General features: G+C 35.3%; 9 protein-coding genes across 11 annotated transcripts; 1 reads left to right on the top strand and 8 right to left on the bottom strand.

Annotated features, from left to right (window-relative positions):
• Positions 1-5,301: 5,301 nt before the first annotated feature.
• Positions 5,302-5,883, bottom strand: LOC135834184 (sex peptide receptor-like). The gene has a single exon (XM_065348021.1). The coding sequence runs from the start codon at positions 5,881-5,883 to the stop codon at positions 5,302-5,304; it is 582 nt and encodes a 193-aa protein (XP_065204093.1).
• A 5,897-nt stretch (positions 5,884-11,780) lies between these two features.
• On the bottom strand, positions 11,781-19,229 carry LOC135837783 (G-protein coupled receptor dmsr-1-like). Its single transcript, XM_065353172.1, has 3 exons — positions 18,819-19,229; positions 15,155-15,859; positions 11,781-12,265 (listed from the first exon to the last, which is right to left on the bottom strand). Coding segments are annotated over exons 1-3 (1,062 nt in total). The 5' UTR covers positions 18,821-19,229; the 3' UTR covers positions 11,781-11,910.
• Positions 19,230-22,376: 3,147 nt separating this feature from the next.
• Positions 22,377-26,955, bottom strand: LOC135837782 (sex peptide receptor-like). Its single transcript, XM_065353171.1, has 3 exons — positions 26,682-26,955; positions 23,308-24,011; positions 22,377-22,928 (listed from the first exon to the last, which is right to left on the bottom strand). The coding sequence occupies exons 2-3, from the start codon at positions 23,781-23,783 to the stop codon at positions 22,454-22,456; spliced, it is 951 nt and encodes a 316-aa protein (XP_065209243.1). The 5' UTR covers positions 23,784-24,011; positions 26,682-26,955; the 3' UTR covers positions 22,377-22,453.
• A 969-nt stretch (positions 26,956-27,924) lies between these two features.
• Positions 27,925-40,865, bottom strand: LOC135837781 (sex peptide receptor-related protein 2-like). The gene is made up of 3 exons (XM_065353169.1): positions 40,356-40,865; positions 31,863-32,570; positions 27,925-28,458 (listed from the first exon to the last, which is right to left on the bottom strand). The coding sequence occupies exons 1-3, from the start codon at positions 40,364-40,366 to the stop codon at positions 28,062-28,064; spliced, it is 1,116 nt and encodes a 371-aa protein (XP_065209241.1). The 5' UTR covers positions 40,367-40,865; the 3' UTR covers positions 27,925-28,061.
• A 1,510-nt stretch (positions 40,866-42,375) lies between these two features.
• On the bottom strand, positions 42,376-50,312 carry LOC135834527 (G-protein coupled receptor dmsr-1-like). Its single transcript, XM_065348455.1, has 3 exons — positions 50,165-50,312; positions 43,635-44,339; positions 42,376-42,921 (listed from the first exon to the last, which is right to left on the bottom strand). The coding sequence occupies exons 1-3, from the start codon at positions 50,173-50,175 to the stop codon at positions 42,525-42,527; spliced, it is 1,113 nt and encodes a 370-aa protein (XP_065204527.1). The 5' UTR covers positions 50,176-50,312; the 3' UTR covers positions 42,376-42,524.
• A 6,422-nt stretch (positions 50,313-56,734) lies between these two features.
• Positions 56,735-102,896, bottom strand: LOC135837778 (G-protein coupled receptor dmsr-1-like). Of its 3 annotated transcripts, none has more exons than XM_065353167.1 (3): positions 102,657-102,896; positions 57,372-58,076; positions 56,735-57,296 (listed from the first exon to the last, which is right to left on the bottom strand). In XM_065353167.1, exons 1-3 carry the CDS (start codon positions 102,662-102,664, stop codon positions 56,816-56,818), a joined length of 1,194 nt encoding a protein of 397 aa, XP_065209239.1. In that variant the 5' UTR covers positions 102,665-102,896; the 3' UTR covers positions 56,735-56,815. The 3 variants fall into 3 exon arrangements, with proteins under 3 accessions (XP_065209239.1, XP_065209238.1, XP_065209237.1); XM_065353166.1 differs by lacking the exon at positions 102,657-102,896 and adding an exon at positions 62,060-62,407 and having other exon boundaries at positions 56,737-57,296; XM_065353165.1 differs by lacking the exons at positions 56,735-57,296; positions 57,372-58,076 and adding exons at positions 68,164-71,042; positions 71,129-71,836 and having other exon boundaries at positions 102,657-102,895.
• Positions 100,538-101,936, top strand: LOC135837780 (uncharacterized). Its single transcript, XM_065353168.1, has 2 exons — positions 100,538-100,744; positions 100,995-101,936. The coding sequence occupies exons 1-2, from the start codon at positions 100,651-100,653 to the stop codon at positions 101,888-101,890; spliced, it is 990 nt and encodes a 329-aa protein (XP_065209240.1). The 5' UTR covers positions 100,538-100,650; the 3' UTR covers positions 101,891-101,936.
• Positions 102,897-106,324: 3,428 nt separating the features above from the next.
• On the bottom strand, positions 106,325-112,001 carry LOC135837775 (sex peptide receptor-related protein 2-like). Its single transcript, XM_065353162.1, has 3 exons — positions 111,747-112,001; positions 107,367-108,138; positions 106,325-107,085 (listed from the first exon to the last, which is right to left on the bottom strand). The coding sequence occupies exons 2-3, from the start codon at positions 108,032-108,034 to the stop codon at positions 106,635-106,637; spliced, it is 1,119 nt and encodes a 372-aa protein (XP_065209234.1). The 5' UTR covers positions 108,035-108,138; positions 111,747-112,001; the 3' UTR covers positions 106,325-106,634.
• A 228-nt stretch (positions 112,002-112,229) lies between these two features.
• Positions 112,230-120,500, bottom strand: LOC135837776 (sex peptide receptor-related protein 2-like). Its single transcript, XM_065353163.1, has 6 exons — positions 120,286-120,500; positions 119,249-119,975; positions 118,830-119,002; positions 115,517-115,561; positions 113,005-113,799; positions 112,230-112,903 (listed from the first exon to the last, which is right to left on the bottom strand). The coding sequence occupies exons 5-6, from the start codon at positions 113,685-113,687 to the stop codon at positions 112,516-112,518; spliced, it is 1,071 nt and encodes a 356-aa protein (XP_065209235.1). The 5' UTR covers positions 113,688-113,799; positions 115,517-115,561; positions 118,830-119,002; positions 119,249-119,975; positions 120,286-120,500; the 3' UTR covers positions 112,230-112,515.
• Positions 120,501-122,581: the final 2,081 nt, after the last annotated feature.

Raw genomic sequence — 122,581 nt, 5'->3', positions numbered from 1 at the left:
GTATATTATACCTTGAAAAAGCATCGAAAGAAGTGTAATGTCGAAGAAAAAAGTTTTCAAAAAAGTTGCGCCTTAAAGCTCAAAAAAGCTCAATAATTGAATTTAGCCTATATGTAGCGCAGTTAATGTATATAGAGAAGTACGTATATTATACCTTGAAAGAGCATTGAAAGAAGTCTAATGTTGAAGAAAAAAGTTTTCAAAAAAGTTGCGCCTTGAAGCTCAAAAAAGCTCAATAATTGATTTTAGCGTATACATAACGCATTTAATGTGTACAGAGAAGTAGGTACGTATGTTATGCTGAACCAATTTTGCTCGACAATGTCTTTAAAAAAATCTTTCAACCCGTAGACGTGCAGGTTTTTATTGAAAGTTTGAAAAGTTGTGCCGAAAAGCTCAAAAAAGCTCAATAATTGATTTTAGCCTATACGTAGCGCATTTAATGTATACAGAGAAGTACGTATATTATACCTTGAAAGAGCATCGAAAGAAGTCTAATATCGAAGAAAAAAGTTTACAAAAAAGTTGCGTCGAAAAGCTCAAAAAAGCTCAATAATTGATTTTAGCCTGTATGTAGCGCATTTAATGTATACGGAGAAGTACGTATATTATACCTCGAAAGAGCATCGAAAAAAGTCTAATGTCTAAGAAAAAAGTTTACAAAAAAGTTGCGTCTTAAAGCTCAAAAAAGCTCAATAATTGATTTTAGCCTGTATGTAGCACATCTAATGTATACAGAGAAGTACAATTATTATACCTTGAAAGAGCATCGAAAAAAGTCTAATGTCGAAGAAATAAGTTTACAAAAAAGTTGTGCTTTAAAGCTCAAAAAAGCTCAATAGTTGATTTTAGCCTATATGTAGCGCATTCGATGTATACACAGTAGTACGTATATTATACCTTGAAAGAGCATCAAAAAAAGTCAAATGTTGAAGAAAAATGTTTACAAAAAAAGCTGTGCTGTAAAAAGCTCAGAAAAGCTCAATTATGTCTGGATTCTTTTCACTCTAGGATCTCAGCAACGGCTGAACCAATTTTGCTCGATGAGGTCTCAAAAAAAGCGTTCTGACCCGTAGATGTGCAGGTTTTAATCAAAAGTTCGAGAAGTTGTGTTATAAAGCTCAAAAAGGCTCAATAATTGATTTTAGCCTATTTGTAGCGCATTCGATGTATACACAGTAGTACGTATATTATACCTTGAAAGAGCATCTAAAAAAGTCAAATGTTGAAAAAAAAAGTTCACAAAAAAGTTGTGCCATAATAAAGCTCAAAAAAGCTCAATAATTGATGTTAACCTTATACTCAACGGCTTCAACGAATGCAAAAAAGTTTGTATATTGTATACCTTAAAAGAGCATCACAAAAAGACACATCTTGAAGAAAAAAAGCTTACAAAAGTCTGTGGTCAAAGCTATGTGAAAGCTTGAAAGTTTTGGCCATGTAGTATTTGATCTTATTTCATGTGTAAAAAAATATACAGATTGTACTTTGAAAGATCATCACGAAAAAACCATTCTAGACAGTAAAAAACTTTGGAAAATTGTCAGCTAAAGTACAGGGAATGTTTGAAAGTTCGTTATAACAATTTTTTGTCACAGCAAGATATCTGCAACGGCTAAACTGATTTTGATAAACAGCCACTCGATAGAAAGGTTTTAAATAGTAGATATGCAGAGTTATGTTGAAAGTTCAACAATTTTCACCATGAGCTAAAAAAAGCTCAAAACACCATTTACTAAATTTTAAAATGTGAAGTGAAATTACAACAAAAAATTGATTTTAACTGGGATCTTTCAGGGTACAACATAAGCACATATTTGTGTCTACCCATTAAATATGGCCTAATCAATTATTGAAATTTTTTCAGCTTACTACACAATTCTTCATACTTTCAACATGAACTTGCACACCTACACTTTGAAGCCTTTCTATCAAAAGGTTGATATTTTAGGTCAAATACCACATGTCACGAAGTTTTGAGCTTTTGCTTTATTTTTTTTTTAGAAATATTCGAATGTTGATGGTAAAAGTTAAGCTAAAGCTCAAAATTTTGTGACATGCAATATTTGATGAATATACACAGAGGTAACTATATATTGTGTACTTTGAAAGAGCTTTACAAAAGTATAAATCTTGACAGGTTTTAGAGAAAATTTGCAAAAGTTTAACACAGAACTTGAAAAAGCTGGATGTAAGCTTATTAAATACATATATAAACTGCTGAACTGATTTTCATGAACGATGTATCAATAGAAAGCTTTAAAGTGTACGTGTGCAGGTTCATGTTGAAAGTACAAAAGGTTGCATTGTGAGCTGGAAAAAGTTCAATAATCGATCTTATGCTATCCTCAATGTGTATACATATGTAAAAATACTTAGATAGATACCTATATCAATTTTTGACAGAAAAACAATTTTGAAAGTTGACTGTAAAAGCTAAGCGAAAGCTCAAAATTTCGTGATAGGCGGAATGGTGACTTATAAAATACCCATGAATCATGGAGACTTCATAAGTAATCATCCACAAAAAAAAGCATAGGTATATCATGGAGGAATTGAAAATTTCTACTTACGAAGTATCCATGAACCATGGAGACTTGGTAAGATGTGATTATTCAATAAATAAAATAGATTGAGGTTGAAGATCTTCACAATTTGCGCACATGAACGAGTCATTTGTGCAGGGACAGGGAGTGCGCAGATTGAGTCATTATATAGCAAGGTTAAAAGTTTTTACCAATGTAGGTATGTAGATGGTGCAGCAGATTGAATCATTTTAGTCGAGGCTTCAACAATCTTAGCAAACAGCAAAAAAAATTACTGAGATTTTTGGTGATTTCTGATAAAAAAATGATTTTTTTTTTTACTAAAAAACCAAACAATTTTTGTAAATTAAAAAAAAAAACAAGATTGTTGATTTGGTGAAAAACAAGAAAGATTGTCAATTTTAGCAAAAAGTAGCAATTTTGGTAGTTATCAACAAAAAAAATTATGTACTTTTTTTGTACTTATTTTTGTCGCTTTTACTAGGTAAAACTATAGGGCAAAAAACAAGTTTTTTTTGGTATTTTTGGTAAGAGTTTGCAATGTTGCCAAAAAGTGAACATTTTTGTAAACGTGAAAAAATGAAACCAGGACTTTTAGCCAATTGTTGGAAAGAAAGATAATACTTTTTTGAAATTTTTATTGAAAAATGGGACATTATTTTGATTTTTGATGAGAGTTATTGAGTGTTTTTAGAATGCATAATATTTGGAGAAAAAGTGATGCTTCAGAGTAATTTTTGATGATAAAAGTTGAAATTAAGTACCTAATGGAATTTATTGTGATAAAACAAACTTTTTCTTTTAATTTTGAAAAAGACACATTATCTTTCATTTGCACTAATTTTAAAAAATGAATAACCGTGAAAAAAATTGTGATCATTCTAAGTAGATATTAGTTACTGAATTTTTAGAATAATATACTTACGTTTTGAAGAATCGCGCAGTATGCGCGATTAACGGGTTTGCTAGTAAGATTTAAGATTGTTAGCCCTTTGAAGGTTCTCTGTAATAGTGTACTGAGCCCAATTGACCAAAACACAAAAAATATAGTTTTCAAAAAAAAATTCATTCATTTCGTGAAAGTTTTGAAAAAGCTCAAATCTGTAATTTCCAACAAAAGAAATTAACGTAAGTTGGATTTTTTTCAAAAATGAGTTAACAACATACTAAAAGATTATTAGGGTCATTCAACGTCAATTCGACCAAGAAGTGGTAAGAGGGAGTTGGCGATTTTTTTGAAATTTTTTCTGTGGAAAGACCTTTTTTTTTATTTTTTTTCAATTGTATGAGTCATGTTTAAAATACTGATACAAATACGCTATTTTGAACCATTTTCTTTTGAAGTTCATTTCTTGGAAATTGTTTTTCCGAAGTTCATAGCATCACGAAAAATTAATAAAATAGGATCATTTTGGTCACATTTTTAGCAGAATTTTGTCCAGTATCGCCTTGAGTAGGTATACTGTTCATCGCAATTCTCCCTAATCTAACAAGAGAACCTCTTGAGGTGTCCACCTCCGATTTGAACGGGATCGCGATTTTTGGAAAGCGCATGTTCTAAGACCCCCAAATCCAAATTTTCAGCTGCCCAAGTTCATTTTTCAATTTTTGACGAATTTTTGAAAATCCAAAATTGATTATTTTGGTGAAATATGCATTTTTTAAAAAGTACATACTTGATCAGTAAAAATGTTCAAAATAAGTCCCAAAACTGATATTAACCCCCTCACATCCAAATTGCGCCATTTCCAGCCATTCTGGAGCCTCCAGCGCTATTTTTCAATTTCTCCAGAATTTTGAATATGCTCCAGAAGGCGTGAATATGAAGTTGGGCAGCTAAAAATCGAGTTGTGTGTTGTACTCGATCTGTTTAACAAGTTTATCCACATTTAAGTCAGTTTTGAGAGGGACACCTCAAGAGTGGTTTTTTGACCAGCTTTTTTCATAATAAGAAATCCAAAATAATCAAAATTTTACCGTTTGTGGGGAAATTTTTGAAATTTGCGCGAATCGCTGTATTTCGTCCATAACTAACATCCCGAGACCGAGTTCCGCCATTTCCAGCCATTCTGGAGCCTCCAGCGCGATTTTTAACTTTCTACAGGATTTTTGAATTTTCTCCAGAAGGTGTGAATATGAAGTTGGGCAGCTAAAAATCGAGTTGTGTGTTATACTCGATCTGTTCAACAAGTTTATCCACATTTAAGTCAGTTTTGAGAGGGACACCTCAAGAGTGGTTTTTTGACCAGCTTTTTTCATAATAAGAAATCCAAAATAATCAAAATTTTACCGTTTGTGGGGAAATTTTTGAAATTTGCGCGAATCGCTGTATTTCGTCCATAACTAACATCCTGAGACCGAGTTCCGCCATTTCCAGCCATTCTGGAGCCTCCAGCGCGATTTTTAACTTTCTACAGGATTTTTAATTTGGTCCAGAAGGCGTGAATATCAAGTCGCGCAGCTAAAAATCGAGTTGTGTGTTATACTCGATCTGTTCAACAAGTTTATCCACATTTGAGCCGATTTTGGGAGGGACATCTCAAGAGTGGTTTTTTGACCATCTTCACCAATGGGCAGCTGAAAATTTGGATTTGGGAGTTTTGGAACATGCTCTATCCAAAAATCGCGGTCCCGTTCAAACCGAAGGCGGATACCTCAAGAGGTTCCCTTGCAAGTTTTGTTGTAAGTATATATTTTTTCTCATGTGGATCGTCTCATTTGTAATTGGTAGGTAAGTAACTACTGCACATATTACTCACTTATAAGTGTAAACAGACAGCACAATCACCGCCGTTATTCTCGGGACGAATGCGTAGAATATTGCTGCCAGAAAACCACTCGTTTTACGCGTTTCCCACAGGTGAGTCTTGTAAACCGTGGTAGGAACACCGATCGTACGATTCGAGGTTGGATATCCTTCGCTATCGAGCAGCGTATCTATTGCAACGACATTAATTTCGAAAAGATTGGGTAAATGGATTAAAAAACCCACTGTATATGCTGCAGATATGAAAATCTTGGCGGCTTTCATATTGCACCATTCGCGTTCCTTCAAAGGATATGCGATGGCAATGTATCGCCAAACTGCCAGCAAGATTGTTATCCAGGTTGATATTTGATGGAGTGTTGCTGCAGTAAACAAAGAACAAAACGATGCGATTTCCCATTCGTACACTCTAAGCTCCTTGAAAGAGTATATGCGCTGTCGTACGAGCTCTTGCCAGGCTCGTGGCACGTAGGCAATTATGGTCACTAAATCCACAAAAGCTAAATGAGCGTAAATCAAGTTGTATGGCGAAATCATGGATTTCCTCGTGAATACGATGATGTTGAACATATTGAACGTGACTCCTATCGAAGACCATACCGTCGGTGACCTATAAAAAACCTCCTATGTGAAAAAATCAAAATTTTTCACTAGAGCTAAAAAACGTTCTACGTCTGTTTGCATTTCGGGAAAATGGATTATTTTAAAACACTTTCTTTATTTTTATCTGCGGAATGCTTTAAAATTGAATTTGGGTTGAAATCTTTATAATTCCCTTCAATAAACTTCAAAAACAGAAAAATGAACACATAGGAGATATTTTTTTTTTTTTTTTGAAACACATTGTATTATTCTAGCAATTCAAATTACGATTTTATGAACCATTAAACCACATATTCGATCATAATTCGTAATATCAACAACGTAGATCTATAATCAACACATTGGACCTGACTATTTCAACACGTGAGTGCACATAGGAGGGCACATAGGAGGTTTTTTTTTATTGCACATAGGTGGTTTTTTTATTGCACATAGGAGGTTTTCTGTTTTTTTATTGCACATAGGAGCTTTTTTAGACCACATTTTCGGCATGTTGCACATAGGAGATTTTAAGAACTCGCTCTACTAGGAATATTCCGTACTAAACACATAGGAGGTAATTTCAGACGATGCGCCTTGAAAATACGAATCCAGAGAGCCAATAACCGTTTTTTCGAAAAAGTTGACACATAGGAGGTTTTTTACAGGTCACCGACGATACGACAAACGCGTAAAAGATGTACTCGACGTAGTAAGTGTTGAATAGTATCATGGCATCTCCGCAAGATTTTTCCTCATCGAATAAATTTTTTCTCCTTGAAACAAAGAAAAAACACGATTTTACAGAAATCGTTGAAGAATAAAATTTTTACGATAAATTACCCATGTTGAAAATTAAAGTTGGAAACGTGATTCAAAATTTCCGTGGTGTCTTTGATTTTGAAGATTTCGAATTTTCAAATTGTGTCTGTCTTTTTAATTTTGCAGATATGCAATTTTTTTTGTTCGTTCACTCAAATACTATGTATGAGAAGAGCCACTTAAATGATCCAAACATTTTCTCATTTTTGGCGAATTTTTCAAAATTGGTGAATTTTCGCCCAAAAATGGTGTAATTTCTGTTCTGGGGCTTAATAACAGATTTTTGAATTTTCCACCTTTCAAAAAAAAAGAAATCTATGAATAGGTTCAAACTGAAATTCTGTACCTGTAAACTCAGATTTACTATTCGGGATATTAAAAATATCCAAAGAGCATTTTTCGAACGTTCGTTCGCGAATGGTGAATTTTTCATTTTTTAAAAAACTACCAAACGAGAAAATTTTGAATTTGGACCAGCCCGAACTGATTTTGAAAATATGTGCTCAAGTCAGTCAATAGGGTCACAAAGTACGGTCACTTCAAGTTCATATAGGCTGAATTTCATTTTTATACTACTTAAGTTATATATGACATTTTTTTGAAAACTGGAAAACCTGAAGATCTGCACAATGCTCCATGATAGCTCAAAACCACGACTGATCTACTCTAGTGATCGAGAATAGGATGTGAACCAAGTTTCAACCTTTGACGTCAATTTGATCGAATTTTATTTTTTTCCATAATTATGAAATTGGCCAAATTTAAAATTTTAAAAATTCGCTGAAAATTGATAAATGAATTTCAGTTTCTGAAATTTGTGTTGATGATGTATTTCAGGATCCTCTTTAAAATTTCCGTTGGTTAACTTTGACATTTTTGTGCTAACTGGGAGATTACCTCTTCGTAAGGATTTGAATCAAAAAAATGAATGACCTCGTTGAAGGGGCACCGAGTATTGGTTTTCAAAAATCAAGTGAATATTCGATTTCACCAGGGAACCTCTTGGACATTTTTTGATATTTTTTTTCACTAAGGCCATTCAAGCTATGAAAAATGAGCCGGTTCATTTTTCACTTCTGTATGTATACAATGCCTAATAAAATTGATAACAGTGAGGGAAGGGGCACTTTTTCGGGACCCACGTTTTTCGAAAAAATTCTGCAAATACCCTTTCAAAGCACATGTCAAAAGTGGCCTTAAAAACACAATTTGTAGTGAGAGACTCCCAAAGTTATGACTGTCCAATCACACAATTTGAGATTCTTGGGTATTATTGGGGGGGGGGGATTGGGCCAAAATCTCACCTTTTCTCTATCAAACTGAGAGTAACTAGCCCTTGAAAAATTTGTAGTTTGAAAAATAAACAACCCAATCACACGTTTTGGGATTTTGATTTATTTATTTTTGATAAAAATTGAGCCTCAAGAACACCATCATCCGCACTTCTTTCAAAATTGGGTGTCTACATGCGATTTCAATTCGAATGTGACCAAAAATGTATTTTTTTAGAATAGTAGTCGTTTGAATTTTTCTGCCAATCTGGATGCAATTTTTTGAACATTGAAAAAAATTAAAATCCTCATATAAGATTTTTTAATTTTTTCGTTTCAGCATTAGAAATATAATTGGAGGAGGAGGGGACAAAAGAACAGAACTTCCCAACTGGACACCAGTTGACTAATAAGATTTCTCGAGTTGATTATTTGGGGGGGTGGGGGAGGAAGGATACCGATTCTGTGGAGTAAAACGATGAATTTTTAAAGCGAAATAAGCGGTAAAAATGTAATTTTTTGGGTTTAAAAATTCTTACTTTTTCCACTTTTACAAATTTCTATTTGTCCTTTTCGAATTTTGGGAAGCCTTAATGATATAAGTATCTGCTTTTTTTTTAAATTAGAAATTTCAATTTTCAAAAAGAAAGAATAAAACAGGCTCGATGAATACGAGGGCTAAAATTTTCGAAAATTTGTATTTTGAGGAGTGAAAAAACAATGATTGAGGTAATGTTTTTTAAGCGAGAAAATTTTTTGGCAGGAATTACTTTTTTCAGAAATTTTTGGGGCAAGAGCTTCCAAAAATTTGTGTTGTGAGAAAAAAAATGTTTTTTGTAATAGAAGTTTATATTGAATTACGTATTTTTTATGAATGTTCAGAAAGTTCAATTTTGAAAAAGAGAAAGTTTTCGAAAATTTTCTCTATCGAAAAAAAAATTATTCATTATTTTTTTTTATAAGAATGGATCAAATGTCAATTTTTCTTCCTTTGACATTTTCAAAAGTTGAAACAGCTGATATGTTCTTGATGCAGAAATTCGGAATTAGTCAACTATTTAGACTAGATCAAAGCGAGGGTAAAAGCTTTCAAAAATGGGTGAATCAAGATCCAAAAAAAAAAATTGTCTGTTTGCCAATTTGTCGAATATAAATCTAGCAATCTTGACTGGTTCGAGATAAAATTTTCCAATTTAGGTGAATTGACATTTTTCAACTATAATTTTAATATAGTTCATCAGATCTAGTTCTGTAATTTATAAGAAATCACAATTTTTCCAACTCAAAAAAAATAGATTCGCCTTAGCATAAATTTTTCAATCCGGTTCATTACATTTTTACCAATTTTTTTTCCCAAGAAATTGTATTTTATTATTTACACGAAATTAATATCATAGGTAATTATCAAATCAACTGCAGGATCAACATCTTGTAATAAGTCAATGGAGGGGGAGGAGGGTCACATGTCTCAACTAATAATTCATCGAAAATGAACCATATGCATTTTAATTCAAGCAGTTACCTACTCTAATTTACTCAAAATGAGCAATTTATTAGACTTTTTAATGTAAAATACGAATTTCAGCTATTCTAGGGGTCAACCTGGTTTTCCAGGGAGGGAGCTAATATCGTCATGAGAGTTTATATTACTCAAAAAGAGACTTTTTAGAGGTGTTAGAACTTGAAATCATTTTTGAATTTTAAAAATTTTTCTTCGAAATTGGAATTTTTTCAAATTTTTGAAAATTGAAAGGACCACCTCAGTCTGAGTATTTCAAAAATGGAAGAAATAAAAAATAGGAAATTATTTTCTCTCCAGAGGTCACCACATTGAGGGTTTAATGAATGGTTAGATATTCTGTGGCCGGACACTCGCTTCAACATTAATATCACAATATGAAAGTTTTTATATTATGTAGGTATGTACTTACGAATACATGATGAAATTGCTGTTTTACTCGTTTAATTACACCAACTTAAGTAGTAAGCACTCTCCCGAACGTTGGTCCAAAACACGTGTTATTGGTGAATACGAATAATCGAACGCAAAGCACAATGTGACAGATTTCGAATAAACATCCTAACACGGTAAGTACTCATCAATATCTATTCGTAAAATTCGAATTCTCAAATGATTTTAATAATAATAAAATCAAAAATTAATTCGGAGTTGCGTAATCTTATATATACATAGGTACCTACATATGTATTTGAGTGTGTAGATACATACTATGTATCTTCATTCATTCATCTATTCGTATTTCGTATGCAAAGTAGGCGTATTAAAATTATTATGCATCTGATTTTGGCGCATCTATGTGCATAATATTATGAAAATGCTTCCTATCGAGTATAGGTACAGGTACATACCTAAACCGTTATATGCAGCTAAACTCTGTCTAAGATACATGACGTCACTTACGCATGCAGTTTCGACATCCGAAGTGTACTCGGATGTACTAATTTGCGTCAAGATGTGCATTATTGACTATCTCTTCTTCTTTGACCGATCAACAATCAACTGTGAGTGATGACGTCTATAGTGGCTTTTTTATGTTGGACAATTTTCGTCATTCTCTCAGTCTCTCTCCAGTGAAAGCGGGATGCCTCTGATGCAGCCAATTGCTTATTTGACTTTATAATGTGTAAGTTTTTCGGATATCACTATTAAAAAACTTGTGTTTTTTGTAATTTTTTTGGGGTTATTCGAGTGGTATATTTTAATTTGTTAAGACCTTGATATTGATGTGAAAGTTCATGTACGAGTAATTTGCGTTAAAGTGTTACGGTTTGCGTTTATTCTGTCCTCGAGTTGCGACCCTTTAAGAGAAAACGCTGAGGAATCTTCGAAATTTTGTGGTATGTACATAAGACTAGTTAATAGGTAGCCTACTTCAAGTTGGTGAATATTTTTAGAACTATGAAAATATTGCGTTGAATTGAGCCAACAACATTTTACTAAAAAAATACGCAAAAAAGTTACTCATGGGAGTGTTCTTTGACTACATAATTTCATCTTACGAAAGTGAGACGTAGATTTTTTATGCTCGTGTGATTTGTTAATTTTCTTTCTTTTTTTTTGTCAACTAATAAAAAGTAGATTTTTGGCATGTTTTTCTCGAATTTCAAGGGAACCTGTGTTCTCAAGACGGCGCATTTAATTTTTATATTATTTCAATTCTGTTATGCCTATTTCTTTGCAATTTTTTTCGTTTTCAAAATTGCATTTTTTTTTGTATTTGGCAGCATTTGGGTTGTTTTTATATTGTCGGATATTTCTTTGTAAGTGTCCTAATCTGACTGTATACTGATTTTATTTAGGTCATTTTGCTTTTTTAAAACCTCGACATGGAAAAAATTTTCTGCTTGGGTATTTGAAAGTTTTAGTAAGTATAATCAATTTATCATTTAGGCACTTTTTGATATTTTCAGGTTTGTGACTTGACTGATCTTGAGAATAATTTTCTACATTTTGTGTTTTTATTTTTATATTTATTTTTGTGTTCTTGTTTTGTGCATTGGGTTGAATTTTGGTGTTCTCATTGTCAGATTGGTAAATATCAGGGACTCCTCGGGAGGTTAAGGTGAGAATAAATACCTAATTGGTTATGATGAGAAATACTCACTAAGCAGTATTTCTTGCATCAATTTAAAACACACTTACCCGCTGCTAGCTCAGCCTTTGAGTACCAGTATTTGCCTACCTAAACATTTTTGATCGATATAGGTAATAGAAATGTTCATATTATATTCAAAAGTACCTTGGATGTGTGACTTGATTAAAATTAGCCATTATTCAGTTCATAAGTTTTATTCAAGTATCACTTCATTACATATGAATAGAGGTACTCCGCGAATTGTCTATTTTGACACTCGATCGTACTTGGGTCTCACGATCAGCTAAAACGAAGACCGGTTTTTGCTAAACCGAAGGTGGCTTACTGCTAAACAGTTGGATAAAAGTGTCGTGAAACTGTCCACTCATTGTATAATAAACTATAAAATTACACGATGTGCAGATCAAAACTATAGCGTTGAATATTTCAAAAAAATATGAGTAACATTCCACACTAAACTTCGGACCAAAGATTACAATCAATATACAAGCTATTGCTGTTGGCATTTCAGGTATAAAGAATAAAGCTAATATTACTAATAACATTCTTGTTGTACGATCTGTCAATAGATTCTTTCTTGTGTTTGTTGTATTACTTTCGTGCGATCTGATTGTTAATTTCTTGCGACGGATTTTCGCTCGTTGTAGAGCCACGATACATCTGGGGGAAAATAGTACAAATATTAGGATTGAAAAACTCTCCCCCGTTCGATATTAGTACTCCCGAGAGAATTCTATCATGTGAGACTCTCCGATTTGAACAAAATACATACCTCATTTTTTCCAAAAATAGGTACTAAAAAAATGGTGAAAAATCCATCTTTTTTCAAAATATGCCCAAAATCCTGGTTTTTTGCTAAAAATTGAAAAAATTGTGGTTTATTTCAATAATTCCAAAAAAATTCATTTTTCCAAAAAAAATCTCCAAAGCCGCATTTTTTTGACCAAAATTGCCAAAAATTGTCTGAAACAGAAAAAAGTATAGTGTTTTCAACATTTTGATAAAAGTTGTCTTTTTTTGCGAAAAATTCCAAAAAGTCGCACTTTTTTCTGGAGATTATAGTCCGGCATATGACAATAGGAGTAATTGCACCCCCCCACCGATCCTCCGGGACAACATTTTTTTAAAGAGGACATCCTAAGGAACATTTTAAAGCAAAGTTGCCAAAAAAAAAGTTGGCCTTACTTACAAAATGGCGGCCATTTTGATTGACAGGTCAGCCGAAATCGCAGATTTTGCGTTTTAACATAGGACTTGCACAAACTTTTTCAAACTTTACAAAAGTTGATCGAAAGATCATGCAAAAATTTATCACCTGTCAAAATTTCAAGTGCTAAAGTGCGTTTTTCGATTTTTGGTGAATTTTTGAAAATCGAATTTAGGCCAAAAATGAGGGAAAAAATCAAAATTTTACCAAATTGACCAAGAAAGCTGAAATTTGGGATATTCCCTATTTTCGACATGCCAAATCGACTGGAAACGGTTTCAACCCGTTTTGAGCAGTTCTGGAGCCTCCAGCAGATTTTTGAAACTCGAAATTCCCACAAAATTCCATCAAATTGGAGTTGTAAAGCTAAACTTCATTCTAAAAACTAATTTCAATACGCTACGAAGTACTGCAGGTGAATTTAAAGTCGTTTTGGAGGCTCCAGCGACTTTTTGAAAATTCCTGAAACCTCCATCAGATTTTTGAATCTTTTAAATTTTCACAAAATTTCATCAAATGGAGATGGAAAGCTGAAATTTACTCTACACTACAATTTTAACACCCCCGGAAGACGACTTTATGTGGGTTCAAGTAATTTTAGGGCCACCAGCGACTTTTTTTGAAAATTACTGGAGCCTCTAGCAGATTTTTGGAACTTTAAATTTTCACAAAATTTCATCAATTAATGGAGATGGAAAGCTGAAATTTATTCCACACTCCAATTTTAACACCCTCTGAAGACGATTTCAGGTGGGTTCAAGTCATTTTAGGGCCTCCAGCGACTTTTTTGAAAATTACTGGAGCCTCCAGTAGATTTTTGAAACTTGAAATTTCCCCAACATTAATTTATCAAATGGAGTTTGCAAGCTGAAATTTACTTCGAAGACTACATGGTGGTTTCAAATGGTTTTGAAGCTTCCAGCTACTTTTAAAAAATTTCAATTTTCCAAAAAAACGTCATGCAACCTTTCAAAAAGTTGCTGGAGGCTCCAAAAAGACTTGAAATTCACCAGCAGTCAACTTCGTAGCGTATTGAATGAATTTCGACTCTCCATCTTGGTTTGATAACATTTTGGGGAAATTTCAAGTTTCAAAAATCTACTGGAGGCTCCAGTAATTTTCGTTGAAGGCTCTAAAATGACTTGAAATCCACCAGAAGTCGTTTTCAGAGGGTGTTGAAATTGGAGTGTAGAGTAAATGTCAGCTTTCCATCTCTATTTGATGAAATTTTGTGAAAATTTAAAGTTTCAAAAATCTGCTGGAGGCTTCAGGAATTTTCAAAAAGTCGCTGGAGGCTCCAAAACAACTTGAAATTCACCTGCAGTACTTCGTAGCGTATTGAAACTAGTTTTTAGAAAGAATTTTAGCTTTACAACTCCAATTTGATGGAATTTTGTGGGAATTTCGAGTTTCAAAAATCTGCTGGAGGCTCCAGAACTGCTCAAAACGGGTTGAAACCGTTTCCAATCGATTTGGCATGTCGAAAATAGGGAATATCCCAAATTTCAGCTTTCTTGGTCAATTTGGTAAAATTTTTGATTTTTTCCCCTCATTTTTGGCCTAAATTCGATTTTCAAAAATTCACCAAAAATCGAAAAACGCACTTTAGCACTTGAAATTTGGACAGGTGATAAATTTTTGCATGATCTTTCGATCTACCTTTGTAAAGTTTGAAAAAGTTTGTGCAAGTCCTATGTTAAAACGCAAAATCTGCGATTTCGGCTGACCTGTCAATCAAAATGGCCGCCATTTTGTAAGTAAGGCCAACTTTTTTTTTGGCAACTTTGCTTTAAAATGTTCCTTAGGATGTCCCCTTTAAGAAAAATGTTGTCCCGGAGGATCGGCGGGGGGGGGGTGCAATTGCTCCTAATGTCATATGCCGCACTATTAGTGCTAATACTTTATCGTAGAAATATACTTAGCGTAAGTATCTAAAGATGTCCTTTTTTGCTAAAATTGTCTAAATTTTCGCTTTTTGCCAGAAAATGCGCAAAATTCTCTCTTTATCCCCAAATTACCCAAAAATCATTATTTTTTAAATCAAAAAGTTGTAAATCAACTTTTTTGGCGAAAAATTCCGAAAAAGTATCATTTTATGGGTACCTACCAATACTCCCTCATAATACGTTAAAAAGTAAAAACTGCTCGAATTCGTTGTTGTCTTTCTGTACCAATTTCATCAAAAAGTTCAAAAATCGCCATTATAACAGTTTTTTTAAATTTTTTAAACGTTCATAAATACGCCAAAAACTCAAAAAACGAACTTGAGGCGTACCGTGGTTTCATTCAAATCGTAAAGTGTCAGTTCGAGAGGTTCCCTCGGTGCGTATTTTAGTACTCACTTATAACTGTACACAGACACAAGAACCATTGGTATTATTTTCACGAAGACTGCAGCAGCCAACGCTGACAATATTGATATTGCTCGGCTGGATTTAGCCGGTTGTAACAGGAAAACTTTGGTTGGAATACCGATAGTCCGATTCCAGGTTATATATCCGTCGCTATCGAGTAACCTATCAAATGCTTGAACTTCAAGGGAAAAATAACCTGGTATTATCCCCAAGGAACACGTTACATATCCCACAGCTATGAAAATCTTGGTGGTTTTCAAATTACACCATTGGCGTTCCTTCAAAGGATGTACGATGGCTATGTATCGCCAAACTGCCAACATGATAGCTAGCCAGATTGATATTGCGTGGAATGTTGATGAGACGAGATACGAATACATGCCTATGGTTTCCCATTCGTATATCCTGTGCTCCTTAACAGAGTACATCTTTCGTCTTATAGTCTCGTTAGCCCAGCGTGGCATGTAGGTAATTAGGGAGGCTAAATCGACGATAGCTAAATGAGCGAAAATCAGGTTGTTGGGCGAAATCATGGATTTCCTCGTGAATACGATGATGTTTAATGTATTCAGCGTTGATCCTATTATAGTGACGGTAAAAAACAAGGAAGGGTTGATATACTCGGCGTAAGCAGCGTAAAATGATAACAGGCCGAGGCCGCACATTAGGTCCCCATTCATTAAGATTTTTTTCCTTGAAAGAGAGAAAAAAATGGATTAGTAGCTGATAAAAAATTGTAGGGAAAATTACAACAATCTCATTTTAAGGATTTACTCTTTATGTGACCTATTCTGTTGGGTCACGTGAAACGTTGACGAATTGACTCAGGGACTGGTCTCAAAAGTTAGTATACAAACCTCTATTTTAAAAGCACTTGGTCTGCCAATCCGCAGCTGCTGCTTATTAAAGTTAAGTCAAAGCTCCAAAGTTCAGAATTATTCTGAACTTTCAGTCAAGAAAACTGATGACTCAAATTGGTACCCAATTATAGCATTTTTCGCGCTGAATCCGAATATGTAGTTCTGCCGACCCTAAAGTGCGGCCAAAGCCACGCCACACTGGTTCAAAGGGGGAGTAAATTTGGCAAGTTTCAGGTAGGTGCCAGCCCCTCCCCCCAATTACGCTTCAATGTGAAAAATATTGTCATAATTGAATTCTATGGCCCAAAAAACATACATTTTGATGTATCACAAGGCTATATTTGGTGAATTTATTGATACTCCCCTCATGCCCCATCCCCCAAAATGAAAATTTTGAAAAATTACGGCGTCTAAAAATCATCTCAGCCCTAGAGCATTCCGTTAAACCGCTTGAAAATAATTTTTAACTCAATTTTATAACTTTTTATAAAGATTTCGCCCAAAAACATAAAAGCATGAAATTATTGAAATTTGCCAAATTTACTCCCCCTCTGAACCTGTCTGGCGAGGCTTTGGCAGCACTTTAGGGTCGGCAGACCGACATACTCGGATTCAGCGTGAAAAATGCTATAATTGGGCACCAAATTTGAGCCATCAGTTTTCTCTGCCAAAAGTTCAGAAAAATCATGAACTTTTGAGCTTTCACTGAGCTTTAAAGCAGCAGCTGCGGGTCGGGAGACCGAGTAATGTGAAAATTATTGCCATAATTGAATTCTGCGGCCCAAAAAACATATATTTTGATGTATCACAAGGCCATATTTAGTGAACTCATCTACACCCCCCTTATGCCCCCCCTATGAAAATTTTGAAACATTTTGGCGCCTAAAAATCATCTTACCCATAGAGCATTTCGTTAAACTGCTTGAAAATAATTTTTAAACCTATTTTATAGCTTTTTATGCAAATTTAACCCCAAAAGATGAAATTTGCGAAATTTGACCCCCCTTTGAACCAGTCTGGCGGGGCTTTGGCAGCACTTTAGGAGTCGGCAGACCTACATATTCGGATTCAGCGCGAAAAAATCTATAATTTGGCACCAATTTGAGCCATCAGTTTTCTCGGCTGAAAGTTCAAAAAAATTGTGCGCGATCTGAACGGCCTGGATTAAAACTAACTCTTATTAAAAATGCCCTGATTGGTTGTTTTATATCTGGTTTGAATCTCACGCGTCCGCGAGATTCGAATCAGCAAATCAGATGCTTGTGGTGAAATTAGTTTTAATCCAGGCCGCTAGGAGGATAAAACACCATTTTTCGATGGAGCTGCCAGTATTGTCAGTTGATAGTATTTGGCTGGAGGCATCAGAGCAGTTCGATTCGAAATCATCACCAATCAATTCAAAGGGGGGGGGGTGAAAACGGACTCATGATAGTGTTTTCATTTGTTGAGTAAGTAATCCCTAGAGAACATTTTAAATTCGAACTGGCTCAAAACGTTTCTGAAAATATGTGTCTGAAATCTGAATCCATGGAATTGGCCAGAATGATAGTAAATCTGAGTTGAAAGGTGTTGAACATTTTCACTCTACTGAAATAGTATAGATAATATTTTTTAAAAAGGGCTAATTTTGTGCTGGGGGGGGGGGGTCAACCGAAGCTAAGTACAAAAAAATGAAAGGAGTAATATTTAGTACTCAATATGATTTTTATTTTGAGTCGAAAAGTACCCATAAAAATTTCTAGTCCACAAGGAGTCCCTGGAAAGAAGATATGGCCTCGAAGAGGAGACATTTTTGAGAAAAAAAATCGTGATTTTTTTCGTTCCTGTGGCTTTTTAACCTGTTTTGGAAAAAATTAACTAATCCCAAACGAAAGTACCTAGATATTTGAGATTCTGCATCGATCTCGTATGCTCATGCTCTTGATGCCAAAATCAAAGATCGTTAAGGGTTCTACTGAGCGGTTGGAAATTCGAAAATCGCTCATTATTGGATACCATTTAATAATTCGTGTTTTGAAATTAAAATATTTCAAATTATAATTTCATCATGCTAAAATATTGAATGATATCATTCTTGAAACTGTGAAGGTATTTTGGAACGCAGTGGTGCAATTTTTTTTGTGACTATTGGCTATTTCAAAACTTGAGAAAAATAGCCCAAAACTCATGATTTTTTTTCTTTTCTTGAAGTTCACAATAATTATAAAAAAAATGGCATCATTTTTAGGAATGATACTCCTATATCTGTCAATATAGTTTGGCATGATTAATGTGAGATAATTGAAAATAAAACAGCACGAAGAATCCAGAAATCCGCTCGAGGCTCCAGATCGGTTCGAAACCTTCACCAATTAATGGGTGGGGTGGGGGTGGAGGTCAAAAATCTTAATAAAACAAAATTTCTCTCCCTATAGACAGTTTCGATAAAATTTGAATTTTTTTCAATTTTGAGCGAAATTTGAATTTTTGAAAATTTGCCAAAAATCGAAAAATGAAGTAAGTAATGCAAACATGAAAGAATTCAGTCTATCTATAACTCTTTGAAAAATCAGCTTCTTAAGCAGAGTAACTGTTTTGATACGTGATTTTTTTTTATTCGACACATACGTACTTACACACCAATTTGTACTGCTGAAATTTTGTTTATGGGGATTTCAGTCCGCGCTCTTCGCAAAAATTGCATTCTGGTTTAAATTCGAGACAGAAATTAATCTCTATAGTGGTTCTCTTGTTGAATGAACTCGAGTTAATACCATTTAAATGAAAATAGGTAGGTACTTACGAATACGTACATGATGAAAGTGAAGTGTAGGGCCTATTCGTTTAATATCACTTGGCAAAATTGGTCAACGTTCTTTTTTACGTGTCTGATTGATTAATCCGCGATTGGTTGAACACAAAACACAAATTCACCTATTATTTCTAATGAACATCTTAGCACAACAAATTGTCATGAATGTATAATCGTAAAATTAAAATTCTCTTACGAATTTATACCTACACACGCCAAAATGAAAAAATTCGTTATTCGTAGTTACGTCATTTTCGTATATTTTTTCTGTGTATACCTATCTATCTCCAATCATTCGTTTAGATATCTGTATGCAAAACAGGAGTAATGAAATTATGCACTCGATGATGTCACATCTCGTGTGCATAATTCGACAACAGCCAATACATAGCCGGCGATGACTGCATTAATTTGCTTCAAGATGTGAATCTTTACCTCTCTCTTCTCCTCCGCCCTATCAACTGTAAGTATAACGTCATGTATCTCTTACGTTGAACGGACTTTACCATTTTTTGTCCCGTGGTGAGCGGTATTTTTCCTGGCGATGGTGCCGAAGATGCATATTTGACTTAATAATTTGTGTAAGGTTTAGTGTTTCTCCATTGAACTTGTGTTTTTTTTTGTTTTTTTTTTTTGGCTTCTGGTTATCATTCGGAAAAAATATTATTTTTTTGGTTTATAGGTAGAAGACCTTGTAATTTTTGTATGAAGATTAACCTATCTCAATCGTTTTACCTACAATGTTGAGAATTCAAGCTCAGTAGACTTCCAAAAGTGGTCTTGGATTTCGAGTAGATCGATACAGAATCTCAAAATATATTTTCATTTGGAACTGGGCTATTTTCCCCAGAACTGGATGGGTAACAACAAGGGTGAAAATCACACAATTTTTTTTGGAAATGCCCTTTCTTTGAGGGTCAACATCTCCCTTCCAGGGGCACAGGTCATGTGTGTGTTTCTTCGTAAATAATTTTTTTTTGTAGTGGTCTACCGCATGACAATAGGAATGATTCCAACCCACATCATGGAACCTTGTAGAGGTGGCTAATTTGATTGACAGGTGAGCCGAAATCGCAGCTTTTGCGTTTCAATTTTTTGAACCGGACAGAGCTCGATCGAAAGAGCATGCAAAAATTTATAACCAACCAAAATTTCAAGTATTAAAGTGCATTATTTGGTTTTTGGTGAATTTTTGAACATCAAATTTAGGCCAAAAATGAGAAAAAAATCAAAATTTTACGAAATTGACCTGGAAAGCTGAAATTTGGGATATACCCTATTTTCGACCTGCCAAATTGATTTTAAACTGTTTTGAACCGTTTCGAGCAGTTCAGGAGCCTGTAGAAGATTTTTGAATCTTTACTCGTATATTTCCATTTTTCTCAAAACTTCGCCAATAAAAAATTGAAATGCTGAAATTCGCTGTGTATTCGAAATTGAACACTCAATCAAGTCGACTACAAGTGATTTCAAGTCGTTTTGAAACCTCCAGGGAATTTTTGAAAATTCCTGGAGTCTCCAGCAGATTTTTGAAGCTTTGAATTCCCATGAGAATTTTATCAAATGAAGTTGGAAAATCGAAATTTACTCTTCACTTTAATTTCGACATGCTATCAAGTCAACTGCACTTGGTTTCAAGTCGTTTTGTAGCCTCCAGCAACAATTTGAAAATTACTGGAGCCTCCAGCAGATTTTTCAATTTCATCTAATGAAGTGTAGAAACATGATGTTCGCAACTCCGAGATTTTTGTTTGTTTGTTTATTTAAAATCATCCTCACTTCGATCTTTTTAGGTTACCTATTTCGTTAGTTCATAAATGGGTCATTCCATGTCAACTCAACCAACGTTTTTGAGTCATGTCTTTCGATTTCGCTCGATTTTTTCTTACAATATATACGGGCATTTCATTCAGAACTTTTTAGGCATTTTTAAATTTTCAAAAGTTGAAAGTTGACCTTTCAAATTGAAAGTTCAAATTTCAAAATGACGCTGTAGGTGGGAGCTCTACCCTTTAAAATTTTGAAAAAATTTCCATGGATGTACATTTTGATGCTTTTTCGAAATATTTAAGTTTCGAGATAAGATCTCCCAATCGAGGGGAAGCATCCCCACCCCCAATTTTGATTGAAACTTTCGAAAGAAAATCTGGGGCATGTGACATATCGAATTGTATGTTTTTGATGACGCTGAACACGAATATGACATCAGATTTTTGATAGGACCACATCCACGGCCCCCAGCACCTCCCCAAAGGGGGCAACCACCCCAAAAATGGTTACATTCGTGTGACACATGAAATGGTATGTTTTCGATTTCGATGAACACGAATATAGCCATAGTTTTTTAAATCGACCTCACCCATGGCCCCTAGAACCTCCCCTAATGGTTAAAAGTCTAAAAAAATTGTTGGAGGCCGCGGATGGGGTCCAATCAAAAATCTGACGTCATATTCGTGTTCAGCGTCGCCAAAAACATACTATTCCATGTGTCGCACGAACAAAACACTTTCTTAAACTTTCACCCCCTTTGGGGAGATGCTGGGGGCCGTGGATGTAGTCCTATCAAAAATCTGATGCCATATTCGTGTTTAGCGTCACCAAAAACATACAATTCGATATGTCACATGCCCCAGATTTTCTTTCGAAAGTTTCAATCAAGATTGGAGGTGGGGATGCTCCCCCTCGATTGGGAGATCTCATCTCGAAACTTAAATATTTCCAAAAAGCATCAAAATGTACATCCATGGAAATTTTTTCAAAATTTTAAAGGGTAGCTCCCACCTACAGCGTCATTTTGAAATTTGAACTTATTTGAAAGTTCAACTTTCAACTTTTGGGAATTTCAAAATGCTTAAAAAGTTTTGAATTCAATGCCCTTTCAAACTGTGAAATCAGTTTTGATCAAAGTATCATAGTTTTGGAGGAATGGGCTGCTGAAATTGAGTACCTCGAGACGATGTGAAAATAATGGAAGCCCCCCATCCCCCCTGGGGGGCTGGGACCAAACTAATTGCGGAGTTCTTACATACTGGGTGGGTATTTATATTGTAAAAAAAATTTGAGCGAAATTGAAAGACATGGCTTTCAAAATTGCCTTTTTTTGGTTGAGTTGACATGGAATGACCCAAATACGACGTACATAAAATTACTTTCAAAAATGAAATTGAATTTTCGTCCAAAGTACCCACCTCCATTTTGTCTTATGTTTTTTTTCTTTCTTTACCTATGTGTATGAGTGTACCTTGGGTTAATAAAAAAAAAAGATAGTTCTGAAATTGAAACACGATTCAATGATCTCAAAAATTATAATACTGAATCTGGTTTTTAAAGTATTTTTTTTTTGACTCCCTGAACTAAAAAACAATTTTAATGCTACCTCGAAATTATGCAGTTGGCAATGACGTTGATTGAAAATCGTTTTTCTGTTCGTTCTTCAAATTGAATTTCTCGAAAATATGTAGGTAAAAAAGAAAAGATGTCGGAAATTACTGCTGCGATGCATAATTGCATAAAGAGCTTGGCAATGATGTGAGAATCCGACGACAGAAAAGAAAAAAAATGGATGAAAAATTTTATATGAGCCACATCTGTGAAATTAAACATTGCTTATTTACCTATGAGTATACCTACTTATTATTAGAGGGTCGTAGTACTCGATGATGGAGTCGAACTGAGCATTGTGATATTCGATCGAGTCGAAGTACTCGTATTGTATGATGTTCGATTCTGTGATAAAGTCGAGCCTGGGTTTTGCTGAGCAGAAGATGCCTTATTACATTTGAACAATTGGTGAAAAGTGTTTCGAAATTGTTGGCTCATTATATAATAAACTAGAAAATTAACCGACATGCAGAATAACGTCAAAAAATTAAATATTTCCACCACGAATACGTAACATCCCAAGTAGAACGAGTAACCGTACATGGCTGTCAATATGCAACTACATGCATGTGGCATTTCAGCTATAAAAAATAAGCCTAATACTACTAATATCATTTTTGTTGTCCGATCTGTGGATTGATTATTCTTCGTGTTTGTTGCGTTGCTTTTATGCATGCTTGCGTTTAATTCTTGGCGACGGTTCTTCGCTTGCAGCAGAGCTACGATTAATCTGTGGAAAAATTATGAGATTATTGATATGATACGAATTTGGTTTCGAATTATCCTTTCGAAAGGTCCTGCTTTTTGCTAAAATTATCAAAAATTCTCGCTTTTCTACAAACGACCAAATTGTTTGTTTTTCAGCAAAACGACTTAAACTGATTTTTTTTACAAAAAATTCCAAAAATTGTTCAAAAGTTTCGTTTTTTTTGTCAAAAATTGCCAAAAAGCCAATTTATATTTTGAAATTGTCAGAGTCTTGTTTTTTCCCCCGTAATAAGTTGGTTAAGCCAGTAATTGAAAATATTATTTAGTTCTCACTTTGTTTTGTTTTTTTTTTAAAGTGTGAGCCTTGCATATTTATTTGTAACACTGTATTTATTACTCACTTGTAACTGTAAACAGATAGGACAACTATCGGTCCCAATTTCGGTACCAACGCATAGAACGCATTCACCAATACAACAATAGCTGAGCTCGCTTCGATCTCTTGCATCTGGAAAATCGTGGAAGGGATACCGATAGTCCGATTCGAGGTCAGATTCCCATCGTTATCCAGTAACGTATCTATCGTCGCGACTCTGAATAAGAAATAAGTAGGTATCCAAACTACAGGATACACAACATATCCTGCAGCTATGAAAATCTTGGTGGTTTTCAAACTGCACCATTGGCGTTCCTTCAAAGGATGTGCGATAGCTATGTAACGCCAAACCGCCAACATGATGGTTAGCCAGATTGATATTTGGTGGAAGGTTGCTGCCGTATGCCAAGAAAAAAGTGATATCAGTTCCCATTCGTATACCCTTTGCTCCTTCACCGAGTACATCTTCTGCCTGGTTGATTCTTGCCACGAACGTGGCATGTAGGCTAGAATGGTGGCTAAATCGACGATGGCTAAATTAGCGAAAATCAGACTATTCGACAAATCATGGATTTCCTCGTGAATACGATGATGTTGAATATATTGAGCGTTGATCCGATCACGTCCCAGGTGGAATGCAAGTAAGGACAGATGTGCTCGGCGTAGTAAACGCTGAAGTGTATCAGGCCCGTGCCGCAGACTGGTTCCGATCGTATTAGGGTTTTTTTCCTTGAAACAGAAAATAAGTCAGATTCACAGTGGGCAGTAGACAATAGACATACGATGAAAAAAAAATTGTTAATGTTCGGAGAAGATTGAATTAAAATTTAAAGCCTCACATAGTCGTTCACGTAAGGTCATTCCACCTCAATTCGATCAACTTTTTCGATTCATGTCCTGCGATTTCGCTCAACTTTTCTCATAATGTCTACTCACCCAATAAGTAAGAATCCCGCAATCAGTCTGGTCCCAGTCCCCTCAGGGGATGGTTGGAGGGGGGAGGGGGGCTTCAATTATTTTCACATTGTCTCGAGGTATTCAACATCAGCAGCGCATACCTCCAAAGCTATGATACTTAAAACTGATTTCACAGTTTGAAAGGTAAAAATGCATTTTGAACTTTTTAAGTATTTTGACATTTTCAAAAGTTGATCAAATTTCAAAATGGCACTGTAAAGTGTGAGATACCATTTAAAATTCTGAAAAAATTTCCATAGATATACATTTTGATATTTTTTCGAAATAATTAATTTTCGAGGTAGGATTTTTCAATGGAGTGGAGCACCCCCTCCCCCAAATTTGGGCAAAACATCCAAAAAAAAATCTGGGGCATGTGATATATCGAATTGTATGTTTTCGGCGACGCCGAACACGAATATGACGTCAGATTTTTGATTGGACTTCATCCACGGCTCCCAGAACCTCCCCAAAGGGGTAGAAGTGGAAAAACTAGTTCTATTCGCGTGACCCATAAAAATATAGTTGAGGGGAGCCCGCATAAGGGTCTATTGCACCTCTTTCTCCCCGGTCGATCATCCGGGACAACTTTTTTCTCAAAGGGGAATTCCTAAGGAACATTTTTCTAGCCCTTGTCTTTAAAAAAAAGTGGTCCTACTTACAAAATGGCGACCATTTTGATTGACAGGTCAGCCGAAATCGCACCTGTCAAATTTTCAAGTGCTCAAGTGCCTTTTTCGATTTTTGTGTGAATTTTTGAAAATCGACTTTAGGCCAAAAATGAGGGGAAAAATCCAAATTTTACCAAATTCATCAAGAATGCTGAAATTTGAGATATACTTTATTTTCGACATGCCAATAAATCAATTGGAAACTGCTTCAAACCGTTTTGAGCAGTTTTGGAGCTTCCAGCAGATTTTTGAAACTCGAAATTCCCACAAAATTTCATCAAAATGGAGTTGGAAAGCCGAAATTCATTCTGCAAACTGATTTTAATACGCAACAACGTCGACTGCAGGTGGATTTCAAGTCGGTTTGAAGCCTCCAGCGACTTTATAAAAATTACTGGAGCCTCCAGTAGATTTATGAAAATTGAAATTTCCCCAAAATTTCTTGAAACAGAGATGGAAAGCCGAGATTTACTCTGCACTTCAATTGCAACACCCTCTGAAGAAGACTTCAGGTGGGCTCAACTCATTTTGGAGCCTCCAGCGACCTTTTGAAAATGATTGGAGTCTCCACCAGATTTTTGAAACTTGAAATTCCCACAGAATTTTATCAAATCACGTTATCAAGCTGAAATTTACTTCGCAAACCAATTTTAATACGATACGAAGTCGACTGCATGATGGTTTTAAATGATTTTGAAGCTTCGAGCTACTTTTTGGAAATTTTAATTTTCTAAAAAACGCCATACAACCGTTCAAAAAGTCGCTGGAGGCTCCAAAACGACTTTAAATCCTCCAGCAGTCGACTTCGTAGCGTATTGAAAATAGTTTGCAGAATGAATTTCGGCTTTACATCTCCATTTGATGAAATTTTGAGGAAATTTGAATGTTTCGAAAATCTACTGGAGGCTCCAGAAATTTTCAAAAAGTTGCTGGAGGCTCCAAAACGAATTGAAATCCACCTGCAGTCGACGTCGTTGCGTATTGAAATTAGTTTGCAGAATGAATTTCGGCTTTCCATCTCCATTTGATGAAATTTTGTTGGAATTTCGAGTTTCAGAAATCTGCTGGAGGCTCCAGAACTACTCAAAACGGTTTGAAACAGTATCCAATCGATTTGGAATGTCGAAAATAGAGTATATGCCAAATTTCAGCTTTCCTGGTCAATTTGGTGAAATTTTGATTTTTTCCCTCATTTTTGGCCTAAATTTGGTTTTCAAAAATTCACTAAAAATCTAAAAAGGCACTTTAGCGCTTGAAATTTTGACAGGTGATGAATTTTTTCCTGATCTTTGGATCTACCTACCTTTGTACGGTTTAAAAAATTTCGTGCAAGTCCTATGTTGGAATGCAAAATCTGCGATTTCGGCTGACCTGTCAATCCAAATGGCTGCTATTTTGTAAGTAGGGCTACCTTTTCTTACAGGACAAGGGCTAGAAATGTTCCTTAGGACTCCCCTTTAAAGAAAAAAGTTGTCCCGGAGGATCGACGGGGGGTGCAATAGATCCTTATGCGGGCTCCCTGACTAATAGTATGTTTTCGATATAGCTGAACACGAATATAGCCTTATCAGTTTTAGAGTATTTTACTGTATAAAAATAAATGCGTATAACATTGTATTCGACACGATGGCACCAAGTATCTAAACCATTTTTTTTTTTTTTTTTTTTTGAAGCCGAACACCAATCCGTCGAATTACGGTTTAATTCAGTATGATTTTCGTAACCACTATTATTTTAAGTAAATATCGTCTGAAAGTATGTAGGTACTTACAAATCCATGAAGAAATTGCTGTCAATTCTCGTTTATAATATCGCGAAGCAAATTTCGCCAATGTTCTTATTTATTTTATGAATTCGATTAGTTGAACACAACACGAAACACAAACTCACCGATTTCGAATAAACATCTTAATACGTGAAATACTTACTCATCAATGTCTATCCGTAAAATTCAAATTTTCATGCGAGAGAAAATGAAACCTAAATCGAAAATTTGCATTTTAAAACGGTTTCATCTGTACATGTGTGCCTGTGTAAATCCTCTTCCAACCATTCATCTGGGTATGTGTTTGGAAAACAAGCGCAGTAAAATTATGCATTCGATTTTGGCGCATTCCTGTTCTTATATACGAAGAATACTCGTACTCATCAAGGTGAGATTCGGATGTAAAAAGTGGTTATCTAGACGAGATACGATCGTGATTTTGCGAACACCTACCAAATCAATGATTTTCATCATGACACTAAGTTCTGTACAGATTTAGGTAGCTGTGTCAATTCATCCAACTTCTATCAGTCCCGCATATGACAATAGGAATAATTGCACCCTTCCCCCTCCAATCTTTTGAACAATTTTTTTCATAAAGGAGGTATATTATTTTAAAGCCAACTTGCCAGGTCGAAAATGAGAAAAAAAATCCAAATTTTACTAAATTGACCTAGACTGCCGTGAACCTGCCAAATCGATGGGAAATGGTTTCAAACCGTTTTGAGGAGTTCTGAAGATTCTAGAAGATTTTTGAAACTTGAAATTTTCACAACTGAGAGTTTTCTTTAGAAAAATGGTTGGATATACCTATGTCACTGAAAGTAGCCATTTTTCAGTTCATAAGTTTTATTCGAGTATCACTTCATTACATTAATGAATGGAGGTGATGATCGTAATACTCCGCGAATTGTACCTTTTTTCAGCGACTAACTTTTTCCAAAAAAATCTGTTTTCTGCTAAACCTTCCAAAGTCTTACTTTTGGCCAAAAATCGTCAAAATTTTTCACTTTTTAAAAAATTGGCTGAAGGAGCCTCCAGCAACTATTTGAAAATGACTGGAGCCTCCAGCAGATTTTTCAATTTCATCTAATCAAGTGTAGAAACATGATATTCGCAACTCCGAGATTTTTGTTTGTTTGTTTATTTAAAATTATCCTCACTTCAACCGTTTTACTTAATAGGTTATGCCTAACTTGAATTTTCTCCAGAAAATTGGTTGCATGTGTCACTTGATTAAAATGAGAAATTTTTCAATTCAGATATTTTATTCAAGTATCACTTCATTACATAGGTACTCGTATGAATTCAGGTGATTATCGTAATACTCCTCAAATTGTCTATTTTGACACTCGATCGTGCGAAAGTATCATGTCACATCACACATCACATATGGACCTCACGATCAGCTAAAATAAGCGCCGGTTTTGGCTGAGCCGAAGATGGCTTACTGTTAAACAGTTGGATAAAAGTGTCGTGAAACTGCCGACTCATTGTATAATAAACTATAAAATTACACGATATGCAGACCAAGACTATATCGTTGAATACTTCAAATAAGTACGAAAGACACACGTCAAACTTCTGACCAATAATTACAACCAATAAAAAAAATATTGCGTGTGGCATTTCAGGTGTAAAGAATAAAGCTAATATTACTAATAACATTCTTGTCGTACGATCTGTCAATGGATTCTTTCTTGTGTTTGTTGTATTACTTTCGTTCAATCTGATTGTTAATTTCTTGCGACGGTTTTTCGCTAGTTGTAGAGCAACGATACATCTAGGGGAAAATTACAGTACTAGTATTAGGATTGAAAAACTCTCCCTTTTAATATTGAGTGGTACTCACGAGAGAATTTTATGCATTGACACGTTCCGATTTGAACAAAACTAAGCTAGATCCAGAGAGCAATCGTTCTAAAATCCTCGAAAAAAAATTTCAGCATGTTCAAAAGTTGGTTTTAGCTAAAAGTATTTTTTTTCCACAAAAATTCCAAAAAAGTCTATTTTTTCCAAAAATTGTACATACAGTAGTCTTGTTTTTTTTTCCTGAAAATTGCACAAAAAGCTCTTCCTCTGGCTAGACGTTTAAAAATTGGTATTTTTCCAGAAGGTGCAAAATAATCCAACTTACTAAAATTAAAAAGCAGAACATCTCAATGTTTTTTTCTGAGGGAGTAAGATGGGTAAGGGAGATTTTTATCTGCATTTTGTAACCTTTTGATTACTTTTTCGTGTGGACAAATTACGTTTTCACTTAGTTTTCCGTGATCTCAAACTCTTTTTTTTTTCAATATCTCAAAATCGAACTCTTAAAAGTGAAGAAAACAAGTAAAAATATCTCGCTTTTGCCAAAAATACTGAACAAATAGTAAAAATCCCTCTTTTTTCAAATTTGCCCAAAATCGTGGTTTCTTGCTAAAAATTAAAAAAATTGTAGTTTATCTCAAAAAATTCCAAAAAGATCCATTTTTTCTGAAAAAATTCCCAAAGTCTCATTTTTTTTGACAAAATTTGTCAAAAATTGTCTGAAACAGAAAAAAATATAGTTTTTTTAGCATTTTTTTGATAAGTTGTGTTTTTTTGCGAAAATTTCCAAAAAAAACCCACTTTTTTCTAAAAATTAGTCCTGATTAGGGTGTCCCTTATTTATATCTACTTGGTGAAAAAAAAATTCAAATTTTTTTCGGGACCCCCCCCCCAGTTGGTTTGTATACATGAGAAAATAATGCCCAAAAATTTTCAGCCCAATTGGAGTATATTAACCTGCCCCGCATCGCCCCTCTTTGTTGAAAAAAGGAGCGCGCCCGAGCTCAGCATTACTCCACCACGGTGCGTGGCACATGAAACGTAACGTACGGGGGTTGATACGCGCCAACAGCTTTCTACTTCTTACTATTTTTGTTGGTGCTTGTAGGCTTTGGAACTTTTGTTCATAACTCCTCGGTGCCTCTGAAGAACAATATACCATTCTACAGTAAAAACTATGACTTTTTTTCTGCGGGGAAGCGCCGGTGATTTCTGTTTTATGAATAAATTTTGCACTTTTCAATAAAAAATGAATTGAAAACCTGAACATATGACTGTAATTATTAGAGTTTAATACAGAAATGAAATGAATACAATTTAATTAAAGAGGGAGGTAAAACATTTTTGAATTTATCAAAAAATTCATATTTGAGGAGCTCATTGCAAAAGTAGCCCTTGTCACATGAACTTTTGGACCCTTTTCACTCGATTGCACCTGTTGCCAACTGCGGAGATCATGTTGTAATGATGAAATGACCGTCAAGTTGGTCTACCCTGAGTAGCCCTGAGAGGAATTGCTTTATAGAGTTTACATTTATGATACTGGGTACGCTCAAGGGAGAGCTTTAGAGATTGCATAGGTTCATGTGACACGGGCTACTTTTGTAATAAGCTTCTCATTTGTATCATCAAAAAAGAAGAAAAAAAGTCCATTGGAAACGGCAAAAATCAGTTCTGAACAAACCACTTTTATTTTGGTAATATTATTCTGAAATACATTTGAAGAGTGATATTCCAAAACTCGCTTTGTCCATTTTCGCAACTTTTCAGGAGAGAGGAAAAACAGTTTCCCTTTAAACGGATAAATTGATTTTTTAGGCGAGTTTAGCACTTTATTTGGGTGGATTTATGATGTAGGAGTGTAGGTATACACTTCATCCACTAAATACTGCTGAAAAAATTTCAATAAAAATGGACAAAGCGCGTTTTGGAACCTTATTTTTTTAAATTTTTTAGTGAATTGGCTATTTAGATGAGTTTAACATCTCATTTTGGTAGGTTGATGATGTAGGAATGTGAGTTAATACTTGTCTTCATCTACCAGGTTCCACTGAAAAACGCACTTCAATAAAAATGGACAAAGCGAGTTTTGGAATATCACTCTTCATTTTTAGGCAAGGTAATTTTAGGGAAACTATTTTTCGCGTTTTTTTCTTTTAATATCTACGTTTTTTTTTTTTTTTTTTTAGAAATACTTTTTCCAGTTGCTAATTATTTTCAAAAAAAATTTAAAAATTAAAAAAAAGCAATTTTTAAAAACTTTTATTTTTATTTTCATGGAAACTAATGGCGATTGAACTATTTTTCAAAACCCATTTTTTTGTGTTGAAATATCTTGCTCTTTTTTCAAATTTAGCCAAATACAATGTAATCATTTTTATCGAGAATAACAAAATCTAGATTGTATAAAAATATGTTCCTTGAAATTGCGAATTCTGATTTTTGTTTTCCTGATTTGAAGGGGGGGGGGTGGAGGTGGGCAGGAAAGCGGAAAAATTTAAATTGCCTATGAGCACTGAAAGGCTTCAATAATTTCGTAAATTACTAGTCAAAATGCATCACATTCTTCAAAATCACATGAAGGCACAACTTATTATAATTATGTAGTAGTAGTATCAGTTCCAAAAAAGTGCATAAAAGGCAAGAATGTGCATAACGAACAAGCAAAGGTGATGGGGAGACATCAAGGAGTTATGAACAAAAGTTCCAAAACCTGCAAGCACCAACAAAAACAATAGGAAGTGGAAAGATGTTGGCGCGTATAAACCCCCGTACGTTGCGTTTTGTGTGCCACGCGCCGTGGTGGAGTAATGCGGAGCTCGGGCGCGCTACTTTTTTCAATAAAGAGGGGCGATGCGGGGCTGGTTAATACACTCCGATTGGACTAAAAATTTTTGGGCATCATTTTCTCATGTATACAAACCAAATGGGAGGGGGGGTGTCCCGCAAAAAATTCAAAACTTTTTTCTAAGGGACACCCTAGTCCTGATGCTATATCTTTTTTTTTCACCAGAAATATGCAGCTAAAAAGGTCCTTTTTTGCTAAAATTGTCTAATTTTCGCTTTTTACCAGAAATTGCTAAATTCTCACTTTATCTACCTACCAATCGCCAAAAAGTCCTGCTTTATTCTGAACTCCCTCATAATACGTTAAAAAGCAAAAACTGCTCAAATTCTTTGCTGCCTTTCGGTAGTTACCTATTTCATAAAAAAGTTCAAAAATCGCCCTTAAAACTGTTTTTTTGAATTTTTTAAATGTTCATAAATCTTACGCCAAAAACTTAAAAAACGAACTTGAGAAGCGTACCGTGGTTTCGTTCAAATCGTATGTGTGTCAGTTCGAGAGGTCCCCTCGGTGCGCATTTTATTACTCACTTATAACTGTACACAGACACAAGAACCATTGGTAGTATTTTCACGATGACTGCAGTAGCCAACGCTAACAGTATTGTTATTTCTCGGCTGGATTCGACCGGTTGTAACAGGAAAAGTTTGGTTGGAATACCGATGGTCCGATTCCAGGTTATATATCCGTCGCTATCGAGTAACCTATCAAATGCTTGAACTTCAAGCGCGAAAAAAAAAGGTATTATCCCGAAGGAACACGTCGTTACATATCCCACAGCTATGAAAATCTTGGTAGTTTTCAAATTACACCATTGGCGTTCCTTCAAAGGATGTACGATGGCTATGTATCGCCAAACTGCCAACATGATAGCTAGCCAGACTGATGTTCCGTGGAATATTGCTGCGACGTGATACGAATACTTGCCTATGATTTCCCATTCGTATGTCCTGTGCTCCTTAACAGAGTACATCTTCAGTCTTATAGCCTCGTTAGCCCAGCGTGGCATGTAGGTAATGAGGGTAGCTAAATCGACGATGGCTAAATGAGCGAAAATCAGGTTGTTGGGCGAAATCATGGATTTCCTCGTGAATACGATGATGCAGAATATATTCAGCGTTGATCCTATTATACTGACGATAAAAAACAGGTACGGGCTGATATACTCGACGTAAGCAGCGTAAAATGATACCAGGCCACTGCCACATATTGGCTCCGCATTCAGCAAGAATATTCTCCTTGAAAGAGAGAGAAAAAAATTGATTAGTGTCTGATGAAAAATTCCAATAATCTCATCTTGAAGTAACAATTTTCACGGTTTCTCCTTAGAAAGGACCAAAAATAAAAGGTTCTCCCCCCCCCAAAAAAATCATAGGATTTTAAACGAATCAAGCAGAAATCTTTATTTTCAGTCGAAAATTACCCACCAAAAAATTTAGCCCCCAAGATATCCCTGGAGGAAAAATATGAGGCATTGAAGAGCATTTTCGAAAAAAAAATCGTGATTTTTTCGTTCCTGTGGCTGCCCAACCTGTTTCATAATTGTTTTTATTTTTTTTGGTAAGATTCTGAGATTTTACCTCTTGAAAAAACGTCAAAATCGCGCTTTCACGATTTCAACGAAGTATAATCTCAGAATTTGGCTCCAAAAAAGATCGATTATGAAAGTTACAGTAAAAATCAAATGAAAAATTATCGAGCACCTGCCAGCGTGTTTCAAATGTAAATTGTTCAATTTATTTTTAAAAAATATGCATAAACGCTTTTTTTACGGGTGCCTAAAGTGTGGGGTCTCTAAAAAAAAAAAAGGTTTCAATATTACAAATATACAGGAAGCTTGATTAAACTTCTTCCTCTAGATAATTGAATACATAGGTGCCTCAAAATCTTATGTTGGCGCAAATCGCATGTTTCCAGTTTACAGGGATTCCCAAAATATTGAAATTACAAAAAATAGGAAAATTGCACCTTTGAGTACCAGAGAAAAATTTTATTGAGCTCAAAATTTGGTAGAATTCAGGTTTTTCAGGCACATACGTACCTACTAATAACCTGCAGACATTTATTAGCGGGGTTCAAAATGGTGGTTCCAAAATTTTTCAAAAATTACCTCCTCTCCATGTCTGTCCTCGAGGGTCGAAAATAGGACAATCACCTCGCATAACGTTCATCGTGTTCAAACAGATATTAAAGTGTGAGGTTGAGATATGGCCCAACTGCTTTAGGTGGTTTATAATGTAAAGTTCTCGCAGCAGAGATTATTGAACTTATTACATAGTGGGGACCAAAGGTTACGTGTACAAATATATTCTCTATCCAAGGTTCCAAGCTCTGATCGTGAACATCATGAAATCACTTGGTTCAGGTACCTCGAGCTCGCCTGTTCTAATATCACGGAGTTAGTACTACACAAGGCTGGAGTGGCCCAGTTCCACTCTCCCTATTTTATAATGTTACCCATCACGTGGCTATCTGGTTAATGTGTTTCATAATGCAAATAATGTTATGTTGATTTATTCGTTAAATTTTGGAAGAACCCTTATTCGATCCGGATCTTAGGGGTTTGACCCATAGCAATGTGAACTTTTAACCAATACCCACTGACTTGCTTAGTATTAGTAGCACCCCGACAAGGTGGGAATGTGTACAGTGTTGAGGTAAGAGATGTATCCTAAATCTTACCCAGTTTCCTTCACAACCCTATTAATTATAACCCTTAAAGGCCTACACCAAACTAGAAGTGATTCAAAAAAATGCTTTCACTTTTTTGAATAGGTCTTACATGAATATCACTTTAATGTGTTGCAAGCCCCCCTGCCCCTCAAAACTATTTCGTAAATGAGGGGTCAACTTTTTCATTTTTTTGTAAATTACAAAAATACAAAATACTCAATTGGCCCAAATTTGAGGTAATCTTATATAATCTCATTCCACACACCTGATTATTGGAAGCAAATCCTTGATGAGTCCCGTCCCATTTTTAGTGGGGCATAAATAGGAAAAAGTTAAGGTAAAATATGCCCCAATATGCTCCATTTTTAATTTTATGAATTTGTTAATATGCTTTCATAAAATATATTCACAAAGGTTATACACAGGGGGGTACAGAGCGATTTTGTCATTTTTTGATTAACTGGTTTCGTAAAAGTGGCTACAACATGAGACATGAGTACATCAAGTACGGCATATGAGAATTGAGAACACACTTTACTTGAAGTAAAAAGTACAAAAATCATTAAATGTGTATTTTTTCAAGACTTTTCACTTTAAGTTGCACAAATATCTAAAGCTCATCAGAATAAATTTCACACATCTTTCGTAATTTGGGTGAAGTGAAATTTTTGTACGATGATGCAGGTTACTCGACTGGTATCATGATGAGTTACGAAAAATAATAACTATATATACAAGAATGCCTGAGCTTTTTCAGAACTTTCAGCTGTCAGCTTCTCATACCGTACCTCTAAAGCACAAATGAATAAATTTCACACTTCATGCGTAATCAATTTGGATAGTGTGTAATTGTGGTATAATGATGCCATTTACTCGACAAAGACATTGGACCAATCAAAGGGAATTGTGATTAGTTACGAAAAATAATAACTGTATTATACAAGAATGCCTGAGTTTTTTCATAACTTTTAGCTTCGAGCTACTCTCACCTCTAAAGCACATCTGTATAAATTTCACACATCATTCGTAATTAATTTGGATAGTGAAATTTCTGTATGAGAATGCAGCTTCTTCCTCTACAAGATTAGGCACAACATTCTCATACAGAAATTTCACTATCCAAATTAATTATGAATGATGTGTGAAATTTATACAGATGTGCTTTAGAGGTGAGAGTAGCTCGCAGCTAAAAGTTCTGAAAAAGCTCAGGCATTCTTGTATTTATAGTTTATAATTATCATAACTAATCATTATTCCTATAAGTTGTGCCAAATCTTGTAGTGGAGGAAGCTGCATCATCATACAGAAATTTTACTATCCAAATTAATTACGAATTAAATGTGAAATTTATACAGATGTGCTTTAGAGGTGATTGAGAGTAGCTGACAGCTCAAAGTTATGAAAAAAATTATTTTTCGTAACTAATCATGATTCCCTTTGATTGGTCCAATCATCCAATGTCTTTGTCGAGTAAATGGCATCATTATACCACAATTACACGCTATCCAAATTGATTACGAATGAAGTGTGAAATTTATTCATTTGTGCTTTAGAGGTACGGTATGAGAAGCTGACAGCTGAAAGTTCTGAAAAAGCTCAGGCATTCTTGTATATATAGTTATTATTTTTCGTAACTCATCATGATACCAGTCGAGTAACCTGCATCATCGTACAAAAATTTCACTTCACCCAAATTACGAATGATGTGTGAAATTTATTCTGATGAGCTTTAGATATTTGTGCAACTGAAAGTGAAAAGTCTTGAAAAAGCTGAGGCATGCTTGTATACACATTTAATGATTTTTGTACTTTTTACTTCAAGTAAAGTGTGTTCTCATATGCCGTACTTGATGTACTCATGTCTCATGTTGTAGCCACTTTTACGAAACCAGTTAATCAAAATATGACAAAATTGCTCTGTACCCCCCTGTGTATAACCTTTGTGATTATATTTTATGAAAGCATATTAACAAATTCATAAAATTAAAAATGTAGCATATTGGGGCGTATTTTACCTTAACTTTTTCCTATTTATGCCCCACTAAAAATGGGACGGGACTCATCAAGGATTTGCTTCCAATAATCAGGTGTGTGGAATGAGATTATATAAGATTACCTCAAATTTGGGCCAATTGAGTATTTTATATTTTTGTAATTTACAAAAAAATGAAAAGTTGACCCCTCATTTACGAAATAGTTTTGAGGGGCAGGGGGGCTTGCAATACATTAAAGTGATATTCATGTAAGACCTATTCAAAAAAGTGAAAGCATTTTTTTGAATCACTTCAAGTTTGGTCTGGGCCTTTAAGGGATAAAGTAGTTGTATTTGCACCCCACTTTTATAATTAATATCAATCGCTAATCAATTACAAGCCAGGTTTATTCCTGAGATAGTTTTACATCATCCGCATAATCTGGGCAGATTATGCCCTACTGACAAGAAATACGCGGTGCTGCATGGCGAAAAAATGATAGTGCATATTTTACGCAATTACGCGGTGCGGAATAGCGTAAACGCAGCGCGGATTTGGTTATAAGAGCTACCTGGTGAGGGTTGGATCCCCCATGCGGCGATTAGGCTATGCATTCGTCTTTGTCCTCAGCATTTACATATGTAGGTAACCAAAATTTATTTTTAAAAAATCAATAGGCTAAGGACTATTGTTCTTTCTCATCTTGCTTCACCATAAAACTGCAGCCCAGTGAAGACCCCACTCCCTACCCCTCACCACGTATGTGCACTTATACAGGCACTGTTGAATAGAGTATTGTCAATGTAAGGTATTTCTTTTTCACCCCTACCCCACCCTCAAACATTAACAGAAACCAGTTCTAGGTGCCTTCTTTCATATCCCTGTGTGATATGTGTTTCATGTACCTTACCTACTACCTACTGTATGCTGCTACGTTTTCTCATTCTTGGTGATTGTTGTTTGCTTGTTTACCTGTGCTGGTCTCCTCTTACCCCTCACAACTGCTATTGTTAAGGGATGCTGGCTAACTTGGATTACAGGAGTACGCCACTAGTGTAAGTCTAGAAATAGGTACAAAATGTGGAATATATAACTGTCAATCCTTGTTTAGAGAGAGAATTTTTTTGGTCAGTTTTGAGTTTTTTGTCTTGAAAAAAATGCCTATCTGTAGAACATGATTTTTCAAATTTTTTGAGACATTTTCAAGCAGTGTGCAACAAGTTTGAGATGGTAAAATAATTTTTTGAAAACTAAATTGGTTCTTAGCACAAGTATCCAATATCCATGTATCTACATGTTTTTTCCCGTGGTTAATGTAACTGTTGAAAAACCATAAAATATGAAAAAAAGCAAAAAGGTTCATTAATGAATTTCTACAAACCCCGAAACCAATATTTTATGTTTTTTTATGGCCAACATAACCAATTAACCAACTTGAATGTGGGTACCAATAGCTTTCCAACGACCAAGAATACTTATAAGTTTAATTTTGATTCATTTTTGGCTTTTTGGACCTGAATAAATCATTAAAACATTGCAAATATTAAGAAATTCTAGTAAAATTTGACCGAAATTGTATAAAACATCGTTGATATGTACCTTATCATCAAGTAAAGAAAAATCGATTCAAATGTGGACCATCAAAAGGGTTCAACTGTAAATATTCGCGTGTCATAGGAAATTCTTTGCAAATATTTCTCATTAATATGTGTAATGCCAAATTTAAATTGAAAGATACCATTCCTGAAACTGAGGACATATTTTGGGACGTACGTGGTGGTGCGAATTTTTCGGTCATTATTGCCAACTTCGAAAAATCAAAAAAACTTTCTAAATTTTTGGTGATTTTTCTTGATTTTTTAAAATTAAAATATTGCCACCATTGCGTTTCAAAATATTTCCTCAGATTCAGGAATGATATGTTTCAATTCATATTTGGCATCAACGATGAGAAATATTTTTAAAACACCAACCAACCCAAAAATGAACAGTTTGCAAATTCTCAATTGGCCAGTAGAACCCTAAAAGTGGCCTTGGATTTTGACAGAAATGGCATGGATCGACGCAGAATCTCAAATACTGGGCCATTTTGCTCATAAAAAATTGGATAGGGGCTGCTGCAGCAAAAAAGCACGATCTTTTTCGAAAATTTCCCATCTTGGAGGGCCCATAATATCTTCCCATTAGGGACACTTCTGGAGCTAGCGGTTCTTCTGTATTTATGTAGGTACCTACCTTTCTACTCAAAATGATTTATACGTAAAAACCCACAGTTTTTCCCCTCGATCCACCCTTATCTTCATAGGCTGGTACATAGATACCTTACCTACAATGTTTTCAATGTATGTACTTGCCATTAACTCCCATGTTGAACAGTAACTAATTCAAGAAAACCTTAATTAAGAAGTTGGATGACGTAAATAGCACTATAATGAAGAATTTTTCACTAAAAACTCAATTTTTGGGCAACTCCCCTCCCCAATGTGACCCTTAGTAGGGTCCAACTGCAAATTTAACTTGATTTTCGTGTTCAGCGAGCTCGATTCATAAATGATGATGATTCCCATATTGTCAATCTTCTTTCGTCCGAAAATTGGGGGTGGAGGCGCGGCGCCTTGCTATGGCCCCACAATTGGAGTTTCAAGAAGTTGGCTAGTTTTCTATTGTTTTTGGAGGCCCGCATGCAAAATTGCAGAATTATATTACTGGCAGTATCGCTTTTTTTGGTGGTGCCCTGACACAAAAAACATATTTTTGAGTGTTTTTTGAGTTTTTGAAGATGACCCTCGTGGAGGAAAAATTTGAAAAAAATACCAATTACTTATAGTATATACTCATGCAAATATATTTTTGAAAGAAAAAAATTTTGTGTACAAGAATTAGGTTCGCAGATACTGTGGTTTCAAATTTTTTTTTGTCAATATCTCCTACCTACCTGGAGTGCCAAAAAATGTTGACAAAATTCACGTTGCTAGATTCATGTCTCCTCTATATTATATTTGGGGTGAATTCAAAATTTTATATCCAAAACTCGTTGATGCATAATTTTTTCCCAAAAAAGTGGTTTTTCGTCATTGTGGGCAAGAATTTTTTTGCTCAAATTTTTTTTTTCAGGCACCAGGTTTAGTAAATAGGACAAAGAAGCGTTTCCTAGAAAACTATTCTTGCATGCTCTTTTGATGTGGCTTTATCTTAGAGGTGAGGATGATCGCCTGTGAAACATTTGCGACTCACATCATTAGTCAGGATATTTATGTACATGTCAAGTTTACACAATGGAAACATTTTTAACAGTTGCCAGAAAACCCAATGGCAGAATAGCGAAATCGCGTATACGCCATCCAAATTCATTCGTTTCCGCTATACGCGGTTACGCCATTACGCCATTTGCGAATTTCAACGATTTTTCAGGAGAATTGTATGCAACACGCTACAAAACGCCTTTACGCGGTGATTACGCCGTCTGTTTTTGGCAAAACCAATTCGCGCAGTGCGTATACGCGGTCTTTACGCGATGACACTGTCACGCGTAATAGCGGATTCGCCCTTATCCGCGGTCAATCGCTCACTAAAACCGCGTAAACTTGACAGTAAACCGCGTTTTCAGGGGCGTTTACGCCCGCGTAATCGCGGATTCCTTGTCAGTAGGGTGCTGCCAACAGTTTTCCATGTCAACACAAAATAATATTAACCTAGTTAAGATTATTTGGTATAATTATGCTAAGTCATTTTATTCAATTACATACATCGAATATAGGAGTAAAATGGTTTGTCTACTGTGTTTCATTTCATAGGTAGATTCAGAATTAGTGTTTAAATTGAATTAAGAAAGATTGAAAGCCTCTTCTCTGAGCTAGACATGTACTAGTAAATATTACTTCCCTAAGGAATATTTACTGGAACTTCCCCAAAGCATTATTTATCATAAAATCCCCTATTTCCAATCATTCATAATTACACTTTAACAAAAGTAGAAAGGTTTTTTAAAGTAATACTCACTGGTTCTTATAATTCTTTTTTTCAGCAATTTTGGGAACCCCTGGACTCCAAAAAATGGTCATTTTGGGTTAACTATAACCGCGGATTCGTATTTGGGACATTCATTACAACTTTTTAAGGGTAGTCGAGTCGATAACTGTCTGGGCCCGAAAAATAGCTTGATCTGGACTCCTCCTTTTGAAATTTTTAAAACTTAGGTTTTTAAAAATTCTACAAAAATTGGAAAAATTAATTTGCACCGCTGAAATTCTGGTTAGGGGACTTTCAGACGGTGCTCTTTACAAAAATCACATTTCAGTTCAAATCTGAGGAAGGAACCTTCGGTGGTTCTCTTGTTGAATGAACTTGAGTTAATACCACATGAAAGTAGGTACTTACGAAAAATTCATGATGGATGTGTAGTGTACTCGTTTTATATCTCTTGTCAAATTTGGCCGACGTTCTTTTCTCACGCGCGATTGATTAATCCAATTGGTTGAACACAAAACACAAAGTTACCTATTTCTAACAAACATCTTAGCGCAACAAGTTCTCATTAATGTATAATCGTAAAATTCAAAATCTCATACGAATTTATGTACTTACCAACCTACGCTAAAATAAAAAAAATCGTAATTCTTGGCTACGTCGTTTGTGTATAGTTTGTCAGCAAGTATACCTATAGGTACCTAATACCTATCTCCATCATTCGTTTAGATATGGTATCTGTATGCAAAGCAAGATCAATGAAATTATGCACTCGATTATGTCATAGTCTCGTGTGCATAATCGTACAACAGCCAATAAATAGCCGGCGATGACTGCGTTAATTCGCTTCAAGATGTGAATGTTTACATCTCTCTTCTCCTCCGTCCTATCAACTATAAGTTTAACATCAAGTATCTCTTACGTTAAACGGACTTTACCATTTTTTTCTCCTGTGGTGAGCGTCATTTTTCCTGGCAATGGCGCCGACGACACGATGCATGTTCGACTCAATAATTTGTCGAAGGTTTAGTATTTCATCATTGAACTGGCATGTTTTTTTTTGCTTTTGGTTATCATTCGAGAAAATTATTAATTTTTTGTTTTGTTGTAATTTTTGTATGAAGATTAACCTATCTCAATCGTTTTACAGTGTTGCAAATTTAGGCTCAGTCGAACCCTAAAAGTGGTCTTGGATTTCGATTACATCGATACAGATTCCCAAATGTTTTCATTTGGGACTGAGCTATTTTCTCCAGAACTGGATGAGTAACGACAAGAGTGAAAAACCAACATTTTTTTTTTGGGTATCCTCTTTGTTTGAGGGCCAACATCTCCCTTCCAGGGGCACCTCATGTGTGTGTTTCTTCGTAAATAATTTTTTTAGCATTGGACCGCCACAAGACAATAAGAATGATTCCACCCCACATCTTGGAACCTTGTAGAGCAAACTTTTCCTATGAAAGTTGACTTTACTAACAAAATGTTGGCCAATTTGATTAACCGGTGAGCCGAAATCACAGCTTTAATTATACATTTCAATTTTTTGAACCGGACAGAGCTCGATTTAAAACGCATGCAAAAATTAGCCACCAGACAAAATTTCAACACTGCTAAAGTGCATTATTTGATTTTTGGTGAATTTTTGAACATCAAATTCCGCCCAAAAATGTGAAAAAAATCAAAATTTTACCAAATTAACCTAGAAAGATGAAATTTAGGATAATACCCTATTTTAGACCTGCCAAATCGATAGGAAACGGTTTCGAAACGTTTCGAGCAGTTTTGAAGTTTCCAGAAGATTATTGAAACTTTATATTTCCGCAAAACTTTACCAAATAAAGATGAAAAGCTGAAATTCGCTCCGCATTCGTATTTGAACACACCATCAAATCAACTACAGGTGATTTCAAATTTGTTTTGAAACCTCCGGGGAATTTTTGAAAATTCCTGGAGACTTCAGCAGATTTCTGAAGCATGGAATTTCCACAAAATTTTATCAAATGAAATTGGAAATTTGAAATTTACTCGGTACTCTAATATTTCAACATGCTATAAAGTAGATCATCGTTTTGGAGCCTCCGGCGACTTATTAAAAACTTTTGAACTCTCCAGCAGATTTTCGAAGCTTTGAATACCCATGAAAATTTTACCAAATGAAGTTGGAAAATCGAAATTCACTATGCACTTATTAATTTCGACATATTATCAAGTCGACTGCACTTGGTTTCAAGTAGTTTTGCAGCCTCCAGCAACTGTTTGAAAATTACTGGAGCCCCCAGCAGATTTTCCAATTTAATGTAATGAAGTGTAGAAATATGATATTCGCAACTCCGAGATTTTTGTTTGTTTGTTTATTTAAAATTATCCTCACTTCAACCGTTTTAATAGGTTATAACTGGAATTTTCTTCAGAAAATTGGTTGGATGTGTGACTTGATTAAAATTAGCAATTTTTCAATTCATATGTTTTATTCAAGTACCGTATCACTTCATTACATACTCGTATGAATTGAGGTGATTATCGTAATACTCCTCAAATTGTCTATTTTGACACTCGATCGTGCGAAAGTATCATATCACATCACACATGGATCTCTTGATCAGCTAAAGTGAGGGCAGGTTTTTGCTGATCAGAAGATGGCTTACTACTAAACAGTTGGATAAAAGTGTCCCGAAACTGTCGACTCATTGTATAATAAACTATAAAATTACACGATATGCAGATCAAGACTGTAGCGTTGAATACTTCAAATAAGTACGCATAACACACGCTAAACTTCTTACCAATGATTACAATCAATATAAAACCTATTGCGGGTGGCATTTCAGGTATAAAGAATAAAGCTAATATTACTAATAACATTCTTGTTGTTCGATCTGTCAATGAACTTTTTCTTGTGTTTGCTTCATTCCTTTGGTACGATCTGATTGTTAATTTCTTGCGTCGGCTTTTCGCTCGTTGTAGAGCCACGATACATCTGCAGCAGAAAAATGATAGGATTATTGATTTAGGACTCACGAGAGAATTTTAAGTATGAATTAAAACTCTTCGATTTGAATAAAACAAAAGTACCTACCTAGATCTAGAGAGCATGTCTTAAAATAATCCAAATAAAATGTCACGTTCTGAAGCTGATTTTTGGGCATCTGGTGAATTTTTAAAAATGTTAGAAACATTCGTTTTCAGAAATAAAATTTCTGATAAGAATGAAAATACATATTTGTTAGAGGCTCCAGATAGAATGATTGAAAAGTATCACCAGCAATCGACTCGGGAAGTTGAAAATAGGGTACAACTCAAATTTTAGTTTTCCAATGACAAATTAGCGAAATCTTTATTTTTCCACATATTTTTGGTTCAAAATTTCAAGGCTTGCGAGTATACGGTTTACTTTTCAATTTTTTGTTTCACAAAATTAAAAAAAATATTAATGATTCTTTCACGTAGAAGAAGAAAAGTTGTCAAATTCTCACTTTTTGCCAAAAATAGGAAAAAAAATCTCACTTTCTCTCAAAGTTTTTAAGTCTCGTTTCGTGCTTGAATTGTCAGTCTTGCTTTTTGCCATAAGCAAAATTACTAAATAGTCTCACTTTTTTCAGCGAATACCTGTTGTTGTTTCATTCAAATCGTAAAGTGCCAGTTCGAGAGGTTTTCTTGGTCCGCATTTGAATACTGAATTTTATTACTCACTTAATACTGTACACAGACACAATAGTCATTGGCACCATTTTCACGAAGACTGCACCGATCAACGCTGACATTATTGATATTGCTTCGCTACATTCAGCCCTTTGTAATATGTAAACTTTGGTTGGAATACCGATAGTCCGATTAGAGGTTATATATCCATCGCTATCGAGTAACCGTTCTAATGGTCGAACTTCAGCTGTGAAATAACCTGGTATTATCATCGAGGAACAGATTACATATCCCACAGCTATGAAAATCTTGGTGGTTTTCAAATTACACCATTGGCGTTCCTTCAAAGGATGTGCGATGGCTATGGATCGCCAAACTGCTAACATGATAGCCAGCCAGACTGATATTCCGTGGAATGTTGCTGAGACTTGATACGAAAACATGCCTATTGTTTCCCATTCGTATGTCCTGTGCTCTTTAACAGAGTACATCTTGCGTCTTATAGCCTCGTTAGCCCAGCGTGGCATGTAAGCAATTAGGGTAGCTAAATCGACGATGGATAAATGAGCGAAAATCAGGTTGTTGGGCGAAATCATGGATTTCCTCGTGAACACGATGATATTGAATATATTCAACGTTGATCCTATTATACTGACGGAAAAAAACAGGTATGGGCTGATATACTCGACGTAAGCAGCGTAAAATGATACCAGGCCGCTGCCGCATATTAGCTCCGCATTCTGAAAGATTCTTCTCCTTGAAATAGAGAAGAAAAATTGATTACGAGTAGGTAGTACATATCTCATATCAGTCATATCTGATGAAAAAATTTAGAGGAAATGAAAATAATCTCTTCTTAACCCTTAAAGGCTTACAAGGGAACCTCTTGAGGTGTCACACTCCGATTTGAGCGGAACCGCAATTTTTGGAAAGAGCATAGTCTAAATCCCCCAAAACCAAATTTTCAGCTCCCCAAGTTCATTTTTCGATTTTTGGCGAATTTTTGAAAATTCAAAATTGACTGTTTTTGGCGATTTATGCTTTTTTTTAAAAAGTACGTACTTGATCAATAAAAATGGTCAAAATAGGTCCCAAAACTAATATTAATTACCCAAATCCAAATTTCACCATTTCCAGCCATTCTGGAGCCTCCGGCGAGATTTCTCAATTTCTCCAGAATTTTGAATTTGCTCCAGAAGGCGCGAATATACAGTTGGGCAGCTAAAAATCGAGTTGTATATTACACTCGACCTGTTTAACGAGTTTATCCACATTTGAGCCGATTTTGAGAGTGAAACCTCAAAAGTGACTTCTTGACCTGCTTTTTTCAAAATTAAAAAATCCAAAAAATCAAAAGATAACCGTTTGTGAGGAAATTTTTGAAATTTGCGCGAATCGCTGTATTTTGTCCGTAACTAACCCCCCACATCAAAATTTCACAATTTCCAGCCATTCTGGAGCCTCCAGCGCGATTTCTCAATTTCTCCAGAATTTTGAATTTTCTCCAGAAGGCGTGAATATGCAGTTGGGCAGCTAAAAATCGAGTTGTGTATTATACTCGACCATGTTTGACGAGTGTATCTACATTTGAGCCGATTTTGGGAGTGACACCTCAAGAGTGGTTTTTTGACCAGCTTTTCTCAAAATTAAAAAATCCGAAAAATCAAAAGATAACCGCTTGTGAGGAAATTTTTGAAATTTGCGCGAATCGCTGTACTTCTTCAAGAACTAACCCCCGGAGCGCAAATTCCACCATTTCCAGCCGTTTTGGTGCGAGAGTGACATTTCAAAAAACCACTCTTGAGGTGTCACTCTCAAAAGCAGCTCAAATGTTGATAAACTCGTTAAATAAGTCGAGTGCAACATACAACTCGATTTTTAGCTGCCCAACTTCATACTCACGCCTTATGGAGCAAATTCAAAATTCTGGAGAAATTGAAAAATCGCGCTGGAGGCTCCAGAATGGCTGAAAATGGTGAAATTTGGATTTGGGTAATGACAGTTTTGGGACTCATTTTGGCCATTTTTATTGATCAAGTACGTACTTTTTAAAAAATAGCATAAATCGCCAAAAACAATCAGTTTTGAATTTTCAAAAATTCGCCAAAAATCGAAAAATGAACTTGGGGAGCTGAAAATTTGGTTTTGGGGGTTTTAGACTATGCTGTTTCCAAAAATTGCGGCCCCGTTCAAATCGGAGTGTGACACCTCAAGAGGTTCCCTTGTTAGTTGAATCATGAAATACGACGATGTAAAAATGTTTTCAATATCTCGAATTAGATCAACACTAGTTTCACTTTGATTCACAGTTCGCCCTCCCTCCCCTTGAGCTCCCTAAAACCATTTCGGAAATGATATGCTTATACATTTGATTATCCTCCAAATCCGAAAAAGCAAAAAAGCTTATTGGATCAATTTGGAGCTGTATAATGTGGTTTCATTCGATGTGATGAATGAGTGAATAAAGCATACTTTGGATAAACATCTCACCCATTTTTGGGCATTGAGGAACATTTTTTGACAAAAGTTGGAATAAAATACGGAGACCAATGCTCCACTTTTGGATGAACACATGGGTTGTTGTGCTTTCATAAAATGAAATCAGAAAAAGAGTGACCAAGGTGGACCAGAGCATTTGTTTTTTGTTTGTTTTTTTGCAAATTTGATGAACTCGTTTTGGAAAAAGGCTGAAAAACCAGAATGTCGAGTATTAAGTATGTAATATGGGAATACTCTCAAGTAGATCTTAAATGACAGGAACAAAAATTGAAAGAGTGTGATAGAGCACCTTGCCCAATTGGCGGAATCACAAAAACGTCGAGCTTTCGAAAAAAAATCTTATTGGAAAATGAAAATTTCAAAAAAGCTCAAATGTGACATTTCCAACAAAAAACACGAATATAAATGAGGATTTAAATTTTTTAAAAATGGATCAAAAACATTGGTTAAACATATTTTTTCAAAACAAATAAAATAAAAATTAAATTTGTGATGGGAAATATGGCCTCACGCCTGTAGATTAGAGTCTAATTAAGAGCTTTTCGTAATACGACTTGTAATCTGCCAAAGGTTTCCCATCGCTTTGAAACCATCACCAATCAACGGTGGAGGGAGAGGGGGTTCCGAAAAAGGGGCACAAACCAAAATTTCAACTCTCTAGGTCAATTTGATAAAATTTTGATTTTTCTCATTTTTGGGTTGGGGTCCTATATTGATTCTCTTCTGTCTGATTCAAAATTTTTTGGGTGGTCTCAAAAAAACGAAAAAAACATATTTTTGTAGATTTTTTGAAAAGTGAGCCATGTTGCAGACAAATTCTGAATTCTACGGGTAAGTTGGAAGAAAGTACTCATAAAAATACACATTTTGGTGGGAACGGTTTTTGTGCCCACTCCTTCGGTTCGGAGGTATAGCAGTTCAAAGTTTTCTTTTGACAATTTTTCCCCCACCACTGCGATAAAAATTTCTGGAAAAATTGTGTCAGAAGGCTCATTCTTACTATGATCTATAATAATTTCCCAAATCTAAGAACAGAGGCATTTCACCTGTTTTACCTTTCCAGTCTCTCCGAAAAAAAGGCATCAACATTTAAAATTTTACAGTTTTACCGATCCACATTTTTCGGACTTTGAAATTGATAAGTTATGCAAATATGAAAGAATTCGAGTTTTGAATTGTGGGCCTCGCTTCAGGCAGTTTTTTGATGCCGTTTTTACTTACATATTATTGCTTTTAAGCCCATTAGAAAACTTCAAATTTTTTTTGTCAAGTTCAGGAGTTCTTAACCCTTAAAGACCCAGGCTAATCCTGAGATGTTGTGTGAAAATGCTTTCAATTTCCTGAATTAGATCATCACAAGCATCACTTTAACCCACAGTTTGCCCCCCAGCCCCTTAAAGCCGTCTCGTAAAAGCCGTACCATTTTATTTAATTTTCCTTGAAAACCGAGAAAGCAAAAATCCCAATGAGGTCAATCATGGAACTGAATGCTATAGTATCATTAGGTGTACTGAATGAGTGAAAGCATATACCCAAAGAACACCCCACCCCTTTTTGGGGGGCAAATTTTCAAAAAAGTTGGGATAAAAAAATTGGACCCATGCTCCATTTTTGGATAAACATATTGATGGTAGACCCTTCACAAAATGAAATCATGAAAGGTGTGAAAATGGTGGACCAGAGCGATTTTTTGAAAATTTTATTCGCTTGTCTCGATAAAAACCCGAAAAAACAGAGCATGAATACGCAAAGTACATAATATGGGAAATATAATCAAGTAGGCTTGAAATGACAGAAACAAGAATTGAAAGGAACACAGATGCTTTTAACAGCACATAAGTTCAGATAATCTACAATCCACCCATCAAATCTGTTTATCACTCCGTGGATATTCTTTCTCGATATTTGTCACCAAATAGTTACATCCTACAAAGGTTAGCAGTACGATTGTTTTTCTGCAGAAATATTGAAATAGGTTTATCAACCACTTCGAAATGCTTTACACAGTCAAATTGCAGCACTCCCTGGCATTTCATAATGTTCAAGCATTCATGAAGAAGTCACTATCCCTTCTCGATCATAGATAATGTAGTTCTACATCATGAAAATTGCACGAGCAGAAGTCGAGGTTTACAATCATGAGATTGTGTCCAGCTTATGACTACAGGATTCAGGGGATTTGAGATTCAGTAAAAAGCTTTCAACTGTTGTTCAACCACAACTCTGAACTTTTGAATGTTTTGAGAAATTCCTGGTGAAGTTGATATTCTTTCTCGATATTTGTCAACAAATAGTTACATCCCGCAAAAGGTTAGTGGTACGATTGTTTTTCTGCAGAAGTATCGAAATAGGCTTATCTACCACTTTGAAAAGCTTTACACTGTCAAATTGCAGCTGTCTCTGGCATTTCATAATGTTGAAGCATTCATGAAGAAGTCACTATCCCTCCCCGATCATTGATAGTGAAGTTGTACATCTTGAAAATTGCTTGAGCAGAATTCGTTGTTTCCAATCATAATATTTCATGATGTTGAACTACACTATCAATGATCGAGGAGGGATAGTGACTTCTTCATGAATGCTTCAACATTATGAAATGCCAGAGACAGCTGCAATTTGACAGTGTAAAGCTTTTCAAAGTGGTAGATAAGCCTATTTCGATACTTCTGCAGAAATACAATCGTACCACTAACCTTTTGCGGGATGTAACTATTTGTTGACAAATATCGAGAAAGAATATCAACTTCACCAGGAATTTCTCAAAACATTCAAAAGTTCAGAGTTGTGGTTGAACAACAGTTGAAAGCTTTTTACTGAATCTCAAATCCCCTAAATCCTGTAGTCATAAGCTGGACACAATCTCATGATTGTAAACCTCGACTTCTGCTCGTGCAATTTTCATGATGTAGAACTACATTATCTATGATCGAGAAGGGATAGTGACTTCTTCATGAATGCTTGAACATTATGAAATGCCAGGGAGTGCTGCAATTTGACTGTGTAAAGCATTTCGAAGTGGTTGATAAACCTATTTCGATATTTCTGCAGAAAAACAATCGTACTGCTAACCTTTGTAGGATGTAACTATTTGGTGACAAATATCGAGAAAGAATATCCACGGAGTGATAAACAGATTTGATGGGTGGATTGTAGATTATCTGAACTTATGTGCTGTTAAAAGCATCTGTGTTCCTTTCAATTCTTGTTTCTGTCATTTCAAGCCTACTTGATTATATTTCCCATATTATGTACTTTGCGTATTCATGCTCTGTTTTTTCGGGTTTTTATCGAGACAAGCGAATAAAATTTTCAAAAAATCGCTCTGGTCCACCATTTTCACACCTTTCATGATTTCATTTTGTGAAGGGTCTACCATCAATATGTTTATCCAAAAATGGAGCATGGGTCCAATTTTTTTATCCCAACTTTTTTGAAAATTTGCCCCCCAAAAAGGGGTGGGGTGTTCTTTGGGGATATGCTTTCACTCATTCAGTACACCTAATGATACTATAGCATTCAGTTCCATGATTGACCTCATTGGGGTTTTTGCTTTCTCGGTTTTCAAGGAAAATTAAATAAAATGGTACGGCTTTTATGAGACGGCTTTAAGGGGCTGGGGGGCAAACTGTGGGTTAAAGTGATGCTTGTGATGATCTAATTCAGGAAATTGAAAGCATTTTCACACAACATCTCAGGATTAGCCTGGGTCTTTAAGGGTTAAAGTAGGTATTACAGCGTTTCCCTTAAAATATGATTATTTCGCGATTATCTGCTCAAAATTACAAAATTAGTTTTGCACAATTGATTTAGACATACCACGAACAATTTCCAAATTTTTAAAACTTGAGTTTTTAAGAATTCTACAAAAATTTGAAAAATTAACTTTAAATGCTGAGAATCTAGTTATGGGGGTTTCAGACGGTGCTCTTCCCAAAAGTCACATTCTAGTTCAAATTTGAGACAGGATTTTTCAGTGGTTCTCTTGTTGATTGAACTCGAGTTGGGTTGTTGTGGCAGGACACTTTGTAAAAATGAATACCTAATACCAATAATACCATTAATGAAAGTAAGTAAGCACTTACGAAGCCGTCATGATGAAAGTGAAGTGGACTCCTTTAATATCGCTTGGCAAATTTGACCAACGTTCTTTTCTCACGCGTTATTGATTAATCCGATTGGTTGAACACAAAACACAAAATTACCTATTTCTAATGAACATCTTATCGCAACAAATTCTCATTAATGTATAATCGTAAAATTCAAATTCTCATACGAATTTATGTACTGTCTTACCTACCTACGCTAAAATAAAAAAAAGCATAATTCTTGGCTACGTCGTTTGTATATTTTGACTGTATAAATGGTACCTCTACCTATCTGCATTCATTCGTTTAGATAAGATACCTATGTGTATGCAAAGCAAGAGTAATGAAATTATGCACTCGATTATGTCATAGTCTCGTGTGCATATTCCTATCACAGCCAATAAATAGCCGGCGATGACTGCGTTAATTCGCTTCAAGTTGTGAATCTATTACCTCTCTCTTCTCCTCCGTCCTATCAGCTAAGATTATAACGTCATGTATCTCTTACGTTAAACGGACTTTACCATTTTTTCTCTTGTGGTGAGCGTTATTTCTCCTGGCAATGGCGCAAACGATGCACATTTGACTTGATAATTTGTGTAAGGTTTAGTGTTTCATCATTGAACTTGCATGTTTGTTTGCTTTTGGTTATCAGTCGGGAAAATTATTAATTTTTTTTTCGTTTGGAAGATCTTGTTTTTTTTGTAAGTATAAAGATTTACCTATCTCAATCGTCTTACAGTGTTGCAAATTCATGGTCAGAATCCTCCCCCAAGGGGGGGGGGTGTTGATCCACACTAACCCCACATACTATGAATCAATCAATGAATGAATCCTTTTATGAAAAATGAAATTGGAAAAACTCAACATTTAAAATAATAATGAATTGAATTGTTAAATTCTTATAATGTTCAACTTCAAAACGTTTATATCAAAATATTATGTAAAAACGAATGATTAAAAAAAATTTCAAAACGAATTACAAAAAATAAAGTACCTACTTACTTATTTAAAAAAAATAAATAAATGAAAATCATTAAACTAAAATAATGATATTATAGGTAGGTACAAAAAGTAAACAAACCGTACATTGCATTAAATTTCAAATAATGTTGTTGATTTTGGCTCAAAGGGGGTTTTCAGGAGCGAAAGGAGCTGCTCTAACTTCGAGACTAGGTGCTCTAACTTACTCTAACGATGCTCTATCCTCTCAAGAAGATCCATCCCCCCTTGAAAGAGGTAGAGCCAGCAAAATCCATTTGATTTCGAGCATTTCAGCACAATTAAGTTCGCTGAGAACGACCTTTTGTGCAGAAAAACTTGGGGGTTTGCCAATTTTTTCGTTTTCTCTCAAGAACTTGAGAATCCACAACTGGATTAAGTAATATCAAGTTTCAGATTCATAAAAAAGAAAATTGAATAGGTAGTCTAGAACGGTTTAAAATGATGCCCATGGTGTAGTGGGACCTTCGGGATGAGCTTTTGATCAAGTAGAAAATGCGATGTGACCTGATCAAGAACGTGCTCTTTTTTTTAGACAAATGTGCTCGTAGTTTGACTTTGAATGGTTTGATCGATATTCACATCCCCTTGTTCTTCTGGGCTTGTATGAGTTTTTCTCGTACAACTCGAGCGAAAGACGTTCATTATTCGAGAAATAATCCTACCAGTGTTGAACAGAGATAGAAATGTGGTTCTAAAATTTTGACTCATGGCGTAATATACGACAAATGACACGGACAAATTGATGTAATAAAAGGTACTTACTGATAATACATTGGCATATTGCAGGCAACATATTTGTAGTTCGCTATCCATCTTATTGTAAATCTTAGGTAAAAACAGCTTGATTAGATTGAGCGCTGCAAGAGGTATTTGTGTGATAAAAAATAACACCACAACTATCGAGGTTATCATTATTGATCGATCGGTTTGTTGTTTCATTTTTGCGTTTCTAGCGTTATTTTGGACGTTTGGACATGAAGTTTGCAGTTCATTGTTTGATTCTTTAGTGAACAGCGCGAAAATCAGTCTACAAAAACAAAACCGGATTATTCATTATTTTGGTTTTGAAAAGGAAAAGCTTTCGTGGCCAAATCGAATTTACTGGGTGGCCAAAACTTGGTCACTGGGTGACCTTGGCCAAGTACTTATATCTTAAAAAATGCCCTGATTCATTTTAGTTGTTCCGTAGGGAACTAATTAATGTTACTATTGTTACTGTTAGTAAGTATACCTATTTTCGATTCAGTGGGTATTTTACACAGTCAGGTCCCAATTTGACAACAACACAAAAAAAAAGTCTGCTCGCATATTCTGTCCAAAGCAATTTTATGATTGATTATTGTTCTACCCGTCAATACGAGGAAATTTAGCCCGGTTCCCTGTTTCTGAGGATCCACTCCCCTAACTTTAAAATCCGTTTATCTCTTCACCTATTGATCGTACGAAAAGAAAGTTCGAATTGAAATCTCTTCTAAAATGTGGTTATCATCAATTTTTGTTCCGAAGAACCTTTGAGCTTAGAAACTCAAAAAAAGCATTCTCAAAATCATCAAAATCAGTTTTTTTGTTTTTCTGTCGAGAAATTTACAGAGATTCATTAACAATTGCATTAACAAGAAGTGCAGTTTGTACGTCCCCATTGCCACATCTACTAACTACTCAAAGGGTATTCCCAGATAAGTAGACGAAATAGCCCTGTACCCAGATTTGAAAAATTATAATCGGTTATATTGTTGGTGACAATTTTTGCAGCTGTAAGTACTTTCAGGCTATTTCGGCTAACAACACGATTTTATTGACCATTTCAGCATAAAACAGGATTTTTTGGATAACTTGTCAAAAAAAGATCTTCGCCTACAATATTTCGCCAAAAAAGTAGAACTTGTTGACAATTTTGGCAATAATCAGGACTTTTTTTGGAATTTTTTCAGAAGTTAGGAGTTTTATATACCTATACTTAATTTTTCCAAAAAAGGAAACTCTTTACAACTTTGACATGAACGAGATTTTTTTGACAATTCAGGCAAAAACAGAACTCTGCAGACAATTCTGGCAAAAAACATAACTAGGACTTCTTAGGATAATTTTGCAAAAAGCAGGAATTTTCTGAATTTTGGATAGGTACAAACAGAGTTCTTTGGTCATTCCTGCAAAAAATATTAAGACTTTTTTGATAACGCCACAAAAATGTATTTTTCGACAATTTTGACAAAAGTTGGAATTTTTTTATAATTTTTTTTTTAAATTACCTAGCTTCTGTACAATTTTGGCAAAAATGTGACTTTTTTGACGATTATTCTAGCGATACGATTTTTTGAACATTTTGCAAAAAACTGATGCTTTTCTGGCAATTTTTACAAGAAGTTGAAATTTTTTAATAATTTTTGGCAAAAATAGGAATTATTAAAATTTTGGTCAACGAACAGGATTTTTTGTTCATTTTTACCAAAAATATTAGTAGGTACTTTTTTGATAACATCAAAAGATTTTTTTTTTTTTTTTTGAAAATTGATGGCCAAAACGGTGCTTTTTTGACAATTTTGGCAAAAGTTAAGCTTTTTTCGTGATTTTGACATATACCAATTTGAGACCTGACTATATCGCACCTCGGGAGTAATAAGGTCACATCTAAAAAAAAATTTATGTTGATGTTTTTGCATTTTTGGGGTTTGTATGTGCCCCCTCAACCAAAAATTACATATTGAGTTGGGTACATTATCCAGATCTTGTAAAAAACGCAAATGGCCTAACTCAAAATCTCAACAACATTGCAAGTTGTTTGGAGTTATAAGGGTACATCTCAAAAAACTCCACCTTTTTTGAGCAAATTTCGTACATATAAAGTGTTAACGAATAGTTTTGATTGTTTTGAATGTTTGTCAGTTAGAAATAGTCACAAGGAGTGCATTTTTTATTGGTTTGTACCAAATGGAAAATTTTTTTTAAATTGATCACTTTTCAGAAAAATGAATTTGCACATGTCATGAAATTTTAGTTTTTTGAGAAAAACTCAAAAACTAAGCACTCTAGAAAAAAACTAACGTCATTATGTCGATTGGAAATATAACTCTCTACAACTTTGTTATCATGAAATTTTTTTTGGACGCTTCCTTTCGCCTCCACATCAACTTTAATGAAAGATTATAACTCAAAATGTTTTCCAAACATTGAAATATTTCCTCTTTAAGATTTTATTTTTCAAAGTGTTCTTATGCTAAATGAAGGTAGGATACCAGATCTTTAAAATGAGGTGCTATTCATTCCTCAGAATTAATTATAAGTTGATAAAAATAATGAATCAAGTTTTTAAAAAAAAGAAAATCACTCTCCCGTAAAATTTCACTTTTTTGAGATGTGACCTTATTACTCCCGAGGTGCGATATGTATGTATGTACTACAGAAATTTACTCGTTTGGTTTTGATTACTTACCTAAAACTGAATATTGACAGCACAACTGATGGCAATACTTGTTGTAGCACTGATTTGATATTATATGTAATATTTAACATGGAAAAATAATCTTTTTCTAGAGCTGATGGGATGTAATACGATGGTTTTTCATCTGAACTGTTGGATCGCACGATATCAAAGGAAAAATAAAACGGTGTGCAGAGCAAAAAACCAGTAATGTAACAAGCCATGACTCCATTGCGTGTGCTTTTCATAGTACACCAATAACGTGCTTTCAATGGGTATGCTATAGCGATGTACCTCCATATAGCCAACATCACTGTGAAAGATGCGCACATGAAGCGAAAAGTATGTACCAAAGACGCAATGCTTACATAAATTACTGCAAGTGTGTAAGTCCAATTTTCGACATCTGGTTGCATGTAGTGAAAGAAGAATATCCATACATACACAATGCTCGTTAGTAAATTCAGTATATCTGCAACGGCCAAGTGAGTGAATATCACATTTGCTGATGAAATCATATTTTTCCTGGTAAATACCAGTATGTTGAGTGCATTGAAAATCACTCCAATCAAACATATGGAAATGTCTGCGTAGCCCTGTATAGTACTTCGCTGATAATATTTGATTAATTCACAAAATGATATACCATTATTAGTTGACATTTCGATCATTAAAAAAAAATCACACATCTGTAAAAACACAGGATGAATAGGTACATTTTTTCCTTTTTTGTTTACTTAAATACATTACTTACCTCGAAGTCAAGCATTTCTGCTATCGTTTTTTTCCAGATGATATTCATCAAAAATGGGGAAAATAATGTGTTGTTTAATGAAAAATTCCACACCATATTTTCAAAAAATTACGCAAAAAGATGAGAAGTCTAACAAATACCTTTCTACTTTCAAGATCGAATGGAGAGTGATTAAAATTATTGATGAAAATATGTAGGTAGGTATTTTGATTTTAGCAATTTCGACGTTTCAAGGAAATGAATCGTACATGGTAATTTTCGGAATTTTTTCGAATGGCGGCTTAATTTAGTATGATTTTTACAACCACTGTACGTATTATTTTTAATAAACACCGTGTGAAAGTAGGTACTTACAAATCCATGATGACATTTCTTTATCCACTTGTACACGTTTATATCACGAAACAAATTTCGACAATGTTCTTATTTATGAATTCGATTTCTTGAACCCAACACGAAACACAGTCACCGATTTCGACTGAACATCTTCACACATGAAATACGTACTCATCAATGTCTATCGGTAAAATTCTAATTCTCGTACGATATAAGTAAAATAAAAGCAAAATCAAAAATTTGCATTTTTTAACGTTTTTATCTGTATCTAAATGTGTGCCTGTTTAACTACTCCAACCATTCATCTATGTGTTTGTAAAAACGGCACAATAAAATTATGTAGGTACCTATTCGATTTCGGCACATTCATGTGATTAGGAAGAATAATATACATTATCAAGGTGAGATTCGAATGTAAAAAGTGGTAAGACGAGAAACGGGTTATTTTGCGAACCCCTATAAAATCAATGATGTTTATCATGACACAAACTTCTGTACAGATCCAGATGTGTGACTTCTATTAACAATCTGGCATATGACAATAGGAATAATAGCACCCCCCCCCCGATCATTTGAAACAATTTTTTTCTTAAAGGGGATATCCTAAGGAATATTTTAAAGCCAACTTGTCCAAAAAATTAGCCTTACCAAAAACTGGCGGCTATTTTGATTGACAAGTCAGCTCAAATCGCCGATTTTGCTTTCTAACACAGGACTCGCACGAAATTTGTTGAATTGGACAAAGCTACATAGATCGAAAAAGCACGTAACAATTTATCACCAGCCAAAATTTAAAGTGCTAAAGTGTATTTTTAGATTTTTGGTGAATTTTTAAAAATCAAATTTAGGCAAAAATGTGGAAAAAACTCAAAATTTTACCAAATTGACCTAGAAAGCTGAAATTTGGGATATACTCCATTTCCGACTTGCCAAATCGATTGAAAACGGTTTCAAACCGTTTTTGAGGAGTTCTGAATCCTTTAGCAGATTTTTGAAACTTGAAATTTCCATAACTGAGAATTTTCTTTAGAAAATTGGTTGGATGTGTCACGTGATTAAAATTAGCCATTTTTTAGTGAAAAAAAAAATGAATGGAAAATTTATTTTGTAAACTTCAGATCTTTTATTACTTTAACTACATGTGAGTCGAGGTAATAGTCGTAACACTCGATGATCGAGTAGTATTAAGGGTCGTGACACTCGATCGAGTAGATGCATCGTATGGTACTTGGGTCTCTGGTAAAGTAAAAACTGGTTTCTTTTTAGCAGGGGGTGACTTACAGCAAAACAGCTCGTTGAAAGTGTTTCGAAATTGTTGACTCATTATATAATAAATTACAAAATTAACCGACGTGCAAAATAACGTCAGAGTGTTGAATATCTCAGCTAAAAACAAGTAACACCCTAGGAAAAACTTTGAACCATAGATGGCTGTCAACAGGCAACATATTCCATGAGGTATTTCGGATATAAAAAATAGGGCTAATACAACTAGTAATAGCTTTGTTGTTCGATCAGTGGGTTGCTTCTGCTTAGAGTTTGCTGCATTGTTTTCGTACATGCTGGCAGTGAGTTCTTGGCGACGTTTTTTGGCTCTTAGGAGAGCTGCGATCAATCTGAGAAAAAATAATACCCATTAGTACTGATAAAAGCTTATTTTAGGAAAATTTTTAACACAATTTCTTACTCACTTATAACTGTAAATCGCCAGTACAACCGTCGGCACAATTTTCAAGAAAATTCCATAAATAGTCATATGCAACGACCTAAGCAATTTGCTCAATTTCCTATTTTGCATCTTTGAAATCGTGCTAGGAATACCGATAGTCTGATTCGAGGTTAGATATCCATCGCTATCCAGTAACGTATCTAATGGCCCGACATAGAAATCGAAATAAGCGGGTATCCAGATCAAAGGAAGAACCACGTATCCTGCAGCTATAAGAATCCTGGTGTTTTTCATACTGCACCATTCGCGTTCCCTCAAAGGATATGCTATAGCTATGTATCGCCAAACAGCCAACATGATCGTTAGCCAGATTGATACTCCGTGGAATATGCTGGCGATATGCCAAGCATGAAGGGAAACCATTTCCCATTCGTATACTCTGTGCTCTTTGACAGAATACTTTTGCAGTCTTATGAATTCGTGCCACGAGCGTGGCATGTAGGCGATTATGCAGAATAGGTCGACGATGGCTAGATTGGCGAAAAGCAGGTTGTTTGGCGAGATCATGGATTTCCTGGTGAATACGATGATGTTGAATATATTCAGAATTGATCCGATCGCTCCGAAGATGAAATGCAAGTAACCGCAGATGTGCTCGGCGCAGTAAGCGTGGAGTAATATTAGCCATGGACCGCAGAAGGGTTCCCCTCGGACTAGGATTTTATTCCTGGAAAGAGAAAAAAAGGATTCATTAAAAATAGGCGAAATTATGGTGTTTTTTTTTTAAATTTAATGTGAAGCCTTACAGGAGACCCTCTTGAGAAGTCTGTTTGCTATTCGAGCAATACCTCGATTTTTGGAAAAAGCGTGGTCTAAAATTTCCATGACCCAAAATTTCAGCAGTCCAAATTTTGATTTTTAGCGAATTTTCAAAATTAACCACTTTGGGGCCATTTTTATTTTTTTTTCAAAAAGAAATTTGATATTTCTCAGTAAAAACGATGGAAATTAGTCCTTGAAACTAACATAAACTCCCTCGAACCAAATTCAACCATTTCAGCCCATTCTGAAGGCCCCAGCGTGATTTTTGTTCTCTCCAGAATTTTAAAAGTTCTTCACGAGGGTATGAAAAATTATTTGGGCAGCTAAAATCGAGTTGTGGCTTATTCTGAACCTTTTTAAAGTGTTTATCGTCATTTGAGCCGATTTCCACCCCTTTTGGAGAAATTTTGAAATTCTAGAGAAATTGAAAATCAGATTGGTTGCTTCAGAATGACTCGATATAGTCAAATTAGGGTTGATTTTAGACAAGACAGAGCAATTCGAACAAATTTTGAAAATTTCGATACGAACAGAAATTTTTTGAATTTTTTCCTTGATTGAGATACTCGTTTGGAAATAAGTTTAAATCTGAAGGGGTAGAAAATAAGCCACAACTCGATTTTTAGCACCCCAAATTATTTCTCACGCTTTTTGGAGAAGTTTTGAAATTCTGGAAAAATCGAAAATGGAACTGGATGCACCAGCATATGACTCGAAATGGTGAGATTCGGGTTGGTTTTTAGACGAGATAGAGCCATTTGTGTGAATTTCAAAGATTTTCCCTACAAACAGAAACTTTTTGTTTTTTTTTGAATTTTTTTCTCAACTGAGATTCCCCTCTCGAGAGGTAGAAAATATGCCACACCTCGATTTTTAGCTCCCCAAATTAATTTTCACGTCTTTTGGAGGAATTTTGAAATTCTAGAGAAATCGAAAATGGGGCTGGATGCTCCAGAATAATTCCAAATAGTGAAATTCAGGTTGATTTTAGACGATACAGAGCTATTTGTGCAATTTTTAATGATTTTCTCGCGAACAGAAACTTCTTGATTTTTCGATTTTTTCCCTCCTTTGTTTGAGAAACCGTCCGGAAATAAGTTCAAATCTGAATTAGCAATCTGAAAAGGTCGAAAATAAGTCACAACTCAAATTTTAGTTCCCCAAATTAATTTCCACGTTTTCTGGAGAATTTTTAAAATTCTCCAGAAATCAGAAATCGGGCTAGAGGCTCAGAATGGCTTGCAATAGTGAGATTTGGATTTGTGGGGTTGGTTTCAGACAATGCAAAGTCATTCGTGAAAATTTCAAAAATTTCCCCACATACCTACAGAAAATTTTATTTCTTGAGTTTTTTCCTAATTAGGTAATATTCTGATCAATAGATTTTCAAATAATTCAACAAAAAGTTCACTTCAACGTCTGAAAATTTGGCTGTTCTTGTGTGACAAATTGAATAAAATGAATAAAGTCTTTCACTAACCCAATGTTTTGAAATTATTGATCTATTCCTGGAGTTGAAAAAACATACTACTATCTAAAAAGTGTACCTATTACCTACCTCTCGAGGCGCCCATCTCGATTTGAACAGGGACGCATTTTCTAGAATGAGCATGGTCTAAAAATCCTATACTTAATTAAAATTTTCAGCTGCCCAAATTAATGTTTTGATAATTGAAGAATTTTTCTAAATTGAAAAAAAATGACTACTGTTCAGTAAAAATGACAGAATGTTGTTCTGACTTCTGAAGCTAATACCAAACTCCTTCGAGCGGAATTTATCCACCATTTTTGGCCATTTTGGATTCCCCAGAGTGATTTTTGATTGCTCCAGAATTCTGAAATTCACACAGAAGGCCTAAAAATCAATTTGGGCACCGAAAAATCGAATTATGACTGTTAAACGAGTTCATCTACGTTCAGCTCGATTTCTAGCCGAATACATCTTGCCAAAAATGAGAAAAAAAATCAAAATTTTAGCAAATCGAGCTAGAAAGTTGAAATTTGGTAAGGCCAAATCTGGAGAAACAAACTCGCCTATGTTTTTGAAAAAAGTTTCCGAAATATGGCGAAAACAGTCACATTTATAGACAAAAATGACAGGATATAAAATTATGTTTGAAAAAAAATAATAAAATAATTAATTTGAAAAAAACAGTTGAATTAAAAAAAAACAAATTTTGTACCCAAACATGACAAACGTTGAAAAAATTTTTGGACTCGAACAAATGCCAAAATTTGTCAATCGCCGAAAAAAAATGATCATATTTAGAAAAGTGAACATCTCAAAAGAATACTTGAATTCAAAAAAATTTAATTTTGAAAAGAAAATTCAAACATCGAACAAAATACTAAATTGGGAAAAACGCAATCTGCCAAATTTCAGTATATTTCCAATGAACTTATAAAACTGAAATGATATATTACCAAGTTTCATCTTCCTGGCTCAAGTTGAGAAATTTTTATTTTTGGCCCTTTGATTTTCAAAAATTTACGAACTGTGGACAAATGTACTGCGGTTTCTGAAATGTTTGCTGGTGATGTATTTTCTCATGCTTTTTTGGTTCACGAGTAGCTCTAACTTTGTCCAGTTCGAAAAAAATTTATTGGATTAAGACACGTCACTATCTAACCCATGAACCATTTTCATAGACTTGGGTGATATTTTTAAAAATTTGGTGGTGCACGTTATAGAGAAAATCTTCTCAACCATGAGAAGAAGACGTGGTATTTGAAAAAAAAAATATCAATCATAAAAATACAATTTTTTATGATAGTCAGCTCATTTTGAAAATAATATTTATTGAAAACATGATTTCAACTGCTCGAATGCCTAAAACAATAAGCTTCATCGAGGTATCTGAACTTACAGAATGGATCAGGTATAACTAAAGACAAGATAGAGAGAGCATGAAAAAAATACCCCGTCAACTAAACTTTCCAGCGCTGAAGTTCATTTTTCAAATACGTAAATTGTCAAAGCAATGACGTCAGTAATGACTGCTCGCCAATTCACGTCACCTAATTTATTTTTCAAAGTTACGTTCAAAAAGTTTTTGAATAACATGGAAGTATTCTACGACGTGTGCACTCTGTGTCCAAAAATAATGTTGAAATTTTGATTCGAGTAATAAAAACATCGCGTATTTTTTAGATCTTCCTCTTTTTCCAAACTGTAGAAATTCCCGTTGCTCTCACTTTTCAAAAAATTTCAAAAGATTAAAATAGTTGTTTTAGATTGTAGCGTAGTATAATACCACATGCAAAATACCTAAGTCATATGTTTATGTTATTGAAGGTCATTCTATTCTACGATGAAGTGAAATAAACATATATGTATCTAATCTCTGATTACGAAGGAGGATGTTTACAAATACTATATCCAGTGTAATGACCTGGTTGAATAGGATCTAAAGTGATCTACGATCCTTACGAAAATGAGTAAGGACTAATGCGATCTTATGATCACTTTTTGAGTTCGGAAAGTAATAAAATATTACAGTTTTAATTAAAATTTCATTTTTCATCATAGGAAAAAATGTTCTCCAATACTTAACTGCCGATTTTTTGGTGTAATTTGGGTTCCAAAAATATGTATTATTGTTCTGACAAATCGATCAATTGCAATCGAAAATTTTTACAATATTTATTTTGGTTGAAATAATTATGTACATAGTTTATTACATTGATCGTTTTTTGTGCTCTCACATGGATGATAAAATTTGTACAAGAGAAATAAATTTAAAAAAACAAAGAATTTATTTTGATCGAAAATCTGACTGAAACGAGAAGCTATGCTCCTCACTAACGTAAAATTATCACACTGAATAAATTTTAAAAAATCTAGTAATTTCTCGTTTATACCATAATTACCTATATGAAGATACTTACGAATACAACATAATAAATTTGCTGACTATGCGTTTAACATCGTGTAAAAAAATTTCTTCAACGTCTTTTTTCACGCCCCTTTCCAATGAAATAAATTTGTATCCAGCACAAAACACCAAGTCACGTACTCCAAATGCACATCTTAACACGAGAAATACTTATCAATATGTGTTTTTGAAATTCAAATTCTCATACGGGAATCCATGAGACGAAAATCAAAAAAATTCGTTCGTTTGTACGTGTGTGTCTGTGTATTTCTATATTCTTTACTCGTGTATCTATCTATCTATCCATCTGTATGTGTATACAAAACAGACTTAATAAGATTACGTATTCGATTATGGTAATTACTACATATAAACCGCAGCACACTCGATTAGGTGCCTCTCTCCCTCCACTATTATCCGGAATTCCCGGTACGGACGTACGAGTGTGTTATAATGTATGGCTTTAGGTACCTATATCAACATTAAATTTTGTATTTTTACACGTCGTCGTTCGTAAAAATTTCTTTTTCTTTTTTTTTTTAGAAGAAGACCTTGTTATTTATGCGAAAATTAACGCTATCATTCATTTTATAGTTTTATATCTTGAGGTTGGCACGATTTAGAGGAAAATAGTGTAAATACGAGTGCAAATGAAAAATTACACTTTTTGACGCTTCCTTGTGGAATTTTATGGGGAAAACCTGCGGAAACTTCACAGCTTTTTGCTATGATCTTATGAAAATGTTACCATTTTTAGAAAATAAAAAGTTAAAAAAGATAAGAAATTTAATCCCTGTGAGAAACAATAAATTCTAATTAGATATGATCGGATCTATTTTTTTTTTTTTTTTTTTTGTAGCTAAAATTTATCAAAAAAGTCACACTTTTTGACAAAATTGTCAAAAAAATCCAGACATTTTGCAACACGTTTCAGGCGAAGAGTGCCACTTTCTCGCCTAATTTTTTTCAAGTTTTTTTTTACCAAAATTGCAAACGTCTTGATCGTCTTTCCAAAATTTCCGAAATAAATCTTTTTTTGGTGGAATAGCAGAAAAGTATTGCTTTTGTGAAAATTTCCGAAAAGACTTTATTTTTGTGCCCGAATTGCCATAAAATGGTGCTTTCTGCAAAGTTTTACTTTTTTCCAATCTTTCAAAAAAGTTTTGCTTTCCAAAATTTTTCAAATAATCCAACAAAAAAAATGTTTCCAAAAGTCTTTCTTTTGGCAAAATTTTTGGAAAAATTTCCTTTGATTTGGTTCTCTATTTTTCTACTTTTCTGTCGAAGTTTCATGACAATCTGTTTGCCCCAATCCTATTTCTTGCAAAAAATGCCAAAAAAAGTTCTGACTTTTCCCAAGGTTGCCAAAAAGTCCCAATTCTCGCCAGAAGTTCCAAAAAAAATCTACTTTTTTTTTTGCATTTTACCAAGATTACGATATGGAAGCCTTAATTCTTTCCAAATTTGCACAAAGGACTGCTTCAAAATTACATGAAAATTATTTTGCCAAAATTTTTAAAAAATGTTATTTTTTTGGCAAAACTGCAAAATAAAAAATTCTACATTTTTCTTTGCTTTTTACCAAGATTACGATATAGAAGTCTTAATTCTTTCCAAATTTGCAGAAAGTACTGCTTCAAAATTACATGAAAATTATTTTGCCAAACTCGAAAACGTCTACTTTTTGAAAGCTCTTTTTCTACCAAAATTGCATTAGGTAAGATCGATTATTTTATTTCAAAACAATAATTATTACCGACTTTGCCGTGAAACGGAAAAGTAAGGTATTGTATTTGTCATGATGGTTGAGGATTTGGGTGGGGGTGGGTTTTCTTGACGTTTTGGAGTGTGCTGATCACGATAAGACGTATGGCGCAAAACGAGATAAGTTTACATATGTTCACGACAGCACACTTATGAACCCATGTATGGGTTAATCTTGCATAAGAAGTGAACCAGTAGGTTTACCAGCCTGGCTCACTTCGTAAAGGCTAAAGTTACATAACAAGTGAGCCACCTGTTTCAAACTAGTTTTGTCAAAGTTAGCTGCGCGCACCAAATGTTTCTCAGAGATGTTCGCTAGATGTAGTACTAACATGAGGCCTATAGAATAGGAAGTACTGGTCGGCATACCCAAAGCCCTGTTGAAATTGGGTATGCACGATGATAAATTTGACTAATGATTTTTCTGCATTTTATTGCTCTATGGGAATACTGTTGATACCAAAAATTTTGATGTGGTTCAGACTTTTTGACAACCAAGCAATTTTCACAAAATTCAATATAGTTCAAAAAATTTTTAAATTTTTTTGAAAAAATTTTCTCCAAAAACTTTTTATTCTGTTTCTTGATACAGATAAATTATATATTTCAATGACTGTGCAATCAGAATTTCGATTAGTTAATTAGAACAGAAATTGAAAATGATTTTAAAAATTTTGAAATTTTGAAAAATTGGCTCATAAGCCTACCGTGATGCCTATATATATATATATATATTTGCTAGCGACCAGACATGTCAACTATGCTTGGCATATATGCAGAAAAGTGAACAAAATTTTAAAATTGGTATAATATTAAAATTTTATTTGCAGATTCAGTCTAATATTTAAAAAATCTATGTTTTGAAAAAAGTAATCAGATTTTTAGGCTAAAATTTGAAGAAAATTTTTGAAAATGGAGTCAAAGTAATTTGAATTTTGAGAAAGTTATGACACCAAAAGAAAGCTTAAACAGCATAAAAATTTTTGATGTTTTTAAATTTTCCATAGGCCAATAAAATACTGAAAAATTTCAAGTCAAATTTGTTGTCGTGTACACTCAGGATCGATGTATTTGCATACATCTCCACCAGCACATCACATTCTACTCACTACAAATTGACTATAGACCCTGCGTTCGTCCTCGCGCCTTGATTTCTAAGCCATGCGCTCTCTGGTGGAAGTTTCTGAAAACTCATAGTTGACTTGTATAGCAAAATTAACCCATGACTTGTCAACTATAGTTGAGAAGTTGGTCAGTCCACTTGTATAGTAAAATTAACCCATTCAATAGTTGACATGTCTGGATACCAATACCTATATATATATATATATATATATATAGGCATCGCGGTAGGCTTATGAGCCAATTTTTCAAAATTTCAAAATTTTTAAAATCATTTTCAATTTCTGTTCTAATTAACTAATCGAAATTCTGATTGCACAGTCATTGAAATATATAATTTATCTGTATCAAGAAACAGAATAAAAAGTTTTTGGAGAAAATTTTTTCAAAAAAATTTAAAAATTTTTTGAACTATATTGAATTTTGTGAAAATTGCTTGGTTGTCAAAAAGTCTGAACCACATCAAAATTTTTGGTATCAACAGTATTCCCATAGAGCAATAAAATGCAGAAAAATCATTAGTCAAATTTATCATCGTGCATACCCAATTTCAACAGGGCTTTGGGTATGCCGACCAGTACTTCCTATTCTATAGGCCTCATGTTAGTACAACATCTAGCGAACATCTCTGAGAAACATTTGGTGCGCGCAGCTAACTTTGACAAAACTAGTTTGAAACAGGTGGCTCACTTGTTATGTAACTTTAGCCTTTACGAAGTGAGCCAGGCTGGTAAACCTACTGGTTCACTTCTTATGCAAGATTAACCCATACATGGGTTCATAAGTGTGCTGTCGTGAACATATATATATATATACTGTCTTAGAGTACATTGCGAGATCCGACATATACACAGGCATTGCGAGATCCACCCAAAAAAATTTCGAAAAATGCTAAAAACTCAAATAATAATCCTACAACTTCGTTCAAACGCACGTTGTAGTGTGTAAACAGTGCCTTTCTATGCATTGCCGCTGTCAATTTCGCGATCCGCATAAAGCGAGATCCACCAACGGCCTAAACCTGATTTGGGGGTGGATCTCGCAAGATGCGTCGTTTATCTATTTTCAAAAATTGTATATAAGTATATAAATAGTAGGTAAAACGAGATCCGGCTGAAAATGTGTGTACAGGGTCCCCCGGATCTCGCGAGTACCGTGGCATATGAAAGAACTTGCGAGATCCGGCAAAAGGATCTCAGGATCTCGCAATGCCCGATTTTATATAAAACGGATCTCGCAATGTATGGTTTTTACATGTATTTATAGGTATATCAATTTATGTATAAATTTGTGTCACGCTGAACTCAAAAGCTCCGAACTTTAAGTCGAAACTGATGATGGCAAAATATTGCTTTGATACTGAACTAGAGAAATTTTTAATTTGGTCGAAAATTAAACTCGGTTATTGTATTTTTGACAAAAAGTCCTACTTTTTTTCAAAAACGTCCAAAAAAGTACCACTTCTTTGCCAGAGTGTAAGATGTGAGCAAAAAATGCTGCATTTCTAACTGTTAAACCTGTACATATGCGTCTGTGTACCTACTTCTGTTCTTCACTCGTGACTATTAAAAGTGCAACACTTGACCACCACTTCTCTTCCTATTCATCCGGAATTCCCGATACAGAGAGACAGACGATTATTTAATGTTGTAAAGTGTTGGTTTAGGTACATATCAGCATTATAGATTAGTGTTTTTTTTTGTTATCATTCGTGAAATTTTCTGTTTTTTTTTTTTTTTTTTTTATTAAGAAGAAGACCTTGTCAGTGTTATGTGAAAACTTATGCCATCGTTTATTTTATGGTGTGGAGCATGGCATGTCTTACAATTTGCACGATTTAGAGAAAAAATGCCAACGATTAGAAAATTTCATGTTCTCGTTTTTCAAAGAGAGAAGAAGTGAGACCAAAGGATATTTAAGGTTCGTGAACTATTTTTCTAAATTATGAAAAAGGCAGAGGTGCTGGAGGGCAATAACCCTAAATTCTTTAATTTTTTTTTTGACCTCATTAAAAAAATGTCAACTTGGAGGTGGTTTTTTCGCTCCTGTTGGTGCACGACCTGATTTTGGAAAAATAACTCAGTCTTGAATGAAAGTGAATGAGATTCCGCGTCGATCTATGCTATTGCTGTCAAAATTCAAGACCACTTTTATGGTTCTACTGAGCGGTTGACACTTTGCAAATTGTTTATTTTTCTTGAATGAAGTCGTATTTTGAACATTTTTCCTTGGAAAATACTTCGTATTAATTGCGCCAAAATATTGAAAGATATCATTCTTGTTACTGTAAAAATATTTTGGAACGCTAAAGTGCCAATTTTTTCATCATTTTTCCAATTTCAAAAATTGAAAAAAGGCCCAAAAAATTTATGAAGTTTTTTAAATTTTTTGAAATTGGCAAAAATGGTCAAAAAATTCGCAGCACTGCGTTCCAAAATAGTCTCTGCTTCTTCTCGAATATGAAAAAAATCTTTTGTGTTTGAGCCAAAATTATCCAATTTTTTTGGCTTGAGGTGGCCTAAAAAGTCCTCTTTTCCTAAAAAATTGCAATTCAAGTTGCCAATAAAATGTCTTTGCCAAGCTTGAAGAAAAGTCATTTTTTGATCAGAATTGCAAGAAAATCCTGCTATATTACCAAACTTGTAGAAAGATATCCAGACTTTTTGGATAATTGCTGAATAAAATATGTTGTTGTTTTGAAGAACTTGAAAGAAATCGCACTTCAAATTCTTAACAAACTTGTAAAAGTCCTGATTTTTTCTGGTCACGATAGCAAAAAACTTCTGCTTTGATTTTTAACAAACTTAAAAACCTTTTTATTTTGTCAAAAATGACAAAAATTCATTTTTTGATAAAAATTGAAAAAAAAATGTTACAGAAATTCATTTTTGTTTTTCAAATTTTCTAAAAAAAAGTTGTTTCGGCAAATTTGAAAGTATTCGAATTTTTTTGGGAAAATTGCATAAAAATCTGTTCATTTGCTTTTTCACAAACTCGTTAAAAAGTCTGATAGAGTGACACTGGTAATGATCGGGGTAAGGTGATATAGGTGAGAAAGACTATCTGGAGGGTTTATAATAATACTTACTACCTATGGATTTTCTGATAAATATCCCTAAGGGATTATTTTCGTGCACCATGCTAGCTCAATAGGTGCTTGTACTGATCGTTACGAATACCCTTTATACACATACAATTTCTTATTATCGTGTGGAAATAAAACACGAGACAATTGTTTTACAAATTGTATTATTTGATATAAAACAATTGCGTACTTGTATTAATTATGGGGTTCGAAGTCATAATTAATCTAAAATAGGTATTATCGACCTAATGCTACACTAAACTAGTAGTTAAGCAGATTTTGTAGTTATTTCCCGAAAAGTTAGTTAAAACTTAGAAAAGATTAAGCATATCAAATAAAGGGGATGATTCATTTTACCTTAATTTGATCAGGCAAACGCAACCCGGACAGGATTTAGGATACATCTCCTGCCTCAACACTGTACACGTTCCCTGCTTGTTGGGGTGCTACTCATACTAAGCACGTCACAGGGTATTGGTGGTAGATACACTTTGCCAGGGGTCGAATTCCTCAAGATCCGGATCGAATGAGGTATTCTCCAAAATTTCATTAATCAATCGACATAACATGATTAATGTTAAAATACAAAACATATTAGTTAACCTCGCAGTGGGTTACATCAAAAAGCTAGCGGATTAGATCCCTAAGGGATTAATCGGCGATAATTACTGAGGGTAGGAACCGAACATCGAATTAGCACTTGCGATTACCAAAACGAAGCACAGAACCATCCTTAAGGGGGCTCATACTTAGTAAGAGGATTTACATTAACATTATACTTTTTTGGAAAATATTCCAAGTCCAGCCTGTGAAGCAGACTGTCAGAGATTTATTCTACAAACACTTTACCCAAAAAATCAGAACTTCTTAAGACATTATTTAGAAACTAATGAGAACCTGGATATGGCCTGTGCAATGGGTTATATAGTCGAAAGTTCAAGGGTATGTGTCCGAGCTTGGAGAGACCTACACTCGGATGTATTCGTACACGTTACCTTCCCAGTTAGGTGAAAATCTACTCTTCTGCCAATAAATACGCGGTAAAGAGCAGTTTAATTGGCGTTTTATACTTCAACGCAACTTTAAACTGCTGCCATGCAGCAGATTTTACAGTTTTCAAAATCGCGCTTCAATTCACGGGCGTAATTTGAAGCGACTTTTTAGGTTGTTACATTTTCTGCACAGCAGAATAAAATTTCTGCTGATAAACACGCCACAAGAATATTTCGTAGTGTATTTTTATCGCGTAAAGCCGCTACGCTTCTAAATTAGGTGGTGTATTTTTGCACATTGAAAAAACCAGCCACAAAATACGCTATGCAAAAATTTCGTAGCGTATTTAATCGCGTATTTGCTGAAAAACGCGCGTAAATGTGGTATTTTGCGTGTGTGTTATAGGTTAGTATATGAATATTTGTTCTCTTCTACCAGTTCCCTGGTGGAGTAGGTAGTAAGGAGTCCACTTTCAGATCCGGGGACCCCGAGTTTGATCCCCGCTAGTGCCGAAAAATTTTTCAAGAATATTGATCAATGGCAGATTTTTACGCGTAAATAAAATACGCGCCGATTTATGGGCAGAAAAGGCATTGGCGTAAAGTGTTAAATCTCCTGCCCACGTTTTTATGTCGCGTAAGAGCAGATTTTCACCCAACTGGGTTGGGCCCCAGAAATGTAGGAGAAGTAGGTATGTTAAACTTCTTCGAAAGAAGGGTTACAATATAACCTCCAACGAGAGGTTATTGTCCTACCTCTCTACGGAGTTAAGGCATATCTGCTCTTTACAAGTCCTTGTTCTAATTTTCTTTATTACTTATTATAATTTTTTCAAACCCGAGTTCAAATTTTTGTTTTCCTTGAATTTTTTTTGTGTTTTTTGTCCTTTTGGAAAATTCAAAAATTTTCACATTTTCACTTGAATAAACATGTTCCTATATATGTGTTTCGCCTCCCTTCCCCCCATCACACATGAAACAATTTTTCAAATTTCTTGATGAATGCTAAAATTTCAAAAAAGTGGTATTATTGAAAAACTTGCTCTTGTCCATTCTAGAAAAACTCCTGCTGTGTTATTTAACCTGCAAGAAAATCCTTTTTACTGCACCAAAACTGTTTTAAAAGTTTCTTTTTTGACTCATTCGAAGTTTTAATTTTTATAAAAGATTTCCCAGTTATTGAAAATAGGAAAATTTTGACTTGGATAATAAACTGTGATCCACCTTCTTTCCGGCCGAAGTATAAGGTGTGCTCATATTTTTCAAAAGCTCTCAAACCCTAATTTTGAGAAAAAAAGTTCGTTTTTGGATTTTTTGTGAATTTTTGAAAATTTTAAAAAACTGCTATCTTTTGCAAACACTTTTCCCAACGAAACGATGAGATGTAGGAATAGGAATGGTTCAGTTTTCAGTAGATTTGGGGTTGCGGTGTCGTCCACAAAACCGAAAAATTGAGAGAGAAAAAAATGAGAAATTTAATTTGACTAATTTATTTGAATGAAAATTTTCTCTTCATCAAATCTTATTACATGTGTGTATCACTGCATTATATTATATCACTAGAAGAGATAGTCGTAATACTCGATGATCGAGTCGAATTAAGCGTCGTGATACTCGATCGAGTAGAAGCATCGTATGGTACTCGATTCTCAGCCACAGTGAAGGCTGGTTTTCGCTGAGCTGGTGTCGACTTACAACTAAACAATTGGTTAAAAGTGTTTCGAAATTGTTGACTCATTATATAATAAATTAGAAAATTAGCCGACATGCAAAATAACGTCACCGTGTTGAAAATCTCAAATAAATACGCGTAACATCCTGCCATAAATTTGTAGCCGAAGATTATCGACAATATGCAACATATACCATGAGGCATTTCGGATATAAAAAATAATACTAATACTACTAATAACATTTTTGTTGTTCGATCTGCGGATTGTTTCTGTTTTGTGTTGGTTGAATTGGTTCTTTCGTACATTGTGGCAGTTAATTCTTTGCGACGTTTTTTCGCTCGCAGGAGAGCTACGATTAATCTGTTGAAAAATAATAGGTAGGTAAGTACTCATCTTTAACCCCTTTATGAGGATCGTTCAAAAAAATTGTCAAGATTCCCACTCACTTGTAACTGTAAACAGACAGAACGACTGTTGGCACTACTTTCATGATAATTCCATACAATATCATGCTCAGCGTTCGAGACACATTGTTCAGTTTACTATTAGCTTGCATTTTGTAAATCGTGGTAGGAATACCGATAGTCTTATTCGAGGTGAGAAATCCGTCTGCATCCAGTAACGTCTCAATTTCTCTAACTCTGAAGTCGAAATAAGCCGGTATCCAGATCAAAGGAAACGCCACATATCCCGCAGACAGAAAAATCCTGGTGTTTTTCATGCTACACCATTCGCGTTCCTTTAAAGGATGTGCGATAGCAATGTATCGCCAGACAGCCAACATTATCGTGAACCAGATTGATATCCCGTGAAATATGCTGGTGATATGCCAAGAATAAAGCGATACAGTTTCCCATTCGTATACCCTGTGATCTTTGACAGAATACATTAGCAGTCGTACGAATTCGTGCCATTTGCGTGGCATGTAGGCAACAATGCCGGCTAAGTCGACGAACGCTAGATTGGCGAAGATCAGGTTGATGGGCGAGATCATGGATTTCCTGGTGAATACGATGATGTTGAATATGTTCAGAGTTGATCCGATTATGCTTCCGGTGAAGCTTAGGTAAGCACAGATGTGCTCGGCGTAGTATATGTGGAATGATATCAGACCTGTGCCACAAAATGGCTCTGCTCGGACTAGGATTCTTTTCCTGGAAAGTGAAAAAATTAATCGCTCGTAAAGAATTTTACTAACAAATCGTTTACCTCGTATGAATTGATTCATTTCTCAGTGAATTGTTCGTCAAAGTATTAAATCATTGAAGGAACTCATTCGTGAACGAATTGATTAATTTCTGTAAAGAACCATTCGCGAACGAATAGATTCATTTTTAGATAATCATTCGCCAACTAATTGATCAATTCATCAATTTATAAATCAATTCGTTCTCGAATGATTTGCCAAAAATTATTCAATTCGTTCGTGAATGATTCATCAAAAACTGGATATTTTAATCGATTCGTTCGCAAACGAGTCATATATACAAATAAATTCATTCGCGAATGATTCACTAATAATAATTCAATTCGTTTGTGAATGATTCACCAAAAATTATTCAATTCGTTCGCGAATGATTCATCAAAAATTGAGTGAATGAATTGATTCGTTCGTGAATGATTCACCAAAAATTAATTGAATGAATCGATTCGTTCGCGAACGACGAGTCTCCTATACAAATGAATTTGTTCGCGAAAGATTCACTGAAGAATTATTCAATTCGTTCTTGAATGATTCACCAACAATAAAATTAATCAATTCGTTCAGGAATAATTCACCAAAAATTGAATATTTCGTTCGCGAATGATTCACACAGAAATTATTTAATTCGTATTTCGTTTGTGAATGATTCACCAAAAATTATTCAATTCGTTCGTGAATGATTCATCAAAAATTAGGTAAATGAATCGATTTGTTCGCGAACGAGTCATATAGGTATACAAATAAATTCGTTCGTGAATGATTCACCAAAAGTCGGTTGAATGAATCGATTCATTCGCGAACGAGTCACCTATACAAATAAATTCGTTCGCGAATGATTTACCAACTATTAATCAATTCGTTCAGGAATGATTCACTAAAAATTGAATATTTCGTTCACGAATGATTCACACAGAAATTATTTAATTCGTTCGTGAATGATTCATCAAAATTTAGGTAAATGAATCGATCCGTTCGCGAACGAGTCACATAGGTATACAAATAAATTCGTTCGTGAATGTGTTAGACGGATATGCCTTAATGGTAACACGTATGTGTATAAACAGGTAATTTAACCCTTCCAGCACCGTTCGGTGATGTGGTTGGTAACAATGAGTGGTCAAGGTGTCAAATGAGCCTCCAGCTTCTTTGGCAACTGGACCAACTCGTAGTTCGTTTTCGTGAAGCAAGCGAGTTGCCAAGTTAATATGTCCTTAATTCTTTAGAGCTCCGGCCCTAGGTTTAAAGTGTTTTTGTATATTTTATAATTTAGTAATAATTTAGTAGTGTTAACGTAATTTGTAATTCCCCCCGAATAATCGTTGTGTTGAACCCTTTGAAGTGCTCCGAGTCGGTTTTAAGTTGTCTTTATTGACAAATACATTCGTTTACACGAACTTTGCGTATGATATTGTATTGTGTTCGGTAGTGTACTAAAAGCCCTAGCCGAGGTAAGTAATTAGTTTTATTACGATTACACCAGTGCATTCTCCGTATCCGATTACCTGCTTATTCGAGTAGGTAATTAGTCAGTAGGTATCAAATATACGAACGTATATTTAGTAGGTACCTACGACACAATATTATTTTATCATTGGCGCCTCAACGCAAATCTTTATTGCATGCAAAGTGAGCTTGATTTTCCTTACGGAAAAACGCGCCTAATATACAGTTAGCTACTGTAATCTGTTTAAAGTTAATTAATTTGTGCTTCGCTTCCGCTTTCGGATAACAAATACCTGTGTAGGTATTTGTATATTTGTAAACGTGTGCAATTAGGTGTGAAAAAAGGCGCGAACGCGTCTACATACTTAGTTGACCTCGTCACGCTTGATCTCAGAGGGGAACCTCTGTACAACGTCCGAGGCGCGAAACTTGTCCCAGACAGAACAACTATATCTGCGGTGCGTGTGTGACTCATTCACGCATTTCTGCTGTCTGTCAACGCCTACTGTTTTACGAGCTAGTAATTTTATTTGTTTTAATACCCGTTCCAATATATCGCTCGTATGTCGGAACTTAAAGACAGACTAAGAAATAGGCCTAACAGACGAAGCCTAAACGAGAGAGATTTGCAAGGTCGCAAACCAAGCAACGTAGGTAGTAAAAAATCGTCGCGAAATCCATCATTAAACAACTTAGGTCCACTACACGAGATGAACGATTTTGGCGACGAAAGTCATGACCTTACCGCGAGTGACGGTGAGGTAATTAACCCTCCCACAATGCCGCCCGGCGATTTATCGTTCGATGTGGTTGCTGAAAGACTTACGTATACCTGGAACTATGTCGATGGTCGTTTTAAAAAGGTATTTAAAAAGCAAAAAGAGATGCAAAATAGGATCAATGAAATTGACGTTTCGTCACAACAGGCGAGCAATGCGGCGAATCGTGCATTATCAATGGCCGGAAAGGCCAATGACATAGCCAAAGCGAACCAGAAAGAGGTTGATAAAATCAACAAAGCATCTGCGGCATACGTCAAGAAAAATGACAGGTTCCAGGAAACCACCAATAAACTTATAAGTGATACAAATGATGAGATGCATCAATTATTTGATGACATACAAGAGCTGGATCACAAGCTTGAGGAACATGCAGAGGTATTGCAGGATGCAAATGCTACTACCGAACACCTTGCCAAAAAGGTCAATACCCTCGAACAACGTGTTAACAATGCTCCGAGCGGAGGAGGAGGTGGCGGGAACCGCCAACCTAATAAGATCGACGTGATGTTATTGAAAGCATCCAACATAGTATTTACGGAGCAAAATCGCTTGTTTCCACATGATTTCATCAGAAATTTGAGCATTTTACAAATGCTACGAATGCTCCTGATGCGCATAAAGCACATGTGTTTACCACAGTGGTAGCTACGAACGATCGTGAGACCTGGATGACGACGTTATCGCCAGATGATACGTACGAACGTACAAAGGAGAGTTTTTTGAGATTCTATTGGAATGAACGTGCCCAAGATATGCTCGAACGAGCGTGCGACAATTTTGATTGCGCAAACAGCCTACAAGACGTAATTGGGCAATTAATTCGATTTACTATCGCGCTAAGCCATTCTGACCACCGTAGTACGTCCTACATAATCGATACGATCGCACATAAACTACCTGGTGCATACCAGATGCGAGTCGAAAAGAAAGGTCAAACAATAGAGCAATTTATTGAAAAGCTACGTGCGTTGAGTGAAATTAATATCGATTTTGCTAAACACAAGAAGGTAAGGATTATGCCGAACGTGCAATCCAAACCAACCCCCCAGTGGACGTTGCAACAACAGATGATTATGAGTGGGGTATGGCCCCCTCATGCTCCACCTACGATCCAAATGGGACCGATGGGACCGCTCCCTCCCACTCCTCCCCCATTAATGCAACATCCACTTTTTTCGGCACCAACGGTACCACAGGTGCGTCCGAATGCATTCCGGTACCCTCCATTTATTAAAGGCCAAGCTAATCCACAAGGATGGATACCTAGGCATATTTTTAACCGAGGAAATAATAGAAATGTGCCTCGCAACCAAGATGTGTATTATACACCACCCGCACAAAATAACGCGAACGCCAGTGCAGCGATTCCGATGCCCCCACCCACAGCACAGAATCCACCATTGGCTATTTTGCCAGCTAAGTTTATGATGATAGACCCGAACGGAATACCAAGAATGGTAAATGGTACGCAAGTACCCCTTCAACCCCAATATAATGACGATGATGATTTTTATCATAGCGATGAACACCAACCATTGTATGATGAAATACAAAAACAATACAATGATTGGTATGATGCATGTTTAAATCAGCAAATGCAACAAGCGACAAGTACCGAATTGCAGCCACAGCAACAAACCATTGACAATTCGATGCAAGTTCAATACGCCACGCTTATGCATCCAGCTCCTACCGCCGCGCACGTGGCCACGAATGTAAACAACCCGCACGTCCCGCCTACTCCTACAGCTACAAGTATTCTAACGAGCACCACGAATACAGCGTCTACGACGACTCAACCAGCAGCCACCACGGCGACTTCGGGAAACCGACAGAGCTAGGGGAAGAGAGGGATAAACCTAGCCACATAGAGATCCCTAACGATATGTTTTACGAGTATGTGTGGATCGGAGATGGTTTGGTCCATCATCTCAAACGAGGTGATGTTGACCAAATTGAAAAATTACCAGATTACGTACGTGATCAAATAGGCCTAGAAGAGCTCTATGCGAGCCTTCAAAAGGTGACTTTTACACCTAATGCCAAGGTGATATTGTCGCTAGGACAACGAGAATTGAATTTTTCAAGGAAACCTTACGAGGTCGTAGAGAAGCAAATTAACAGCATTATTAATTTGCTATTAGACGTCAAAAAAGTCCAGCATATATTTTTAATGATGCCGCTGGTAAAGCCTCGTAAAAAAGGTGACAAACCAGTAAGCCTAAGTAGGTACATTACGTACAGAAATATTTTAGTAAAATTAACAGACGATAAACGTATCACGTTTTGGCGCCAGATGGCGTACGCATATCTAAAATTAGAAAAGATCCATACGGAAAATGGCGATGAATTTGATCGACCTGCGATCGATCAAAGAAATAATGTAATACCATTACAGAATAAATTCTTTTATTCGAAAGCGTACAATCGATATTACCCAGACATGTCGATGTACACGCACGTGTTTCAGATGGTTGTGCACGCTCTCGATAAATGGGAAACATCTGTACTTGATTACAAACGTGATAGAGAGGCCCCGCCGCGGGAAGCTGCATTAGGACGTCTGAAAACATTATTCGAATCGAATATCGACCGAAATAAAAACCCTATGGACGAGAAAATTTACATAAACAACTCGATGATGAAGAAATTAATCCAAGCGTTGTCTATGAAAATTGATTGCTGTCCAAATACGGGTGTTTATTTACGTCGAAAAATAACGCCAAACGGCGATGCAATTTTTGCAAAAATTGTATATGATCCGCCAGCTAAGGCTGGCCACTTATCCAAACCGGTGAACTTTGAAGAATTGACCATTCTTTCACCAAAACCGCCAAAACAGATTTTTGGCAAAGGTGATAACCAGGTGATTATGGAAGATGCTAATTCTGATGACGAGAATCCGGAAGTGGATAAAACACCTAAATTGAAAGTCAATGCGATTGATGCAATCGAGTATGCACACCCTGCTTCGAACGAAGATGAGATACAATCTATGACTCGTGATCAATTTATTGATCACCAAACGGTCGATCCAGCGTGTGTAATCCCGGTTATGATTGGATTAAAACCGATGGCGTTGCAATTGGACTCAGGGGCTCTGCCCAATGTAATTTCGAAGCCTGTCGTCGAGTATATTACTCGACAACACCCTCAATGGATTAAGTATATCCAATTACGCCGTCCGGTACTATTAAGAATGGCTGATGATAAATTAGTCAAAACAATGACTCATATCGTGGAAATTTGTATGAGAGTAGGTACTCAGATGATTTACTCACCATTTTACATCTTGGATACTCCCGCCAAATCGTGCATAATGGGCCGTGTGGCCATGAGATACTTAGGTATTTTACCTCAGCTAGAAGAGGGGCACGATTATGCTTTATGTAAACCACGAAATGGACAACCGTTCAAAATACCTTACCTACGTGAGGACGAATATAGGGACGCCTTGTCCGTCTACCATTGTGAAGTTGAACCACAATACATGCACGAAATGGTGCACAACTTACACAGAAAATCGGGATACCTCGACCAAGAGCTATTCGATGAGCAATTCAAGGCTCAACAGCTCTATAAAAAGAATATGAAGAATGACTTAAACAACCTCGTTCTCAAGGGTAAAATTACCGCGAAAGAGGCAGACGATGCCTATAAAGAAGTTGAAGGCTACTGTGACATTTTCAGCAACTCGCCAGGTCGCTATGTTGGCGAAAGAGTCAACTTCAAGTTTGACATTGACCCAAAACTGGGTCCTTGGAGAGGTGAAAAATTCCGTCCTTCGCAGAAGATCATGGAAGCCTTGAGAAAGACGATCGCAAAAATGTTGCGAGAAGGTATAATAAGGCCCTCACGGTCAAAATACATTAATACGATGGCGCCGGTAATAAAAAAGAACGGTGACATTAGATTGTGTTTAGATGCCGACGAACTCAATAAAAAACTACAACAAGTGCTTACAGAACCGAACCCGGTTGAATGGATCATCTTTGAAAACAAAGGTGATGAATTATTTTGCACTCTCGATTTTACTGCCGGTTTCTGGCAGCTGGTTCTCGACGAGGCATCGCGTCAATACACCGCATTCCAAGTATGCGGACAAGTTTATGAGTTTTGTCGATTACCGTACGGTTTGAAAATATCAAGTGGCGAGTTCGTTCACATGATAAATCAGGTGATTCCTGACATGAAAGGAGTGACTAAGTTTGTTGACGACGTCAAGGTGTCTGGTGCAACATTTAGAGAGACTTTAGATCGTCTGAAAGAAGTATTCGAAGCAATTCGAAAGAATGGTTTAAAATTAAACCCTAACAAGACGCAATTTTTCCGCGAATACGCGGAACATTTGGGCTTCATTATTTCAAAAGATGAAGTTGCCAAACAGAGTGAGAAAATAAAGAAATTTATGGAATTTGTTGAAAAACACACGAAGAAAGGGAAATTTGCACTAAAAACGGTGAAAGAAATTCTCACTCTGGTAGGACTGACCGGTCTTTATAGGAATTTTATTCCTAATTATATGCAAATTTTGCGACCTATCTATGACCTTACCAAGGGTAATGAAGACAAGGTCGTTTGGGGCAAGGAGCAAGAAAAAGCTTTTGAGCAATTGAAAGCTGAGTACTGCAAAGATTTCAAACTGAAACCACCGCCTCAAGATGGTGATTTGTATCTTGATACGTACGTATCCGAAGATGCAATGAACGCTGTGTTATTCTACATAGATAAGGTATCGAAAGAGAAGCATATCTGCTTATTTGTATCGAAACTTTTCGAAACACATCAGAAGAATTTCACGCTTTTCGACCGTGAAATGATGACACTGGTGCAAGTTTTGAAGAAAGTTCAAATGTGGGTCATTGGACGAAAAATTCACGTTCGGAAAAATTTATTGGCGATCGCTAATAGGTATAGAGAGATGGCGCAAACACATCGTAAAGCTGCTCATTGGATTACTTGGTTCAATTGTTTCGATCTACAATGGACTATGGATAAATCCAATAAGCACTTGTACAGTGTAAAAGCGCCAGAATTGGAATTAAAGAATTTTTCGACCGAAATACCACCTTTGGAAGTGTTATTTGTTGAAGAAAATATCACGATACTTCATAATCGTCTGAACGATATTCCTAAGTTCCAAAACGGAGATGAAAAATGTGAAGCGATCATGAAGATTTTAACTACGCATTATCCGGAAACGGACAAAAAAGAAATTGAAATAAAAAAGCGTAAAGCTAAGAAATTCGCGATTAAAGATACGCTCGTATATGAAAATTCAGGAGAAGAAATGGACTTGGATGATGAGGAGGTCAACGACCTCACACCTATCAAGAAACCTATGTTAATGAAAAGGCTAGATAACGGCTCGCTGGTACCCTACCTACCAGACACCCTATTCTACGATACGGTAGACTACCTGCATTATGCATATGGCCATTTGGGCGCAGCTAAGTTGGAAATGATATTTCGTCGTATGTATTATCATCCCAACTCTATGCACTACATACGCGAAATATGTAATACGTGCATTGTGTGCAAAGTAAATAAAAATTACACCAACCACAAGGTCTTAGAATACGGACAAATAGAGGCGTACGCCATAGGCGATGTTTTGTCAGTTGACATTTTTGGACCAATTCCGGCAATCGAAGGATACCCTAAATTTTTACTGGTGGTAAAAGACATTTTTACCGGTAAAACTTGGATCCAAACAATGTGTCATACGCGACAAAAGGATGTCTGCAACGCAATGCAAACCGTCCTTGCGGACATCGAACGTCGTGACGTAACCGTCAAAAAAGTAATTACCGATAATGGTACTCAATTCATAAGTGAATCTTGGTACAAGCTACTTGAGCATAATGACATCAAGGTAGCCCATACCAATGCCTACAACCCGCAATCGTCTTCGGTCGAACGTACGATGCGAGTAATCGGTGATAAGCTGAGGGTGAAATTGAATAAAATTCATAACCCTCATAAACCCCATACGGGATGGCAAGGCTTTATTGGAGAAATCCAAATTGAAATAAATAATACACCTACGTCATTCGGATTCACCCCGAACGAGGCATGGGGCATGGTAGATGCTATAAATGCGAAAATGCCTCATAAACGAAAGAAATTCGATTTTACCCATAAATTAATCGAATTGAAAGAGAATTTGAGCAAAATTAAAGCTCCTTCAATCCCTTTATCGGAATGCTTTACGAAGAAATTAGACCCTACGGTCGACTTAATTTTAGATCCAGACGGATACGCCCGCGTAACCGCCGACGGCGCGTGTTCGAAGAATGGAGACGCGGACGCGGTAGCGGGGATTGGAATCTGCTTTGCACCAGATTCATTGAGAAATGTATCCGATCGGATATCACCTACTGAAGATTTCCAACTGTCGAATAATTTTGCTGAATTGTCAGCCATTATTCAAGCATTGGAAATTTTAAAATTTAATGACGTGAAAAAAGTTAAACTTTTTTCAGATTCGAATTACGTCATTAAGGCTCTGAACCATACGGTTAACGTGTGGTTGAAAAACAAGTGGCTTAACGCCAGGAAAAAACCTGTCCACCACAAGAAGCTTTTTGAGCAAATTTTGGAATTGAAAAAATCGTTCGATTTCATTGAATTTCACCACGTCTACGCACGTAAATACGAATACACGAACGTGATAGCGGATCACTTGGCCAAAAAAGCTGTCTACACGATTGAACTGGCGAAATTCCAAATCGATAAAATGACTGACCGTCAAATAATTGAAACTTATATTCGGGAAAGAAGACGATTAAAAAAGATCGAAGAGGAGTACAAGTTCAACAAGGAGCACAAGGATCCAGACACGCTTAAGGAAGGAGATATGGTTTTGCTCACAAATCATAAATTATCTAGTTCGGACAAGCAAACCGCGAAAAAATTGTACCAAAAGCGTATTGGTCCATTTAAGATTCTCAAACGAGCAGGTACCAACTCGTACCTACTTGAACCAACCGACGGTTCAAACGTGAATCGCATTGCGAACGTTAGACAACTGACGTTGTTTTTAAAAAAGGCTGAAATTTCAGAAATGGAAAAAGATCCCTGCCTACGTTCGTGGCTTGATAAACGTACGTTAGAGAAGAAAATTTCTGATTTTTTGAATGACCATAAAATTGAAACCAACAACGACGAATCATCGGAGGAGGATGAATTAGAAATGGTCGAAAAAATTCAAAAAATCAAGGTTCCAAGATCGGACAAAAATGATGAAAATACCAAAAACGCCACGAAGGTAATTTTGTCAAAATTAGAAAAAATCGCGCGAGATCAAAGACAAGCCGCTCGAGCTAAGAAACGTTCGGAGTACCTAGCTAGTAAAGCTGGCACTAGTAGTGAAGAGCCAATATACGAAGAATTGGACACACCTGTGAAGAAGAAGAAGAAAAAGAAGAAAAAGAAAAAGGAAAATACTTCGAACGAAGTACCTGTCATAGATCTAACCACGGATGACAAGGAGAAAGATGCTGCGAATGAAGAACCAAAGGAAAAGAAAACTCGAAGATCTGAACGTCTCGCAGCTACCGCCCTTCGAATGGGACAACGGTTAATTTTGAAAAAGAATGCCAAAACGGTAAACCAAATTAAAATGCTTGATAATGAACAAAAATTCTACGGCAAGTATTACGGTACTGATCCAGATCCAAAAACTGAATACGAAGATGACCGTTCGGTATCAGTTAGCGAAAGCGAAAGTGACTCGTCTGAATTGTCTTCGGACGAAGAAAACTCACTGGAATTCATATTAAATAATTCGCCAAACAACTCTGATACGGAGAAAAATGATAAGAAAGGTAAAAAAGCAAAATCGAAGATTAAAAAATTGGCGCTTTGGTTGATGGGTTCGAACAAAAAAGATTAGAATTAGCCAATTCAGCGACGCTCGTCGTTCTATCATTCGTATTCACCCGCACCCTCTCGCTACTTTTCGTACCGATCTCGTAAAATTCCAGGAAATTTTGCGAGAATCAGCCGTTCAGTTTTGGAAACATCACGCGTCATCTATCGATTGAAAGGCTATTATGTTGTGTAGATCAGTATCGAAAGGACGTAATTGTGCGTAACCAGAGCTAACGTGGCTATTTTTATTATTTAGCGCCTGATGCGGTGAAGTATAAGTTCGCGAGAAACCAGTACATGTGCGGTAATATAGTTTAATGTAAGATAAGTGCGTACGTATAATTATACAAGTACCTTACGGTGATAAAAAAACAGTGCTATTGGCAATTTCAACGATCGCAATGGATAACAATCGACCATTCCCATACCTGGCTCCCGCATTACGCAGACGTCGACCCTGGAACCTACGATTTGGGTATGTTACCGTTCGGATACGATTAAACGGAATGGTCCATGATCATATTATACCGGATGCGATTAGCGTTAACGTACGAGCTAGAGGACGAGCATGCACAAGAAGATTTTCCCGAATTGATCTACGAAACATGATCCGCGAGCTGTTCCATCAAGATCTATTGTTCGATTTTGACTATAATCCAATAGAGCTAATCATCATGGAGATTCACAATTTCTACTTCGCGAATGGTGATCGATTATTGGTAATTCGCAGAGAAAGCCGTACGGCACGGGTACGCATACCCATAACAGTCGTCGATGACTTCCTCGATACTTTCGGCTTTATCCCGGCGGAATTTATGTAAGTTTTAAGATGTTTAGATTAAGTAGGATACGTACGTACCACCTAGTATTAAGTCAAGATGTACCTGATTTCTGATTTTTTTCGATTTTTCGTTTCGAATAAAATAATTAATGTACACACGTATAGACTTCTTTATTTTACTTAAAGTACAATAAATGAACAAATTGACACACGTACAAAGCCAGAGAATAACTACTGTAACAGGTAAGTGAAATTGATTCTCTTGAATATCGCAATCGTGAAATATCACATCACTCTAGATCGGAGAATATTTTGCTAAGCAAAATTCGAATGTGCGTTCGTACGATTATCAAACCAAAATTTTGATAAATCAACCAATGTGCCAGTAGTTCGATTAAGTGCGTTCTCGCAAAGCATAATATTTCGAGCGTATAAGGGAGGCAGCGTGCGTATATCGAGTACTGTAAATTGATGTAAAGTGATCGCGTTTATAATATTACCGTACGGTTAATTTACGAGTGTTTTGCTACGCAATCTTTCTACGTTCGTGCGATGGCTCAGGAGCCGATTTTCCCCGGATTAGATCCGGCGCTTGCGGCCATTCGACCGCCAGAAATGAGACCACCGTTCCGATCGATCTTCTTACAATTCCAGCGACCTCGACACGCAGTACAACGACGCCCGCGTATCGTAGTAACAGTCGCTGCCAATGAGCGGAATATATACGCTTCCTCCATATCAACGACTTCGACCAACGGCTAAATGAGCTAATTTTTCAAAATCTAACAGATTTCGCGTACGGAAACTCAGCAATCGTTATCGAATTTCACCAACATTTTAATGAAGAAGGTGCGCAGCTGATCATTGCGAGGCGAAGAGATCGTACGACAAGGGTCTATCGACCAATGGCGATCATAGACGAGTTCCTGCAGCTATTAAGATTAAATTACGCGGATTTTGCGTAAAATTTGAAGTTTTATACACTCGAAAAAGTAAGAACTCGTCCGGTAACTGTTTATAGGTAACTTGTACCTCGGTATTTAATTTTAAGATGTAAAATTTCTCAACGAATAAAACTGTACGGATAGTCCAGCGATATACGTATACGTATTACTTGTCCATGCCTACCAGGGCAAAACAAATAGGAACTATGTTCGAACAAATAGGTAAAAGCTTACATAAGAATCAACAAAATTATAGGAAGGGCAAACGTGGCAACAGGGGATAAAATTAACAGACTCAAAAATGAGTAAAAATTTAACGAAATGCTTCGAATAGAATATCACCAACGTGATAAGAGTTTAAAAATAAACTTGGTAACTATTATCTGAACAGATATGGGTAAGTATCAATTGTATTGAAACATTTTTCTCTACAGGTGGTATTACAGTTATGATACGAACGCAAGATGCACCTATGTGCAAATAACCGAAAGGTAAGTACTTTACAATTATACCTAGCTCGGGAAAATACGTAGAAACGAATGATTGAAAAATTTATACATGTACGAAAACGTACACATTTTTTGATTTACTATTTTAAAAACCTGAAACGCTCGTTCCGCCTCACACTAACCTACTCACACCTCACTCAAATTACTCGTACAGTTTCACTCCTGAAAACACATAAAAAACATCGTATATTTGAGACAGAAATAGGTGAGTTGAATAGAGAAGGCGAAGAAATAGGCAGGTACCTACTTGCCTTGAAATAATACATAAGAAATGCCAGTTAGAAACGTACGTTTCTTTCTTCTAACTCCACGCCCACCAGAGTGACTAATTACCATAAAAAGGTTCATTTTTTGCTGCAAATTACTCAAACAATCATCGTACGATGAATCCGAACCTTTTTCGGTAACAATTCATCGACCATTAAAATGGTAATTAATGCATCGTTCGATGCCCTGCTAAGTAAAAAACAACCACGTGAGTTGAACCAAACATGTTTTTCTACACACGTGATAGTAGCAAATAGGTTCGTACGAACAATACAGCACATCTCAGGGCTAGAATTTCAAGGCCAAAATTACAATCAAATTCCTTTCAAAGGACCAAATATTCACTAGCGTGACAACTACGGATTTATTACCTATAAAAAATCAACTTGAAACCGAATAAGATGTCCAAAAGACCGCTTTCTAGTGCGTAATAAAATGAAACAATACGCACATTGCACGAACGTGCTTCTTCTGCTTTTCGTAGAAATTTGACTACGCCGCTTGGTCGCCACCAACCAGTCACCTAAGGGAGGGAGAAGGGCAGTTTTTGCGTTAGCAGCTCATTTCTGTCTACTGATATGATTATTCTCTTCTAGTCGCTCGTGTTATCATCATGCTTACGCTGGAAGAATGCGAAACGTTATCGCGCATTTTACTGAAAATCAAAGAAATACTTGCTCTCGTTCGAGAGATGCTTTCCACCCTCCTCTAAATTATATTTATACAAAAAAGGCATCGAGCGACGCGCGCAGACGGATTCGAATTACTATCTATTGCACATATTGTAATCGGTTCCATTATATTCCTGTCTACCGCCCGGCTACAGTTCGATCTTTACGTTTTTAAAATTATCATTGTATTTTTGATGTATGTTATTATCGTGTGTGAACGTTTTGCGAAGTATTAGTGTTCGATTAATCGAGTATTTTATTACCATTCTTGTAAATTGCGCGAATAATATGAATTTTTTGTGCGTACATTACGTGTTATATGTGTAAATACTGCGAGTACGATAATCCTTTAGTGTCGGTGTGTCGCGAAGTATATATCTACGAACGCAGAGTGTTCGACATCTCGGGTACGTGTGTACGATTCGTGGAAAAACTTTACCGATCGCGAGTGAATTCAACCATGGCCGACGACCAAATTACGGTAATCTTGTGCTCCAAATGTCACAAACCGATTTTCGACCCAAACCAACGAGTAAGTCATGATAATTTACCGACGCTGGCCGCCACGCACTGCCACGCTTTTCACCCGTTTTGCCTTAGCCAAATGCGAGGTGAGTCTATGGCTTCCGACGAAAATGGCAATTTTGTATTATGCCCAGAGCTGAATTGTAACCGAGCGATAAGGCCACTCGACGCGAATTTCATTAGTCCGGCAACCGATCAAATCGCCGCAGCTCCAATTGCCCCTCCGGACCCACAAATTGAACTCGACGCGGCCCGCCAGCGAATTTCGAGGTATGAATACATCATGGAAAATTATCGCGAATCGGTGCAAGATAGAGATGCGACGATTCGCCGCTTACAAAATCAATTGCAGCACCAGCGAGAAGTCAATCGCCAACTACGTAACGAGAACGCTACGCTCGTAAATCGTAACCAAGCTACCAGGCCGCCGCGAGTCAATATAGCCAGTCGCAATATGCCTAATCGTAACGCAGCTGTCACTAGTACCACCGATCAGCGACGTGTATCCACGACTTCGACGACTTCGACGAATACCGATACGACTCCGGCAAATCCCGCTACAAGCGCTACAACTTCGACGACCAACGCCACGAACGTGACATCGCCGACACCTGGTACGTCTTCTGGAAACGTAGCGACCGTACGGCCTTTCGATAATACTACGTCTCACCGCCGACCTACGAATTTGCACGCTGCTGCCGCACTGTCCAACTACGAATACGATACGCCGATGCGAGATCTACCCCAATATAATGCAGATGGATCGATCGCAACCATGGGCTTCCGACCCCTTCGATCTGGTCCAGCGCCAAGCAACGACAGATACGAGGCGATTCCACCTACCGCACGCAATCCAACGAGCAAATTCATCACCGAGCCTGCGAAACCTGCCGAGAAACAAAGACCGCACTGCATGGCCAATCTTTCGAAAAGCCACAATCGTTTCTACAAAAAATTCAAGATCGACTCCAAAATGCTCAAGCCGTTCTATCCGCTCAACGCACTACCTCACGAGTTTACGACACTTGGCGTATTTGTCGGCGAAAATGACGCGAGATCGGCGGTCGCCGCACAAGACGTGTTATTGGCTGGTGATGGATTTGTGCTAGGTGTAGCTGAATGGATTATGTACCAACGCGATATACGCGAATACATGCATCCCGGTCTGTATGGACGCGAGATTCGTATTCGAGAATTCATCAGCACGCTCGCAAGTTTCAAACGGTTACCGCCTCGCCTCATCATCTCCATTGGTAATCTTGATGCGTTCGATAATTTCGACAGCGAAGAATTCAAAGAACTATTTCGCAGATTAATCAAGATTTGCCGCGACCGCGGAGTGCGTGAAATTTATGCTGTGCCAATTATTCAACACGCGGAGCAAGATGAAACTGTATACGCTTCGGTCATGTCAGTGTTTGAGGTGAACTACAGCACCATGCTCGGCGGACGCTACGCATTGATCGACCCTTATCCGTGGTTCGTGAACTACACCCCGACAGTAGGTGAACGACCTCCCATGTACACAATACAGGAACATGAGGAGTTCGCGGTATGGATACGGCACACGTTCATTCCGCCAACCAACGATGCCAGCGAGGCAATACGTCAACGGTATCGAGAACCCGAAAATCTTCTTTGCAACCCGACGGCAGAATCGCAATCCGAAAATGAATCTTCGTCGACGACTGACAACCGCCAGCTGACGCATGGCCCAGCTTCGACGTCGCGCGACGCTCAGCCGCACCAGGCCGTCCACGATTTGACTGAAGACGATGCCCAACCTGGCCCATCGACGAAAGCCGCACACACCGAGAGTTGGGTAAACCTTACCGCCGGCCAAGACTCCGAAAACCGTACCAACGACGACGTTTCAACGGCCGAAGAAAAAATTGACGAAAGCGAAGGTTTTTCGGGCGTTCGAGCGAACGAACAGGAAGCACGGCCACCAACGCCTCAGCCGGATAACAACGACGATGCCGATAACGATTCCGTCGATTCCAAACTCCATATTGACGAAGACATGAAATCGCTATCCACCACGGTCTCAGATCTGAGCGACGATGAAAATCAGCAAGCTGAAAATACTGGAAAAACCGACGGCGATGCGACAACCGCTCCAAATCTAACCACGGACGAAGAAATGCTCGAATAAGGTTCGTTTGTACAATTTATCACTTTCAATCTAACAGCATGATATTGACGTACGTCATTGTTATTGCTTACTTTTGCATGGTACTATGAAGCTCCTGCTGGAAAAATGTAGACCAGAAAAAATTGAAAAAGAGGAATTGTCCCATTCTATTCAAAATCAATACTCGTACGAGTAATTTTGCATCGATCTTTTGGTAATAAATGTTGGAACTTTGGCAACTAAGGATTTTTTTATCGATGCAACATGTTTTCTTAATTACTCAAAATTTTTCTCGTGTAGTTTGAAAGTGATAAATTTCGTTACCTTCGTTCGAATACTACCCAATCTTTGACATAATGGAGTATCCATTAAAATTACCAATTGTGACTTTTCTGTAAATATTTACCACCGAATCGTGACGTAAGCCTAAAAAAGCGTGTTTATTTAAGTTTTTTACAATGTTATGTAGTTGTTTGAGTTAAAATTAAGCAAAATCAAGATTTTTTTTTTTTTTTGAGAGGTTATTACTTTGGCATTAGTTGTAAGGCGTACGTATGTACCACATTTAGAGTCTTAGGACTAAAAATAACCTCGAAGATTTGTTTATTGTTTTTCGACAAGTATTACCCATTTTTACTTTTTTATTTTTTTTTTCTTTTTAGTATTACGTTATGTTTGTACTTTACGTTTATAATTTTTCTACACGTTCGAGGTGGTATAACAGTTCGTGTATGAATTCAGTGATTTTTTTTTTTTTTACGCTATGTCTACGTAAGTAGCATTTCTTTGTCTTAACGACCTTATTTTTTATCGTTGATTATTTTCCCTATGTTTAATTTCAAAGACTGAAATTTTAAGACTGAGTGTCTAAATTAGTTAACGAAATAGTATTGATATTTATTTTTATTTTTTCTCAATAAACAATAATCAATATCCTATAATGCATGTTGTAACTCAAATACAAATAAAAGTACAAACTTATTCTTAAATTTGCACACTTTTCTTTTTACAACTTGCACTTATTTACTAAGAATATTTACGACGATAAATAGAACCGGCTCGGAGGCGCTAATGACCCATAGACCTGAAACATAAAAATAGAAACAATTGTGTTAGTATACAAGGTGTATAATTACGAGCCTAGTTTAAATCCAAATTTAATATTTTTTTTTTTTTTTGTTTATTTTATTTTTGATTATTATTCACAGTAGTTACATCGAAATAATAGCAATAGTTGGTAACCGGTTCTCACCTGTTTTGGACATGTTGACTTGGACATCGAACTCGCAGCTACGTACGTAGCTCTTCTTTTCTTCATCGTTCAGAGCTGCTGTGGCTGATCTTGATTTGATCCATATTCTCACCTTTTCCGGACGGGTTCCTGTAACAAAAAGGATCGTATTATTGCTAACTGGCAACCTTTTGATGTCGTGTATTCTAGGCTAGATCTAGGTAGTTACGTGTACTTGTTGAGTACATTGGATTTCGAAGCTCGATCTCTGGTGGCTCAGTGGGTCACGTACGCGCCTGCTTCGATACCTAGGATGCAATGTCATTCCAAATTTGAGAATTTTCTTCTTTCTTCTCTGCTCACCAATTTCTCATCCGAGAAACTCATGGGGGGCAGCAGGGTCCGTACGGACAGTGTTATCATTAAGTCATGTCTATGTCTCACACCGTGATTTCCTCTGCTGGGAACTTAGCTCGCTGAGTCATAGCTGAGTAAACCTCGGAGGGCATATGTTAGACGGATATGCCTTAATGGTAACACGTATGTGTATAAACAGGTAATTTAACCCTTCCAGCACCGTTCGGTGATGTGGTTGGTAACAATGAGTGGTCAAGGTGTCAAATGAGCCTCCAGCTTCTTTGGCAACTGGACCAACTCGTAGTTCGTTTTCGTGAAGCAAGCGAGTTGCCAAGTTAATATGTCCTTAATTCTTTAGAGCTCCGGCCCTAGGTTTAAAGTGTTTTTGTATATTTTATAATTTAGTAATAATTTAGTAGTGTTAACGTAATTTGTAATTCCCCCCGAATAATCGTTGTGTTGAACCCTTTGAAGTGCTCCGAGTCGGTTTTAAGTTGTCTTTATTGACAAATACATTCGTTTACACGAACTTTGCGTATGATATTGTATTGTGTTCGGTAGTGTACTAAAAGCCCTAGCCGAGGTAAGTAATTAGTTTTATTACGATTACACCAGTGCATTCTCCGTATCCGATTACCTGCTTATTCGAGTAGGTAATTAGTCAGTAGGTATCAAATATACGAACGTATATTTAGTAGGTACCTACGACACAATATTATTTTATCAAATGATTCACTAAAAATCAAATAAATGAATCGATTCGTTCGCGAACGAGTCACTTATACGAATAAATTCGTTCGTGAATGATTCACTAAAAATTGAATACTTCGTTTGCGAATCATTCGCCCAGAAATCAATCAATTTGTTCAATCACCAATCGGTTGTGAATGATTCGATTCGATTAGATTCACTTTGCTTTAAACTTATCAATTCCTATACAATAGTTTCACAAAAACTGAATCAATCGTGAATTAATTGATCCTTTTTAAAGTTGAAATTTAAACATTTGAATCAAATTAGAACCATTCAACTCAAATTAAAATAAAAAGCTTAAATATATGGTTTTTGATAGTTTGGGATCGTTATTGGATTTTTGAATTGTCCATCTTTCGAAAAAATACTATCGACGAGGGTAAAAGACTGAAGAACGTGAAAGACGAATTTTGAGTAGAAATATAAGAGTGAATTAATCGAATGGAATTTCGAAGATGTTGAATTCGAGTTTACCGAGTCTGTTTTTTATTTTGACTCTTTTGATGTCTTCATTTGGAATACTCCAGAGTCCAGAACAACTTGAAATCGACAGCAATCAACTTGGGCGGTTGAAAATGGGGTTTAAAGCAAATCTCAATTTTTTTAGTTTACTCGTCGTACACGAATTTTGAATTTGAATTTTTTTTTTTCAAAAATGATCGCTGAAAAAGTAATTTGGATTTAAACCTGTACAAATTGATTTTAAAATAATGTGCTTCAATCGACCGAAAGGGTCACAAAGAGGATAAATCTGAGTAAATAGGTGCTGAATTTCAAATCGGAAAAAACAATTTTTTGGAACTGCGTCACTTTTTTGCAAAAAAAGTTACGAACGGGCAAAAAGATGAAAAAACCACAATTTTTCGAAAATTATTTCCAAGTATTTGAGAACCCATGTCTCCGCTCCAGGGATACTTTCGAAGCTAAAATTTTTTCTGAGTGACTCATCTCAAAACAAAGGTCAGTAGTAAAGGCGTGAACTCGCACCCAGCTTTTTTGGTACCTCTGCACCCAGTACCTATAAACCCAGTTAGTATAGGGTTATATGGAACGTGTTTCGCGAGACGGGATGTGGGGAGGAGGGATGGTCCGCGTACAGGTAGTTTGCAGGTACGATGCGTGTTATCTGTTCTACCCTCTCACCCCTCACACCACCGGCAAGGGGTATTTCCTATACGTGGAGTGCCTCCGATGCATTCACTGCCCTGTACCTTACCTTGGAACCCCTACCTATACACTCGTCGCGTTCGTTTTCTACACTATGTGTGTACTGTGTATGTACTCGGAGCGTTGAATTGTGTGGGTAGGTACGTACGTGTATATAAATAGATAGGTACCTATAGTTTTTTTCGTAGCGTTATCCCATCTTTCACTCTTAAAATCACCACACGCCTGCTTTTCGTTCGAAGTTGGGACACCCTGTAGACTCGATTATAAATATTCACCATCTTTCACTCTAAAAATCGCCACCTCCGGCCAGACAATAATACTAAATAATAATAATAATAATAATAATAATAATAATAATAATAATAATAATAATAAACGTTTCTAGGAGACTTATAAATGAATACGCTTATAGACTCGATTATAAATATTCACTCAGGCTTACGAATTAATACTAGAATTGTCTGTTTGGTGGTGAAAGACAGTGGGTAACGGTACTTTGGGGACACGGATGTTGTTAAGGTGCATGATCATTGTACAATGGTTTACAATTGAAAAAAAAGTAGACAAGAATATTCGCTCGTTGTAAACTTCTTACAAAGTCATACACGAATATCAGAGTTTTCGAAATCACTCAATCTTTTTTTTTCATAGCTGACTTTTGCAAATAGTGTTAGTTTGTGAATTCACATTCATCTCGAAACAAAAAAAAAACATATTTTAGGTTTAGGCTGTTTCCCAAGCAAATATAGCCTCGATTAAATTCACTTACTCACCCCTGTTAAATAAACGATGTTAAACAATTTCGAGCTATGTATGTACTTTGTTAACTTTAGTTGGGAAAATACTATCCGATCGAAAATAATTCTTAAAATAAACCATCATTTTGGAAATCGCTTGATCTTTTTTTTTTCATAGCTGACTTTTGCGAATTAAGTACCTACTATTTCTCTGTAAAATGAAGGCTATTTGCTCATGGTGCTAAAATCAAGTTTGTCACCGAAACCATAGATTAAAAAATATGATGATACTTTTTTGGATACCTACATTCGAAAAAAATAATTTTCAAATATTGTGAGTAAGTACAAAGTACATACTTACTTTTTTTTTTGCAACTATGTTCTTTTGCATTCTACGGACGAATGCATCTGAGCTCTATTCCTGTTAAATTAAGTATATTTCAAGCTATCTTGGAGAAAATCCCAAATTTCTTTTCTGCAGGGTTGTTTGTTGTTGTTGTGGGAAAATTCTTACAGACCCGCGACTCGTTCTAATTCTTCCAACACCATTTTTTCCAAACTTGCACAAAATCACCGCTCACACCTTCGAAGTGTTCTAGAGACGGCACAAAACATTTTACAGAAAAATAAAGTAGAGAATTAAATTTCCAATCGTCGTACCTATTGTATTTAATTTTTTCTAAGAGGCTTGCTTTTTTTTTGACATATTTGCAAAAGAAAGTATATTTTTCTCAATGTTTTCAAAATAAGTACCTATGTACCAAAAAAAATTCCAAAATAAACAATTATTTAAAAAAACGTAAAACCCAAATAACTTGAAAAAAAGTATACCTAAAGTGGAAAAAAAGTAACCAAATTTTGTTATATTTTTTTTTCATTATCGAATGGCAAAGGCTGGTGGTTTAGCTTATGATACCATTTCAACGTTCTTCAGCATCTATAAGAGATCGCTTTTTTCTCATTATTTTGTTATCTTTTTTTTCATTTTGTATAAATTCGTGATTTTTGAATGGCAAAGGATGACGTACGGTTTAGCTTATTATACCATTTCAACATCTAGGTATAAGAGATCGCTTTTTTCTCATTCTTTTTTTTTTCAAAACAAAGTGTTTATTTCTAGCAGTTGTAGAAAATTGCAAACTGAAAAAAATATACCACAATTGAGATAGATCTTACTTACCTACAAAGTGAAGAAAAAGTCAGTGGCTTGAATTCTTTTTTTTTCTCATTCTTTTTTTTTCATAGCTGACTTTTGCGAATTAAGTACCTACTATTTCTCTGTAAAATGAAGGCTATTTGCTCATGGTGCTAAAATCAAGTTTGTCACCGAAACCATAGATTAAAAAATATGATGATACTTTTTTGGATACCTACATTCGAAAAAAATAATTTTCAAATATTGTGAGTAAGTACAAAGTACATACTTACTTTTTTTTTTGCAACTATGTTCTTTTGCATTCTACGGACGAATGCATCTGAGCTCTATTCCTGTTAAATTAAGTATATTTCAAGCTATCTTGGAGAAAATCCCAAATTTCTTTTCTGCAGGGTTGTTTGTTGTTGTTGTGGGAAAATTCTTACAGACCCGCGACTCGTTCTAATTCTTCCAACACCATTTTTTCCAAACTTGCACAAAATCACCGCTCACACCTTCGAAGTGTTCTAGAGACGGCACAAAACATTTTACAGAAAAATAAAGTAGAGAATTAAATTTCCAATCGTCGTACCTATTGTATTTAATTTTTTCTAAGAGGCTTGCTTTTTTTTTTGACATATTTGCAAAAGAAAGTATATTTTTCTCAATGTTTTCAAAATAAGTACCTATGTACCAAAAAAAATTCCAAAATAAACAATTATTTAAAAAAACGTAAAACCCAAATAACTTGAAAAAAAGTATACCTAAAGTGGAAAAAAAGTAACCAAATTTTGTTATATTTTTTTTTCATTATCGAATGGCAAAGGCTGGTGGTTTAGCTTATGATACCATTTCAACGTTCTTCAGCATCTATAAGAGATCGCTTTTTTCTCATTATTTTGTTATCTTTTTTTTCATTTTGTATAAATTCGTGATTTTTGAATGGCAAAGGATGACGTACGGTTTAGCTTATTATACCATTTCAACATCTAGGTATAAGAGATCGCTTTTTTCTCATTCTTTTTTTTTTCAAAACAAAGTGTTTATTTCTAGCAGTTGTAGAAAATTGCAAACTGAAAAAAATATACCACAATTGAGATAGATCTTACTTACCTACAAAGTGAAGAAAAAGTCAGTGGCTTGAATTCTTTTTTTTCTCATTCTTTTTTTTTTCAAAACAAAGTGTTTATTTCTAGCAGTTGTAGAAAATTGCAAACTGAAAAAAATATACCACAATTGAGATAGATCTTACTTACCTACAAAGTGAAGAAAAAGTCAGTGGCTTGAATTCTTTTTTTTCTCATTCTTTTTTTTTCAAAACGAAGTGTTTATTTCAAGACAATTGTAGGAAATTTCAAACTAAAAAAAATATACCACAATTGAGATAGATTTTTTTTCCAATTTCCATTGTTCCTAGGTATTATAACATTGAAGTAACTTCGAAGATCTGTTCTTTATTTTTCTAAAAAAAAACTTGTACTTACTTCCTTACCTACCTACAAAGTAAAAAAAAAAGGCATAATTTTTTTTTTACTTTGTAGGTAGGTAAGGAAGTAAGTACAAGTTTTTTTTTTAGAAAAATAAAGAACAGATCTTCGAAGTTACTTCAATGTTATAATACCTAGGAACAATGGAAATTGGAAAAAAAATCTATCTCAATTGTGGTATATTTTTTTTAGTTTGAAATTTCCTACAATTGTCTTGAAATAAACACTTCGTTTTGAAAAAAAAAAGAATGAGAAAAAAAAGAATTCAAGCCACTGACTTTTTCTTCACTTTGTAGGTAAGTAAGATCTATCTCAATTGTGGTATATTTTTTTCAGTTTGCAATTTTCTACAACTGCTAGAAATAAACACTTTGTTTCGAAAAAAAAAAGAATGAGAAAAAAAAAGAATTCAAGCCACTGACTTTTTCTTCACTTTGTAGGTAAGTAAGATCTATCTCAATTGTGGTATATTTTTTTCAGTTTGCAATTTTCTACAACTGCTAGAAATAAACACTTTGTTTTGAAAAAAAAAAGAATGAGAAAAAAGCGATCTCTTATACCTAGATGTTGAAATGGTATAATAAGCTAAACCGTACGTCATCCTTTGCCATTCAAAAATCACGAATTTATACAAAATGAAAAAAAAGATAACAAAATAATGAGAAAAAAGCGATCTCTTATAGATGCTGAAGAACGTTGAAATGGTATCATAAGCTAAACCACCAGCCTTTGCCATTCGATAATGAAAAAAAAATATAACAAAATTTGGTTACTTTTTTTCCACTTTAGGTATACTTTTTTTTCAAGTTATTTGGGTTTTACGTTTTTTTAAATAATTGTTTATTTTGGAATTTTTTTTGGTACATAGGTACTTATTTTGAAAACATTGAGAAAAATATACTTTCTTTTGCAAATATGTCAAAAAAAAAGCAAGCCTCTTAGAAAAAATTAAATACAATAGGTACGATGATTGGAAATTTAATTCTCTACTTTATTTTTCTGTAAAATGTTTTGTGCCGTCTCTAGAACACTTCGAAGGTGTGAGCGGTGATTTTGTGCAAGTTTGGAAAAAATGGTGTTGGAAGAATTAGAACGAGTCGCGGGTCTGTAAGAATTTTCCCACAACAACAACAAACAACCCTGCAGAAAAGAAATTTGGGATTTTCTCCAAGATAGCTTGAAATATACTTAATTTAACAGGAATAGAGCTCAGATGCATTCGTCCGTAGAATGCAAAAGAACATAGTTGCAAAAAAAAAAGTAAGTATGTACTTTGTACTTACTCACAATATTTGAAAATTATTTTTTTCGAATGTAGGTATCCAAAAAAGTATCATCATATTTTTTAATCTATGGTTTCGGTGACAAACTTGATTTTAGCACCATGAGCAAATAGCCTTCATTTTACAGAGAAATAGTAGGTACTTAATTCGCAAAAGTCAGCTATGAAAAAAAAAAGATCAAGCGATTTCCAAAATGATGGTTTATTTTAAGAATTATTTTCGATCGGATAGTATTTTCCCAACTAAAGTTAACAAAGTACATACATAGCTCGAAATTGTTTAACATCGTTTATTTAACAGGGGTGAGTAAGTGAATTTAATCGAGGCTATATTTGCTTGGGAAACAGCCTAAACCTAAAATATGTTTTTTTTTGTTTCGAGATGAATGTGAATTCACAAACTAACACTATTTGCAAAAGTCAGCTATGAAAAAAAAAGATTGAGTGATTTCGAAAACTCTGATATTCGTGTATGACTTTGTAAGAAGTTTACAACGAGCGAATATTCTTGTCTACTTTTTTTTCAATTGTAAACCATTGTACAATGATCATGCACCTTAACAACATCCGTGTCCCCAAAGTACCGTTACCCACTGTCTTTCACCACCAAACAGACAATTCTAGTATTAATTCGTAAGCCTGAGTGAATATTTATAATCGAGTCTATAAGCGTATTCATTTATAAGTCTCCTAGAAACGTTTATTATTATTATTATTATTATTATTATTATTATTATTATTATTATTATTATTTAGTATTATTGTCTGGCCGGAGGTGGCGATTTTTAGAGTGAAAGATGGTGAATATTTATAATCGAGTCTACAGGGTGTCCCAACTTCGAACGAAAAGCAGGCGTGTGGTGATTTTAAGAGTGAAAGATGGGATAACGCTACGAAAAAAACTATAGGTACCTATCTATTTATATACACGTACGTACCTACCCACACAATTCAACGCTCCGAGTACATACACAGTACACACATAGTGTAGAAAACGAACGCGACGAGTGTATAGGTAGGGGTTCCAAGGTAAGGTACAGGGCAGTGAATGCATCGGAGGCACTCCACGTATAGGAAATACCCCTTGCCGGTGGTGTGAGGGGTGAGAGGGTAGAACAGATAACACGCATCGTACCTGCAAACTACCTGTACGCGGACCATCCCTCCTCCCCACATCCCGTCTCGCGAAACACGTTCCATATAACCCTATACTAACTGCCCAATTGACAAAATCGTAAGCGTTTTGCTAGCGGAACCTCGCGTTTACCTCGCTGACTCGCGTTTATCTGGCGAATTTCTCGCGATTTCCAGCTAGCAACATTTCCTTCTTACGCAAATCAAGCAGTTTACTAGCGATTGTAAGCTAGCGTTTCAGATGCTCGCAAAAAGCTAGCGATCATCTAGCGCATTTCAGCTACTTTAAAAATGGTTAGATTTGCTCGTTTTATGCTCGCGAAAAGCAAGCGATCATCTCGCGCACTTGAGCTAGTTTGAAAATGCTTAGATTTGCTCGTGTAATTCTAGCGATCTGCGAGTGAATTTTTGCTAGCTTTCCTACTCATGACGCATGACGTCACAATCACATGATTACGGTTATAGTCTTTGTTTTTAAAGGGTATTCCAGAGTAAAATAGATGAAATGCCCCTGCCCTTGGATTTTTGAAATTTTATTGAAACATTGTTGGGTTCAACCCCCTCCCCCCATATTTACCACTCAAAATGGTGTTTTTTTTTCATTTTTTTATGCCTATTAACAATCAAGATTGCGAGGTACAATTTTGGAAACACGTTTTTTGGATGTATTCTTGACCCTCTGACATCATGTACTATATTCGAAATTTTTTCTTTGGTGCGCCGTGGTGAAAACTTGGAATAATGTATTGTAGGGGGATGGGGGGTGAAATGGGAATTTTGAGAAAAATTATTATCAATGAGTAGGGTATCGTTTTCATATGATTCAATACCGCTGAGCACGAATATGACCTCAGATTTTCTGCTACACTCATCTACCCCTCTCCAGAGCCCCTCAGCCCCCCTCAATTTTCACTATTTTTGAAATAAAGTTGTATTGATGACATTGGTTTCGTTGCTATGGGAAAATTACATAAGTGCATTGTTATTGTACATAAAATTTCTCGTAGAATGAGCTACAGCACATGGCCCCCCCTCATAACATTCTTTACTTTTTTTTATTCTCGTGATTTTTCATGTAGGTAGTCATTGAATTATAAAATACATACTCATACGTACTCAAGTTACAGTTATCATGAATATTATTATGCCACATATGCTCTGTATACCTATACACTGCAGTACACATACAGATTTGTAACGTTTTCTGTGTAGCAAAAAAATCAAGGGTCCACCCCCTCGGGGGGAGTCATGTGCTCTAGCTCATTCTACGAGAAATTTTATGTACAATAACAATGCACTTATGTAATTTTCCCATAGCAACGAAACCAATGTCATCAATACAACTTTATTTCAAAAATAGTGAAAATTGAGGGGGGCTGAGGGGCTCTGGAGAGGGGTAGATGAGTGTAGCAGAAAATCTGAGGTCATATTCGTGCTCAGCGGTATTGAATCATATGAAAACGATACCCTACTCATTGATAATAATTTTTCTCAAAATTCCCATTTCACCCCCCATCCCCCTACAATACATTATTCCAAGTTTTTCACCATGGCGCACCAAACCAAAAATTTCGAATATAGTATATGATGTCTGAGGGTCAAGAATACATCCAAAAAACGTGTTTCCAAAATTGTACCTCGCAATCTTGATTGTTAATAGGCATAAAAAAATGAAAAAAAAACACCATTTTGAGTGGTAAATATGGGGGGGAGAGGGTTGAAAATTTTTGTGGAGATACCTACCAAGGATATACATAACTTCCAGAAAAATTTTCAAAATCGGTTGAAATGGAGCTGAGAAAAGTGTTATTGAAATTTCAAAAAAGGGGGGTTCCCAAAAAGGGGAGGTGGTGTGGATCTAAAATTTTTCACGCGGTAGCTTCTCGATAGTACCCACTTTCCATGCTAGTATCAACCCGAACGCTCTCGGGGGGCCGTTTCACCCCTCCTATGCGCCGATAGTTTTTTTGTGTTTTTTAGACAACCCCTCTCATTTGAATGGTTCCAGCTCCGGCCCCCTTGGGGGTGGAAGGAAAGTTGCTATATAACTAGATCGGAAATTTGACGTAGATTCTTTTATCTAACCACATATTTTTCGCTAAAATGCAATGCGGGGGAGAAAATTGCAAAAAACTGGTTTGGGGGCTTAGATCCACAATAGGGGAGAACGCTCACCAGGGACGAGCGGGGACTCATCGGATTCGTGTTCAGCACATAAAAGTGGACCGGTATACCAATTTTAAGCTTTCTACCTCACGTTTCCCAATGACCCTTTTTTTTGTCCAATTTTCCTGGACTATGATGGATATTTTTCAATTTTTTATTGAGGTTTCAAGTAGGTAGGTCTACCTACCTAACTGAAAATTCAATTTATAGATAAATGATTGATAATGAACATTCTTCTTTAAAAAATTTGCAATGAGAAACACTGATTCACACACTGCAATCCAATAAATGCCACATTACAAACTTGTACAGTGATACACCAATCAATACTTGGAGGGCCTGAATCAAATATCTCCGTCGTGGCCATGTCGTTAAGCGTAGGTAGTTAGGAACATAGGGTTGCTGGTTCGAATCCCCGTTAATTAGGTAGGAAAATTTTCGTAGGAAAATCAGGTCTTAAAAAATTCTTTGTGATGAGGGGAATTCAGACGTGAAGAAATTCTCAAAATTGAGGGTACCTAACCCCACTCTTTTAATTTTTGAAAATAAAATTTTGACTTTAATGGGTGATTATTATTTTATTTAGTGGAATGCTAGCGTATAGCAAGCTGAAAAAGAAGCAACATGTTCTGCTAGCGTTTTTATCGCTCAAAAAAATCCGAAAACTGCACAAAACGCTAGCTTTCTGCTAGCTTTTTGCTAGCTGAGGCTCGCTTTCTTTTAACGAACACGCTAGCTTTTTGCTAGTGATTTTCTAGCGTGAAACACTAGCGAAAAAAAGCTAGCGGAGAGTCCCAAAATCACGCTAGTGCGCTAGCGCAATTGTAGCGTGATTAGCTAGCTATTATCTAGCATTTTTATCCAAATTTTTGTCAATTGGGTGGGTTTATAGGTACTGGGTGCAGAGGTACCAAAAAAGCTGGGTGCGAGTTCACGCCTTTACTACTAAGGTCTTCGATGAATTTGCTTCAAGTTTTTTGAATTTCTTTTTTTTGCGATCCATCCTAATGTAGGTACTACATAGATAGGTAATACCTAATACATCCGATGAAATTTATATCCATCGAGGAATTAATTTCAAAAAATGAGTGCTGATGATATCGAAAATTCCAACAAACTTTTCAATGATATGATTTCGATAAGTAGGTATTCTGCGTTATTCCATTAAAAACATGCTAATCAAATATTCGCTATCTGTAGTTAAGTTAAATGAAGAATGAACATTGAAATTATCGGCGATCTATACGATAAGATGCATGGCTCACTGGCAGATCCAAAGTTTTCACATTTCATCATTCGAAAAATTCGCATTTCATCGTTACAAAATTGTTGCTAGTGTTTCGATTTTCAAAGGAAAAAAAAATTAACAAAGTGTAATACCATGTCACTTTGGAAAGTATTTATTTTTTTGATTACCAGACTACATTTCCATCTTGTTGTTTCAAAACAACATGAAACCTACCAAAATGAATTAGGTAAGTTGGTCAATTTGCGCTAAAAAAGCTAAGAATAGTTTTTTCGAGATGTTTGAGCGATTATAGGTAAGAAATGAAAGTACCCATCACTATTCCTAATATAATTCGAGGTAGCATTCACAAGCTGAGAATTTCAGTTAAGGAAAAGGCACTGATTATCAAATTATTTTTGGACGATAGTGAAATGAAAACAGTTTCTATTATTTTCATACATCCTATGTACATACTAACAATTATTTATTTATTTCAGATCCAGATAAGCCTTTGTACATGGATCCAACGAATGATTTCGTTTTTAAGAAAATATTCGCCAATTGTACTACGTTGTCGCTGTTTATAAACTCTGCTTTAAATTCAAACGATTTAACAGTATGCCACTTGAACAATCCTCCCCAACAATATCAAGACGATAAACAAATCTATTACGACATTCACTGCAAAGCCAACGACAACTCAACAATTATTGTCGAGATGCAATTTTTGACGGACAAATTCTTTTTACAACGCAGCATATATTACACCTCCCATTCCATTGTGTCTCAATTGAAGACTTCGGGTGAAAAACGATTTGAAAAACTCTCACCAGTACACTTGATAGCAATATGTGATTTTAAAGTTTTTGAAAATGGAAAATCATACATAACCAGACACCAGATTACAAATATTGAGACCCATGAAACCTCCATTCCATATTTGCAGTTTGTATTCATTGAATTATGGAAGCTTAAATTCAACAAAATCAAATATCAGAAAGATGCCTCTCTGGTAGAGTTATTCGCTTATTTTTTTTCGTTTCAAATCAAAAATGACGAATACAAAGTTGGATTTAATCAGATGCTGAACGACAACAGTGTCATTAAAACGGCTGCGGAGTGTGCCCGAATGTCAGCGTGGACAGAAGATGAAAAAGAAAGATATGAAATATTTTCCAGGGAACAAGCTCGAATATACGGTATAGCAGTAGCTGCTGATGAAGAAGGCGAGAAAAGAGGGTTTGAAAAAGGGGAGAAAAGAGGGTTTGAAAAAGGGGCTCTCGAGGAACAAAAAAAGATGATAATAAACATGCAGCAACGTAATTTAAGCAGTGATATTATTCAAGATGTAACGGGATTAAACGCAACCCAAATCGCTGCTCTTCTAAATTAAGAAAAATATAATTTTTAGCAATTAAAAATTACCTATCTAATTGTAATTTCAATATTCATTGTGTGTTTTAACTTTTCAGTAGGTACCCTACCTACCTGTAGGAAGACTGGCGGATGAAATTGAGATTTTCTTAGGCATTTATCTATCAAAAACTTGATGTGTAAATTTTGATGAAAAATCGTGAAAAAATATCACATTTGAAAAACAATTAATTTAGAAATCAAAATTTTTTAAATTTTACAATTTGAAAAAATAACTGCAAGAGAACGGAGGAATTACAACAACTGAAACCAGAGTAGTCAACTCGAAAATAAGAAAATGAGCCCCAAATGCTCGAATTTATTCTTCTATAGAAAAACTATTCAAGAATACTTATGTTGGCGAGAAACGCATAAAAAATGGAGACCTGCATGAGTAATTTTGGAACAAATATATCTTCACATATGTACCTAATGAATAGTTCAAAGGGACAATAAAATCACAATCGGAACAAAATTAATGCTGTTAAACATGAAACTCATGTTGGAGTTTCTGGTCTCGGAAAAGGCTCAAGAATTGCGAGTTGGATTTTTTTTGTTGGAAATTGGAAATAAAAAAATTTGCCAAAGGCTCTAGAATTTTTCGAAAACCATCACCAATCGATTTGCATTAAAAAATCATCAAAAAGTACCTACGTAAATACGAGTATAAAAATTAAACTATAAAAAAACTGCATCGCCATGTTAAAATTATAGATTACTAGCAATTAAATTTAATTATTACTTACGAATACATGTTGCAATTATCATCTACTTGTTTGCTAACACCATTAAGCACATTTCACCGGTATTTTTTCTCATCGCTCGTCTCACTCGTACTTATTGCTGAGTTCAATTTGCTCAACATACTATATCACCAAATCACGGATTCCAAATAAGCATCCGAACTCGAGGAATACTCATCACTTTATGTTCGCGAATTCGCGTAATAGATACTCGTATAAAATTTTATGTGTACGATAGTAAAAGACGTAAATCAAAAATTCTGCATTCGTAGTTATTTCACGTCCAAGTACAATTTTATTTGTGTGTCTGTGTATATACTCATGCATTATCTGACCGCAACACTATAGACTGCCACTTCCCATCTCTAGTAGGTATTATCCGGAATTCCCGGTAGGTATGAGTAGTAGGTACACAGAGGTATTATAAATTTGATGTTATTATAATGTATAGGTACTTATAGATATATCAACATTGAACTTGCGTTGTTTTTTCTTGTCATTCTTTGTGAAAATTTCTTTTTTTTTTTGCTTCGTCAAGTTGGTGAATGAAAATTTATGCCATCTTTCATTTCGTTTTATAGGTATAGGTATCGGTGTTGCGAGTGGGTATGTTTTGCGGTTTTCGCGATGTAAAATGTATGAAGTATAAAATGTTTGTGGTTTCAAAACCTCTTATGATCGATGCCAAAAATTTAAATGTGATTTATTTATAAGTTGTCTGAATGGAGGCATTTACAAATTTCAACTTTCAATCATTCGCCTCGTGATCGATCTTTCGAAGAGAACTCGCTGCGAAAACTTCGACTGTTGCGATGAGATTAATAAAGACTTTTTTTTTTAATGTTCGGATCTCCCTTTTTTGAAAATAAATTTGTTATTTTTAAAAGACGAACCTCTCGAGGTGCCCGCTTCCGATTTAAAAGATACCGTGACTTTTTAGACAGAGCAATGAGCATGGTCTGAATAAACCCCACAACCAAAATTTCAGCTGTCCAAGTGAATCATTTCGAAATTTACGTGGCACTTATTCGTATATGACGCTGATTCTCGTCATGTTGACTTTTTTAGTAGACTTTCTGACATTAGGTCAGGTTTTCGAAAAACTTGAAGAAAATCAATCGAATTCTGAAAATTTAGGAAAAAAATTCAATGATTTTTTGACATGTCACATTTTTTTATTGAAAAATGTTAATCAATTCTTAACATTATATCAGATAGGTAATTGAAAACTTGGAAAAAATTTTCACATATCGCACAAACAGGTCAGTAACATTAACTAGGAGGTCAGTCAGGAATACAGACGACCTTGTAAACCTAGACAGATAGTTCAGTGACCCTGAGATGCCCTGAGATGCCAGACATAAGGGTCAATGACCTCAAATGACCAAACAGATGACTTCGGGAAGCTGTAAATATTGACGGTCAAATACCTTAAATAGCCAGACAGGCAACCTTGAGAGACCAGAGTAACAGGTCAATGACCTTGGAAATATGTTCAGGCTGACATACGATCTTGAGAGGCCAGATATAGAGGTCAATGACCTTAAGAAAGCAGACATGTGAACCACCTTAGAATGTATTAGTAACAGGTCAATGACATTGAAAGGTCAACCAGCCGGGTCAATGACCTTGATGAACCCCACTGATGACCTTGAAAAGCAGTACTGACGCGCCAATAATTTTGAGAGGCCAGACAGACAGACAGACAAACGAATTTGGGAAGCTGTACTGATCGGGCAATGACCTTAAAGAGGACAAACAGGTAGACAAACCACCTATCTGAGAGGCTATACATACGAATCAATTACCGGTCAGTGACCTTGAGGGGCACAGCATTAGGGTCAATGACCTCAAGTGGTCAAACAGATAACTTTGGGAAGCTGTAATAATACTGATGGTCAAATACCTTGAATGGTCGAATATGCACCCTTGAGAGGTTGGACTGGCAGATCAATGACCTTGGAAATATGTTCAGGCTGACAGACGACCTTGAGTGGTCAGATATATAGGTCAATGACCTTAAGAAATCGGACATGTATATTTGTGGACCACCTTGGAATGCCTTAGTGACAGGTCAATGACCTTGAGAGGCCAGACAACCGGGTCAATGACCTGGGGAGCTCCACTGATGACCTTTACTGACGCGTCAATAAATTTGAGAAGCCAGACAGATAGACATACGAATTTGGGAAGCTGTACTGACGGGTCAAAGGCCCTAAGAGGCCGAACAGATTGACAGACCACCTTGAGAGGCTATACATATGGATTAATGACCAGTCATTGACCTTGAGAGGCATGTTATTAGGGTCAATGACCTCAAGTGGTCAAACAGATGACTTTGGGAAGCTATAATAATACTGATGGTCAAATACCTTGGATGGTCAGATATACACCCTTGAGAGGTAGGACTGGCAGGTCAATGACCTTGGAAATATGATCAGGCTGATAGACGACCTTGAGAGGTCAGATATAGATATAGGTCATTACCTTAAGAAAATTAGCCATGTATAGTTATGGACCACCTTGGAATGCCTTAGTGACAGGTCATTGACCTTGAGATGCCACACAACCGGATCAATGACCTGGGGAGCCCCACTGATGACCTTGGAAAGCCGTACTGACCCGTCCATAAATTTGGGAGGCCAGACAGATAGACAGACGAATTTGGGAATCTGTACTAACGGGTCAACGACCTCAAGAGGCCGACCAGGCAGACACCTTAAGAGGCTATACATACGGGTTAATGACCTTAATAAGGCAGACAGACGACCTTGAAAGACGAAGCAGCAGGTCAATACTGACCTTATAAGGTGCCAGACAGAAGACTTCTAATCAGTATCAGCGGACCAATGAGCTTCAGAGACTGAAAAAACCGGAAAACAACCTTACAAAACCAGTCAGACAGGTCAATGACCTCAAGTAGCCAGACAGACAGATAGACGACCTTGAAATGCCATGATAGTGACAGGTCAATGAACTTGGGAAGCCAGCCAGGGAGTTATACGACCATGGAAACCATACTGACAGGTGAATGACCTTAATAGGCTAGACAGGAACATAGTCGAAGATGGGTCAATGACCTTAAGAAAAATATATATTTCAGACTTTTTCAAATTTCTTCCAACTTTACAGAGCTCGAGCTCGTAAGAAATCGTGATTTTATAAAGAGTTCTCAAAATTAGACCTGACTTTTAAAAACTGAAAAAAATCAGCAAGCTCTCATTTTTAATGGTATGTTAGGGTTTATAGCTTTTTGTCTGACTTGAAAAAGGGAGGGGGGAATTTCGGTCGGTCATTTCTACAGCGCTGATGAGTAAGTGGATAGAGAGAGTGGGTTCAGAGAGGCTGGATTTGAATCATGGATATTTTTTTTGCATAAAAATCGATGATCAATTTTTTCGTATCTTTAGTCCAACATAACGAGAACATTTTTCGATTTTCAAGTTTTCATGAATTGGATAAAATGTTATAATATTTTAGCAGGTTTGTACTTAGTTATCGGAATCCATGAAATTCATTCTAAAATTTTTCAGTCTTTGACATAATTTTGCAAATTTTTTCTTTTTTTCTAAGCTTTTAAAAGTCAAATTGAATATACTGAAAATTTACAGTAAATCACGTGGTTTTATTGGTAATTTATAATTGAATAGGTACAAGAGTTTCTCAGAATTTTACGTTAAATTATTTACTCGGTATTACCAGGAATTCATAGAAGGTAAATCACAAATTGATTGCATGCCAGGTTTGTAAATTTGCATAAATTATATTATCAATACAAAATAGATAGGTAAGGTAGCCTATTACACAAATACATACCACATACGTAAATTAAATATACACATACCTGGACTTAAAATTAATAATCATAACAACAGCTTGAAAAATAGGATGTTGAGCCGAAAAATCTTAGTAGGTACCTAAGTATTTCCCATGCCAAAACAAATTAATTTTCTGTTCAACTGCTAAAACTGCTTCATAGTTTTATGGGAAGCTTCTTATAACTACGTCATTAGTACATTGATTGATTGTGTTCGCATTGCAAGAAGCGAACGTATTTTGGTACATAAGTGGAGAAGGCTCTTGGCACTTAATTAATACTTTGAAAGTATTCCTAAACTTATTGCTCATATTATAGTAGACTAAGAAATAAGTACAAGAGCAGAAATTATTCACAGTGTTGAATATCTCTGACAAATTATAATAATATTTGTAATAAAACTCGGTACCGTAAATCGCCGTCAGTGAACAGAATATCCCATGGGGTAACTCTCCCGTCACAAAGAGGCCTAAAACGATCAGTAACATTTTAGTAATCTGAATTGTTTGTTTTCTTTTTCTGGTAAATCTTCGATTTGATTCGTTGGAAAGTGTGCTCGTGTTTCTGGTCAGTTGTTCGTGTCGAAGTTTTGCTTGATGCAAGGCTAGAATCAGTCTGAAAAATTGAATATTGTGATGAGTGAATAATTTTTTTGAACGTATTAATTTTTATGAGATGATTTTGATCTATCATCGAGGGTAATTTTGTTTTGAGAGTTTTTTTTTTGAAAGATGTGATCAATGGTTAATTGATCGAGCGTCACTCTAAAATCATCTACCTAATGAAGAGTACAAATGCAGACTTATATTTTGTGTTAGAAATCGTTTGAATTCATTCAACGTGCCAAATGGATCTGAAATAAATCGGTTTGAATAAAATTATAGACACTTACTTACCTACAACTGATTGTCGTCAGTGCAACTGATGGAAGTGTTTTCAACAAAATGCCATAAAACAAAAAAGTAGCTTTAAACGTCAAATCATCTTCTCTATCCATAATCCGAAGTTGATGAATCGTTATATTTGTTCCATTGCGGCAAATTGACTCTTTTGCAACACTTGTACCCAAAAAGGCTGGTATGGAGGCCAGTATACCCAGAATGTAGCATACAACGATGATAATCCGTGTATTCCGCGTATTGCACCAGCTGCGTTCCCTCAACGGATGAATGATGCCAATATACCTCCAAACCCCTAGCATTACTACGAGCAACGATGATATATGAGTGAATGTGGCTGTCAAATGCCAAGAATAAAATGAACACTGTTCCCAGTTTTCTGTTCTGTGCTCCACAATTGTCTTAATAGTTATGTTATAATTGGCTCGAATCAATTCTTGCCAAGAATGTGGTATGTATGCCACAGCTGTGAGCACATCGGTGGCTGCTAAATGTGCAATTATTGTGTGCATTGGAGAAGTCATGTGTTTTTGAGAGTATACCATCATCACTGATAAGTTGAAAAAAGTCCCAATGACGCTGAACACAATGTTCGCGTATCCGAATAGATATAGGTGGCCTCGGGAATGATAATCAGTCGTGTTGATGGAGCAATTATTATTCATTTTCCTGCTTGGATTCAGTATCCCGGTTGAAAAATGAAAAACGAACCAATTCTGAGATTCGAGCTCGAACTGAAAATCTTCATGGTTTTCAAACTGTAGAAATACTGAAAAAAAAAAGAGGTAGATTATTAGTTTCGCAATGTCAATCCCTTGTGACTCGAATTTGAGATTTTAAAAATGTTCTGATTGATTCACACGCTAATATTATACCATATGGATTAGGTATCTGATATCGCAGCTCACTTCATCAGTTTGAATCGAGTGATTTGCTTATTTTCAATAGCTAGATTTTACGATTAGGGTGGAGCAAGTTTCAAAACAACTCAATGGTGCTGTGAATTCCTGAAGCGTTTAATAAACCCTATCCCGAGTTTACAATTTTGAGATCAAAAGTTACAAAAAATATATTGGATTTAGTCAAAATTGAAAAAAAAAAACATTGTTGACAAATAATTTTATAAACTTATTTTTTTTTAAATTACAATTTTTTTAAACGGGCAATTTTTATGAATGAGGGAGTAAGAAATCGAGGGGAGGAGGGAAGGTCAAATAGAGGCTTCTGAAATCATATAATTACCTCGAATGGTTGATTCTGGTCAGAAAGAGGACACTCAGGGTCCGAATCCTGAGCACGAATGGATGCTCGCGAGTTCAACAACGACAAATAAACCAAACTTTATAAATTAACAGTAATTGAGGAGGTGGATAGCAAAACGCAATAACTCCATTTTTGGTTTTTTTGGGAAATTAGGAAAAATTGTCAGGAGGGGAAGGGTGGGGGGTCGAGTTCCGAAATTGGTGTCAAATGAAAGGGGAAGGTGCCACAAATAAAATTTCCACTCAATTTCGAAATTTCGGTCACCTGGGTAAGCACAGTGAGGAAAAGAAAAAAAAGTTATTGCGTTTTGAACGCAAAATTTTTTTTTTGGTGTTTTTCTGCAAAAAAACGTATTTTTTATTTGAAAAAATTGATGTTTAATCGAGAATTTTCGATAAAAAACAATTAAAAAACTGGAATGTGAAATTCAAACAATTCCTGTGTGTGATATGGCATTCAGAGAGTGGCAACGAAAGCACCATTTTTTTAAGTAACTCCTACCCAACGATTTTCAGTACCCACCCGATGAAAAAAAACAGTGTTACCACATCTGCGCAACTGAAATGTATAAAAAGTAGTGGAGTTATTGCGTTTTGCAAACAAAATCTCATTTTTCAATGCATTTAGCTCTAAAATCAGACTTGTTTTCCTCGATTGCGCTATGATATTCAACTGATGGACAAAATCTGACACCGGGAATGGATTCCCCGTTGAATTTTACATAAGGATAGATATCAAACTCAATTTTCGTAATTTTGGAGTTATTGCGTTTTGCTATCCACCTCCTCAATTTACCTACTAAACTTGAAAAAAAAATTCAGAAATTTTCTTACCAAAAAAATTCCAGAAATCACTCAAAAATTACCAGATAATACACAAAAAATTTCCAGAAATTATCCAAAAATTACTGGTGATTCGATATAAAATACACAAAAATTTCCAGTAATTTACCAGAAAATGCAAATGACTTGTAATTCACCAGCGATTACCAGTTATTTGACAGAAATTACGAGTGTTCACCCAAAAATGACCAGAAATTACCAAAAATTGCTAGAAATCCACTAGAAATTTCCCAAAATTACCAACAATTTACCAAAAAACAAAGAAATTAGTTGTAATTTACCAAAACTTATAAAAAAATTTACTAGAAATTGTCAGAAATAATACAAAAAATTTCCACTTTCTAGAAATCATTCAACAATTACAAGTAATTCAGCAGAAATTACCCAAAAATTACCAGTACCTAGGTAATTTACCATTATAAGATTGAAACGAGTTGTAATTTATCATAATTTACCAGTAATTTGATGAAAATTACCACCGTTTCCTCAAAAATGAGTAGAAGTTACCCAAAAATGATTAGTCATTCACCAAAAACTACCCAAAAATGACCAGAGATAACAGAAAAATTCCCACATTGCAGAAATCATTAAAAAATTACTGGTGTCTCAGCAGAAATTACCAAAAAATTACCAGTAATTTACCATAAAATTGAAATGACTAGTAAATTTACCTTAACTTGATGGAAATTACTACTGTTTCTTCAAAAATGACTATGAAGCTACCCAAAAATGATTATTAATTCACTAGAACGTACCCAAAAATTACCAGCAACTTACCAAAAATTACTAGTAATTTACCAGAAATTACCAGTAATTTACCAGAATTTAAAAATTATCAGTAATTTACCAGAAATTTTAAATTACTATACTTACTGGTAATTTTCCAGAAATAATCAGTACCTAATTCACATAGCAGAAGTTGTCAGTAATATACCAAAAATTGACAGTAATTCATCAAAAAATTACCAGAAATTACCAGAAATGTACTAAAAATTACCAAAAATTTACCAGAATTTAGAAATTACCCATAATTTTAATTTATTAATAATTTACCCGAAATTAACCAAAAATTACCAGTAGTTTCTTAATAATTACCAAAAATTACCAGAAATTACCAGTAGTTTACCAAAAATTAGCTGAATGTTACCAGATTTTTAAAATTATCAGTAATTTCAATTTACCGATAATTAACCGTAAATTTGACTAAAATTAACAGTAATTTATCAATATGTAATTACCAGAAAATTACTAAGAATTGCCAGAAATTTACCCAAAATTACCAGAAATTTACTAAAAAAATACCAGTAGTTTACTTACCAGAGAAGTTACCATGAATTTACCAGAATTTAGAAATTGTCAGTAATTTACCAATAATTTACCATGAATTCAATTACCAGAAAATTTCCAAAAATTACCAGAAATTACCTGAAAATAACTGGAAATTACTGATATTTTACCCAAAATTGGTAAATTATCTGTAATTAACCAAATTACCTGTAATTTACCACAAATTACCTGTAATTTACCAGAAATTACCTGTAATTTACCAGAAATTACCTGTAATTTACCAGAAATTACCTGTCATTTACCAAAAATTACCTGTAATTTACAAAAAATTACCTGTAACTTACTAAAAATTACCGGTAATTTACCAGGAATTACTCTAACTTACCAGAAAATACAGGTAATTTACCAGAAATTACCGGTAATTTACCAGGAATTACCCTACTTTACCAGAAAATACCCGTAATTTACCAGAAATTATCTGTAATTTGCCAAAAACCGCCCGTAATGTACCAGAAATCGATTGTAATTTACTAGAAATTATCTGTAATTTACCAGAAATCATCTCTAGGCTCTAATTTATCAGAAATTACCAGTAATTTACAAGGAGAAGTTCACCTCATCTTTACAGTCTACGTATCTCGAGATCCCGATAGCCTCAAGTAAATTTCTTGTAGATACCAACTTATTGCGATTTTTTAGTCCAAATAATCCTAGTCATGAAATAATCGAGGCGATAAAATTTTGAAATTCGGTAGGTATTCAAGACGTGATCTAGAAAATTTAAAAATTGGTTCGAAGAACAGAAAAAAATCAGATATGTACATAGGAAGATTTCTCTAAAGGCGATCTTCCTTTTTTTGAATTTTGTTGCTGTAGAATCAATCTAAAAAGAGAATATCTCGGAAAAATTCTGAATTTATTCGAATGTAAGTTTACTAGTCAGAAATATATTCTGAAAAATGAATCTCAATAATATTGTACTTACTTAATTAGGTAGGTACCTACGTTTGCTGGGTGTACCTAAAGTTCATTCGATCTCATGTTTTCGCTGATTTATTCCAGAAACATTATTGAAATATTGTTCTTCAACTTCAAGTTCAAATTTTCAAAATAGGTACGTATTCTCATAATTTAATTTCTAAAAAATAGCATATAACTTTGTTGGTCACTTGTAAATTACACGGACACAGGAAGGCGACTAACAAAAAAATGTCAAATTTGGTGATTAGATGAACTGCATGGAAGTTGAGTATCTGATTGTACGGTTACAAATTATCGCTTATATGGGTAGCGATCTTTTCAAATATGTGATGACTGATGAAGCATTTATCTAAATTTGACGTTTGTGATGTACCTATCTACTTTATTTATCTACTACATACATACATTGTATTCAATCTATGTAAAGAATCAAATCCACATGATTTCAGATTAATCTGCAAAAAAATTATTGAATGTCTGTTGTTTTCCAGTATTACATACGTATCTTAAAGCGAAATATGATTTTCTTGAAGAAAAATGGATATATTTTATTCACGATGTGAGATAGGTAATTAGGATAACAAATAAGAAAGTATCATTAGGTAAGTACATGTGATGAGTAGGTAACAATCATCAAAAATTAAATTACAATAATAGGTATGGAATTTCATTATAATGCTCAACAACACGGAATGGATTTTTTGCTGAAGTAAATAGGTAACAATCGAGTATCTACCTACTCTTATGTAAACGTTGTTTAAATTCAGGGGGCATTAGGTATTGGCTGGAGAATCAGACATATCCCCATTTCTTTTGCGAAACAGAGCTTTGAAAGTAACTCGGAACTGATTACTCATCGTATAAAACACAATGAAATTTAAATTATCGCAAACTTGAACCAGTGTGGTAATTAGTTCCCACGATGGATAATAATATTTGTGGAAGAACTCTTTACCACGGAACGCAGTCAATGTGCAGAATATACCGTCTGGAAGTTCGCTGATGATGAATATCGCCAATATCATCAATAACATCTTTGTGGTGCGATCAGTGGGATCAGTACGAGTAGTCTTCGAGGATCTTGAATTCGGTTTACTTTGAGATCTTGTAATGGTCACTTGCTGACGGAAATTTTTCGCTTTACGTAGAGCTAAAATCAGTCTGAAAAATAATCAAACGTTTAGTTTATTGAATGGAATCAATTTTTTCTACATAACTTGTGGTTGAATTCGAGAGCTTGATTATTATAGCTGTGTACTCACTTCAAACTGATGGCACCGAGAAAAATAGATGGCAACGTTTTCAGCAACAAACCATACCATATAAAGGTGACGAAGTAGGCGAAATCGTTATCTTCAATTTGGATCTTCATTTCGTAAATTTTCGTTCGATTGCCAGCTGTACAGTTCTTGGCCATAAATCCATCAAGCCCGAGTATTTTATACGTCTCAACAATTTTCATTTCATTGATAGCTGGTATAAGAGCCACAATAGCCACCGCATACAAGGCAGCAATTGCTATCCGAGTGTTTCTCATGTTACACCAGTAACGTTCTTTCAATGGATGAATGACAGCTATATATCGCCATACACCCATCATTATGGCGATCCCTGTCGAAGTGTAGGAGAGAACAGCGTTCAAGTGCCACGAATAGAGCGAAATTATTTCCCAGGATTCTTGCCTGTGTTTTTCGATTGTGTACAAATTTGCTCGAATGAATTCGTGCCATGAATGGGGCAGATATACGATGGTTGAGAGCAGAGTTACAGCTGACGAATGTACGAGAACGGTGTTCATGGACGATATCATATTTTTTCTGGTGTATACCACTATGATGGATGTGTGGAAAAATGCTCCTATGATACACGTGAGTATATTGGTGTAACCGCATAAATATTGATCGCCGTATGAGTAATATTGCAATTCATCTTCTGAGCAGTTCATATTTGACTTATTTTATCGCTGGGCTGATGAGTGGTCGGGTACTCGATGCGATCAGATGAATGCAGTATGGGACGATGTAATTTGCGTTGATCTGAATGTCGAATTGAAACCACTGAAAACGAAGTGCAATTTTAGAGATTACATTTTATAATGACAATGAGCATAATTTATGATAAAATTGCACGATTACAGTTATCGACTTTGGCAAAATTGGACCATAATAAGTGAAGGGTCCGAAGTATCAGAATGCTCCAATTTTGTGGTGAATTTGAATTTCATCAAAGTAATGACTGGAAATACATCACACAACATCCCACAAACACAACTTGAGGCATTTTAGAAAAACAATGAAGAGAGATACGCCAGTCACAACTTGAAAAGTCACTCTTTTCGTGAAAAAATCAAGCAAAAAATCGAAAAATTGCGTTTTGCAACAACTTGATTCGATGAAAATCGATTATTATGATGACATAATGAAAAAATGTTCGCATTCTTAATAGTTAACGATGTTGAAATTTTCTTCCTGCCGCCTCACAATTGATCTCGGCTCATTTCTCTCCCCTCCTCTTTTTTTTAAAGGCCATTTAAACCACAAAAAATCGATTTTTTTCAAAATTTAAATGGACTACATTTTTCTACTCCTCAGTGTGAATTTAATAATCGAACCCTAAACTCATTTTTGAAAAAAAGTGACTTACCTGGTTCTTTCCGTGGACCCTTTAAGTATTTTAGCTCTTTTTCGTTTTTTTTCCCAAATAATGAATGCTGAATTCAAGTGTAGGTATTGGTGAAAATTAATTGTTATGTACTTACATCGATTAAAAATGCTATGAGAATGATGTTTTGAACTGAGTAGGGTCACGGGTGGTTAGTTGTCAAAAAAAAATGTTTTTTGACGTTTCTGAAGCCATTTATGAATATTTTTTTGCGGTTTTGGGCTCATTTGAAAGCTTGATTCTTTGCGCGTGTTTTCTTTTTTTAAAATTGAATTTTGGTTCATGTGATGAATAGTTAATGGTGGATTTAGTGAGACACTTTTTTGTGACAACTAACAACCACCCCTGTTGTAAGTTGTCAAACACGCATTCACTATTAATAAAAAAAACTTACAATTCAATTTTCGAAAATTTTCAAAAAGATAACACGTGAGAAGGACTAAACTTTTAGATAAACCCAAAAACTTGAAAAAATATCCATAAACGACTTGAAAATTGACTGGTCATTCTTTGAATTTTTTTTTGCGTAGGTAAATCGATCAATTCAACTTTTTATTCGTTTTATAGAATGAAAGGCAGAAAAAAAATGATTCAATAATGCAATAGATAATTTTCTAAAAATATTTTTCCACTTTGATGCATATTTTGGTAAACTATCTCATTGACAACTAACAATATTCCATTTTTTGACAACTAACAACTTCTCGTTTTTCATCTTTGTACCAAAAAATTTAATTCATTTCAAAATTTTTTGTAATTGAACATGTGATTACTGAATCCGTGATAAAATTTCCTTTAAATTGATGTATAATTCATTTACTTTTGACAAATTTTTGATGTTTAAAAACGAAAAGTTCCAATTTAACATGTGTAACTTCGCACCTGTAAAATCACTTTTTTCAAAACTGTATCCCCAAATAAAAAGCTATGTTGCCAATTTTGCATGTTGGAACATTAGTAGGTATAGCATGAAGTTATTATGAAGGTTTCGTGGAAATAGCGTTCACGTATCCTCTTAAAAACGCAATTTGACAACTAACAATTATTGACAACTAACCACCCGTGACCCTACTTATAATAATCACCTACGTAAATAAGAGATAAGAAACTCACCGTATTATTATTTAGACAAGTTCAATGTATTCTTCGTTGCCACGCCTTTAACATTTCAAACACATAATATATAAAATTCAGCTGATAAATTTCTAATCTCGTAAATCAATTATTTTTAAAACAATGTACTGAAAGCTGATGCTCTCGATGCGTTTGCTTGAATAAACCTGGCTGTTTTATGGTCTACATAAATGTAGAATATTTTCTGGAGAATTGAAGGTGAAATGACACGATCATTGCGAAAAAATGTGTTTATGTTCATTGGCAATTATTTCGCTGTTTCCGTTGTTTGTATCTAAACGTAATTGTAACTATCGATATAAATTATGGAAAAAAAATGGAAAATCGTCTACCTATATTTACTTCCTTTCCGGCGCAGCATACCGTTACAAATTCGCGAAAAAAATTGTTTCCTTTATTAGTAATGATGCGAAATTGATAAGGAAAATTTTTCAGAATGGTATATGAGTCACTCATAATTGAAATACCTATTACGACTGACCCCTGAGAAAGTTCTAGGTATAGTTTTTATTTTGATATTTTGTTGTTTTTTTCACTATACTCGTACAGATTGATCTAATAACAATGATTCAAATTTATTGGAGATCAAAAATCACTAGGATCAAAGGGTATTCCCGGGTGAAGTACATACATATAGGTGAAATGCCCCTGACCTCGGATTTTTGTAATTTTGATGAAACATTGTTGGGTGGGTATCTTTAAAAAAATGCTGGGGCCAAAAAAATTTCTCCCACGTCACCTCACCTCGCCACTAATGCCCAAAACGGCGAAAAAACGGTTTTTTTTTTTAGAGAAAAACATCATGCTTCAACAAGTTTTGAATAAAATATTTTGAACTCACATAAAATACTTATATGGAAGAGACAGAAGTCTATCAACTCGAATTTTTTCATAATTTGTTGGCCCCCAGTGGGGGGATATTGACAAAAAAGAAATTGAAACCGCCGAATCTCCAAACCTACCTAATTCAGGCACACAAATTTTTTTTTTCTTTCAAAAATACATCTGCATAAGTACTATAATTGGTATTTTTTTCAAATTTTTCCTGCAGGTAGGCCATCTTCAAAAACTCAGAACACTCAGAATTGTGTTTTTTGACTTTTTTGTGTCATGGCATCGTAAAAAAAAGCGATACTGCTGGTGATAGAACTCTGCAATTTTGCATTTGGGCCTCCAAAAACAATAGAAAACCAGCAAACTTCTTGAAACACCAATTTTGGGGCCATGGGCATCACCTCCCCCAATTTTGGGATGAAAGAAAATTCACATTATGGGTATCATTTTCATATGAATTGAACTCGCTGAACACGATTATGAAGTTAGATTTGCAGTTGGACCCTCTTAAGAGTCACATTGTTGGAGAGGGGTGCCCAAAATTTACGATTTTTCGTGAAAAATGCTTCATTATGGCGCTATTTACGTCATGCAACTTCTTAATCGAGGTTTTCTTGGATTAAATTTCAAGTTTTGAAAACTACATGCAAAAAGATTTTTTTTCAAATCACCAGCAATTTAACAAAAAATAAAAATTACCGGTAATTTACCAAAAATTACTAGTAATTTACCAAAAATTATCAGTAATTTACCAAAAATTACCAGTAATTTACCAAAAATTACCAGTAATTTACCAAAAATTACCAGTAATTTACCAAAAATTACCAGTAATTTACCAAAAATTACCAGAATTCACCGAAAATTACCAGTAATTTACCAAAAGTTACCAGTAATTTACCAAAAATTACCAGTAATTTACCAAAAGTTACCCGTAACTTACCAAAAATTACCAGAAATTACCCATAACTTGCCATAAGCTACCCGTAATTTACCAGAAATTACCTGTAATTTACCAGAAATTAACCGTAATTTACCAGAAATCACCCGTAATTTACCAGAAATTACCCGTAATTTACCAGAAGTTACTTGTAATTTACCAGAAATTACTTGTAATTGACCAGAAATATTCTGTAATTTACCAAAAGTTCCCAGTAACTTGGCAAAAATTACCGGTAACTTGGCAAAAATTACCGATAACTTGGCAAAAATTACCGGTAACTTGGCAAAAATTACTGGTAACTTGGCAAAAATAACCGGTAATTTACCAGAAATAACTGGTAATATTTCCAGAAATTACTGGTAATATTTCCAGAAATTCCCGTAAATACTAGTCAACTTATCCACCAATTTTTAAAAGCATGGCCAGGACTTTATAAATTCAACAATTAGGTATGCTGATATTTTCACACTTGTAACTCCATCACTTTGAAAACCATCTGTTCATTGCTGCTGGAATTTTTATGGCCTACATAAATGTAACTTGGAATATTTTCTGGAAAATTCATAATCATTGGAAAAAAATCTATTTACCTATGTTTGTTTGAAATTATATCGCAGTTTCCGTTGTTCGTATCTAAACGCGATAAAATAATTATCGATAAATAAGGGGGGGATGGAAAATCGTCTACATTACTTCCTTTTTGACGCAGAACACCGCGTTACAAATTCTCGGAAAAAATTGGTTCCTTTGGTAATGATGTGAAACTGATAAACAGAATTTTTCAAAGTGTTATCCGATTCACTCGTAATTGAAAAGTTATGATTGGTGATTGAGGAAGTTTTAGATTTTATTTAGATATTTTGATTGTAGTTTTTTTCATTACAGATTGATCTCGTAGCAATCTGAAAATTTTTATTATCTCTCTTCTATTGTAAAGATTTAATGAGTCAAGAAATCAGGCCAAATAAGAAAAATTGCACAAAATATTATTAAAATTACTTAGTAGGTATAAATAAACATGAAAAAAGTATTATGGGTTATCGATATAAAAATGACAAAAAATGAATTCAGCTGAAATTTGGCAAAATTTTTATGACTAAGTTTGGGAACATGTTGAAATGCCAAAAATTCTGCCAACTATGTAAGTATAACAATACTGGAGTTGAATGTAATATGTAATCATAACAAGAGCTTGAAAAATAGGACATTGAGCCGAAAAATCGTCTTATTCCATGCCAAAATATTAATTAATTTTCAGTTCAAATGCTTCAGTTTCATGATGAGCTTCTTATGACTACATTTATTACATTATTTGATTGTGTTCGCATTGCAAGAAGCAAACGTATTTTGGGCACATAGGTGGAGAAGGCTACTGGCACTTGATTATTGCTTTGAAAGCGTTCCTAAACTTATCTCTCAAAGTATAGTAGACTATGAAATAAGTACAAGAGCAGAAATTATTTACAGTGTTGAATATCTCTGACAAATTGTAATAATATTTGTAATAAAAATCGGTACCGTAGATCGCCGTCAGTGAACAGAATATTCCATGGGGTAGCTCTCCCGTCAAAAACAGGACCAAAACAATAAGGAACATTTTAGTAAGCTGAATTGTTTGCTTATCCTTTCGGACAATGTATCCGGTCAGTTGTTCGTGGCGAAGTTTTGCTCGATGCAAAGCTAGAATCAGTCTGAAAAATTTAATTTTGTGATGAGCGGATAATTTTTTGAGAGTATATAGTTTCGTACGGAATGATCTACCTACATATAAGTAGGTATGCTCAACTATAATTATGACTTATTTTTTTTTAAAGGTTGTAATTAATTGTTCATTGATTTAGCAGGGTAGGTATCCTAAATCACCAAAAAAAAGCGCCGAAATCGTCAAAAAAAACAAGGACCTCACATCAGTCAAATAAGGGTAAAATTGTACTTACTTGGAAGTAATTACAGTCAGAACGACTGATGGAAGGGTTTTCAACAAAATTCCATAAAATAGAAAATTAGCTCTATACGCAAAATTGTGTTCTGTATTTCGAAGGCGAAATCGATGAATCGTTATATTTTTGCCATGGTGGCAAAATGATTCTTCTTCAACACTTGTACCCAATAAGGCTGGTACAGAGGCCATTATACCCAGAATGTAGCATACAATGATGATGATCCGTGTAGTGCGCGTTTTGCACCAGCTGGGTTCCTCCAATGGATAAATGATACTCATATACCGCCAAATTCCTAGTATTACGGTAAGCAATGATGATATATGGGTGAATGTGGCTGTCAAATGCCAAGAATAAAATGAACACCTTTCCCACATTTCTGTTCTCAGTTGCTCGATTATTGGGTTATCATGAGCTCGAATCAATTCTTGCAAAGAATGTGGCATATATGCGATAATTGCGAGCACTTGGGTGGCTGCTAAATGTGCAATTATCGTGCGCATTGGTGTAGTCATGTGTTTTTGCGAGTATACCATAATTACCGATAAATTGAAAAGCGTCCCAATGACACAGAAGATGATATTCGCGTATCCGCAAAGATATATGTAGGTGTCCTCGGGAGTGATATTCTGTTATATTGGGGGCACAATTATTCATTACCATATCTCCTATTTGAATTCAGTATTCTGGTATTTGATTGATCGACTTTTTTGAAAGTGTGTATCTGAAAATTAACAAGGTGAAGTGTTATTGCTACATAGTTATTTTTTTTCAGACCGTCAAATAAGTACCTACACATATAAATTATTATAAACTCTCGGTTTTTCGAAAATTAACAAAAATTTGTTGTTTTCTCGTGGAAAATTACAAAAAACTTCTGATTTTGGTCTTGTTGTTTTTCAAAAATGGACAAAAATTCTCGCTTTTCTCCGAAATTGCAAAATCTTGCTTTTTCAGTGGAAGTTAATGCCAGAAATCACCAAAATATGACATAACTGAAAATATTTACGTAAAATTACAGAAAAAATACTCACTGTGTTACTAACTTATGCATACTTTGGCAAGTGCAATGTTCTCTTCAGTGCTTCCTTCGCATTTCATTTTTCAAACACATTTATACAAATAAAACTATCGATATTTTACACTTGTAACTCAATCATTTTGAAAACCATGTATTCATCTGTAACAACAAAATAGGAACGACAACGTATTCATATTCGGTTTATTGAATGAATGATATTTACAACTCGGCTAGCTCATATTGGGCGTAGGTAATCTTAAAATTACGTGCCTACGTGCCTATTTTATTCATTTATTATTATTTTTTATTTATCCTCGCATTTCTCACGTAGGTATCTTTCTACACTACACATCATAGAACCTTCTGATGCGATTACTCGAATAAACCTGGAACTTTTATGACTTGCATAAAAAACACAGAATATTTCCTGGAAAATTGATCGTAAAATGTCACGATCATTGTAGGGAAAAAGTGTTCATGTTCATTGGAAATTATCTCTTAGTTTCAGTTAGTTTGCGTATGAACTTGATGTACCTACTAATCTATAAGTAATTGGGGGGGGGGGATATGAAATGTTATGACTCACGACTCAGGAAGTTTGGTTGTACATTTGTACCTAGTTTCTATTTTGATATAGGTATACCAATGCACATATTACCTATCTTTTTTTTTCATCACAGATTGGTCTTGTAACAATCTAAAAAAGCATTTCTGTGACAATTGAAAATTTATTGCCGATCAAAGATCACTCTTTTAGGATCAAATTTTGCAATTTTCTACTGATCTAAAGTCTTCGGTGAATTTTCTATTTTTCTCAAATGTTTATACTTAATAAAAATTTAATGAGCTAAAATATTACGTAAAATGCAAAAAAAATTTCGAAGCTAGATCGAAAGAGTATGCAAAAATTTATCACTAGCCTTAATTTCAAGTACCTATACTGAAGTGCATTTTTCGTTTTTTGGTGAGTTTTTGAAATTTAGGCCGAAAATGAGAAAAAAATCGGGATTTTGCAAAATTGACAAACAGAAAGCTGAAATTTGTGATTACTGATTACCCTATTTTCAACCCGCCGAATCGATTAGAAACGGTTTCAAGCAGTTTTGAGCAGTTCTGAATTTTGTAGCAGATTTTTGAAACCTGAAATTTATACAAAATTTTATCAAATGAAATTGAAAATCCTAATTTCCCGCTGCACTCCAACTTGAGCACGCTATCAAGTCAACAGCTGGTATGCTGGTGGGTTCAAGTCATTTTGGAGACTCCGGCGACTTTTTGAAAATTCTTGGAGCCTCCAGTTCATCGAACGCAGTTGGCAAGTCGAAATTCATTCTGTGTATTAATTTCAATACGCCATGAAGTGATTACAGGTAGATTTCAAGTCATTTTGGAGCATCCAGCGACTTTTTGGAAATCACTAGAGCCTCCATGCAGATTTTCAATGCTCGGAATTTCCTTAAGACTTTACCGCGAACAGAGTTGGAAATCCAATATTCAATCTGCAAGTCAATTTCAACACGCTATCGAGTCTACATGCTGGTGGGTTCACATGATTTCATGGAGCCTCCAGCAACTTTTTAAAAATCCCAAAAATCACCAAAAATTTACCAAAAAATGAAAATTACCGGTAATTTACTAGAAATTACAAGGAAAGTGATAGAAATTACCAATGTTTACTATTTACCCAAAACTTACCCGAAAATCACCAGACATTACCCTAAATTACCAGACATTTCTTAATAATTACCAGCAATTTACCTGAAGTTATTATTATTTCTCTAGAAATTACCAGTAATTTACCGGAATTACTCTTTAATTCACTAGAAATTATCCGTCATTTACCAGATATTACCCGTAATTGAGGAGGCGAGAAGCAAAGGGCGATAAGTCACAGATTTTTTTTTTTTTGAGTTAGCATCACTGTCTTTAGTAAAATTCAACGAGGAATCCAGTGGTGTTGGTTTCGAAACTCCAAAGTAATTTTAAACGGGAGAAAATCTACAAAAATGTTTTCAAACGGCGACATATGGCAGTTAAGTCCGCGTAGGTTGGCGACAAAAGGCAATAAGTCCACCTTTTTTGGTACTTTTTCGTGTTTATTTTTGTCTTACCTGTAAAATAATGCCTCGGCCATAACAGAAATGGATTCTGCGTTAAATTTCGATTAAGAAAACGTTTTGGTAAGTATTTATGTTTTAGGTGTTCAATATTGAAAAATCCTCAAAAATGTGTGGAAACTGAGACAAAAGGCAATAAGTCCACCTATTTTGCTATTTTTATTGTGTTTATTTTTGTATAATTTGTAAAAA

This window comes from Planococcus citri, chromosome 2 (genome assembly GCF_950023065.1).
Source record: "Planococcus citri chromosome 2, ihPlaCitr1.1, whole genome shotgun sequence".
NCBI lineage: Eukaryota > Metazoa > Arthropoda > Insecta > Hemiptera > Pseudococcidae > Planococcus > Planococcus citri.
The sequence above is the reverse complement of the archived record's forward strand: the minus strand, read 5'-3'. Positions and strand labels throughout refer to the sequence as shown.

Coding starts and splice junctions, on each gene's coding strand:
- LOC135837780 (XM_065353168.1), top strand. CDS start 100,651: ATGTCACTTTGGAAAGTATTTATTTTTTTGATTACCAGACTACATTTC. Junction 100,745..100,994: donor AACCTACCAAAATGAATTAG/GTAAGTTGGTCA, acceptor TATTTATTTCAG/ATCCAGATAAGCCTTTGTAC.
- LOC135837781 (XM_065353169.1), bottom strand. Junction 28,459..31,862: donor GTGTCTGTGTACAGTTATAA/GTGAGTAATAAA, acceptor ATTTTCCCCTAG/ATGTATCGTTGCTCTACAAC.
- LOC135837782 (XM_065353171.1), bottom strand. CDS start 23,783: ATGCCACGTTCGTGGCAAGAATCAACCAGGCAGAAGATGTACTCGGTG. Junction 22,929..23,307: donor CTATCTGTTTACAGTTACAA/GTGAGTAATAAA, acceptor ATTTTTCCACAG/ATTAATCGTAGCTCTGCTGC.
- LOC135837783 (XM_065353172.1), bottom strand. Junction 12,266..15,154: donor GTGTCTGTGTACAGTTATAA/GTGAGTACTAAA, acceptor ATTTTCCCCCAG/ATGTATCGTGGCTCTACAAC.
- LOC135834184 (XM_065348021.1), bottom strand. CDS start 5,883: ATGTTCAACATCATCGTATTCACGAGGAAATCCATGATTTCGCCATAC.
- LOC135837775 (XM_065353162.1), bottom strand. CDS start 108,034: ATGAATAATAATTGCTCCATCAACACGACTGATTATCATTCCCGAGGC. Junction 107,086..107,366: donor CTGACGACAATCAGTTGTAG/GTAAGTAAGTGT, acceptor TCAATTTTTCAG/ACTGATTCTAGCCTTGCATC.
- LOC135837776 (XM_065353163.1), bottom strand. CDS start 113,687: ATGAACTGCTCAGAAGATGAATTGCAATATTACTCATACGGCGATCAA. Junction 112,904..113,004: donor CTCGGTGCCATCAGTTTGAA/GTGAGTACACAG, acceptor ATTATTTTTCAG/ACTGATTTTAGCTCTACGTA.
- LOC135837778 (XM_065353165.1), bottom strand. Junction 71,043..71,128: donor CTGTCTGTTTACAGTTACAA/GTGAGTGGGAAT, acceptor ATTTTTCAACAG/ATTAATCGTAGCTCTCCTGC.
- LOC135834527 (XM_065348455.1), bottom strand. Junction 42,922..43,634: donor GTGTCTGTGTACAGTATTAA/GTGAGTAATAAA, acceptor TTTCTGCTGCAG/ATGTATCGTGGCTCTACAAC.